At 46.6% G+C, this 144179-nt stretch overlaps 1 protein-coding gene across 1 annotated transcript; it reads left to right on the top strand.

The window, feature by feature from the left end:
- Window positions 1–7852: 7852 nt before the first annotated feature.
- LOC135874939 (hexokinase-2) lies at window positions 7853–68842 on the top strand. The gene is made up of 18 exons (XM_065399894.1): window positions 7853–7915; window positions 21206–21368; window positions 38317–38465; window positions 41366–41485; window positions 44434–44529; window positions 46117–46216; window positions 46836–47019; window positions 50461–50616; window positions 53373–53606; window positions 54297–54601; window positions 55791–55939; window positions 58701–58820; window positions 59934–60029; window positions 61322–61421; window positions 63468–63651; window positions 64866–65021; window positions 67033–67266; window positions 68698–68842. Exons 1-18 carry the CDS (start codon window positions 7853–7855, stop codon window positions 68840–68842), a joined length of 2754 nt encoding a protein of 917 aa, XP_065255966.1.
- Window positions 68843–144179: the final 75337 nt, after the last annotated feature.

A 144179-nucleotide genomic window follows, 5' to 3' on the forward strand; every position in this document is an offset into this window, starting at 1 on the left:
GGACAACTGGTTCTAAAAGGGCTTCTAAATTTAACAACTGGTTCCCGCGAACCGGTGCGAACCGGCTCCCGCTCACCACTGGAGACTCCCCTTGCCGCTCTCACCCTAGGAGCCAGAGACCTCCCAGCAGGGCTGGTGAGTGCGGCCAGGGAAGGGGGAAGGGTGTGGTGGAGTGAGTGTCTGGGAGATGTGCGGGGGGTGCTGGGCTGTGAGGGTGTGGAGGGCGCTGGGCAGTGGCGGAGGTTTGTGTGTTTTGGGGTGCTAGGCAGCGGGGGCCTGTTGGGGGGTGCTGGGCAGTTAGGGAGATCTGTGTGTGTCAGGGCACTGGGGGTCTGTGTGGGGTATTGTTTAGTTGTGGTGGTGGGGCTGTGGGGAAGGGCACTGGGAGGGAGGGAGGAGAAATCTGTGTGTATTGGGAAACTAGCGAGTGGGGGGTTCTATGTGGGGTGCTGATGTGTATTAAGAGTTACCAGCTGGATTGAGGACTGATAGATCTGGACAGAGTTTATATTGAATGGGCAAATGAAAAAGATCGCAGGGAAAAACAGTAAGGTTAGTTTAGCCATCTTTGACATTTCGACCAATAAGGAAATTAAAATGCATTTGTAATTACATATCTTATTCTTGGCTGATAATCATTTATTGATATTTTTTAGGAAAATTTTCAATTTAAAACACAAACTTTTGTTTTTTCTTTTTTTTACTTATGATGTCTATCTGAAAACCCATATAAATTGACACAAATTGCAAATTAAAACTTTTTAAATGTATATGCATTTTACTCACTTGGGCGCATTTGCCTCATGGCACACAAATTTGAACTCTGCTTCAAAAATTTGCACAGAAGTAATTTTTCTTTTACCTTAATTACACTATCTTAGGAGCCCGCTATAACATAGTACCAAGGTTCAATACAAAGTCATATAAAAGTTATACAAAAATGCATAATGCAGAGATTTATCTACAACTGCATTGATTGACTGCTGTGTGCAGTAATATAGTGACCCCTGGACCTACAGGCTTCCACACACCGTCAGTGCCTTGCTAGTGTGCTATGCGCCGTGAGATATCTCTTCTCTTTGTGTGTGACTGTGAGTGTTTCCCTTGTGTGTGAATTTATTCAACAAAATCTTGAGCTTCATAATGGATACCATGAGTGAAAAGAAAAAGAGAAAAATAGAATCAGAGCACAGAGTTTTCAACACTGAATGGACGAATAAATACTTATATACTATTTCCAAAGACAAAATACTGTGCCTCGTGTGTCGCGAAACGTTAGCCGTTCCAAAAGAATACAACCTTCGGTGGCACTTTGAAACTAAGCATCCCAATCTCGCCAAATTGAGCCCAAATGAAAAAATAATTAAAGCAGCCAGTTTAGCGAAAAACCTTAGTAGAGAACAGCAAATTTTCAAGAAAGTGAGCACTGAGAACGATACAGTTACTAAAGTAAGCTTTAAAATTTCTAAGGAAATTGCTGCTGCTGGGAAATGCTTGACAGAAGGCGAGTTATTAAAAAAGTGTATGTTGATTGCTGTATCTGAGTTATGTCCAGAAAAGAGGGGAATATTTGAGAATGTCAGTCTATCACGCATGACTGTACGGAGAAGAATAGCTGACATTTCTACCAATTTAAGTGATCAGTTAAAGCAGAGAGTCAGTGAATTCTGCTTTTACTCCCTAGCTATGGATGAAAGCACCGATTTAAAAGACACCTCCCAACTTCTTATTTTTATTAGAGGTATTGATAAAAACTTTGAAATTACTGAAGAACTTGCTGGCATGTGCTCCATGACGGGTCGCACAACCGGAAAAGAAATCTCCAGTGAAGTGATAAAGTGCACGAATGATAAGTCGGGATTAGATTTCACAAACTTGGTGGCCATTTGTACTGATGGTGCTCCAGCTATGTGCCAAAAAAATGTTGGAGCAGTTACTCTTCTTGAAGAATTTATCGGGAGAGAAATAACCAAACATCACTGCATTATGCATCAGCAGGTTTTGTGTAGCAAAGTCTTAAAATTTGAGCATGTAATGTCAGTGGTAGTTTCCATTGTAAATTACATCCGTTCTAGAGGACTAAAACATAGGACATTTCGAGCCTTTCTTGAAGGGGTAGACACCGAGTGCAATGACTTAATCTACCATACAGAAGTGAGGTGGTTGAGTCGAGGAAGAGTGCTCCAGCGTTTTGTTGCTTTGAAAGAGGAGGTAGCAAAATTCCTAGAAAATGGGCCAATAAAATTCCCAGAGCTTGAAAATGAGTCCTGGAATCAAGATCTCTTTTTCTTTTGTGATATTACAGCACACCTGAATGATCTCAACATTCAACTTCAGGGAAAAAATCAACTTATATTTCAAATGTGTGCAGCAGTGAAAGCTTTCAAAATGAAATTGAAACTTTTCAGAAGTCAGCTGTCAAAAGGTGAAATGTGTCACTTTCCCACTTGTGCACAGTGTATCCCTCAGCACAAACACGCCGAGTTAGGAGAAAAATACGCAAAGCACATCATTCTTTTGATTGAAGAATTTGACAGAAGACTTACTTTGTCTAAAGAAGAAGATGTCCAGTTGAAGCTGATTGAAGATCCCTTTTCTGTGGATCCAGAGGAACTGCCACTAGATTTGCAGTTGGAGGTTATTGAACTTCAGTGTTCAGCAGTTTACCGAAATAAGCACAGAGAAAGCAGCTTGCGGGACTTCTACAAAAGTCTGGACAATGAAGTTGCACTGAAAACGTTCAGCATTTTTGGACGCACTTACATATGTGAACAAACATTTTCCATCATTAACATGAATAAAAACAAGCAACGTTCTTCTCTGACTGACGACCATTTGGAAGACATTATGAAAATATCCACTTCAAATATGACCCCCAAATGCGACAAGCTTGTTGCCGAAAAGCGATGTAATATTTCTCATTAAATTTGCAAGGTAATTATGAAAAGTACAAATGTTTTCTTTCAACGGAACAGATGTTTTTAATTTTTCCATGATTAATAAAAAAAATTAAAATAATTTAAAAAATTGTTTGATTTAATTGAAAAATTCTTAATAAAGTATCACACACCCTCCCCCCCAAACCTTAGCTGTTTCGGCGGGGCGGTGCTGGGGAAGGAGGGTTTGTTTCCGCGGGGCTGGGCGGTGCTGGGGGGAGGTGTTTCCGCGGGGCCGGGGGGTTTCGGCCCTCAGCTGTTTTCTTTGGAGTAATATGGCCCTTGCCGCTTTACGAGTTGTGCAGGCCTGGTGTAGACCCTGTGTGTGCCCTCCTTAAGTGCGGGGGAAATCATTACTCTGTCTGGTATAAACAATGCTGCCTCTGTTAAATGTTGCATTTTGCCTATACAGCTGCAACAACCTTGAGACCTCAGCCGTCCCTCTTATCGCCTGCTCAGAGACTGCAAAGACTCAGGAAGAGACCGCGAAAAACCAAAGAAGACATGCTGCAAGAAGTGATGCAGCAATCTATTAAAGAGAATGAAAAAGCACAGAACTGGAGAGAGAGAGAAAGCAGGATCCGCCAGGAAAACGCAGCGCACCGGCGGCAAAGCATGGATCACCGGCAGCAAAGCACAGATCGGCTCATAAGCATCCTGGAGCGCCAAGCAGATGCTATCCAGGAGCTCGTAGCCATGCAGAAGGAGCAGTTACCGCAAATGCAAACGCCCCCCTCCCCCTACAGCCCTTGTCCCAGAACTCTTTCCCTTGTTACCTCCAACCCACTTTCCCCAACTTCCGGGTTCTTCACACCACCAGCTGCCTCCAACACCAGTATCTTCACCACCCAGCCCTGAAAACCACGACCCTTACCCTCTGCACTCAACCCCCATCACCATGCAGTATAGCTATCCTGAAGTGCAGCACTCACTGCACAGCACACCAGACAGGACATACGCGAATCTGTGATTATACTGTTCCCCACTCCACCCCCTTGCCCTTTTTGATTCCCAAGCAGTTGTGTTTCTTTGCAATAAATGGATTTTCTTTTCAATAAATGGATTTTTTGGCTTTGAAAACATTCTTTATTATTGCATAAAGTAAAAGATTCCTTAGCCCAGGAAATAAACAGGCACTGCAAGTCTGCTTAGCAAACACTGATTCCTAAAGATTGGAACTACTGCACTTCACTCCTGTGCAGGGCACCAGATATCACTGCTGGTTTTCAGCCTCAAATTGCTCCCTCAAGGCATCCCTAATCCTTGCAGCCCCGCGCTGGGCCCCGGTAATAGCCCTGCTCTCTGGCTGTGCAAATTCAGCCTCCAGGTGTTTAACCTCGGAGGTCCATGCCTGAGTGAAGCTTTCACCCTTCCCTTCACAAATATTATGGAGGGTACAGCACACGGATATAACCGCGGGGATGCTGTGTTCAGCCAAGTCCAGCTTCCCATACAGAGATCGCCAGCGGCCCTTTAAACGGCCAAAGGCACACTCCACAGTCATTCGGCACCGGCTCAGCCTGTAGTTGAACCGTTCCTTGCTGCTGTCAAGGCTCCCTGTGTAGGGTTTCATGAGCCACGGCATTAACGGGCAAGCGGGATCTCCAAGGATCACAATGGGCATTTCAACTTCCCCTACTGTGATCTTCCACTCTGGGAAAAAAATCCCGGCCTGCAGCTTCCTGAACAGCCAAGTGTTCCAAAAGATGCGTGCGTCATGCACCTTTCCAGGCCAGCCTGTGTTAATGTCAATGAAACGCCCACGGTGATCCACAAGCACCTGGAGAACCATAGAGAAATACCCCTTCCGATTAACGTACTCGGATGCTAGGTGGGGTGGTGCCAGAATAGGAATGTGCGTCCCATCTATCGCCCCTCCACAGTTAGGGAAACCCATTTGTGCAAAGCCATCCACTATGCTCTGCACGTTACCCAGAGTCACGGTTCTTCTGAGTAGGATGCGATTAATGGCCTTGCAAACTTGCATCAACACGATTCCAACGGTCGACTTTCCCACTCCAAACTGGTTTGCGACTGACCGGTAGCTGTCTGGAGTTGCCAGCTTCCAGATTGCAATAGCCACCCACTTCTCCACTGGCAGGGCAGCTCTCAATCTCGTGTGCTTGTGCCGCAGGGTGGGGGCGAGCTCCTCACACAGTCCCATGAAAGTGGCTTTTCTCATCCGAAAGTTCTGCAGCCACTGCTCGTCATCCCAGACTTCCATGACGATGTGATCCCACCACTCAGTGCTTGTTTCCCGAGCCCAAAAGCGGCGTTCCACGGTGCTGAGCATGTCCGTGAATGCCACAAGCAATTTCGTGTCGTACGCGTTACGCGGCTCGATAGCATTGTTGGACTCCTCACTCTCACTGTCACTTTGGATCTTAAGGAATAGTTCGACAGCCAAACGTGACGTGCTGGCGAGATAAGTCAGCATTCGCCTCAGCAGTTCGGGCTCCATTTCCCGCAGACAGATCGTGCTGCACAGAAACCATTGAAAGATGGCGCCAAAGGTGGACGGAAACAAAGGGATTTCTGGGATGCGAAGCGATGCATCACGGGGCGTTGGGACAGGACCCAGAATCCCCCGCACCCATGCCCCCTTCCCACAACCCACGGCGCCAGAATGGGAAGAGGTGCTCTGTGGGATAGCTGCCCATAATGCACCGCTCCCAATGGCGCTGCAATTGCCTCAAATGTGGCCACGACAGTGTGGACAGACTGCAGCGCTTTCCCTACTCAGCTGTACGAAGACAGGTTTAACTTACAGCGCTGTACAGCTGCAAGTGTAGCCAAGGCCTTAAGCACTACAGTGTTGCTGGTGCAGCGCTGTACATGAAGACAAGCCCAGAGTGGTGGAACAGATTGTTTAGCATAAATAGTTAGCACATTTTTCAAGGGACCATTCGAAGTGAAGTGGACCGTTAACACCTCTCAGTCATAGGGAGGGCAGGAGGAAAGCTGGTGGTGTGGGGCGATTGGAGGGGTTAGAGATTGTTGCAATAAGCCATAAATCCAGTGTCTCTATTCAATCCATGATTTTTAGTGTCTATCAACGTTATAAATGTAAGCTCCCAGGCTCGTCTTTTGAAGGTGTTGTGCAGGTTTCCTTTGAGGATGAGGACGGAGAGGTCAGATATAGAGTGATTGTTTTGTGAACATTGTTCACCCACAGGTGACAGGGTGTTTTTGTATTTTATCATTTCTCTGTGTGAGTTTATTCGAGAGTGTAGTGACTGTCTGTTTGACCCAAATAGTTGTGATTGGGGCATTGAGTGCACTGGATGTGGTACACCACATGTTGTGATAGGCATGTGTAGGACCCATGGATCTTGAAAGGGGTGTTGTGGGGGGATGTTGGTCGTTGTAATAATGGAGATGTGTCTACAGCTTTTGCATCTGTTGTTCTGACATGGTCTGGTACCACTTTAAGTTGGTGTCAAGTATCAGAGGGGTAGCCGTGTTAGTCTGAATCTGTAAAAAGCAACAGAGGGTCCTGTGGCACCTTTAAGACTAACAGAAGTATTGGGAGCATAAGCTTTCGTGGGTAAGAACCTCACTTCTTCAGATGCAAGACTTGCATCTGAAGAAGTGAGGTTCTTACCCACGAAAGCTTATGCTCCCAATACTTCTGTTAGTCTTAAAGGTGTCACAGGACCCTCTGTTGCTTTTTAAGTTGGTGTGTTCTGGTCTATGAGGAGCTTGCTTATGATGATGAGCTCGGAGAGGCTGGAGGGTTGTTTGAAGGCCAGCAGACAGGGTTCAGGAAAGATTTCTTTCAGGATGGGGTCTCCATCGAGTGTGGGCTGTAATTCTTTGATGATACCTTATATGGGCTCCAGCGTTGGTTGGCAGGTGACAACTAGGGGTGTGTGGTTGGAGGGGTTTTTATTTCTGTATTGAAGCAGGTTGTCTGGCAGTATTTGGGTGGCCTGTTTCATGATGTGATCTCCTTCTCTGGTGGAGTGTCCTCGTTTGGTAAAGACAGTTTTAAGTGTATTCATGTATCGATCTCAGATTTTCTGCTCAGAGCATATTCTATGATATCTGCGTGCCTGGCTGTAGATAACACATTTTTTGGTGTGTTTGGGGTGGTTGCTGGATCTGTGAAGGTAGGTGTGGCAGTCCCTGGGTTTCTTGTATATAGTTGTCTGTACGGTTTCTTTGTTCAAGCTGATCATGCATAGACCCATGCAGCACGGACAGACACATAGTTCTGTGCTCAGATGGACTGACCCACACCTTGATACACGCAGTGCACGGATGGAGACACAGCCCTGTTTGTGCTCAGACATGTCGGTCTAATAAAAGATATTACCTCCCCCAAGTTGCCTCTGTAACATGCAGTGCAGACAGACACAAAGCCCTATGCTCTGACAGACCCAGGCATAGCCACGTGCAGCGTGTACAGACACAGGGCCCTGTGCTCAGACAGGCAGACCCATGCACAGACACATGAAGCGCACACAGACACATCTGTGCTCAGACACACAGACCCATGCATAGGGCCAGATAGACCTGTGCCTAGACCCAAGGATGTGACCTGATCCTGGGAGGGGCCTGTCCCCACCCCAGGACAAGCGCATGCATAGAGGGGCAGTGCAGATAGACCCATGTGCATATCCACATTCAGTGCAGACAGACCCATGCTGGGCGGACAGACCCCCAGCTCGCTCAGACAGACAGACAGAGGCGCAAGCCCCGCCCCACGCGGAGCACACACCCTCCCGCCCTGGCCAATGGGAGCCGGGCGGCGGGGGCGCGTCACTCCTGGGCCGGGGGAATCTCTTGAATGAGCCACATTGTTGCAGCGGGAAGTAACTAACGTGCCGGCTGCTGCCCGCTCGCTCGCTCGCTCCTGCGCTGCCGGGGCCGGCTGATCGAGACCGGCATCGGCTCCCCCCCCGCTGCGGAAGATGATCGCGTCCCACCTGCTCGCCTACTTCTTCACCGAGCTCAACCATGACCAAGGGCAGAAGGTGGGTGCACCCCCCCCATCGATACTTGAGTGCCGATACCTCGTGTGGGTGGGTGGGTTTGTGGTCGGGGGGTTTAGTGAGGCTCGGAGCGGGACCCGAGGGTGGGGGGAGCGGTCCCTCTGCGGTGGGTATGGACACCGAGCCGTGGGTTAGCGAGACGTGAGGCATGTGCCTATCCGGTCGGAGAGAACTCACCGGTCCGGGGACTGGAGCAAGCGATGCCTAGCTGCGGGGGGGAGGTTCCGTTCCCCCCCTTGTGGGGGGGGGGGGCTGCAGCGCACTTAACCCCCCCCCGATCCGGTTGAATGGTTGAGAGTTCGGCTGAGAGTCCCTTTCGATTTATTTTTTTGGGGGGGCTAATAGTGGGAAGCGGGCTCCCACCCCCCGATACCGGGGCTGGGAGCCCGGGCGGCGGATGGACTGGGCAGCTCGGGGTCCCTCCTGGGAGGTCCCGTTCCGGGAAACTCCGTGCATGATGTCTCACGTCCTGTGTCTCGCTCTGCAAACCCGGCAGGCGGGGAGGGGGGGGTGCCCGAACCCCATGGGCCGCAGCTGCAGGGCGGTCTTTCCATTGCCTTGCTTTTATGGCGAGAGTAGGGGGTCCCCGGCCCCAGGGGTTTGTTTGGAGGAAGGGGAGGGTCTCCCTACTGCCTTGACTTCATGTCCCCACCCCAGCCCCCCATGGGCCGTGGGGTGAAATGATTCTGGTTTGGGGGGTTCTGCCCACGGGTTAAGGGTGGGTGGAAGGATGTGACCTGATCCTGGGAGGGGCCGATTCTGAAGGCGTTTCCCCCTCCCCGGGCGTTTAGTTCCAGCCGGGATGCGTTCGGAAAGGAAGCGGCTGCAAAGTGTCTGTGGGGAGGGAATTCTGGCTCCCCTTGTCTTGCTGCCAAAGTCTCCCCCAGCAGGATGGCTGGGGGCGCCCCTGGCACTGAGATTAATTTCCCACTCCTGCTGCTGGGTTTTACAGGAGCAGTGTCCCTGACCACCAGACCCTTTCAGTTCCTGCTAAATCTCCCTCCCTCCCGGCCCTGGGGTAGGTGGGGAGGGCTGGGAAACCAGGGGGCGCTTTCCCACCAGTCAACAAAACGGTTTCTTTTAAAGCATCCCAAAGTTCCTCGCTCCCTGGATTTGAGATTTTGCTTTGGCCCGTTATAGACAATAACCTTCCTGTAGCTTGTTCCAGCCAAGGCTCTTACAACCCCCTGTGACTGGGGGTAAGTATTTTCCCCCAGTTTATAGCTGGGGAGGTGAGGGACAGGTTGTAACTTACCCAAGGTCCCATAGGAAGGCCAAGGCAGAGCTTAGGTGAACCCAGATTTCCTGATCCCCAGGCCTAGCTTGAGCCACATGGCTGCGATTTAAAGTTTTGTTTAGGCTCCCTGCCTATAAGAGCGAGGGTTATTTTAGGACATGTCCGAGTGGGATGCTTAGATTTATGAGAAAACCTTACCTGGAGGGTTCCTCCCTGCAAGCCCAAAGAGGGCTCTTCAGTGGTGTCTTCAATGCTTTCCCTTTCCCCCTCATCTTGTGGGATAGGGGAGGTTAACTGGGGACACAGTGAGCATCCGCATTAGCTGGATGGTGACACAGTGTGGATATATGCCGAATGTCAGCGCTGCTGTACGGTTTGGGTAAGAGAGCAGGGTTGAGGAGATGGCCTAGATCACTCAGGATTTGCAAACCAAGTGGCTTTTTGATGAAGTGTGTGTGTGGGGGGGGGGGGGGGGAGTGAACTATGTTGTGACTGGGAGCTTTGAATCCAATTTTAGTCCCCACCAAACCTGTGTTACATATTAACGTGTTTTTTCTATACCAATTAGAAAACAAAAACTTTAACTCTGCCTCCTGCTTTGTCTGGAAAGTAAGCGGCAAATATATCAACATTGCTTTCTTAAAAAAAAAAAAAAATTAATACAAAAAACACCCAGTAAAGCTCAATTCTAAGTGCTACAGTCACATGCTACTGTGTACACATGCACACAGATGCTCTAGCTCATCTGAAGCTGCTGAGCAGGATTTCTAAATTCCAATTAATGCTTCCTTTTTAGAGAGAGAAAAAAAATCACTTCCTCATTTTAGTACCACGGATTCCCTTTGTAGCAACAGTGACAGAGATAAGACCCCGCTCGCCAGGGAGACCAGATGTAAAACTAACACTTACCATGCCTGTGATGTCCCTGGTGGTGGCTGCATTAAATTGGAAGTAAAAATACCTAGCAAAAATCAAGTTGATATGTAAAGAAATAGTTTAGGCTTCCATCTTGTTCCACTGCATTTAGATATAATGGGGCTTGTGTAACAGTGGAATCAGCTCCTATGATATATGTAATGTAGCAAGATGCAGCAGGTAGGCAAATAGTGTTGGTGCATTAGCTCTGGGTTTCTTTGCTGTTGTCAGTTTGCTATGCTCTTATCAGTAAGTTAGCATAAAGTTCTTTCTTAAGGAATTTCACTTGGTTCCAAACCAGGAACGTGGTGTGCAAAGCATGGTCTGTCCCTCTGTTTCAGTAACTACTCTTGCTAGGGAGAGCAAACAAAGGTTATTGTTTGGATATGGGAAAAAGTTGCAAGCAATAAGTGGAATGTAGCCCATGAAAGCTTATGCTCAAATAAATTTGTTAGTCTCTAAGGTGCCACAAGTACTCCTGTTCTTCAAGCAATAATTGGCTCTCAGAAATACTCAACAAGACAGTTCAGCTACACTGGCTGTGTTTATGTATGATGAAACAGATTTACAGATACTTTCCCTGAATAACTGCTTTCAGACTTGGATTTCTTTCAGAATTGTTTATTAAATACCCTTCTGTGAACCCTCTTATTTTTAAAAAAACCAAATCCTTTAGTTAATGGCCACGCTACTTTAAATGCTGATTGTGCTGTTTCTTTGTCAAGACAGTGGATTGTGTTTGACTGTCTTTTGCGATGTGGCTGCAGTGGGCCCCCGCCAATGTTACTTGGGGGCCTCTGGGCACTATAAAATCAAATAGTAATAATGCATAGGTGCTCCAACTTTTTCACAGTGTGGACTGCATCGCGTCTCCCATTTGCAGTTGCATGCACAGGAAAGTAATGTTCGGAAAGTAGTGAATGTATCTCTTTGCTGTTTCTAATGCACCTTAGCAGTTGGAATCAAGGAGATCCAGGTAGGCAGCCCATCCTCCGCAGACCACAGTTGGAGAACCACAAGTGTAAAGCAAGAAGCAGCAATAACCTTGGCCAACTGATTTGGTGAAATGACACTTCATTAACTTGCATCTTCATGGAACTGACTGGGGAAGAACAGAGTATTTATATATTTAAAAAAAAAAAAATCTGAGCAGGTTATTGATCCTGTTGCTCCAACCGTGGCTGATGGAAACCATTCCTGATCACAGTCCTTTTCAAGAGGTAGTGTTGTCTCTTGATTAAAGCTGGAGTCCATGAACTTGCACTCCTGGGTTCTGTTCCCAGTTGCCATGATGTAGCGTAAGTAGAACCCGACCAAATTCACATCCATGAAAAACACATCACGGACCGTGAAATCTGGTCTCCCCCCATGAAATCTGGTCTCTTATGTGCTTTTACCGTATACTATACAGACGTCACAGGGGAGACCAGCGTTTCTCAAATTGGGGGTCCTGATCCAAAAAGGAGTTATGTGTGTGGGGGTGGTATCGCAAGGTTAGTTTAGGGGTGTGTGTTGCGGTATTGCCACCCTTACTTCTGTGCTGCCTTCAGAGCTGGGTGGTCAGAAAGCGGCAGCTGTTGGCCAGGTGCCCAGCTCTGAAGGCAGAGCCCTACCAGCAGCAGCGCAGAAGTCAGGGTGGCAATACCATTCCAGGCCATCCTTACTTCTGCGCTGCTGCTGGCGGTGGCGCTGCCTTCAGAACTGGGCTCCTGGCCAGCAGCTGCTGCTCTCCAGTACTGCAACCCCCCTACAATAAGCTTGCCCCCCCTAACCCTAACCCCCCCAACAACTCCTTTTTGGGTCAGGATCCCTACAATTACAACAGGAAATTTCAGATTTAAATAGCTGAAATCATGTAATTTATGATTTTTTAAATCTCATGATCATGAAATTGACCAAAATGGACCATGAATTTGGTAGGGCCCTAAGCATAAGTCACTTAACCTTCAGTTTGCTCAGTTGTAAACTGGGTCGAAGTAACTCTTGTCAAACCTCAAAGGGGTTGTGTAAACTTAATGAATGTTTGCAGAGCACTTTGAGATCCACAGATGAAAGGTGCTTTAAAAACGCTAGGACTAATCATATTTGAATGTGGCACATTCACTAGGCCGGTGCTGCATGTCTCATACATTAATGTTGATAGAACCATTATGCTTTAAACTGATGTCATTTGTGGCAGAAATAATACTAGGAAAAGTACTAACTGCATGTGGACACTTGTGATTCATAGCTGAAAAATTGGGCTGGTATGTTTTTCTTTTCCTTCTAGCTAAAGGTACTAATTAGGGATAAGTTTAAGTTATTTAATTTTACTTTCATAATGAGGCCTCCCGTTCAGTACAATGTCTCTGTCTGTCTCTTCAAGTGAAGTCGGCTATGTGGAAGTCGTCGACCTTCCATCTTTTGCAGAGTTGTAAAACTTCCACTCTCCTTTGGATACCAGTCCATTTGACCATTTTCTGACGTGACTGGCTCGTTCTTTCGCTTGCTTAGAGGAAGGATTTAAGTGTCTTCTTCCCCTTGTCGCTTGGAGTTGTTCTTAAATCTCAGTGTCATTGTCTCTTCCTTTTAAACTGTGACTGCATAGTTGTGCTGGGAAGGATGGTGGGCAGAGGTTCCCTGGAAACTGGCAACTTCCAGCCACTGAAAGAGTCCAGCAATGTCTGTGGCTGGCAAGCTTTCTCATAATACCCAGCCAATAACCTTCACCTTTGCCCTGCAGGCAGCTCTTCTGCTCAGTGTCCCAATTGTGGTGGTTTCTGCATTGTGGGTACCTGCCATCTCAGGACTGGATAGAGTCCCACCACACTCTGGCGGAGTGGCCTGGGGGCACAATGAGCCAGCTAGACAATAGTATTTGTGTCAAGGTAGAGGGTCTTTGGTGGGGTCCTCCTGCTACCCATGCTGTCCGTTTTGTTTTCTGGCTGGATAAGATGTAAACCTCCAGGGCTGTCGATTTAGCACTTGGTTCATTTTCTGTCTTGTTATATAGTGTGGCCTAGTGGATAGAGCACTGGGCTGGGGCTCAGGATACCTGGGTTCTCTTCCCAGCTCTACTACCTGCTGGGTGATGGTGGGCAAGTCACTTCCCCTTCCTGAACCTCAGTTTCCTCATCTCTAAAATGGGCATAATGTTATTGTCCTCCTTTGTAAAGTGCTTTGAGATCTACTGATGAAAAGCGTTAGGTATAGTTATTATTTTATTAATACGCATTTGTATTATCTTAGCACCTAATAGCGCCAATCAGATCAGGGCCCCTGGGTGCTAGGTGCTGTACAAACACATAATAAAAGATGTTCCCTGGCTTTAAGAGCTCACAATATAAAGTATATGGGGAGCGGGGGGGGGGGGGAAATGAGGTAACAAAAACCAGAGGCTGTTTTATCACAGTTCATCTCTGTCTGTCCTCTCTTGTCCTGTGGCAACAGCAGTAGCTGATAGCAGCTGAATGGAAGCTTGGCTGGAATACACAGTAGCTTCTGTGCTCCGAGCCACAAGCATCAAAATGCTCCCTGCGCTGGGGTGGGGGTTTTCCTGGGGGCTGCACTTAGGCTGCCGCGAACAGCAGCTGGTTTCTCGTAAAATACTTGGTGAGGGCAAGACTGAGTCTGCCAGTCCTTGCTGATGCACTGCAGCATGACTTCTCTTAGTAATCCGTTCCTTACTCCCCACCCCTCGAGGCGCCCAGTTCGCACGTTGTGTCCTGTAAAATGACTCTTGAGGGATGGGGGTGGAGAGGAACCAGCCATACAGGAAATTGTCTGACTCACACTATAGTGTGCTGCAATAGGATCCGGGAGGAGTGTTGGGCTTTGCTTCTCTTGTAAGGTCACAACGGGGTTTATTTCTGCAAAGTGCTGAGCTCTCCTGGCGCAGTCAGTTGGAGGTGAGGGCCGGCAGCATGTTCCAGGAAGTGCTCAGCGTTTTGCAGGTTCAGGGTCAATACTAGCAATCCACACCTAAATCACAGTCATGCAGCATCTCGTGACTTGTAATTTAGTAGCTGGCAGAATTTCTTCCTTTTGTCCCTAAGATTTTAAGTGGGGGAAGGCTAGTCCAGCCCTTGATGCTCACGTATGTGATCACATTTGCCTACCTAAATTTACTAGTATGTTTGGATATGGTCTTAGCTGTGGCAACAGGCCTAAGTTGGGAAATGGTTTCTGTTCCCTGCACTGCCGCTACTTCAGAATGTGACCTAGGGCAAGTCGCTTGCACCTCATTGTGCCTCAGTTTCCTCCTCTGTAAAATGGGGATAAAGATACCAATTTTGCAAAGCACTTTGAAAGCTACTGATGATACAAAGTGCTAGATGGGTGATGAGTATTTATTTGCTTCCTGTCCTAAACTGGGGGCAGTATCACTATGCGCTGTTAAACAGTTGCTGCATTCCCCACCAAAGTGATTGCATTTTAGTGGTGGGTCAGGTGATCCATCTGCCACCCTCTTAGGGATGTTTTGATAATTGCTTAATGTTTGTACAGAATCTTTCATCAGAGGATCACAAAGTATTATTTTGTGCTTCAGAATTTGAGAAACTTTCTTTTTTTTTTTTTCAATTACATTTTTACTAATCCATAGCTGGGATGGGGAGGAAAAATGAAAACCTCCTGGGGCCACCATCCTGTGGGACTTGGGAAGAGGATCCTGATACCAAGTTGAACTTTTATGCAGCAGCGATCAGGCCTAAACCAACCCCCTGAACTTCAAGGATATTTGACACCCTGATCTGTGGCTGGCTATGGTAAATAGCTTGTCAGTGGAGCAGGCCAAACCAAAATCCCAGATTTGAACTGATCACCTGTTAAATCCAGATCCAAACTTTGCAACTTAAACACATCTTTTTAACACACACCGAACTTTCAGTCCCCCACCACAAAAAAGGCCTTTAATGTGTTTTTTCACATTAAATTCTCTAAGTGCTTCTAAAATGCACAAGCAGATCTAAGAACTATAGAGAGAAAATACTGTAGAGCTGGGACATTTATTCTGAGTTTGATTCTTGCCATGTCCGTGGATCTGAAAAAATCAGCCAAAAAATGAAGTGCTTATTCATAGAAAAAGGCAAACGGCGTTGCTCTCCTTCAGAGGGCCGGCATGCGAAAATAATTTAAAACAAGCATGTTCCCAGGTTCTTTTGCATTAAAATAAACAGCTCTGTAGTACTTCCCATGCTGCATTATCTTTGCTATGCAGGAAGTGCTTGTACTTAACAGGAAGCTACTATCATGCCATGATTTACAAAACACTCAGATGTAGTCAGATAAGCATTGCCACTCGATTGGGGAAACAAAAACAAGACAAAAGATCCACATAACCGGAGTACTGCTTCAATCCATACAATGTCCCCCTTAATCTTTAACCATTAGGTTGATTCTTCATTCCTTTTGCTCCCAGTACTCTTACTAACTCCATGGGAGTTGCTGATTCTTCAAGCACTTGTGTGTCTGAGTGATTTTACTCTTACAAGTAGCTGCATTGATGGGACCAATCTTGCAAACACTCAAGCATGGGGTTTAACTCTTTCCGCATGAAAACATTGCACTGAACTTGAACAAAACTCCCCACCCGCTTAAATATTTGTAGCGTCAGGCCCTTACGGTGTGCAATAAATACAGAATCAAGCCCCTTGCTAGTCTAATGTCCTCAAGAGGAGGGAGACAAGTTAGCAGGAAAAGGAGAAACCTTACAACTTGTCCCCAAGTGGCCACCCCAAATTAGCTGAGACTTTTTCTCCAGCCATGAGCTCCCTTGTTTTGTATCAATCATTCCTCACTTCCTACCCCCAAAAATCCAACCATTATCTTAAGGTGAAATAAATATATATTTAAAATATTCATTTCCCTTTTCTCTATAATTTGATGGAGGCTTCAGTCGTAACATATTAGCAATAACACTGGACTTTGCACAGGGTTTCTATAACCAGTCCACACGCTACAGGAATGCAGCTGTGTGGACACAGCAATGGGCCCGAGCTGCAGAATTTGGATGTGGATCTGAATTTAAAGTTTGGGGCTGCTCTAGATCTGGGGGTGTGGTTTCAGGGCCATCTTCACTTTATTCCTCCCAAAGCTACGCTGCCAACAGAGATCATGTGGGATGGTAAAAGATGTGTAATCGCAGTGTCTTCCCTTCTTTGGTTGATTTCACAAATAGGAATTGCAGTTATTCATAATCATTGCTTAGGTCTCTTACAATTTCTGTCAGCTGAGCATCTCAAAAACACTTCTCTAATATGAACTACATAAGCCTCTTAACACACCTATGAAGTAAGGGCTATGCAGGGATCCTGTCACCCACTGGTTAAATGCAGCCACCTCTGGGGTGAAATAAGGCAGCTGTTCAACAGTTTAGGACAAGACATGGACTACACCATAGTCAGTTTTTCAGTGACTAAGGCCAGGTCTACACTACCGCGGTAGTTCGACAGCTGGCAATCGAACTTCCGGGTTCGATTTATCGCGTCTGGTCTGGACGCGATAAATCGATCCCGGAAGCGCTCGCCGTCGACTGCGGTACTCCAGCTCGGCGAGAGGAGTACCGCGGAGTCGACGGGGAGCCTGCCTGCCGCGTGTGGACCGCGTCTGAACCGCGGTAAGTTCGAACTAAGGTATGTCGACTTCAGCTACGTTATTCACGTAGCTGAAGTTGCGTACCTTAGTTCGAATTTGGGGGTTAGTGTAGACCAGGCCTTAGTTTTTAGACTTTGATTTTGTGCTTAGTACAGAATACTCCTGGAGGTGTTTTTGAATAGCTGGTAGCTTGGGACTCAGTATTTTTAAATTCAGAATATAAAAGATGCTATTTCTTAAATTGCCCCCTACTCATTACATCTGCTTTAGGCTATATCTCTAAATGTGATTCAGGGTTTGCTTTTACAGTGTCTGGATAATAGCTAATAGGAGAACAAGGAACAGGAAATTAATCTTCTAGGTGTCTTTCCCTAGCTCATTCTAGATTGTTAGTGTCTCATTCTGCTGGAATATTAACAATTCTTGAGGTTTGGTTCTTGAACTAAACTTCTAGTCAAGTATCATTTTTTTTTCTCTCTGCTGTGTGTGCTATGAAAGTGTATAACACATGCCATCTTAAACTCAGTACTACAACTTTCTGCCACTTACCTGGTTTCAGTTTCCTCAGGGAAACACCATTAACTTGTGAAACTTTTCCATCCCAAAGAAATTTCCTTTTCCAGATTGACAATGACCTTGAAAAGGTAGAACACCCAAGGAGGATGTTCCTCCCCCAAGGCATTCATCTCCCACAGTCACAGACTAATTCTCCCATCTTGCTAGATCTTACCTGTATAATTAGATGTAAATTTACTTACAGTAAATACAGATGGCTAATTGGAACAACATAGCATTGTGGGGTTATATATTTAATTGCCAAATAGTTTCATTCCTGGTAGTTCCTAAATAACATAGTCAATTCCCAAATAGTTTTGCACTTCAGCGTCCCATAGTGCTGTCTGAATAGCCACTAATGCTGCTTTGTTATAACTTACTTGGAGTCCAGAGTCATCACTTAGGGCTGGTCTACACTGGGGGGGGGGGGGTGTCGATGTAAGATACGCAACTTCAGCTACAAGAATAGCGTCGCTGAAGTTGACGTATCTTAGATCGACTTACCTCCCGTCCTCACGGCATGGGATCGACGGCCGTGGCTCCTCCGTCGACTCCGCTTCCACCTCTCGCTCTGGTGGAGTTCCAAAGTCGACGGGGAGTGCGGCGGGGATCGATTTATCGTGTCTAAACGAGACACGATAAATCGATCCCTGATAGATCGATTGCTACCTGCTGATCCGGCGGGTAGTGTGGACGTACCCTTAGGCCCTGATTCAACAAAACACTTGCTTATAACTCTGAGCTCCATGAGAATGGTCATTCATGGTTTCTTTGTGATGTTCCACCCGGCATAGTCCCTGAAATCACTAGGGTAAAGCACATGCTGAAGTATTTTGCTGAATTGGGGCCTTAATACCTCAGCTGCATGGACTATTTGCTGGATGGGACCTCAGTTTGAAACCAAACTTGGCCATTTCTCTAACCTAGCTCATGTAGTTGCTCACATATTCTTCTTCTTAAAAAAACAACAACATTTAATGCTATTCCCCAGATTGGCTTTGGGATAGCATGGCTTACAGCCTTGTCTGTGTTAGCTAGAAGGTAGACTAATGGCTAGTAGCCTCAGTCTAAGTGTGTAGGAGCTGATGGATCCAGGCTTTAAAGAGCTTTGTGGAATTAGAGGAAGGTCACCCCGCTTCTTGACACTGCTGATTATTTTTAATACTGTGGAATCGTAAGCACATGAGGATCTTGGCAAGTACCAGACGTGTAGTCAGAGAGGGTTGTGGGGATCAGCCAAGGCGCATCACCATGTAGTCACAAACCGGGCACGGCGGCATCTGCTGTTGGGCAAGCATATTGCATGCTCTCTGCTCGCCGTACCTTGCCATAGGCGGAGGTGGAAGAGCAAATATTGTGGATCTCAGCTGGTAAGTGATTGGAAAGCACCTGGCTACAATGTGGGGAAGGGAAGATTTTTCCACCAGCAGCACCATCTAGCCCTGGGGCAACGGGAGAGAGAATAACAGGAGTACTTGTGGCACCTTAGAGACTAACAAATTTATTAGAGCATACGCTTTCGTGGGCTACAACCCACTTCTTCGGATGCATATAGAGTGAACCATAGTGAAGTGGGGAAAGGGAGGAAAAATAAATACTTTGGCCTGGGAAGGAGGGGGTGCGTCTCTGGTGAGGATGGCCTGACTGGGCTCCCCGAAACGGCCTGTGCTGCTAACTAAAGAGCGGACCAGGGTGTGATGATAATGGATCTTCAAGAGTTGAGGGTGTTGGGGTGCAGGTCTAGTTCTCATGATGAAAATCCCATGTGAAATCTTCCTGCTAGATGGCGTCTAGGATGGGTTCGTTCTTGGTAGGGTGATCAGATGTCCCGATTTTATAGGGACAGTCCTGATTTTTGGGTCTTTTTCTTATATAGGCTCCTATAACCCCCCACCCCCGTCCTGATTTTTTTCACACTTGCTGTCTGGTCACCCTAGTTCTTGGTTAACTGCACGGCTGGCTTCTCCCAAGGAGACTACAAAAGGGCACAACTGAAGAACACCAGGCGCCCGCGGTGCAGGGTAGTTACAATGACTTCATTACTCCCGCATTAAGCTCACGGCTGAGAAATAATATTGTGCCCCCCTGCCCTGTGTCAAATGCATAAACTGCTAAACGCTCCTGCAGGCTTTGAAGGCTGAAGTGTTACAAACAGCCTGGCTAATCTGACTTCAGAAACCAAGCACGCTCCCAATTGCCCCGGCTGTGCTCTTGTTTTGACTTTCCAGCATGTCCAAACATCTTATCAGTCTGGAGATGAGACAGGCCCAGAGCCCTAGATCCTGAACTCTTGCAAAATGTGGATTTGGGCATGTGCTTTGTCTCTCATGCTTTTTTCCACTCCGAGTGGGAGGAGGGGCACATAACTAAAGGCTATTACCGTAGCATTGGTATGTGGGCTGTGTTGGAACTAATTTCCTGTGAGTGAAAGTACATAGCTGGGTAAGCAGAGGTAAGTATTTGGCTTCCCCGCTTTATGGTATTTAAAGGCCCCATAAAGGAATCCTGTCTAGCTTGCTCGAGAAGCCCTTTCAGATATCACTATTTGCATTTTCACATCTGCCTGTCAGCTTGTCCTCCGCTGGCCTCTTTTTGTGACTTGATTCAGCTCACAAGATTTTTTTCCTTAGAAAGTAAGAATATCCTGGCTGGATAGCAAAGATATGTTTGCTATTTAAAGGACAGCTCCCAAGGGGGTGTACATTGGTGTACAGCCACTGACTTGAATGCAACTAAGCTGACTTACACCAGCTGAGGATCTGGCCCCAAATGCATGAGCAACTAGGAAGCAGTGTGGCCGAAAACGCACAAGGAATTTAAAAAAAAGCAGCCCTTAAAATTATACTTACTTTGCTCACCCTAGTGGTCATATGGCCACGTCCATGAATGAGGTCAGTTCTCAGCCAGCTGGATGTTGCTGGCCTATGGAATGTCAACTGTCTCTTTCAATACAGTGCTTTTAAAAGCTTCCCACTTAATTTCTGGTGAAGTATGCTCTTTGCCTTATGTGAGCAGAGTGAGTGGAGTTTTCCTCTGACTTCCCCGACACTTGAACCTGCCTTTTTAATTTGTTTAAACCAAGTAATTAAACTGGAGGGATGTTTTCAATCGGGGCAGGCCGTCTCCATCTTAAGGTCAGGGAAAAGACTGGGTTTAGTTGTGGAACTCTAACTGTTTTATTATGTTTTAATAATAAAGGAAGCCCTGAGTGGAAAAGTCTGAACCTAACTTTGCCATGGTGTCCCCGGCTGCAGGGAGAGGCCAGCAGCTTACCCTGCCCTGCTGCTATAAAATTGACACCCCCTAGAGACTGACAGGCTGGCTAGTTTCCAGAGGCCTTAAGGAGGAGAGTCTTGGTAGCTAAGGCATTGGATGGCCTTTGAGGATCTTGAATTCAGTTCCTGCTTCTGCCTCACTTTCTCTGCGTGGCCACAGACGAGTAACATATAGCCTGATTTTTTGAGAGGTGCTGAGCACCAGAAGTTCCAATTAATGTTTGGTGAGAGTGACGGGTGCTTGGCAACTCTGAAGAGCAGACCATGTGGCTGCGTGCCTCAGTTTCCCCCTCTATACAATGGGGATAATCCTGACTGGCCTGGGGGTTGTGAGGCTTGCTTCCTTAATGTGAGAAGCGCTGCAACGCTAAGAAGGAAGGCATGTGGGAAGCACAAAGTATTATCTGTAGTGATTCAATTCAGCGGATGAGTGTTAGTTGTGATATGAGTTGAGGTGTTGATTTGATCCTTCTCAAACACTGTGCTACATCTGTTTGGAAATGTACCATGCTAGTGGCTGGTCCATAGAGAGGACAATAGCCTACTATTGCCAAAAGAGTTACTCCTTTTGCTCCATTGAGAGAAGTCTGTGTGCACTGGTGCTGAGGGTCTCTGGTTCAGTCCCCACCGATGACCCGTGGTTGGGTAATGTTCTCATGGGTCCAACCACAATGCCTGACCCCCACGCTGACACACTGGCTTTCCTACACCTTTCAGATTGACAAATACCTCTATCACATGCGGCTCTCCGATGAAACGCTCCAGGAGGTGTCTGAGCGCTTCCGAAAGGAGATGGAGAAGGGTCTCGGAGCGGACACCAACCCCACAGCGTCGGTGAAAATGTTGCCCTCGTTTGTGAGATCCACCCCAGATGGGACAGGTAAAGTGCTGCAAGGAATCGCTTGTTCTGCGTACAGTGTGGGTGGGGGTGGAGGAATGAGCTCTTCTGTTCCTTATTTGTTCCTCTCTACACCCTTTTCCTGATTGTTTTGTCCTCCTGTTGTGTTTGAATTGGGGAATGAAGGGCTCAGTTCTTCTCCGACCTGCCCTGGTGGTGTAATTCTCTTGACTTGAAGAGAGTTGCTCCTAACTCACACTGGGGTCGCAAGCTGAGAATGCCTCTTCTTGCAGGACAGAAACAGTCCTGGGTAGAACACAAGGGGCTGGTAGTGCCAGCAGGCTAACTGACCTCAGAGTGACCATGGAAAAACCTTAGTTCCCCATAATACACACGCACAGTCGAGCCTTTTAACTGAACGCTTCCTGCCAGCCACTATCATAGAATCATAGAATATCAGGATTGGAAGGGACCTCAGGAGGTCATCTAGTCCAACCCGCTGCTCAAAGCAGGGCCAATCCCCAGACAGATTTTTACCCCAGTTCCCTAAATGGTGCCCTCAAGGATTGAACTCACAACCCTGGCTTTAGCAGGCCAATGCTCAAACCACTGAGCTATCCCTCTCCCAAAAAAGACAGATTTCTAAGATCTTGGTGAATAGTTCATCACTATTCTAGCATAGGAGTGCTCAGATATTACAATGATGGGTGCTGATATAAGAGCCTAGATAGATGCAACAAACTCCTCCCATGGCTAACAGCTTTGTTCTCCCAGGTCTGCTAGCCGTGGCAGCTTATTACTCTCCTTCCGATTGTTGTGATCTCCGTGCAATCACCAGATTACCTTTAAAACTGATTTGCTGATGTACCATCTGTCTAAAGCATTCAGGATCAAGAATAAATAAATCAGCTGGGGTTGAGGTCCTGAGAGATGTCAGAAAACGTGCTGCTCACCGCCCGGCAAGGAAAGTTATGGGATTTGTGAGTGAGGAGCAAACTAGTCTTTTGGCTAGGAGACTTGGTATTGGATCCTTGCATGCTGGGACAGGATCTGGATGTCTTTCAGCAACGTTCCAAATGCCCCTTATGTATGCCGGAGTTGCCGAGATGCAAGGTTCTGCTGTGCACTGAGTGGTTCGCAAATACCCGACAGATTGAAGGACAACGGCTGGGATCCTGGGCGAAGACTGTTCATCCCAATTCCAGGCTGGCCACTAGACAGAGGAAAAACCACCTGGCAAGCATTGCCAATGCTTGCTGCAAGGCCTGATTCTTAATTTGACTACATCAGTTTGATGTCAGTATAGATGCAGTAGATTTATCTTGGTGTGAAATTGGTTTAATAGGAGAATTAGGCCCATGACCACCTTAAAAAATAAGAATAATACCGAGCTGTTACTCAGAGCTTTTCATCAGTAGATCTCAAAGCACTTTACAAAGGAGGTCAGTATCATTATTCCCATTTTATAGATGGGGAAAAATGAGGTACAGAGAGGGGAATGTGACTTGCCCAAGGTCACCCAGCAGTCTAGTGGAAGAGTCAGGAGCAGAACCCAGATATCCTGAGTCCCAATCCAGAGCTCTGTCCACTAGGATACATTGCCTCTGTTTGCAGGATCGGTCCCCTAAACTGTAAAGTACTGAGGGCCTTCTACTTTTGAAAGCCTGTGTGGTGTAGAAAGCGCTCAGCACCCTGCAGGATCTGGCCATAGCTTTGTACCGTAATTGTTCAGATAAAAATCAAAGGCATTTCTCATCTGATTAAACTTTGATACAAACACAAGGAAACTGTGCAGATCAAAAGATAAGGTACAGGGAGCATATTGCTGTTAGACTCAAAGTTCTCCAGGGCAGGGCAGGGGACTGGGTCTTACAGGTGCATGGCTGGTCTTTGATCTTGGTTGGGGCTGTTGGGTTCTAACCTAGAATAATAGTGACAGCAGTGCTGATGAGCAGAGCGTGTTTGTTAGTAAATATCAGAGGGGTAGTCCTGTTAGTCTGTATCCACAAAAACGAGGAGTCGGACTCCTCATTGTTTTTGTTAGTAAAGTTTCTAGATAAATGACTGTAGGGAAACCGGGTGTAGGATTTGATTGTTCCTTTAAAGAGAGCGCTGAGAGGCTTAGGTTAGGGAGAAAAGAAGGATTTCTGGTTTAAAGTCAATTACATGCAGAGGGTGACATGGAATGGATACATGAGAAGGAAATTTGGCAATGGTTTCCCACAGTTGCTGACATCCCTCCAGCAGAGCTGAACATTGGGGAGCCTTAAGGTAGCCAGGTAGCTGGGGTGTGAAGTAACTCTGTTGATTAGACAGACCCTGCGCAGTACAGGAGACATGATGGCTGAGATGCTGGCAGCAGCTGGTGTCTTAGTGACACTGGTTCTCCCAACCTTGCTGCTCTGGGAGAGCTGAACCAGCGTCATCTGTGCAGGCAAAGGGCTGGGGAATGGGTCTGCGACTGCTGAGACAGGAGATCAGCTGGGTGAGCTAGAGGTATATAGAGGATCTGGAAGACTGGGGCAAATTCCACTCTGACTTCACTGGACCTGTATTTGTGTGTGTCCCAGAGTGGCTCTTTGGCCCAAAGAGCGTGGTGACCTCATTGGCACCACTATAAAGACTTTTGTATAGAAACGACCAACATGGGACCAGGTGGCCAGCATCCAGGAGAGGGAAAGGGAGGAGGAACTGAGCCATAGAAGAAGGCACCCGTCTCCATTTCTCCTCCCATCTCCAGCTGCTCTGCTGTTGCTTTGGGTCCCCCCCCCCTGCTTCTGTCTGTGGTCCTGTCTACTGTAGTGTAGCGTAGCTATGATGCTGTTATGTCCTAGCATGTATGGAAGGGGTTGTTCCATCGCTGTGGCTCATTCACCTTTCTGAGCAGCGTTGCAGGCATCTGGCAAGCCCAGCTGAGCCCCGGAGCGTCTACGTCTTTGGGTTACAGTCTCATGAGAACAGCTCCTGTGACTTTGGTGTAACTGACACTGAGCTGTCATAGGGTGTGTCTGCAGCAGTGAGTCTCAGAGCCCGGGTCTACAGACTCACGGGACTGGCGCCACAGTGCTCAGAACAGCAGTGTAGACACTGTGGCTTGGGCTGTGAAGTTCACCCTCGTCCCCGGGTTTCAGAGCCCGAGCTCCAGCCTGAGCCCAAATGTCTACATAGCTGTTTTTAGTGCCGTAGACCTGAGCTCTGAGATTCGCTGCCGTGGGTTTCTGCTAGCCATGTCAATGTACTCGTACGGACCCTATGCCAAATCCCATCCGGAGCTGGTCTCTGGTTTTGCTAGCCTTCCTAGTAACTGCAGTGTCAAAGGAATATGGTGCTTTCCTGGAGCTGCTGCATCTTCTGCTTTTTAAACAGTAAAGCTCTAAACTTTACCCTGGGTGCTATGGAATGTTTCATCCAACGATGCATAGTGACTTGCCAGTCTACTGCTGCTCCTGTGCCTTTGGGCAAAGATTCAGCAGAGGGATTTCTCTCGGGGGAACTGTATCTTTTGCAGGGAGAGGAGTTGTCTGATCATACAGGTTCTTCCATCTCTTAACTGCTCAGCAGGGGTGAATATTATTTTTTTGGTTAGATTCAGTTTGTTCCTGTGGTTGAGATCCCATAGTCTAAAAAGGAGCTGAGAGTTAGGCAGCCTGAACGTCTTAGAGCCTGATTCTCCTCTCACTCCGTCGGCTCCAGGGAGTTACTCCTGTTGCCGTCAGCCTAAGTGAGAGCAGAATCTGGCCCTTGCTGTCAGTTTAGAGCTGCTGCTGCGCGTGTCCAAACCGAGAGCTCGGTTCAAATCGATCACTAATATCGAGTCGCCGAATTGTTGTGTCACTAAGGGACAAATCCCATCATAAACTTCTTAACAAACTTTCCCCACTCCATTTGCTCTTTTTCTTTGGTGATTGATGCTCACGTGTTCTGTCCTGTTTAAATATTAATCTGGGCGGGGTAGGGTGGGGATATATTTCCATCATAGGTTCTGCTCTGGGTCTTGTGGTTAAGGCCGTGGCCTAGGGTTCGTGAAAGCTGGGCTCAATTCCTTGTTCTGAGGACGTGGGCTAGTCCCTTGGCATTTCTGAGCCACGGTTCCCTGTAAAATGGGGATACCTCCCTCCCTTACAGGGGTGATGTGAAGATGGGATGTTGAATGTGCAGTGCTCAGATACTGCAGTGATTGGGACTGTATAAGCGTCTAGATGGAATTGTTTGGTTATCTAAGGCCTGGTCTACACTACGACTTTAATTCGGATTTAGCTGCTTTAATTCGAATTAACGCTTGACCCGTCCACACAACGAAGCCCTTTAATTCGAATTAAAGAGCCCTTTAATTCGATTTCTGTACTCCTCCTCGACGAGAGGAGTAGCGTCAAAACCGGTATTGTTAATCCGAATTAAGGTTAGTGTGGCCGCAATTCGATGTTATTGGCAATTCAATGTTATTGGCTACCCAGAATGCAACGCTCTGGAAATCGATGCTACTACGGTAGCTTGGACGCACACCACCGAATTAATGGTGCCTAGTGTGGCCGAATACATTCGAATTTATAAAATCGGTTTCCTAAATTCGAATTATATAAATTCGGATTAATCCCGTAGTGTAGACATACCCTAATACTTAACATGAGTGCCCCTTCCACGCTTTAGAAGCAATTGTAATCCACTCAGTCTTGCTCGGAAGCAGCCAGATGTTACAAATTTAAGGCCCTATGGGAGTTGATGGTACTCATTGCACAGCACCTCTTCAGGATGAGTTGAGGGCTGTTAGTATCTTGCAGGATCAGGTTCCCAAATACATTGGCACCTACTCAAGTGAGATGCTGTTGGACAGTGAAAAAGAGCTCAATTCTCAGTTTGTTACAACATATTGTAATGGGCAGCAGGGTCTCTGGAGTCTTAGCTTAGAGGGAATTGGTGTTAGGGCTAAAGGAGGCTTCCCCTGTAGACAAAGACCAATAGTAGTTCTTTTATATAGCATTCTCCATCTGTAGATCTCAAAGCATGTTACAAAGGCAAGGAAGCATCATTAACCCCACTTCACAGATGAGGAAACTGAGGCATAAGAGGTAGGCAGTGGCAGATTCTGAACTAGAGCCCCTGTATCCTGACTCTCAGTCCAACACCCTATTCACTAGGCTGCGATCTCCCCATATGTAATATAGCAAAGATGAGGCGACTGACCTTGTAATCTCAGAGCTCTGTGTTTCTCTCATTGTTCAAGCTGGATCTTTCTTAAAGGAAATCCTTACTGCTCCTTTTGGTCACCGGGCACTCTTGCCACCTATTTTCTGCTTTGAATACCACATGCTGATATATGGGGCTTTTGAGATGGGTCAGCTGCATCTGAACAAGCAGCTGTTCTCTGTACCCAGAAGGAGAACGTTATAAGCAGGCTTCTGCCACTCATACTGCCTGTTTGCCACATGAGGGGTTAATTGAGACACTGATAACAACGTGCTGCAATAGAGAAAATGAATCTAAGGCAAATCTAGTGACACATTTTATTGGAAAGTGAAGTCTGATCTAAATACGTCTCTCTGCTTTGTGCAATAGACATTGGGTTTCCCCCCCAGCACTTGAAAGTGTAGGTGGCATTTGTCCATTTCCTTCTTCCCCATCTCTCTCTGTTTGCTGGCCTGAAATAGAGGAAGCATTAGTCAGGAGGGTGCATTGTTATAGTTGCATAACCATTTTATGCCACACCTTCTTTACTAAGTGAAATGGCTCTTGGAAGCTATGAACACGCAGCTTGCTCTCAGCAATGCTGAATCTCTTCTGTTCTCACTAGTCTAACTCCAGTGACTTCAATAGAGTTTCTCCTGACTTGCACCACAGAGTAAGCGAGAGGAGACCCAATCCCTGTGTCCTCTTGCTTAGGCCCTGAGCAAACACCAGTCCTGCTGGAAAGAATGGTATGTTCAGTTACCAGGTTTTAATCTCTAGAGGCTCGGTTTGTTTTCTCAATAGCGTAGGCAGTTCGTATCCCTTGCCAGCCGATTGTTTTACTTCCCCTTGAAATCTGTGGTAGCCAGGTTACTGGAATATTTTGCTCCTTTGCTTTGCCCTATGGGATGGAATTCTGAAATGTCACTTTCATTCTGAAGATGTAATTTCTTCTTAATGTTACATCCTTCCCCATGTTACCATAGACAGATACGCCATTTCATATACACATCAGTGTAATACTCACATAGGAGTTAGACTAACACAATACAGTAGGCAATGGAATGCCTGAATCCCCAAGTAGATCAGTGTACTTAGAATGGGATTTTGAAAGAAACCTAAGGGAGTTAGATACCTAAATCTCATTGAAATTCAGGGGACTTTAGGTACCTTGAGGCCTGATTTTTATTTATTTATTTCCCCCCCCCCTTCCCCCAAGTGCTGAGCACCCATAACTGAAGTAAATGGGAGAACTGTGTGATTGCCCCACCTGGAAAAGCCAGGTCACAACACATGTGGGTTTGAAGGACTTTAAATATATTATACTGTAGTTTATAGAGAATGTCCGATCTGCATGAAACTTCAGCTCTGGTATCGTATTGTACTCAGTACTGATAGAACCGAATAAAGTAGTTCCCATCTGATGATAGGTTTTTATTTTAATTGTCAGGTTAAACTGCTTAAACTTACTGGGCCTGATTCTGAACTGACTGTTTGCCCTGGGGTTACTCCATATGTTTACACTGACATGAAAGCAATATTAGGCTACTTCTGTAACCTAATTTGGCACAGGTGTGTTGAAGTTTAGAATGCTTACCCTTTTTTTCAGGCTGGTTCTTTTGCTAGAATGATCTAAACTTTATGGAATAATCACAGCAATATGTTTAGTTGGTGGATCCACAACAATGAGATTGTAACAGGCACAGAAAAGTCATTGAAAAAGCTGTGTTGTGGTGTGTCCCCACCGACCCCCTTTGTTTCCATGTTGGACAAAGTCTGGAGCGGCTCCAATTTCTCTCTCTCTCTTTTTTTTTTTTTTTTTTTTTAAGCTGACTAGATTGAATATTCCAGATCACTTCAACAAACCTGTGTGTGAGTCAGTGGAGTCTTAGTCTGCACAGTCATGGAATTCTAAAGTTCTGTACAAGGGGTGCGGTGGGGAGAATGGAGTGAAAACAAATTTTAAAAGTAAATTTTAAAGCTAAGCAAAAACATCCATTTCCCGAGCTGCTGTCCCAGCACCTGTTTACTCAGGTCAGGTCGAGGATGGTGTAAGCCACAGGATTTCAGTCCCCTTTTTGTTCGGGGCTTCAGTTTTATTTTTTCAAGCTAACACAAGCATGGGTCATGTCATGTAAGCTCTTTGGGGCAGGGACTCTTTCTCGCTATGGGCATGTCTATGCTGCAGTCGGAGGTGTGATTGTATCACATGTAGGTATACTCTCGCTAGCTTTAATCTAGCTAACCGCGGCCTTGGTGATCTGCACCTAAAACTTAGGTTGTCCTAGCTATGTTGCTCAGGGCTGTGAAAAATTTCACGCCCCAATAACATAAGAACATAAGAACGGCCGTACCGGGTCAGACCAAAGGTCCATCTAGCCCAGTATCCTGTCTACCGACAGTGGCCAATGCCAGGTGCCCCAGAGGAAGTGGACCAACAGGCAATGATCAAGTGATCTCTCTCCTGCCATCCATCTCCATCCTCTGACAAACAGAGGGTAGGGACACCATTCCTTACCCATCCTGGCTAATATCCATTAATGGACTTAACCACCATGAATTTATCCAGTTCTCTTTTAAACACTGTTATAGTCCTAGCCTTCACAACCTCCTCAGGTAAGGAGTTCCACAAGTTGACTGTGCGCTGCGTGAAGAAGAACTTCCTTTTATTTGTTTTAAACCTGCTGCCTATTAATTTCATTTGGTGACCCCTAGTTCTTGTATTATGGGAATAAGTAAATAACTTTTCCTTATCCACTTTCTCCACATCACTCATGATTTTATATACCTCTATCATATCCCCCCTTAGTCTCCTCTTTTCCAAGCTGAAGAGTCCTAGCCTCTTTAATCTCTCCTCATGTGGGACCCGTTCCAAACCCCTAATCATTTTAGTTGCCCTTTTCTGAACCTTTTCTAGTGCCAGTATATCTTTTTTGAGATGAGGAGACCACATCTGTACGCAGTATTCGAGATGTGGGCGTACCATCAATTTATATAAGGGCAATAATATATTCTCAGTCTTATTCTCTATCCCCTTTTTAATGATCCCTAACATCCTGTTTGCTTTTTTGACCGCCTCTGCACACTGCGCAGACATCTTCAGAGAACTATCCACGATGACGCCAAGATCTTTTTCCTGACTTGTTGTAGCTAAATTAGCCCCCATCATATTGTATGTATAGTTAGGGTTATTTTTTCCAATGTGAATTACTTTACATTTATCCACATTAAATTTCATTTGCCATTTTGTTGCCCAATCACTTAGTTTTGTGAGATCTTTTTGAAGTTCATCACAGTCTGCTTTGGTCTTAACTATCTTGAGCAGTTTAGTATCATCTGCAAACTTTGCCACCTCACTGTTTACCCCTTTCTCCAGATCATTTATAAATAAGTTGAATAGGATTGGCCCGAGGACTGACCCTTGGGGAACACCACTAGTTACCCCTCTCCATTCTGAGAATTTACCATTAATTCCTACCCTTTGTTCCCGGACTTTTAACCAGTTCTCAACCCATGAAAGGACCTTCCCTTTTATCCCATGACAACTTACTTTACTTAAGAGCCTTTGGTGAGGGACCTTGTCAAAGGCTTTCTGGAAATCTAAGTACACTATATCCACTGGATCCCCCTTGTCCACATGTTTGTTGACCCCTTCAAAGAACTCTAATAGATTAGTAAGACACGATTTCCCTTTACAGAAACCATGTTGACTATTGCTCAACAGTTTGTTTTTCTATGTGTCTGACAATTTTATTCTTAACTATTGTTTCGACTAATTTGCCCGGTACCGACGTTAGACTTACCGGTCTGTAATTGCCGGGATCACCTCTAGAGTCCTTTTTAAATATTGGCGTTACATTAGCTAACTTCCAGTCATTGGGTACAGAAGCCAATTTAAAGGACAGGTTACAAACCTTAGTTAATAGTTCCGCAACTTCACATTTGAGTTCTTTCAGAACTCTTGGGTGAATGCCATCTGGTCCCGGTGACTTGTTAATGTTAAGTTTATCAATTAATTCCAAAACCTCCTCTAGTGACACTTCAGTCTGTGACAATTCCTCAGATTTGTCACCTACAAAAGCCGGCTCAGGTTTGGGAATCTCCCTAACATCCTCAGCCGTGAAGACTGAAGCAAAGAATCCATTTAGTTTCTCCGCAATGACTTTATCGTCTTTAAGCGCTCCTTTTATATCTCAATCATCAAGGGGCCCCACTGGTTGTTTAGCAGGCTTCCTGCTTCTGATATACTTAAAAAACATTTTGTTATTACCTTTGGAGTTTTTGGCTAGCTGTTCTTCAAACTCATCTTTGGCTTTTCTTATTACATTCTTGCACTTAATTTGGCAGTGTTTATGCTCCTTTCTATTTGCCTCACTAGGATTTGACTTCTACTTTTTAAAGGAAGTCTTGTTATCTCTCACTGCTTCTTTTACATGGTTGTTAAGCCACGCTGGCTCTTTTTTAGTTCTTTTACTGTGTTTCTTAATTTGGGGTATACATTGAAGTTGGGCCTCTATTATGGTGTCTTTAAAAAGCGCCCATGCAGCTTGCAGGGATTTCACTTTAGTCACTGTACTTTTTAACTTCTGTTTAACTAACCCCCTCATTTTTGCATAGTTCCCCCTTTTGAAATTAAATGCCACAGTGTTGGGCTGTTGAGATGTTCTTCCCACCACAAGGATGTTGAATGCTATTGTATTATGGTCACTATTTCCAAGCAGTCCTGTTATAGTTACCTCTTGGACCAGCTCCTGCGCTCCACTCAGGACTAAATCTAGAGTTGCCTCTCCCCTTGTGGGTTCCCGTACCAGCTGCTCCATGAAGCAGTCATTTAAAGTATCGAGAAATTTTATCTCTGCATTTCGTCCTGAAGTGAAATGTTCCCAATCAATATGGGGATAATTAAAATGCCGCACTATTATTGGGTTCTTAATTTTGATAGCCTCTCTAATTTCCCTTAGCATTTCATCATCACTGTCCTGGCCAGGTGGTCTATAATAGATCCCTAATGTTATATTTTTATTAGAGCATGAAATTTCTATCCATAGAGATTCTATGGAACATGTGGATTCACTTAAGATTTTTACTTCATTTGATTCTACATTTTCTTTCACATATAGTGCCACTCCCCCCCCGCACGACCTGTTCTGTCCTTCCGATATATTTTGTACACTGTCGTTAGGTTGACTTAACCCCCCGCGGTGTAGCTGCAGCTAGGCCGATAGAAGGAAGGTAGGAAGCATCAATACTATGGTATTAGCAGCACAGCTGCAGCCCCATAGCTGTGGTGCTGTAGTGTAGACAAGCTTCAGCTACCAATAGCAGTGAAGCTGGGGCAGCACAGACTGGATGCTGTCCCAGGCAGGCTTGTACAGCCCATGCTGCCGCAGCGACGCTGCTGTTGGTACTTGCAGTCGCTAGATGAAAGCCAGCTCAGGTATATCTCCACGTGCTGCTGTCACACCTCTGATTGCAGTGTAGACATACCCTGAGCGTCTACAACATTTAGCATAATGGGCCCACAATCTCCATCGGGGCCTCCACGCGCTACCATAATGCAAATAATACTGTTTAATTGGCATCTCCAATCATAGTTGGATTTTGCTCTTAGTAAAAACATCCTGCCAAAAAAGACTCTTTCCTACTCCTAAAAAAATACCCCCCCCTCCCTCCCAACCCAGAACACTTTTCTCTCCCCCAAAAACTCTGAGAGTCGGTCTAGATGACCAATCCCATCCATCGGACACTTTATAACACCTTAACATTAAACCGGACCCAAAAAGCCCCAGAGGTGGCTCTTCTGTTGCTGCTGCTAGTGTGTCTTGCAATCCTGTGCTGGTATCAACTATAATTACTGTGTCTCAGTGTCTCTTATGGCAACAGGGATTGAGTTGCTCCCTGGATGGAAGCTATTTTGGTAAGACCGTGTGACCGGAATACTTAGCTGCTGTTGGTGTGCAAGGTGCAGTATGGGATTTAGAGGAAATTCTGGTCTGTGCAACTACAGACTTTTACATTCGAAAGGCTCGATCCTGCCAGATTATGAGCACCTCCCACAAGGGGCTTGTGGTAAGATGAGGCCCTGAAACATAAACCCTTGTATCAGGGGCCCGGTATGAGGCCTAAGGCCTGAACTAAAGTAATGGTCAAGACTTCGTTAACATAAAGCAAAGTTAAACTGTGAGCCAGAGGTAGGCCCGGCTCACAGAAGCTGGCAAAGAAAGGGCTGATGTTGCAAAAATGCACATAACTAAAAGGTACTGGACACTAGAGAGATAAACATATGCCAGGATGATACCAGAACACTCCGATACTTGTACATTCCACACAGATAACAAAGAACAGGCGGACCCACCCTAAAGACAGGGGCAAAAGGGTAATATGATGGATAGAGTTGTTTTTGTTCGAACCAACAGGTGCAAGGTGAGAGGCGGCACCTTACTACGTAGAGGGGTTGTACCTCAATACGTCAGGAGTGATGTGTAACTTGTTTGTACCTGTGTATAAGAATGCACCTTTGAGGAGTTGCCTTTGTCTGGCCTAGGGGGCAGTGGAAAGTCCCGCCACTGACTGAGCCGGTCCATTGTCAGGGAGCACATATGTACTAGGAGAACTGTAGACATCTGATCCGGGGAGCTAGAGACTGTGTTTCGTTTGGCAATAAACCTAGGGTTACCATATTTTAATTTAAAAAAAGGAGGACACTCCACGGGGCCCCGGCCCCGCCCCAACTCCACCCCTTCTCCGCCCCCGCCCCTTCCCCAAAGTCCCCGCCCCAACTCTGCCCCCTCCCCTGAACGCTCCGCCCCCTGCTCCTCCCCCTCCCCTGCTTCCCGTGAATCAAATGTTCGCGGAAAGCCTGAAACAGGGAGGCAGCAGGTAAGCTGGGGCTGGGGCGGGGCGCGGCGTGGCCCAGTCCGGCCCCCCCGGCCGAGCGGCTCCCTCCGGTGGCCGGCCGGCCCGCCCAGGCCAAGAGGCTCTGGCCCCGGCGTCTCCCGCCCGGCTCGGCTCGGGCCCTGGGGCGTCGGCTCTGGCCCCTGGCCAAGCACCGCCGGCCCCGGCCCCCGGCCGAGCACTGCTGGCCTCTCCCTCCCTATTTTCCCAGACATGTCCGGCTTTTTGGGATTTCCTCCCGGACAGGGATTTGAGGCCCAAAAAGCCGGACATGTCCGGGAAAATCCGGACGTATGGTAACCCTAAATAAACCTGGCCGGGTGCCTTCGTACCTTATGGTCTATGGTCATTGGGGGTTCTCTCGGGGTCTACTGTGTCAGCGATCTGCAGAGCCGGGGCAGCACACAGAGGGAACACACGCACGCAGCCAACTGTTATCAACATTGAACAGAGCAGAGCACCACACCGTCTCACAACGGGCGTTGAAAATACTTAGAGCCTGACAGCTTTTAAATGTCCCTTCAGGCGTTTTGCACCAATCAGTTGAGAAGAGAGGGTGGTTAGTGCTTTTGGAAATGAAACAAAGGCCTTCTCTGTAATTGGGATTAGCCAGTCTTGAACACAGTGCAGATCCTGGCTTTCCCTACAGGTTGTCTCGGTGAAGTTACACCAGTTGCTGCCCATTGGTGGTTGAGTCCCAGATATAGACAAGGGCTGTCTTGGTGACTGTTGCAAGAACCAGAGAAACTAACAAGCTTGCTGGGGGGGGGGGGGGGGGGGGGAGAGGGGCTGGCTCCATTTTAGCCACCTGACTCTGTTAGTTTTCAGACCCTCTTACCTTGATGCAAGGGTGATCTAAGCTACCTGATCTGCAAATTGGGTATCTCAAGGAGAGAAGCAGTGGTGCCTAGTTGGGGTTTTATGGCTGTAGAATGGATGTTGTGATTCTTGAGTTCAAATCCCAGCTATGCCCCTGAATTGTTGTGGCCTTGTGCAAGTCCCAGAAGACGTCTCTATCTGCCACAGTTTCCTTACCTGTGAAATGGGGATGAAGATAAATCTACCTTGCAGACAGGCTGAGAGTCTTTGTTTATGTTTAAAAATTGCTTTGATATCTGGATGAAAGACATTTGTGCTATGCCAAGCTTCGTTGTCACTGACACTCACCCTACCTAAAATTAAAGTGGCTACTTTTTATTTTTAAAAATAAATCTCACGGCACCTATCCCAAGCTCAAGATTTTCATGGAAGCAGATGCCTGTCGTATGCAGATGTTGGAGCAGAACACAATGTGATTAGCATGGTATAAAGGCTGAATAGAACATTTCGCATACAGTTCCCTGCTCTAGGGTGCTCAAAGGCATTGGGTTATTGTTAGAGAAGGCACAAGCTGTGATCTGGGTCCCAGGTTGAAACACCACATAGTTCTCGGCTGCTTGGCTCGGGTGTGGAGGCGTTGTTTGAATCCTTATAAAGATGGGTTGGTGGGGGGCTGTCTCATGCTTGCTAAATAATGACCTAATCAGCTTGGCATCTCCTCCTTATAACATGAGTGTAAGTAATTAGGGCGTAACCAGAGTGTCACAGTCTGGGCAAAGCTTTCGCTTCCTAGCTTGCTGAGGAGGATAAAAAGGGATTGACAGGAGGGTGCCCTTGAGAATCTGGCACCTGTTTCTCCCTCCTTTCCTTGGTGACTAGCCACTTTCCTCGCAAGGCCTGCCAGCCCCAGGAGTGAGATCCAACTCCAATCTCTCACAAGGGAGTGCACAGCCACTGCCTCAAACCCCGGTGTCACACACGGCATCTCACCACCTTTACCGCTAAGCGATTGAGCTGGCTCAAGTTTAAACTCTCTTCATTGTGGCAGCTTGGGATTGCTTGTGGAAGGATGATTTAGACGAGATTTTAAAAGAAATTATCCTCTGGGATCTGATCTTGGCTAGTTATTAGTTTCCCAGGAGTGCAAGATATTTTAAACAGGAGATTGGGGCTGGGGTGGGGGGAGAAGAGGCAGCTTTACAGAAATGAGCAATTGTTTCCGCTCTCATTTCCCCCCCCCCCCCCACACCCACTCCAAGTTTTTGCAAAGTCAACCCCATAATCGTTCCAGCCAAGCTATCGTCGCTGCTGAATGCCCTTCAGATTCGGACAGCAAGCTGTCTTTGCCGCAGAAGACCTCACGGAAGACACTAACTGGCCCAGTGTCATTGGAATACTAATTAACTACATTTTTTTTGTTTGTTTCAACTGTAGCCCCTTTATAAAAGCATCATTGGGCACGTTACAGTCCCTAGGCACTGTAATCCGTCTGGAGTAGCCAGCACAGCAGATTTGGTGTGTTCAGAAATTAAGAGTGCTGACAGTGGGTTTTTTCCCCCTCCCTGCTCCCCCACCCACAGCTCAATATTTAATATAGTAAGCTTGGCGCTTCCACCAGTTAGGCTGGCCATTAAACTTCCTTGTCCCAAACTCAATGGTGGCCCATCGTGGTGTCTGGGAAAATAAAGTTGAATGCTTTTTTAAAAATAGAATTAGCTACCCATCTCTGGGAGGTGGGTTCAGCTCAGTGACACTTGTTACAGGCTCCCTAAAGCAAATTAATTAAGGGGAGGCCGTACTCCAGAGAAACTGTGTGTTAACCTACGCTCCACGGACCAAGCCAAATCACGCTGTGTTACTTGAGCCTGTCTTGCCTGCGTCTGTGTTTGTAACTCTCCACTAACGGCAACCAAAATAGGCAGATAAACTCGATTCACTTTCCCTCTCTGCTTGTCATGCTGGTAGATTACACTGCTTTCAAGTAGTAGATGATTTACGCTGCTTCGCATCCCTCTAATGATGAGGGTTTTGGAGACAGCCTTGAGATTTAGGATTGTATATCTATCTTCCGTTGTTTTCTGCCTCCCCCCTGCATCGCTATAGGATCTGACCAGCTCACAATCTTAGGTTACGTCTACACTTGAAGCTGGGGGGTGTGATTCCCAGCTTGAGCAGACCTGCTCACGCTAGTTTGTCATCGAAGCAGCACGCTAAAAACAGTAGCGTAGCCATGCTAGTGTGGGCTATGGCAAGTGGTGGCACCTTGTGGGGAAGAACCTGACTTCTGCTTTCAGCCTGTCTCTTGTTAACTTTGCTTTATATTAGCAAGGCTTGACCGCTACTTTAGTTCAGGCCTCACACCAGGCCTCTGATACAGGGCCTTATGTCTTAGGCTCTCTTTCTAGTACAGTGCTCTTACTCCCATTTTCCCTGTTGGCTACTGGGCTTTGTACCGGTTTTATCCCAGCGTAGGTGAGAGGAGAATGGAGCCCTGTATTTACAAAGTTTGCCCAAGTGCGTGGCAATGGTCCTGTGATGCTTCAGGGGCGTCTTTCCATTCTGTCCCTCTGTGATCACTTAGTCTCTCCTATTTACACTTCAAAATCCTTCTGTAAGCCTGTGGACTCACCCCTCTGGCGCCTCCTGCTGGTCGTCCATGGGAATTAGCTCTGCCAGCCTTGGAGCGCCCTCTGCAGGCCGGTGATCCGCCTCGCCTCTTGGCCCCCATGCCCCTCCCGGACCCGGTGCCCCTTTATCTGGGGGCTGCCCTCTGGCAGTAACCCCTTTCTCTTTGGGTCTCCCCTCCCCAGGGAACCCCCACCCACTAACCCCACCTCGCCTCAGTGTAAGGCTACTGCCAGTCACCATCTAGCCCCACTCCCTGGGGCAGACTGCAGTATAAGCCACTCATCATAGGCAAGGTTGGGTCTGGACCTGTTGCCCCTCTCTGGAACCCAGTGCCTCTCTGGGGCCTTGGACAAGGCCCTGCAGCCTGGGGAGTTGCCAGCCTGGAGCTCCCCAGCCCCTCTGGCCTTTCCCCAGCCCTGCCTCACTCTAGGCACCCTGAGCTTCCCAGCAGCCAGGCCCTTCTCTCTCTACAAGCAGAGAGGCTGTTTGGGCTTCTGGCTCGCAGCCTCTTATCGGGACCAGCTGGGCCTTATTGGGGCGTGGCCCCAGCTGTTACTGCCTTCCCCAATCAGTCCAGGCTTTCCTCCCCAGTCTCAGCCCTCTCCCAGAGCTGGCTTTAACCCTTTCTGGGCCGGAGCGGGTGACCACCCTGCTACACCTTCCTTCAAAAAAGTCCTGCTTTGAAACCGGTCCCCTGGGTTTGAATTACTCGGCATGGAGATGGAGGGACTCTCCTGAGGTCACACAGCAAGGCAGCAGAAGAGTCAGGAACGGCATCTGGTCTTCTGGCTCAGTTCCTCTGCTCTAACTAAGACCATGTGGCCTCCAGCCTTAAAAACAGCATCACTGTCTGCTCTGTGTGGACTCAGAAGATCTCGTAACTCTCTGTATGAGCTATTTGTGTCACAGGCCACAGTTCCCCGACTACCTTGTGCAACTTGCTCTGGCTAATTGCCTCATCCTCCACCACAGAGCTGCTTGCATTTTAGGTGGTTGAAGGGGTCCCTGGGTGTCAGATTCTTTCCTGAGGGGGTAATTTTCACCCCCTCCACCCAAAGGGATAGCTGTGTTGAGAGTGGGATTCACTCGTGGCGGGTGGGCACTGGCAGTATGGCCGTCACTCTTTCTTGAGAGCAGTTTTTCAGCTTCAAGTTCCATTCAGGGCCGTGTCAGTGGGGTCTGGCCTGGAGAGATGCTCACTTAGCCCTTTTCCTGACCATGCCTTATTTCTGCGGCGGAGCTGGCTGTCTGCGTCTGCCCGAGCAGGGATTGCAGGACGATTGCACTAAACGGGGAGATTTCAGCAAACCAGTAAAGTGCCAGAAACCACTATTGCTTATTGTTAAAAGCAGCCTAGTACCACTGCCAGCGGTAGCATATCTGGCCCATGTAAATAGGCAGTCATTCCATAGCTCCATTTTAAAGGCGTGTGTGTGAATAAGACAGAGGCCTCTAACATGATATTCTTCTCTCTTTGCCCCTGCAGAGAATGGAGACTTCTTGGCCTTGGATCTTGGCGGCACGAACTTCCGTGTGCTGAGAGTGAAGGTGTCTGATAACGGCCTGCGGAAGGTAGAAATGGAGAATCAGATCTATGCCATTCCAGAGGATCTCATGCGTGGGAGTGGGGTACAGGTAGGTTTAATATCTCCCCCCCCCCCCCCCCCCCCCCCCCACACACACACACACACACACACCCTTTTATTCCCGAGTGCACATTCTTGCTGACTCACCCAGCCTGCTGGGTCTTCCCGACGTGATTCTCCTGGGTATTCGAGAAGGAAACAACCCCTGCTCAGATGCGACAGCCATCGGGGCTGTGTAAGTGCAAAAGGCCAAGGCTTTTAAAAGCGACTAATAATTTCAGGTACCTTGGGCCTTGCCTTCACTGGTAAAGGTGGGTTTTTAAACACACATTGCCCTGGTGTAGACAGGCCAGTTTGTATTTTAACATGTGGTAGCTGGCAGGTATCTACTCTAGGGTTCACAACTAATGTGTTCAAACTACAACTTGCCATCTCTCCACTAGGGATTTCTAATACATGTTAAATGCACCTTTTTTCCTAGTGTCAACATGTCCACCATTCTCCTGGATGCCAAATTTGAGACCCCTTAATGGGGCCTTGTTTTCAGAAGGCAGGTCCTCATCACTCTCTGTAAATTAGGCCCCTTAAAAGGTGTCTCGTGTTGAGCATTCAAAACTGCCAGTCACTAAAAATCTTGGCCCTAGAGAGGGTCATACTCTGGTCTGCCCTGAGTAGCCGCCAGCATTGAAAGGACAGAAGTAAAGCAGAGCACGTGTAGCTCTAATTCCCCTCTGATTCCATCCTCCCCCAACTGTGCCTAATCCCAGTTTAAATCTTACATAAAAGCCCCCCCACCACCGCCCATCAGTTCACATGTCGTCTCACAGCATCATATCTGCCCTAGGGAGATGCAGGAACCATGCAATGGAAAGATGCTCCTCTGCTTGGTCAGACGTAATAATCAGTCACCACTTTCTTGTCCAGGGAAATCTCTCTCGCTGTCCACGTGAGGGGGGTGACACCCAGCGGGTGCTGTGATGACATGCTCAGAGTTCATCCTCTGCAGCTCTGTATAAGGCGTGTGTGCTCTGGATAGAGGGGGGCAGGAGTAGAGCAAGGAGATTGTAGTATTGTTGCAAGATGCTGATGTGGGGGGAATTAAAGATGTTAGGAGTCAGCATACCTGGGTTCCATTGTCACCTCTCCCACCAACCTGCTAGTCCCTTCCCTGCTCTGTGCCTCAGTTTCTCCCTTTGACTTGTGAGTCTAATGATGCCCACCATTAATAAAGTGCTTTGAGATGGAGAGATGAAGAACTACGTAAGTATAAAGTAGAGACAGGCAGGTGACGAAACACGTTGTCTCCTAACCCTTTCCTTGTGCTGTTGATTTTGGCTCAAAATACATACAAATGGAATAAAATAACAGTGTGCATTGTATGGGAGAAAATAGAGTTTGACACAAAATAAATGCAAATAGAATAAGATAATAGTAAATGACTGTTAAGGGGGATGACTGTTGTGTGTGAGTCCTAGGGAATATAGTTTTTAAATGGTAATCCAGTCATTTTCCCCCCTCTTTGCTTTAAACCACTCGAAGACAAACTGGTGTAATCTGTCTGTCCAGCTGTCTTTGCTTTTCTCATTAAAGCCTTGTGTGTAGAAAGCACTTTAAAGTCCCTTGCAGAGAGATGTTCATGCTTTAAATGAGATTCATCACTACCTGGGGTTTACAGTCTGGCAAGGGGGGGGGGGGGGGAAACGCCTTGGAATAAACAGCTGAGGGAACTGGAGTTCAGTGCTCTGTTCTCTGCTGAAAACTTAGAAGAAGGAAACTAACGGATGGTGAGGATTGATCCACGGTCAGCTTGGGTGATGCAGCAGGCAGAGCCTTGTCTACATTGGGAATTTATCTCTATTCCAGCCACCTACTGGGCCCCATGTGCAGATAGACAAATTTGCGCCCTGGCACTGACCCCGGCTTGACACCTGAGTTCGATGCTCCAGTGCAAATAGCTGCTTATCGCAGTTTATCTTGTCTACGCTCGGGGTTTGCACTGGCGGGCGGCGACTGCTTAAAAGAGCTACCCTGCAAATCTTTGGTTTGGTGAGGACATAACTAAATCTCAGTTGCATTTACTGTGTTAACATATCTCTGTGAAAATTCATTTAAAATCCTCCGTGCAGTCAAGGTCTAAAGAACCAAGTAAGAGAGGTTTTTTCTTTATCAAAGGACTGGACCATCCTGAACTGTCAAGGGAATCATAATATTTTGCTCTAATACCCTAGGTTCCAAGACCTCAAAGCTCATGATAAAAAATTAGCTAGTTCCTTCTACCCCCGCTGTGATAGAGGGCAAACTGAAATGCAGAGAGGTGAAGTGACTTGTCAAAACTTGCAGAGAGTCAACAGCAGAACTCAGAAGAGAACCCAGGAGTCCTGAATCCCAGAGCTCCTGCTTTAACCACGAGATATCAAATTCCTTTCCCAAAAAGTTGTTTTCATCTCTGAAAATCTCCCAGACTGATACACAGAAGACATGCTTAAGGATTTATTTTAAACTAAGCAAACTACACCTAGACACTATGGTAATGGGCAACTGATAAGTGAGTCTTAATAATAACTGTTTGGATATGTATTACAATGTGTTCTATAAAGTCCCAGAATACCAAACCAGTAACAATCAGGAATGCTTTACATGCCTGTGAAAGTTTCTGCCAGTGTTACAGATAGGCTTACAGGTAGTGGCCATAAGTTTCCTTACTTGGGGGAGGGTTATTCTCTAATAGCTGAATTGCTTGAGCGAAGGTGAGTGACGTTGGCAAGTGAAACACAGTCAGTGGCACCCAGTGGAATGTAGGATCCAGCGCATTCAGTTGTGAAATGATCCTGACCTGACTTTGTGCTGACCCATTCCAATGGGTGCCGGATTGGGCCCTTACGCTGAATAGACAGATTAGGGTGACTCAGGGTCTGAGCAGTCTAACGGGTGGTGATCTCTGTTCCACAGCTCTTTGATCATATTGCCGAATGCCTGGCTAACTTCATGGAAAAGCTGAACATGAAGGACAAGAAGCTTCCCCTCGGATTCACCTTCTCTTTTCCTTGCCACCAAACAAAACTGGATGAGGTAAGTGACGCTTTTACCTCCTCTGGCTTGTAAGCCATGATGGATTGACCTGCAGGCTGAGGCTTGGGCTGCTGCCAGCGACCAGGAGAGGTGAAAGGGACAAGTGGCTAGGTTTTAATCATACCCAATGGTTTTAGCCTTGTCTGCACATGGAAGTTGCGCCAATTTGACTTAAATGGATTTTTTTTTTAAACCGATTTAGTTAAACTGGTGCCAACTGCAGGGTGGATTTTGGTTTAGTTTACATCTGTTCCCTTAAACCGGCAAAGGCCGTAAGCATGTCTTCATGCACTATGGCTGCATCTTTACTAGGAAAAAAGGTGCGTTATGTACCATACGGTAACTAATATGAAGTAAAATTCTGAACAAACTGCCTTGTCTTCATGAGGGTTGTACCTCTTGCTAGTTACCATGTGTTAACTAACATGAGGTAAGGAAATGCCTCTTGCATGCTGACACATGGAACTTCAACTTTTTGGTGCTTATTACTGATCTGTTTCTACGGCACCATTAATGTGCAAGACATTTTCCTGACAAGTAACCAAGAAGATTGCTGCCCTGAGGCATTTACACTCCAAATTAGGGAAACAAGATAATGAGAGATGACAAGAAACCATCTGGGGAAGGTGGGGAAAGGACAAGAAACAAAGGGGGAGGGTAAAATTGCTCTTGAGGGCAGCCTGGCTTGCAAAGGGAGTGTTATTTACAAGGCTCCTAGCTGATTATATTTTGGGATTGTTTTTGTGAATAACACTAGCTGTGGGCTGGGACGCTGGCTGAGAAGAGGATTTTAGAGGAAGGATTGGATGGCCGATGAAGGCAGCTGTTTATCACACAAGTCAAGGGAGGCTGTTAGTGGCAGAGGGGGCAGGGTGGAGACAGATCTGGAGCCCCAGGTGCAGGAAGGAGAGACAAAGGTAGGACTGAGATGGGAGCAGGGCAGGTGGAAAATGAACTGAATGCAGGCACTGGGTGGGGAGGGTGTGCAGAGTAAGGTAAAGCAGATCCAAATGCCTCAGGGCATATGTCCCCTCGCTACATGCAAACAGACATGTCAAGCACCGCATCATTCATGATGTACCATGCCCCACTGGATGTAACATAGCAGGCATGCTCCTCTTCCCACTGAAGTCATCGGCAATGCTTCTACCAGGGATCAGGGGCAGGCACTCCTGCAGGGATTGATGTGCTGTCAGCCGTGCTTAGCAATTGACTAGTTACATGGAGGGACTCCGGTGACCTCAGTCGCCTGATGGACTGTCTGTGGCGTCGGGAGCCCAAGGTGAAATTTGCTTGTTTAGGGCCCTCCGGATGGATGTGTGTCATTTTGCTTGTCACGTACCCTCTCCTCTGGCACCTGGCATCTTTGTGTGTGTGTCTCGTTTTCTACCCGTTCACCGCCATTATAACTGGAATGCTAAAAACTCTATTCATCTCTCAGAAACGTAGCCAGCTAGGTATTTCTCTGTCCCTTTGGCACATCCTCCATGTGCAGCGAATACTCCACCGTAAAGGCGCCCACATGCTGCATGACAAGTTGTTAACCTCGCTGCGCTACAGCACGAGGAACAATACAAGTTTCTATTAACTTTTTCCCCCTTCTACTGCTCTCTTGGGAAAGCAGGGTGGTCTAGTGGAAAGCCGTGGGGTTAGGAGCCAAGAGATCTTGGTTCTATTCCTGGTTTGGAAACTGACTCATTGGGTGGCCTGGGGCAAGGTACTGCTCTGTCTTTTTCTCAGTTTCACCATCTGTGAAATGGAGACTTTGTGAGTATCTTGGCAAGGGGTTAGACTAAATGACCCTGGTGGTCCCTTCTGACCCTATGATTCTAAAGCGCCTTGGGACCTAGGGAAGAAAAGCTCTGTATAAGAGAGAACAGAAGATGTCACTGAAGTCCTTTCAGAGTGGGAGCTAATCAAATTCCACAGCTGTGTGGCTATGATATTTCTGCTATTATTGATCTCTTAAACCTACTAATCATAGTAGAAGTCCCAGTTGCAAAGTGCCTTCTGCTGCTCATGGCAGATGATTAGATTTGTATGGAAAACCTCAAGCATGGAAGACTGTTTTTAATCAGAAGCCGTCTGACACCCTGAGCTCTTTGGGAACCATCCTCGTAAACTCAACTCTGTAGAATCTGGTCAGCCTCACCCTGTGCTTTGCATTTCTAATGCGGGTGGAAATAAATGACTAACTCCCCATCCCACCCGTATTTTGATGGCATTTCCAGAAACCTGGGCCTTGTTGAGACTCAGGGCAGATCAACACGTAAAAAGCTGCAGCAAAGATGCTGCTACGTCCACAGGATTGCCTGTCATGTCAGTCAAGTAACAGAGGGGTAGCCGTGTTAGTCTGGATCTGTAAAAAGCAACAAAGAGTCCTGTGGCACCTTCTAGACTAACAGATGTATTGGAGCATAAGCTTTCGTGGGTGAATATCCACTTCGTCAGACGCATGTAATGGACATTTCCAGAGTCAGGTATAAATATGCAGGCCAGAATCAGACTGGAGATAACGAAGTTAGTTCCATCAGGGAGGATGAGGCCCTCTTCTAGCAGTTCAGGTGTGAACACCAAGGGAGTGTCATTAATCCATTTCCCGTCGACATAACGCTGTCTACACCGGGTCTGTATAACTTGCATCGCTCTGGGGTGTAGATTTTTCATATCCCTGAGCAATGTAGTTATATCGATGTAAGTTTATAGTGTAGACTCCTTGCCAGTGTAATCACATTGACATAACATACACACGACAGTGCCGCAACCCATCCCAGGAACTTACTGCAGAAAGTTGTATCAGTGGAAGCCCTTGTCTTATACCAGTGCAGCTGATCTACAGTGGAGAAGGATTTTTTTTGCAAAAATCCCCAGGGTAGCAATAGGGCCTTAGAGAAAGATGGCTGAAGACTCTGGTTTGATAATATGGTTGTTCTTATTTCTTTTCGTAGAGTATCCTCGTTACATGGACTAAAGGGTTCAAATCCAGTGGCGTGGAGGGGAAAGACGTGGTTGCCATGATACGTAAAGCCATCAAGAAACGAGGGGTAAGCATTACCCGTGCGCTGAACTCCCAGGCTGTTGGGAATCAGCTGCTCCGCCCAGGGCATTCTGTTTCTCTTTGGAACAGAACAAAGAGAATATGTATAAATCCTGGTCTTGATCTAGCGTACAGCCCTCCACGCAGGGGGGAAGGTATTGTATTTCAAGGTATTCACATAGACTGGGATGGGAAAAGCACTATCTAAATGCCAGCAGTGGCTGTACTTGGCTTCAGACCCGAGACACTCAAGGGTTGTCAGATTGATGCACTCTTCATCTGGAAACAAAAAGGAGCACAGCTGTCTTGCATTTTTTTTTTTTTTTAACCCAAACAAACTTCCTCTTTTTTTTTTTTTAATCAGGTTAGATCCTGTTGGTCGAGGATTACAGCAAACATTGTGCTTTCTCATGCTCATGCCCTGCTCTTTTCTTATGTTGTTCTCCTGCAGGCTGCATTATCAGCTGTGAAAGTGGGTGAACGCAAAGATCTACTTTAGCGCTGAATTCACCCCTGCTCTGAATTGCATATTGTTGGTGTACCTTCTGATATCACAGTTATTCTGTCATCCAGAACGACTGGAGATAGGGAGAAAAACAAATGTTGTAACCTCTGCCTCCATTTCTCCATCCTTCCCTGTAAAGCCTTAAATGGCTTGAGATCTGGCTATGCCTCTCTTCCTTGTACGACTCCTCAGCTGACTGCTTGAGCTGATAGCCCTGTGACTAAAACAGGAAGTAGGGATGTTGGCCAGGAGTCTTTCAGGAGGGGTCGATTCCTCCAGAATTGCTCCCACTGCAAGAGCCTGGATTTCTTAGTCTAGATCTGCCAGAGCCTAGATTTATTAACGCAGCACCAATTAACACTGATTCCTCCTACATTTTGGGGCAGGAGAGGGCTGTGGACTGGATAGATGTGAAGTTACTTCTGTGAGCGTAATGACATTGTCTGTACGGTTTGTTGCATCTGTTGCAAGTTTTCCTTCCTGTATCATAACTTTTAATCTTCTAAAAACACCAAGAGTCAGGGACAGATGGTTAATAGAAGTCTAGATAAATCCAAGTAACATGACTACTTAGCTACCCTTCTCAAGAGGTTGTTGAGATCCTTAATGAATGTTTGTGCAGTGCTTTGACATTGAATAGCACTATAAAAGGAACAATTTTTACTAAAGATAGGCAGCCTATTAATGTTCTTCTGTCACTGAATCTGTGCTGATGAACGTTCAGCCCCCACTGGAGCCATGGTTTTCAAAAGGAGCTAGTGATTTTTGAGTGCTGACCTTGAGATGCGTTAAGAAGGGAGCTGATAAGTGCTGAGCCACCTGCCCTGTGAACATCTGCCCCTTCATGGTGTCTCCAGCTGAGCACTGAGAAATCGAGTGAGCCAAAATAATTAGTCACAGCTGATAATCCTGGCCCAAATGAGGCTGAATATTTGTGGGCACGGATCCCAAATCTTGGCCTTGGAGCCTTGCTCTTTCTATCTGCTAAAGTACCGATTTCCCCAACCCCCACAATCAATCTTAGGAATGGGAAGTTTGGGTCAAACTTGACTTCATGGACTTGATGTCTCTCCCCTTTGCCTGTTTCAGGACTTCGACATTGACCTGGTCGCTGTGGTGAACGACACCGTAGGGACGATGATGACCTGCGGCTATGACGATCACAACTGCGAAGTTGGGCTCATTGTTGGTAAGACACAATGTAACCTTGACAGGAAATAGATCCTGTTCAACTCATTTGATGTCTCTTTGATGAGATTACAGGTTTGACCGAGGAAAGTAAGAGCAATGATGTAATATTCAAAGACTTCTATAAGTTGTTTGACTTAGTACCATGCAACATTTTGATTAAGAAGCTAGAACGATACACAATGAACATAGCGTGCATGAAAAATTGTCTTAACTGACAGATCTCCAAATAGAACTGTAAATGGGGACTCATCACTGAGTGTTTCTACTGGGGTGTCCCACAGGGATCAGTTCTTGATCCTACACTATGGAACAGTTTTATGAATGACCTGGAAGAAAACATAATATCACTGACAAAGTTTGCAGACAACCCAAAGAATGGGGGAGTGGTAAATAATGAAGAGGAGAGGGCTCTGATACAGAGCCATCTGGATCACATGGTAAGCTGGGCTCAGGCGAACAAGATACATTTCAGTAAGGCCAAGTGTAAATGTGTGCATCTAAGAACAAACAGTTTAGGCCATACTTATGGGATGGGTAGGAACTCTACGCTGGAAGCAGTGATGAAGACCCCACCACTCCCTCTCCCAGGTGACTAACTCGTGATCTGTTTGGCACAGGTACTGGTACCAATGCATGCTACATGGAGGAGATGCGGCACATTGACTTGGTGGAAGGGGATGAAGGGCGGATGTGCATAAACATGGAATGGGGAGCCTTCGGAGACGACGGCGTGCTGAACGACATCAGGACAGAGTTTGACCGTGAGATCGACATGGGTTCGCTCAATCCAGGGAAACAACTGTAAGCAGATTCCTGGCTGTGGCTCAGATGTGGGGGGTGGTTTATTTTGTATTGTCTGTCCTTCTATTGTGATTGTTTTGGTGTGAGGAAGAGGTCATGTAGGTTAACTGGGTTACAGGACCCTAAAGGCTGCGGGCTAGACCAATGCAAACTGGGACTGTACCACAAATTGGGGATGTTATTTCTGAATGAACTGCCAAGAGTGATCCCCTCCCCATATCCCCCTGCTTTGCTTCATCTTCTAATGAATGGAATAACAGCTACTTCTGGATTTCCCATTCAGTGTAGTGATCATCACCCGAAGGCAAACAGCGTCACCTAGTGTTCATACCATCAGTGCAACCAACAGATATCACACTTGGTGACTGTGAGATTGATTTTTAAATTAGAGATGGACCCAGTCCATAAAACTTGGATCCGAGCTTCCTCCAAGATGCAGAAATAGTTTGGTTCAGGTTTACTTCTAATCACAATGGACGGAAGAGGAAGGCTGAAGGCTTAATTTTTCTCTCTCTCTCTATGTACTGTATATATTAAGCATTTGATCTTTCAGTTGCATTTCTTTCTGTGCGCACAGTTCAGTCCACCTATTATCAAGGCAGCTCAAACCTTGCCCACAGGAGAAGTTCTAGCCTGTACATTAGCAATTTCCCCAGGATTCTGCAGACCATACAAACTCACCCACTGCAAGATAAGATGGGAGAAGTGGGGTATATTTCCAAAGGGCAGGTAGGCACTCAACTCCCATGTGCATCTTGGAAAATCTTCCGCAGTGTTTCTAGTTTTAATTTGAAGGCCAGACTCCTCCAACAAGCATGTGCTCATTGTTACATTGGAGCCTTGATGTTACTCTGGTTTAACCAAAACTCTGGGATACGTGACGATTGGCCGTGTCCCCGGGGCTGTAGGGTGATGGTTTGAAAAGTGGACCAGGCCTTGGACACACTTAAAACTTAGACTGACCTAGCAATGTCACTCAGGAAGATGAAAAATCCACACCCCCGAATGCCAGTCTATGCCAGCCTAACTCCCAGTGAATTCATGGCTAGGTCAATGGGGGGAGGGATAGCTCAGTGGTTTGAGCATTGGCCTGCTAAACCCAGGGTTGTGAGTTCAATCCTTGAGGGGGCCACTTAGGGATCTGGGGCAAAATCAGTACTTGGTCCTGCTAGTGAAGGCAGGGGGCTGGACTCGATGACCTTTCAAGGTCCCTTCCAGTTCTAGGAGATAGGATATCTCCATTAATTTAACAATGGAAGAGTGCTTCGTTGACTAGCTGCTGCTGCTCAGTGATTACCTACAGTGACAGGAAAACCTCTCCCATCGCTGTAGGAAGTGTCTACGCTATGGTGCTGTACTGCCATAGCAGTGTCACAGTAGCACCCGTACCATAGACCTGGCTTGTAAGTGACTTAAGAGCCTAAGTCCTGCTGACTTTCAGTGCTGCGTAGTGCTTCTAAAGATGGTATCCTCAGGCCGTGTTTACTCTACAAGCGTCTGCCAGCAGAGCTGTGTTGGTCAGGGGTGCTGAAGAGTTGTGATCCCAGGCTGACATAGCTGTGCCGGGAAAAGCTGTGCTTATTTTGTCCTTGGGTGGGGAGGCTGGAATGTGTTATACCAGTGATTTATACTAATATAAGCTGCGTCCACACTAGGAGTGCTGGGCTGGTATAGTATGCAGGTACAGCTATGCCAGCAAAGCCTTTCTGTGTGTAGATCCTGCCTCAGGGACTGTGGCTCCACTCCTACAGAACTCATAAGCTCCATGGGGCTAATGCAAAGCTCCTACAGAGCACAAGTGTTTCTCCAGACTAGAGCTCCCCAGTCTTTTTACTGAAGGTTTTGAAATGTCCCCCTGTGATTTTAAGCAAAATCTGGGTGTATCTGTATTGTGCTGCTACATGAGATCATAGGATCATAGAACCGGAAGGGACCTCGAGAGGTGTAGTCCAGTCCCCTGCACTCGTGGCAAGACTAATTATCTAGACCATCCCTGACAGGTGTTTGTCTGACCTGGTCTTAAAAATCTCCAATGATGGAAGACTCCGCAGCCTCCCTGGGCAATTTATTCCAGTGCTTAACCACCCTGACAGTTAGGACGTTTTTCCTAATGTCCAGCCTAAACCTCCCTTGCTGCAATTTAAGCCCATTGCTTCTTGTCCTATCCTGAGAGGGTAAGAAAAACAATTTTTCTTCCTCCTCCTTCTAACAACCTGTTACAAACTTGAAAACTGTTATGCCCCCTCTCAATCTTCTCTTCTCCAGACTAAACAAACCCAATTTTTTCAATCTTCCGTCATAGGTCATGTTTTCTAGACCTTTAATCATTTTGTTGCTCTTCTCTGGACTTTCTCCAATTTGTCCACGTCCTTCCTGGAATGTGGCGCCCAGAACTGGACACAATACTCCAGTTGTGGCCTAATCAGTGCAGAGTAGAGCGGAATTACTTCTCGTGTCTTGCTTACAACACTTCTGCTAATATATCCCAGAATGACGTTCACCTTTTTTGCAACAGCGTTACACTATTGACTTCTATTTAGCTTGTGGTCCACTATGACCCCCAATACTCATTCCTAGGCAATCATTTCCCATTTTGTATATGTGCAACTGATTGTTCCTTCCTAAGTGGAGTACTTTGCATTTGTCCTTATTGAATTTCATCCTATTTACTTCAGACCATTTCTCCAGTTTTCCAGATCATTTTGAATTTTAATCCTATCCTCCAAAGCACTTGCAACCCCTCCCACCTTGGTAACGCTCACAAACGTGTACTTTCTATGCCATTATGTAAATCATTGATGAAGATATTGAACAGAACCAGACCCAGAACCAATCCCCGTGGGACCCCACTTGTTATGCCCTTCCAGCATGATTGTGATCAACTGATAACTACCCTCTGGGAATGATTTTCCAACCAGTTTTTGCACCCATGGTATAGTAGTTCCATCTAGGTTGCATTTCCCTAGTTTGTTTATGAGAAGATCATGTGAGACAGTATCAAAAGCTTAACTAAAGTCAAGATATACCATGTCTACCACTTCCCCCCATCCACAAGGCTTGTTACCCTGTCAAAGAAAGCTATCAGGTTGGCTTGACACAATTTTGTTTTTGACAATCAGATAGAGACAATCAGGATCCCTTGCCATAATTCATGATTCTTTAAATGGGCAAATTGCATGACTAAGCTTAAGAGAGTTGTTCTTTCTTGCAAACTAAATCAAGTACTTAGCTGTCCCAAGACCTTGGTACAAACATTAGCCTTCTCATTTGGGGGTGCACTGAGATTTTGTGAGCTCATGTGCTACCTGTGTAGAATGCAGCTTTGCATGGGCAATTCAGGTGCACCTTGTTGCACGTTTAGCCCTAGACGTTAGCCTCTTAAAGTGACACTGTAGAATGACTTGCACAGTGGACTGAACCTTGTGCTTAACTTCTCTGCAGGTTTGAAAAGATGATCAGTGGCATGTACATGGGAGAGCTGGTCAGGCTCATCCTGGTGAAGATGGCCAAGGAGGAGCTGCTGTTCGGTGGAAGGCTTACCCCAAGCTTGCTCACCACAGGACACTTCGAGACCGGATATGTGTCTGCTATTGAAAAGTAAGTAAGAAAGAGCCTGAGCAAACGGTTCTATCCTCAATACGCCCCCCACCTTGGATGGGAGGCCACCCTCATCTCTTCAAGACGTGTGCTCTTGGGAAGGGAAAGGTCTGTCGAGCCAATGGTGAGCAATCTATTGTGTAGACACCAAGTAGAAAGTGAGCAGGTTAGCCCCCCCCTCCTGCTCTGTGTTATCACTTAAGGGATAAAATTGTAGAAATGTGGGGCTGGAAGGGACCTTGAGAGCTCATGGAGTCCAGTCCTCTGCACTGAGGCAGGGCCAAGTAAATCTAGATCATCCTGGATGGGTTTTTGTCCAAGTTGTGCTTAAAAACTTCCAGTGATGGGGATTCCACAGCCTCCCTTGGAAACCTATTCCAGAGCTTAACTACCCTTAGAGTTATCAAGTTTTTCATACTATCTAACCTAAATCTCCCTTGCTGTAGATTAAGCCAATTATTTCTTGTCCTACCTTCAGTGGACATGGAGAACCACTGATCGCTGTCTTCTTTATAACAGCCCTTAATATATTTCAAGTCTGTTATCATGCCCCCACCCACCCCCTCTCAAGTCTTCCTTTCTTAAGACTAAACGTGCCCAGTTTTTTAACCTCTCCTCCTGGGTCAGGTCTTCAAAACTTTGATCATTTTTAGGGCCCTACTAAATTCACGGTCCATTTTGGTCAATTTCACGGATTGATCTGAAATCCATGAGATGAAATTCAATAAAGTCACGTGGAATTCATTTCATAGAATTTTAAAAATTGCAAATTTTTGTGATTTCAGCTATTTAAATCTAAAATTGCACAGTGTTGTAATTGTAGGGATCCTGACCCAAAAAGGAGTTGTGGGGGTGTCACAAGGTTAGTGTGTGTGGGAGGCGGGGGGCGAGGGAGGTGAGGTTGCAGTATTGCTACCCTTGCTTCTGCGCTGCTGCTGTCAGCAGCCCTGCTTTCAGAGCTGAGAAGCTGTTGGCCGGGAGCCCAGCTCTGAAGGCAGAGCTGCCGCCAGCAGCAGTGCAGAAGCAAGGATGGCATGGTATGGTATTGCCACCCTTACTTCTGTGCTGCTGCTGGTGGGGCGCTGCCTTCAGAGCTGGGCATCTGGCCAACAGCCGCTGCTCTCCAGCCGCCCAGCTCTGAAGGCAGAGCAGAAGTAAGGGTGGAAACACCATGACCCCCCTAAAATAACGTTGTAGACCCACCTGCAACTCCCTTTTGGGTCAGGACCCCCAATTTGAGAAACGCTGGTCTCCCCTGTGAAATCGGTATAATATAGCATAAAAGCACGAAAAAGACCAGATTTCACGGGGGGAGACCAGATTTCACAGTCCGTGACGCGTTTTTCATGGCCATTAATTTGGTAGGGCCCTAATCATTTTTGTTGATGTCCTCTGGACTCTCTCCATTTATCCACATCTTTCCTAAAGTGTGGTGCCCAGTTTCTTATAGTTGACGCTTCTGTTAACACACCCCAGAGTGATGATAGCCTTTTTCACAACTGCATCAGGTTGTTGACTCGTATTCAATTTGTGATGCACTATAATTGCCAGATCCTTTTCTGCGGTACTACACTTGTTTGGGTTGGTTTTTTTTTTTTATTACTTCATTTTGATTTTTCCTTTCTAAGTGTAGTACTTTGCACTCGTCTTTATTGAATTTCATCGCATGGATTTCAGATCAATTCTCCAATTTGTCAAAGTCATATGGTTTTCTAATCCTGTCCCCCAAAGTGATGACACCAAGTATCTAAAAACTTTATAAGCATACTCTCCACTCCATTGAAAAGCCCCAAGCCCCTGGGGGAGCCCACTAGATCAGTGGTTCTCAAAGCCGGTCCGCTGCCTGTTCAGGGAAAGCCCCTGGCGGGCAAGGCCGGTTTGTTTACCTGCCGCATCCACAGGTTCAGCCGATCACAGCTCCCAGTGGCCATGGTTCACCGCTCCAGGCCAATGGGGGCCGCAGGAAGCAGTGCCGGCCAAGGGATGTGTTGGCCGCCCTTCCTGCAGCCCCCGTTGGCCTGGAGCGATGAACCACAGCCATTGGGAGCCGCGATCGGCCGAACCTGTGGGCCCGGCAGGTAAACAAACCAGCCCGGCTCACCAGGGGCTTTCCCTGAACAAGCGGCAGACTGGCTTTGAGAACCACTGTACTAAATGCATCTTCCCAGTCTGATAGCCCACCATTGATAACTGCTCTTTGAGTATGTTTTTTCAGCCGGTTGTGCACTCACCTTACAGTAACTTCATCAAGATCTCATTTCCCCAGTTTATGAGAATGTCATGTGGGACTGTTTTGAAAGCCTTGCTCAAATCAAGAAATATCACACCTACTGCTTCCATCCATCCATCCATTAGGCCAGTCATACTGTCAAAGAAGGAAATTAGGTTGGTTCGGCATGATTTGTTCTGACAAATCCATCTTGGCTGTCACTTATCACCCTCTTAAGAGTAGTTAAGCACTGGAACAAATTCACCAAGGGAGGTTGTGGAATCTCCACCACCGGAGGTTTTTAAGAAGAGGTTAGACAAATATTTATCAGGGATGGTCTAGATAATACTTAGTCCTGCCTCATTGCTGGGGGCTGGACTAGATGACCTATCGAGGTCCCTTCCAGTCCTACATTTCTATGATTTCATTAACCTCTAGGATAAGAGGTGGGACTGGCAGAAACCTTGGGCCTATAATACTTCGAGTTACCTCAACAGTATCTCAGGCTACTCCACTGAACTCCTTTTTTTTGTTCCCTGACCATCAGGGAGAAGGAAGGACTACAAAAAGCCCACGAGATCTTGACCAAGCTCGGGCTGGACCCATCTGCAGAAGACTGCATAGCCACCCAGCATATCTGCCAGATCGTCTCCACCCGCTCGGCAAACCTCTGTGGTGCTACCCTGGCCGCAGTGCTGCGCCGGATCAAGGAGAACAAAGGAGTTGACAGGCTACGCTCCACCGTCGGCGTGGATGGCTCAGTGTACAAGAAGCACCCCCAGTAAGCCTGAGGACCTAAGTGAGGCTAGCAATGAGTTTGCGAGGAAATGGCCCCGGGGGTCATTCTGCAGCTTGATGGAGTTTAAAGCAACCCAATCCCAGAGCACTTAAAGGGCTGTGACTCCCAGTAAAGTCAGTGAGAGTCCGGTATGCTGTTCACAGCCCAAATCAGTAGTGTATCAGTTAAGGCACAAGCCAAGTAGCTTTTAATAGATTGCATGGCCTGGGAATTGGACCCTCGTAAATTGCAATCTGAGAGGCAGTTTAGCCCAGTGAATAGGGCACAAGCCTACAAACAGGTTCTAATCCTAGCTGTGCCAGGCCTCTGGGACTCCATTTTCCCAGTTTTCCTGCCAGTCTGAGGTGCCACCAGTGTGAATGTTTGTAAAAATGCATTGAGTGAAAGGGCTTTACAGGCGGGCATGGAAGAAGTTAAAAAGCTGCAGGAAAAGGCCTTCAGAAGCTTGTCCATCAGTGGATAAGATCTTGCAAGGCTACAGACCTAAATGAGGTCTAGCTTTGTGTAAGGCTGGGTGGGAGTAGGCAACAGGGATCGAACCTGGGCCCTCTGGATCTAAAAGCATGAGCCTCCCCGAGCTGTCAGTGTCTATATGCGGGCCAGTCACCAGTAGAGGGGCCTGGAGCACCACGCTGAGTGGATGATACTCACTCCCGCCTTCGTCCTGTGCAGTTTTGCTCGACGCCTTCAGAAGACGGTGCGGAAGCTGCTGCCAGACTGTGACATCCGATTTGTTCGCTCGGAAGACGGGAGCGGCAAAGGGGCCGCTATGGTCACGGCGGTGGCCTACAGGCTAGCAGCCCAGCATAAGGCAAGGCAGAAGACCCTGGAAGCCCTGAAGCTGAGCCATGAGCAGCTGCTGGAGGTGAAGAATAGGTTGAGGATAGAGATGGAGAGGGGACTGAGCAAAGCATCGCACCTGGATGCCACTGTGAAAATGCTTCCCACTTACGTGTGTGCCACTCCAGATGGAACAGGTAACATACTGTGTGTGTGAACACTCCTGTCCCCTGCTGGATAGAACATCAGACTGTAAATTGGCCAGAACCTTCAATCTGAGCTCCTTTGTATTTAAAGGTTTGGATCTGCTACCTCATAGGCACCGACTTCCCCTCTGACCCCCCCACCCCTGGCCCCGCCCCTCCCCCACCTCTTCCCGTCCCTGCACCGCCCTTGCCCTGCCCCCATTCCAGCCCTTCCCCCAAGTCCCCACCCCTGCCCCACCTCTTCTCTGCCTCCTCCCCCTTCCTCCCGGAAAATCCTAAGCACGGCCAAACAGCTGTTGGGGGGGTGGGAAGCGCTGTGAGGGAGGGGGAGGAGTGGTGCTGGGGGGGGGAAGGAGGTGAGGACGGGGAAGCTTGGCTGCCAGTGGGTGCAGAGCACCTGTTAATTTTTCCCCATGGGTGCTCCAGCCCCGGAGCACCCAGAGTCGGTGCCTATGTGCTGCCTAATCCACTCGGGCACCATCTCAGAGTGGACTCTCGTACTGGCGCTAGGCATTAACAAACATGAGTCACTGAGGAACAGGGTGGCCCTCTGGGGACTTGTAGTCCTGGATTTGTGGACTTCAGATTTGCGCATGCAGTTGGGTTTCATATGCACACTTTGAAGCAAAGAAAATTCCTGAACAGCTTTCGAGGCAACATGGCCCAGTGGCTAGAGCATTGGACTAGGACTTTGTTCACCTGGGTTCTACACTGACCTTGCTGCATGACCATAAGCAGGTCACTTCCACGGTCTGTGCCCCTGCTTCCCCTCCCACACCTTCTCTGTCTTGTCCATTTAGATTGAAGCACCTAGCACAGGGAAGCTCTCATCTCAGTTGAGATCTCTATGCGTTGTCGTGGTCCATAATGGGGACGGAGAATTGGTCATCCATGGTTCATTCCGATTCTCCAGAAGAGTTCAGAGGGAGGATTCTGATCTCTCACTGGTTTAACTCCCATGACTTCAGTTTCCACGGGTCTCTGTGAGGTTGGAATTAACCCCCCCCCCCCATATCCAGGCCCATTGTCTTGCCTACTCCCCTTTACTTTGCATTCCTTGGTTGCTCCACTGCCTGTAGATGAGAGGTTGGGGCTGGCTGGGTCTTTGGGGTGATCTGGGCACATCATTCGCTGGCAGCCGCTGTGGAAAGTGTGGTAACTGCCTTCATTTGGGTTTCAGAAAAAGGAGACTTCTTGGCCTTGGATCTTGGGGGAACGAATTTCCGTGTGCTGCTGGTGCGTGTGCGGAACGGGATTAGGCGTGGCGTTGAGATGCACAATAAGATCTACTCAATCCCGCAGGAGATCATGCAGGGGACAGGAGAGGAGGTGAGCAAGGGCCAGCTTGAAAGAAGAGGTGGCGTCTCACCTGAAGTGTCTTGGTGGTTAGGGTATGGGGTGGGAGTAGGGGGACCTGGCTTCTAGCCGTGTCTTTTGCCGCAGCCTGTTTGTTACCTTGGACAGGCCCCTTACGTGCCTCAGTCTTTAAAATGGGGTGGTGATACCGCTCCACCTTTGTGATGTGCTTTGACATCTATGGGTGAGAAGTTCTACAGAAATGCTATTATTATAGTGTGATTTGGGATCTGAAATTACACAGTCCAGCAGACCGACATGCTTGGACACTAAAGATGGATGCACTCATAATGCCTATCTGTAGAAACCATCAAAACCATTTCAAGTAACTCATACCGCTGTGATAGTGCTCTCCATCCATAGAATGCAGACCCTTCGCAAAGGCGTGCAAAGATTGTGTTTTACGGGTAGGGAAACTGAGGCACAGAAGTTGAGTGACTTCCCAGAGTCACCCAGTGACTTAAGCATAATTCTGCAAAGTATTTCAGGCTGTTTTGGGTGTAGTAGTATTCCTCAGTAGTTGCACTGGAGCAAATTCTGGGCACTGTGTTGCCATTTGCCCCAATATAAAATGAGTGTAAAGATGCTGTTGTTCTGTGCCCACTTGTCACTGTTATCATGATAATAAGGAACCAAGGCAAGAGGGCTTGGTGAGGCGAGCGGGAGCAGGGTGTAGGTGTGATGTATTAATGCCATGTGACTATTCAGACCCATGAAAGAAGATGAGATTTTGTGTCTCAGTTCAGCTGGTAGCTTTGTTCCTGTTAAAAGACAGAAGAAATAAGCCTCGCTAATATTTCACAGCCGGTGGCAGAGTAAGATCAAAACCATGGGCCCAGGTCCATTGTTGTAGAGCAGCCCCCTGCATTCAGCATTCCCATCTTGCATTGACTATATGACGCCCATGTGGCTTTGTTAATCCATCCTTGCCCATATCTCCTGTCACAAGGCCTTCTTCCAAGGAATCCAGCTGTTCTAGCAGCCAGCCTGACCGCTTACGCTCTTGCTTTGTCCCTGAAACTTAATAGACCCATCACCTGAATCTGAAAAAACAAGCAAAACAAGGCTCTAAGAAAAGGAGATTCTCCCCTAACCCTCCCCGCCCCAATGCATTGAAATGACTCACTGAAGTATTCCCCTTCATACCCCTCACTACAGAGTAAATCACAGAAGTTCTAAAATAGAGCAGCAAATGTTGGGAAATCAGCATGATCCAAATTCCTTCCTGTTGTAAACCCATTGCCCTTGGTAGAATTCAGGCAGCAGAGAATTTAGCACGGCACTGAGCAAATGAAGAGGGTACTGAAGAAGAATTTTCATACTGCTTATCAAATTTTCCCCTGCAATTTCAGTTAGGCCTGGCGTACACTTAAAATTTAGGCTGAAAAATCGACACCCCTGAGGGCCATAGTTATGTCAACCTACCCCCTGGGTTAGGTTGACATAAGTAGCTAGGGTGATGGAAGGATGCTTCAGTTGACCTACCTTATAGTCAGTCGGGGAGGTGAAGTTCCTACAGCATGCCATAGACCCATGGTGTAGACCCATAGCGTAGAGAAGCCCTTTAGATAAGGATAACTGAGCAAACACAACCTTAATTCTAGTGTAGCTCTGTGCTGGTGGAACAGTTGTGGGCTTCCACCCCAGAGGTGGCTGCATTTCAGTGTTGGGCAAAAATGATGCCCCCTCTCGTGAGGTGCTAAACACCTCTTTGGAGAGATTGAGCCTCCTCAACACCCACTGTATCAGCGAGAGTGGAGCGTGACCTCGGCATTGCAGATCAGCCCCCAGATTCACAGGCTGATCAATTTCAAAGCCAGATGGGACTGTTGTGATCATCTGGTCTGACCTCCTGCATAACAGGGGCCAAAGAACCTTGCCTAATAACTTCTGCTTCAAGCCCGTAACTTCTGTTTCCGCTATAGCATAACTTTTTAAAAAGAGACCAGGTCTTGATTTAAAGGCTTCAAATGCACCACATCCCTGGGTCAGTTGCTCCAATGGTGAGCTAACCTCACTGTTCAGAAATAAAGAGCACTTTTTTTTTAGTCTGAATTTGTTTTAGCTTCAGCTTCCAACCCTTAGATCATGTTCTGCCTTTTTCTACTCGATTAGAACTGGCTGCTCTCTGAAATCTCTTCCCCGGGTGTAGGTATTTAGAGACCATAATCAAGTCACTTCTTGACCATCTCTTGGATAAACCAAATAGATTGAGTTCCTGTAACCTGTCACTATAAGGCACGTGTCTCTTAAGTTTGTAAAGTGCTTTTGCATTCCTCTGGGTGAAGAACACTATATTAATGTTGAATTTTGTTTTGTTTTTTAACCTGTGCATGAAATGCAGAGACAAATCTTTTAAATAAAGAAAAGGGGGCTGAAGGAGAAAAGCCTGAAACTTCAGGTGATAACTTTGGGGCTGAGAGGGGGTGGGGTTTGTATCCCATTGCAGATGGGGTGACGGGTAACCCAGCCCCAAACTCTGGATTCAGGCATCTCCTAAATTTTGACTATATATATATATATTTATATATAGGTGCCGCTGTATAATTAGCTACAGGAGGAAGACCTCCATGGAGATGGATTTTTCACTACTTGGTTATGCAGCTGAGTTGAAGTGGTAGCCCATTGGCCTTTGCTAGTACCAGCAGACACACTCTTACTTAGCTGGTAGCTTGGTATTTAATCAAGTTTTCTGCAGTTATTAAAGCAACTGCCTCTGGTTGTCTGTCTACAGCTGTTTGATCACATCGTCCACTGCATTTCGGACTTCCTGGAATACATGGGAATGAAGGGCGTGTCACTTCCTATGGGATTCACCTTCTCTTTCCCTTGCCAACAGAATAACCTTGATGAGGTAACCTATATCTAGCTACCTGGTATCTGTACCTACTAACTAGCCTGTATTGCTACACTGTTCAGAAACAGAGGGAAGGAATAGAAGATGACATCCTTGTTTTCAAACTTCCTTTTCCTGTCTCACTTGTGAGTCTGTTGCCACCTCTAGACATTTCTCCTTATCTTGACCCTACCTGACCTGAAATTTTGATCATATCCTAACTCCTTTCCATCCTATTGTAGTTCCCTCTTCCATAGTCTTCCAGAACACCGTTGGCACAGCAGTTCTGCTCCAAGATGGACCATCATCAACCTCCTCCTTAGTTACCTTCCTAACTATTGAAATTCTCTTTGCACCTCTCTAACCACTCTAATCTCATCTTCATTATGCCCCACCAATCCAGGGGCTAAATCCTACCAGAGGATAGCTGCCCATGGATGTCTTTCACAAAGTGTACTCTCTTGGTCCTCATCTCTGTCCCTTCCGGTTGCTCTCCATCAAGGGATGTCCTGTGACTTGTCATACCCTCGTCTGTGATTAGTTTTTAAATGTCATTGTATTACTATGTATGTTTTTATTAATTCCACCCACAAGCAATGCTGGGCACATCAAAGGAGAGGTGCTTGCCCCAAAGAGCTTACGATCTAAATAGATCAAATGTAGATAACGAGGGTGCATCACAACATTATTCCCTGGTTTTCCTTAGTTTCCTGTCGTGGGCTGGGATGCAAGCAGTCAGACCTAGTGGTCAGAGCAGTGATGGTCAGGCCTAGAGAGGGGTTGTACAGAACAGGACAGCTGGGGTGATCCACCCCTGTCTTCCCTTCCTGGCCTCTGGCAGTCAGAGGTTTAGGGTCACCCCGAGCATGAGCTTGCGTCCCTGACCATCTTGGCTAATAGGCCTACTCTCAAAATCAGACCCTTTAAGTTACCACCAGTTGGGCACCTAAAGTTACGAGTCGATCTTAAATCTTGACTACAGTCCCCTTTAGCCGTGTACGTGAACTGATTTAGCTATAAAGAGCACTCTTACCGGAGCAGATCTTAAGTGACTGTAAGTCTTTGCTTGCTGCTAACTATTCTGCACTCTCTTCCCCTCTGGTTTATTGTATCTTTTGTTCTCTTTTTAAGGGGATACTCCTGAAATGGACTAAAGGGTTCAAAGCTACTGGCTGTGAAGGAGAAGATGTGGTGAACCTGCTGAAAGAAGCTATTCATAGGAGAGAGGTGAATATCCATGGGACCACTGATCTGAGCGATCAGTGCACGAATGAAAGGGAGAATTTGCAACTAGTCACTCAGATAATCCAGATCTGTTTGGAATTCTCACTGCAGCTAGAAAGGAAATTTACTTGGCTGAGCGTAAGGTCAGAAAATGGCTAAATGACTGTCGTATCTTACTCCTCACCAAGGGTTGGACACGGGACCTTCAGAGCTAAGAGCAAGGGTCTCTACAGCTTGAGCGATTGGACTAAGTCCCCTAGCTGGCAGCGGTAGCAGATTTAGGTGTGCTGTGCTGCTGTGAATTCGGGGACACATAACATGCTCTGAAAAAGGGCATTAGGGGAAATTCTTACAGCTGCAGGTTCTAACCGTAGCAAGGTCATCCCGGCTCTTCAACCTGCCAGTGTAAATGAGCCAAGTTACAGGCAGTTTTACCTTGTCTGGGGTATTTTGGATGAGGCCTAGTTTCCTGAAGTGCTTGGTTCTGTAGATGAACAGTCTTAAGTTCTAAATATCGCCATCTAAGGTAAGTCTACACTGCAGGGGAGGAGACACGTCTGCGAGTCTGAGTCCATGTCCTGTGCCACGAGGCTAAAAATAGCAGCGAGACGTTCTGAATCAGGCTGGAGCCCAAGCTCTGGGACCCTCCCAACCTGCAAAGTTGGAGGGTCCCATAGTCGGGCTCCAGCCCGAGCCTGAACATCTGCACCGCAATTAAACAGCCCCTTAGCCTGAGCTCAGGTCATCTGGCACGGGTCAGCCGCATGTGCCTAATTCAGGGGTCGGCAACCTTTCAGAAGTGGTGTGCCGAGTCTTCATTTATTCACTCTAATTTAAGGTTTCGCGTGCCAGTAATACATTTTAATGTTTTTAGAAGGTCTCTTTCTATAAGTCTAATATATATATAATTAAACTATTGTTGTATGTAAAGTAAATAAGGATTTTAAAATGTTTAAGAAGCTTCATTTAAAATTAAATTAAAATGCAGAGCCCCCCGGACTGGTGGCCAGGACAGGCAGTGTGAGTGCCACTGAAAATCAGCTCACGTGCCGCCTTCGGCACGCGTGCCATAGGTTGCCTACCCCTGGTCTAATTGCAGTGTAGACATACCCTTAGTTGCTTTGATTCCAGTAATGGGAGTTGTATTAAACCTACATAGGGAGACTTCAAAAAGTCAGGTCCTTTCTGCTCTGCATCATTCACGTTGAGGATGTTGCTCTGAACGCAACAGTGAAAGGGAGCATAAAAGGTGCTGGTTCTTCCAGAACAATGCATGGTAGCCCTTTCTTCCCCAGGAGTTTGATCTGGATGTGGTAGCAGTGGTGAATGACACAGTAGGCACCATGATGACCTGTGGTTATGAAGATCCTTATTGTGAAGTCGGGCTCATCGTTGGTAAGAACTGAAGCTTTACATAACAAACCAATCTCTCTCCCTTACCCAGTTCCTATTCTGTACTCCCCTCATGTCCTGTATCTTTTAGCTATTCCCCAGAGATCTAGTACACATCAGACTTTTCCACCCATGGTTGGAAAAATGTTAAAATATTTGAAATTTCAGTGAAAAATGGCAAAGTCAGTGGAAATATTTTGCCTTCCTCACCCCCAACCAGCTTCATTTCCTTGAGTATTTGGAACCAAATTCATATGTGGTACAAGCAGATGCGACTTTATTACCTTCTATGGTGAAAGACTATAAAGGATGCTGGTAATGATAAAGAATTCCTCCTGGTGAATACTTTAGGTTTCGTGGGTGGCATGTTTTGACAGGCCTAAGCCATCAGGGTGATCTTCTCGCTTCATTCTTGAGAGGCTCACGTAACACGTATTGCTTTTTCCCAAGCTGTTTAAGCTCAAGAGAACGGCCGTTGTGTAGGCGATGCTGCAGAGATAGTAGACACAGGTGTCACATAAGACTGTGAAATTTGCATTGACCGGATTGCACAGAGTAATGGTAAACCCCTAAACCCTATTGCCCGCTTTCTAACAGAACAACTTCTTAATTTAGCACTCTGAACTCATACCGGGCAATGATCTACCGGATTATACCTATCTCACAGAACTGGAAGGGACCCTGAAAGGTCATAGAGTCCAGCCCCCTGTCTGCACTAGCAGGACCAAGTACTGATTTTTGCCCCAGATCCCTAAGTGGGCCCCTCAAGGATTGAACTCGCAACCCTGGATTTAGCAGGCCAATGCTCAAACCACTGAGCTATCCCTCCCCCTGCTCCATTGATTTAAGTGGAATTGTCAGCAGAATATTTGGCCTTCAGCAGAGCGTGAACTGGAATTTTCTGCTATTTCAAAATTTGTTTTTCTTCCGAATTGGAACAAAGCATCGAATTTCAAAATTTCCATGGAACAACAATTTTGGAGAAAAATTGCTTTGGGGTCAATTTAAATGGCTTTTTCTTTCAGTGTCAACTTTTTTTCAATTTTTGAATGATATAAAATCAGTTTAGAAAAGAAAAACCAAAATTCTGTTCCAAAAATGTCAAAATGGAAATCGTGTCCATTTTCTCCTTGGCAAAATTTTGTTGTTGAAAACGACATGGTCCCATGGAAAATTTAGATTCCGCCAAAGTGACTTTTAGCAAGCTTTAGCACAGGGGTGGGGAACCTACAGCCCATGGGCTGGATCCAGCCTGCTGCTTAATTTCATCCAGCCTGTAGCAAGTTCCGGTGCCATCCTGCAGGGCTGGTGCTGCGAGCACCGGCTCGCCCCGCTGTGGGGGGAAGCCCTGAGCCTCCGTGCCCCCCTGGGTGGGTGAGTTGAAAGTTTTTTATATTTCTGTCTCTAAAAAAACACACTAAATTTAAGTTGCTTTTTACTTGGTGGGATCATGCTACAACTTGACAGGGATGGTGTCAGGGTTAACTCACTGGGCCGGATACGCCTCTCACTCACCCCCAGGTGTGAATCAGAAGTAACTCTGCTGAAGTCTGTGGCGTTTACACTGATTTACACCCTTGTTAAGTGGCAGGAAAATCCAGCCCATTATTTTGTGATCCTTTTGAGCAGGGGGTTGGACTAGATGACCTCCTGAGGTCCCTTCCAACCCTGATATTCTATGATTCTATGATACTTGTGTGTGGCCAGCGATTGATTTTTTTTTTTTTTTTTCTGTGGGTCAATGGCCCATCATAGAAAAAAGGTTCCCCACCCCTGCCCCAGCATTTAGCAGGTAAGATGATAGCAACAGATCATATATAGTAATAGATGGGTGACTGCACACTATAGACATCACAGCTGTATGCTACACCAGGCATTGACAGCGTCTGGGATAGGTCTCTCCCCTGCTTGAGCTGAAAGAGTCTCTGTTAACTACCAGTAGTAGTACAGCTCTTATCTTCCAACCATTTTTTTGCTTTCCCTTGTATTCCCCTCAAAGCAAGAGATGTTTCATGAGCCTTTAGACCTTTCTGTGCTCTTCTGTCACAGGCACGGGCAGCAACGCCTGCTACATGGAGGAGATGAGGAACGTGGAGCTGGTGGAGGGTGAAGAGGGCAGAATGTGCATTAACATGGAGTGGGGGGCGTTCGGGGACAACGGCTGCTTGGATGACTTCCGGACAGAATTTGATGTGGCAGTGGACGAACTTTCTCTCAATGCTGGAAAACAAAGGTATGTGCGTGCACAGGGCCTTGAAGACGGCCGTGCTTTCCACGCTCTCTTGGAGAACACATGGCATTAAGGGATCTCTCTAGCACAGTGGTTCTCAAACTTTTGTACTAGTGACCCCTTTCACATAGCAAGCCTCTGAGTGCGACCCCCGCCCCCCCTTATAAATTAAAAACACTTCTTTGTATATTTAACACCATTATAAACGCTCAAGGCAAAGCGGGGTTTGGGTTGGAGGCTGACAGCTCGCGACCCCCCATGTAATCCCCTCGCGACCCCCCGAGAGGTCCCGACCCCCAGTTTGAGAACCCCTGGCCTAGCACATCCTGGGCTACAGGCCAGGGGCTAGGATTTGTCCCATTAGCTTCATTACATGGTACCTGAGCATCATGAAGATTCCTCCCCGTTTTTCTGACCATCACCTCGGCAGAATGTAAAATAAACCAAGGCTAGAACTTGGGATGTTTCTTTTTCATCTCTCTGTGCCTCTTTTCCACCCACAGCATGGTGGGATCATGCTACAACTTGACAGGAATGGTGCCAGGTTTAACTCACTGGGCCGGATACGCCTCTCACTCGCCCCCAGGTGCGAATCAGGAGTAACTCTGCTGAAGTCTGTGGCGTTTACACTGATTTGTACCCTTGTTAAGTGGCAGGAAAATCCAGCCCATTGTTGTGCGATCCTTGGAGAGAAAGTGCCGTGAGAGGCGCAAAGTTTTTAAAGGGCAGCCTAGAATTCCTCTACAAACCCCATCCTAGAGCCAGGTGGTTCTCACCCCACTGCAGCTGAGCATTTCATGTTCTTAATGCTGAGCAGGGCTCCTCCCACTAAGTAATCTCTAAGTGCACATCCGATGATGCAGATGCCAGAGTCCAGCTCATGTGATGACACCTCCAAATCACCCCATTTGAAGCTGTCTTTGTACTTAGCTACTACAGCAACGAAGGGCAGGCGAGTGCCTCTCAATCGTAAATGGGTTTTGTCCTTCCAGCACCCTGCGAGATAGGGAAGGATTGTTATCTTCATTGTACAGGTGGGGAACTGAGGCACTGGGGGGGAGGGGGAGAGGGGGAGATTCAGTGACTTGCCTGAGATTACACAGGGAATCCGTGGCAGAGCTGAGCATGGAACCAAGATCTCCAGAGTCCCAGTCCTTTGCCTTACCCCCTACCCTGTCCTTCCTACCCCACGCTCAGCTGTGCCTTTTCAACTCCAGGTTTGAGAAAATGATCAGCGGGATGTACCTGGGCGAGATTGTCCGAAATATCCTGATCGACTTCACCAAGAGGGGGCTGCTGTTCCGGGGGCGGATTTCCGAAAGGCTGAAGACCAGGGGGATATTCGAGACGAAGTTCCTGTCTCAAATTGAGAGGTGAGATTCCAGACGCAGAAGGGAGGAGTTGGGAAGGTGGATGAACGAAGACTCTTGCCCCTTGCCTACAGATGGGATGTAATCGAGTTGGGGAAAGTATATCCAATGAAATTTAGCAAGGTCTTGAGTACAGCTGGCAAATGGAAAAATTGAAAAAAAAATTGCTATGCGGTTCATTGACCGAAGTTTCATTTGACCTGAAACCGAACAATTTGTTTTGATTTCAAGCCTTTTTATAACCTTTTGAGTTTTTAATAAAATTAAAGGACATTTTGAAACAAAACACTGATATTTTTCAGATTTTTTTTTTTTTATTGAAATGATTGGCGAAATGTTTGGGTGTTGTCAAAATCTGTATTATTTTTGCCCCCCACGCCTTCCCTCCCCCCCAATGTCAGACAAAACATTTTGCCCAGTTGTGGTTTTCAGCATTCAGCAGCTTGCTGGATTCTAGCTCCCACTTACCCCGCTCAGTCCCTTGCGGGATCTGCTTCTTGCAATGTCATGCCGAGGGTTTTCATGCTGCATTAAAACCAGTCCCCTGTACAGCAGTGACTGTTAATCTCTATTTTTTTTGTAATATCACTGACCTATTGTTTCCTTCCTGAAATAATTTCCCTTCTTGCGCGCACACACTCCAGTTTGTTGTGTGGTTGCACACGGATGTTGCCTTGCACGCCCTGTTCAGCTGCGGTGTTGATCTTTAATTGTTGCCATTTTTAAAAAATGTCCTCCATTAAAGCACTAGGGGGAGGTGGGGATGGGTAGGAAGAGGTTCTGATTCCTGATTGACTCACACGATAAAACTCCATAAGGGATTCCAAACATCTGCAGCGCAAGCAGCAACCGGGAGTGATATAGTAATATAGTTCTAAGGAAGTCAGTGGAATTTCATCCAAGTCACATTAGATCCAGAATTCTTCCAAATTCTTAGGTGTACATGTAAATAACTAGATAGAATCCCAGGACTCTGGCTGTGACGCTGTCAATGGGGTGGGTTTTTTGGGTGGTGAAGGATGAACCAAAGCTGTGAGTGCAGAGTTCTCTCTATTCCCGCTGCACTAGATATTAACAAGCTATTGTTAACTGGAGGAGCTACTTCTGCGCTCATAATCTGGGGCTTTATGATGAAATCACCACTCTGATTATGATGTAAACTTAGTTCACGCTGGTGAGGTCTGCTGAGTGGAAAAACAGGGATTTTCAAAGGTGCCAAAGGGATTTAGGTACCCAGATCTCATTAAAATCCAGTGGGACTGGGGCATCTAATTTCCTTAGACCTCTTTGGAACTCCCAGTGTACAGGAAATGCTGCCCCTTTACTACCCAACATATCTGCCTCCTGGGTATTCAGTCAGCTCTGTTGATCTGAGTGACAAATAGAAGCATTAAGTTTGAAAGGCACTTTGAGTGACTTAGGTGCTCTTGAAAATGAGCCTGGCTCCTAAGTCTCTTAGGTGTTGCAGCGCTGAGTGGAGCATCACCTAAATACTTTTTCAAAATCTAAATGAGACAAGGCAGGTGAGGTCCTATCTTTTATTGGACCAATTTGAATGGGCGGAAGGGACAAGCTTTTGAACTTCACGGAGTTCTTCCTCAGGTCCGGAGGTGGTAACCAGAGTGTCCAAGCTAAATACAAGGTGGGACAGATTGTTAAGCATAAGGCTTTAAAAATCTAGACCTGGTTGCTTCTCACTCTCTTAGCCCCGTGGAGACAGCTCAGCTGCAGGAGAGTGAGTTGGAAAATCTCTTCTTCCTTGTGCATCATCAACAGAATTCTTTGCCAAGTTCCGATCAGTTACGCCCAGTGCAAGCAGTGGGGCTGCACTGAAGGCAGAACCTGGCCTGCAGAAGCTGTTATTACACGAGAAGGACTGAATTGACGTCATTCTTTAGATTAGAACTATACTTCCAAGGGCATCCTGAGTCCAGACTGTGTCTGCATTCTGATGTTGACAGCAGGCTTTCTTTAGGTCTCTAATGCCTCTCCTGCCCTGTCTGCCTTCCTTCAGCGATTGCCTAGCCCTGCTCCAGGTCCGCTCCATCCTCCAGCACCTGGGCCTGGAGAGCACGTGTGATGACAGCATCATTGTGAAGGAGGTGTGCACCGTGGTAGCCAGGCGTGCTGCTCAGCTCTGTGGCGCTGGTATGGCAGCGGTGGTGGATAAAATCCGGGAGAACCGCAAGCTGGACTTCCTTAAGGTCACAGTTGGTGTGGACGGGACACTCTACAAACTGCATCCTCAGTAAGTTACCCTGGGTGAGAGTCCCCGTAGGTCAGAGGTTGTTCCAAGGGGACGTTGGCAGCCAGATATGACCGTCACAAGCAGGCTACAATGGCAGACATAAGAACCAGGGCTGGTTGAAAACTTTTCATCCACCTTTTTTTGGATAATCCAAAAATATTCATATTGTTCGGTATTTTTTTTTTTCCCCATGGAAACCAAACATTGGCTTCACATTGAAATGAAAAAATGTTCACTTTTGGGGTATTGGTTTTTCCCCCTTTCTCTTTCCCAAGGGACTGAAAAAGGAGAGGAATGAAAGGGAAAAATTTGTATCAAAACAAATTACTTTATTGAGATGAATTTTTTTAAAAAAAATCCATGCAAAATTGAGATTTTGGGTTCTAAATCTTTTGCCAAAAATATGCGACCATTTCTCAACCAGCCCTAAAACAGTGGGATGAAATTAATAGGCCAAACCTGGGGGGGGGGGGGGGGGAGTGAAGTTGTGATCCATTAGGTGATGGAATATGTTCTGCATGGAAGGGGTAGAAGCATCCTTGTCTTGGTCACTTAGCAAAGGGCTGGGAGACCTGCTTTTGAGACCATGAGACATGCTTTAAAGACTGTATCCAACCGGTCTTGGATTTCTATGACTGACATTCGTTTGTGAATAGCTGTGTTGCTGTGTCTACATTTTCTTTGCTAATTGGGTCAGTGCAGGGCTCAGGAAGCATTCTTCCTTCTGCCCCGGGATGGCTTGTGCAGTTAGTGCAGTGCATTATGGGCTAGAGCAGCTTTGAGGATGCCATTTTGAAAAGTTCAGCTTTTCGAAAGTCAGGAACAAAAGGCGCTTTACCCCCTTGGGTCCATCATGCTGGAGACTCACTGAACTAAACCCAGCCTCCTCAGCTACCAACCCAGGGGAAGTGGTAGAAGGAGCGTGGAGGCCAGTGGAGCTGCTGCTATATGGACCCGGTAGGTTTTTCTCATTCACGAAGAGCAGGTACCAACTGCTATAGCCCTGAGGCTGTTCTAGTGGCATGGAATGGCTCTCTGCAGGACTGGGAAGTGTTGTTCCTCACTGCATCCCAGAGGATCTCCCTAGTCCACAGCCTGACTGCTCAGGTCCAAGTTTGTGCTGTTAGATGGTGCCTAATGTAACCCACCTCAATACAGAGTGGGTCCCTGTTTCCATCTACTGGCTGGCCCATGTAGAGAGGTTTATGGGTGCCTTACTCCTTTAGCTTACACAGTAGAGACCATGCGGTTAGATTCAGAGGTCTCAAGTTCATTCCCCACAGCTGATTCATCCAGATGGTCATTGTGGGAGTTCTTTGTTCTTCTGACCATCCTCTTAGCCGAGATTAAAATGAACTGAGGCCAAAATCTAGGGTTGAGATGGGGAGCATCATAGATATACTCACTCCTGTCCTCCTCCACCCGCTGCAGCTTCTCCTCCATCATGCACGAAACGGTGAAGCAGCTGACCCCGAAGTGCGAAGTGACCTTCCTCCAGTCAGAAGATGGCAGCGGCAAGGGGGCGGCGCTCATCACGGCGGTGGCGTGCCGGATCCGGGAGGCTGGGCAGCGATAAGAGGGGTCGTTCGGAAGGCTTGGATTTAACAGAGCAAAACCAGTGGACCCCTTCCCACCCTCCAACACACACTCCTTCTCCTGCTCCTCAACACGCAGATTTTTAGCTTTACTTGTTCTATCGAGATACCACCACTGAGACCTGAGATGCCGTGTGTTCGAAGTTATTTTCTTAGGAATTCTATTGCATGCCATCAAACTACCTATCGAGTAAAGCTAAAAGTGTTGTCAGGGCGTGTAGCTACGTTTCCAGTCAAAGCCCTTTTTGTTTCACCGCAGCCTATTTAAAATACTAAACCTCCCTCCCCAGCCACAATGGTGTTTGTTCTGTAGCAGTAGAAGGATAATGCCAGAGCAATTAAGACACTGCATTGTCACTTCAATAGTAAACAATACCTATTTGTAGATGTCCAAGTCTTAACATAAGCACACTAGAAAGCAAAACCTCTTTTAAGATTGGGTTAAAGACCTCCACTAGTCTTTTACCCTGATCAAGGCTGTGTTATTTCCATGAAAGTCATGGTAACGCTCTTAAAAGCACAGGGTGCAGCATTTAAATCAGTGCGTTTGAATCTGTGCCGAAGGATACAAAGTGTCCGTATGGAGTGGTGAGTAATATTAAAGTACCTGCTGGATCGAGTTAAAGGTGCTTCTTTAATTCGACCAGCAGAGCATGTGCCTGGAAATACTTGGGGACTCAGGGTGTAGTCCCATTTCCCAGCTTCTCCTCTATCAATTAAATGTAGTACTTGACATGTGTAGCCAATGGCGACCCCTACTGGCGCATGCATGCATAGAAAAAACCATCACTGAAATGAATGGTTTCTCTTCCACAACCGTTTCAACACTGTGCCCTCAATTGATGTGGTGAGTTTGGTTTTATTTTTGTCTGTGAACTAGCTCTGTATCTTTATTCGTAAAAACCCCATAGGTCACTTCTGGATTTATGCACTGTATTTATGTTTCGAGAGATCTTACATCTTTTATGTATATAGTCATGAACGGGGATTGTTATTGACTAGTTTTAATGTGGTTTGAGAGACTAGCGCAGAATGCTCTTTTATTATTATTAATTAAAATAACTGTCTGGGAGCAGGGTGGAAGGACTGAAATTTCTGAGGACAGATGTATGGGAGGGGTGCAGTCATTTCAGGTCTTGTATCATCAGGGGAAATGGAAGTATGAAGGCCATGTATTCAGTGCACTAAAAGAAATAGCGGCGGCCAGGGAACAAATTAATTGGTTAGTTCAGAGTCTGATCCTGCTCATTCTGACTCACAAGTAATCATTGCTCATGGGAGCAGGCCCCTATTGAGGCAAGCACGGTCCTAATTCTGCTTACACTGAAGTCAATGACAAAATTCCCATTGACTTTAGCAGTGCAGGAGCAGGTCCTTGGTTTACTCACTGGAATAAACCAAGATTAGGCCCTAGCTGTTTCTAATCTAAAGGGTTAAACATTTTATTCTGCAAATATACGTTATTCTTCGCCACCACCTCCAGCTCCCATTGAAAGCAACTGGAGTTTTACCGTTGACTTCAACAGGAGTTGAGGTTCAGGTCTGAATTTCTTACAAGATTCGGTCCAAGTCCTGCAAACAGGCACCGTGTTTTGCTTGAAGCATGTGAGTAACCCACTGCTGTTGATGGCAGCACTCACCTGCTTATAGTTAAACACATGTGTGTGGGTACAGGAGCTCAGTGGCAAAGAAATAAGGGTAATTTTGTGACCCCAAATGTCAAAATCCTGGTTTTCCAAATTGGCGTCCCCAAAGCTAACAGCAGGTTTGCTCTGTGCAGCAGAACTCTCCCCACCACTTCGCTTTTTATGATAAAGAGTTAATAATTTTGCCAACAGAAAACTGTGCAGACGGATTAAATTCTGCAATTTCTTGTTTCCAAAACCAGCAAATTTACACACAAAATTGTGCAGAGGTGGGTGAGGAATCACGTAAACTTTTTTGTAAATATTTAACACGAGGTAACACATGTCTGGTGATGTACACGTGAAAACCTCCAACTGACCATCAGTTTGGAGGGATATAGAATTTGTGTGTGTGTGTGTGTGGGTTGGGGTTTTTTTTTTTTTTTTTTTTTTGTATATTTTTATACTGCTTGGGGTAACTTCTTTACCAAAAGAATCTCTATGTGGCTGTCAATTCCAATAGCGCCATTTTAAAGCACACCACACGTGTCTCTTGGCATTTTAAATGCTTATATTTTTTATAAGCTACAAGATTACAATATAAAATAAACGGAAAAATCAAAAATGATGTGTACAGAAATAATGTAAGAGAATCATCCAGTTTAGAAACTTTAGATGAATTTAAATAAATTATCTTTAAAAAAAAAAAAAAACGGAAAACCATCTAATCCAATACCAAGCAGTTGTGTGTGATTCTTTTACTGGGATTACTAGTATTTGCCTACTGATCAAGGCATTTTTGCTTTGATTATATCTACTGTACAGTGGAGAGGGTTACAGTCGGTGGGTATATTTATAAACTTGAAGACAAGGGATTATCCAGCAGTGTACCTCTTTTTGAAATACACTATATTTCACCAGTAGTGAATGAGTTCACTTTTACCACAGATGCTTTCTTTGCAATCAGTGACATAGTGGGTGCCAGGGCAATCCCTTTTTGTAGCTGATTCAGGGTCTGGTTCAGCAAAGCACTTGGGCACGTGACTTAAGGGGTTATAAGCACACACTTAAACTTAAGGGTATGTTTAAGTGCTCTGCTGATTCTGGGGCTTGGCAATGTTGGCTTCTCCCTTTCCTTGCAGTAGAGTGGGTTACGACTGCAAATGGTTTAATTCTCACCTGAGGAGTTGCATTGACGCGAGTGGATTGACTTGTATGAACAGAGCCGTAACAAGGAATTTTTGTGCCCGAGGCAAGGGCTGGCTCCAGGCTCTTCGGCGGCAATTCGGCGGCGGGTCCAAGAGTCCCTCTCGGAAGGAAGGACTTGCCACCGAAGAATGAATTAGGCGGCGGCGGCAATTCGGCGGCAGGTCCTTCCCTCCGAGAGGGACTCAGGGACCCGCCGCCGAAGAAGCGGCGGCGGTAGAGCTGCCGCCAAAGTGCCGCTGATCGTGGCTTAGCTGCGCCCCCCACTTTGCACCCCCGAGGCAAGTGCCTCACTCACCTCGTCCTTGTTACGGCACTGTGCATGAATAAGGGGTTGCAAGATGGAACCAGCCCCTAGCCATGGTCCTTCACCCCTTGCTTATGGGCCCATCCCAATGCCCACTGAAGCGAATGGAAGTCCTTTCACTGTTTGTTTGTTTGTCTGTTTTTTTTAAATGGGCATTAGATTAAGTGCTTTGCAGAGCTCAGCCCTGTAGTGCCCCCTGAAGTAAGTGCATGGGAGCAATCTCATGATGTCAATGGGACTACTCATGCACTTCAAGCTAAGTAGGTGCTAGTGTTTTGCTGGATCTGGGCCTTGGTGAGTAGTCCCATTGGAGTCAATGGCACTTAATTGGGTGAGCAAGGAAGGAGGGGAGGGATAGCTCAGTAGTTTGAGCATTGGCCTACTAAACCCAGGGTTGTGAGTTTAATCCTTGAGGGTGCCACTTAGGGAACTGGGGTAAAAATTGGGGATTGGTGCAGCTTTGAGCAGGGGGTTGGACTAGATGACCTCCTGAGATCCCTTCCAACCCTGATATTCTATGAAAGCTACATTAGGCTCTCGGAATGAGGGTCAGATCCAGAATTGCTGAGCACCCTTCATTCCCATTGACTTGAGGAGTGGAGGGCTTCTCGGCACGTTTTAGGAGGTGCTCAGCACCAACTACCTGCTCGCTTGCAAATGGAACAGGCTTAATGGCGGCAGGATAAGTTCCCAGGAGCTCACAACTATCTTCAAGCTTTCTTGTCCTGACAAGTGTGTAGTTATGTGGCTCCTGGAATTTCTCCCCAACGTAGGCTCAAATGAGATCTGCAAAGAGGTGGGAGCTCTTGAGTGAGAAAGGAAAGCCTTTCCATGTGGGAAGTATTGTTTTAAAATCTCTATGCTACCAAGTTGTGGGAGCCAGATCCAAACTTTCTCAAAGTTCGGAGGGAATTCCCATCTGAGTTTTGGGTTTGCCCAGTTACAGAGCAATGGGCTAGTTCCGAAGGCTGTCTCTGAGCTTCCCCAAAATTTCGATCTGGGGTGGATAGTTCAGGGCCCATTTCTCTTAAAAACACGGCCTGTTGTACCTCCCTGTACAGCTTCTTAGGGATGCACTGGGTACACTTGACTTAAGCTGCAGCAGAGGCTCCTGCCCTCTTTTCATGCCCACTTTGACTCAGTTGCAAACCAGAATCCAATGTGTTCCCAGTTCACCTGAAACAAAAATTATACTTGAAACATACAGATCATCTCCAGACCATGTAACTGAAAATACGTCTTCGGCATATGGCTCAGTTGTGTCTATGCAGAATATTTCCTCTGTTCGCTTTAAGAGTACAGTTTGTGCACTTTTCTGTATCGAAAGAGAAAGCATCAGTACATGTAGAAAGCCGCTGCTGTCTTACCATTCCTTCCAGTTTAGGAGCTAGGAGAACTGTATTAAGAATTTATAGCTGATGGCAGGTTGTGAATGCAGCTTTTTCAGGAGGACGTTGTTCTTGGTTCAGAAGCTGGCCAATGTGAAATGGAACTGAGACACATAACAAAGCGGGATTGTAACTTCTAAACCAGAAATTACAATGGGATGTTATATTAATGTGTGTCAATGAGAAAGGAAGATCCGATCATGTTGACAGGCGTTGATTCTCAACACTGGTCTGTCTTTCCTCCACTAAGAAAATTTTGCAACACTTTTCAGGATGGCTTATTTTTTGTTCCCATTAAGATGCATTTTCTTTGTTCTCTTTGATGTAAGGTTTATTTCTTCTCCAGAAAGGCAGGGATTCATCTTTTAGCAAGCCGGCACCTATTTTTCTCCCTGATGTTAGTTGCCAGGTATAAAAGAGAGAATCATTCTTTCTACCTTACAAATTATTCATTTGGCTGTTACCTTGGATGGGATTTTTTATTTGACAAACTGTAAAATATTGTGCATGGTAGGAAGAACCTTAACATGCAGATCTCAGAGCAGAATGAGCTAGGCCTGGGGCAAATTTATAGTGAAATCTGCCTTTAAGCAACACACACGATCTAATAAGTCTCCAAATTGCAGTAGAATATTTCAGAGGCAACATAGTCCAGTGGATAGTAGGACTCAGAAAACCTGGGTTCTAGTCCCAACTCTGCCACTGATTCTTTTCTCAGATATATTGAATATCTTCAAAACCCAACTGAACTCAGCTGGCTTTGTGGATGTTCAGTCACACTAAAAATTAGGGCCTTTAAAAAAAAAAAAAATCTCTGTGCCTCGGTTTCCCCATCTGTAAAATGGGGATAATAATGCATATCCTTGTGCAAAGCACTTTGAGATCTATGGGAGGAGAGTGCTGTGAAAGAGATAAGAATTCTTATTCCTTATTGCTTTAAAGCAGTCATTAAAGATGGAGCATTACCTTCTGGAGGTGACCCTGTGTTGCAAGAGTCATAGTATATTTCAGATAGAGAGAGGTTATTTCACAGACTTCCTGTAAAATGTGAGCTAGTCCCAGAGACAGTCTGGACTCTTTTTATTGGCCTGAAACAAAGAAAAGTGCATCTTAACGAGGTCTTCAGAATGGGCTCCTTAGGGGGCCAGAGGAGATTTGATTTAAAGCCAAAGATCGTTCAGCTATTAGCAGCAATGATTGACTGTAGATTTCAGCTGTTCTGTTATTTTTGTGTTTACAATATTTATTTTTAGTAATTTACTGCCGTACATAGGATTCCTTATTTTTGTACTTTTCATACCATTTTTCTTAGTGTGGTATTGTACTTCCAGCTTCCCCATGGCACGATGATTATTCCTACAAATAAAAACTGTTCCCCAAGGCACAACTTTATCTGGCTGGGCTTGTGTGGTTCTTTTCAAATAATTTCACAACGTCTTAATCTCATCTCGCAAAGAGACCCACATGGACAGAACCTTAATTAAGGCCCAGCCTTCAAAGGATCCACACAGACCATCCCCTTCTGCCTACATGGTGTCTTGCTGATGTGATGGTGCCTGAGACCCCCCTGTGAGCATACAGGCCCTTCAGTGCAGACTCATTTAGTTGTATTGGAGCCACAGTGAGGGTAGGGGAGGGTTTGAGACAGTGGGACCCTCCTGACATACCACGGACCATTAAGCTCTGGTGCTAGAGTTTGTACATTTCAAGCTGTATGAAGAGAAACTACATATGCACTTGTCTAGCACCTCTCATTCAAGGACTGCTTAATCCTCTATAAGCCACTTTAATGTTTCTAAAGGAAACCAAGACAAGAAGTAGGGTGTTTGCCCTGTTTTTGATTCTATATGATGCACAAATGTGATTTTACACACACACGCCATTTCAGTCAATGCTTTCTTAACACTAGAAAACCAGGGGCCTCCCAGTCCTGGAAGAGGCTTTATGGAGGCAGTGCTGTCTAGTGGCTGGAGCACTAGATGGGGAGTTAGGAGACCTGGGTTCTATTCCTAAATCCTCTACTAGTTCTCCCCCTCACGTATCTACCTAATACACTAACGAACATTCTTCGCTTGCCAGTGCTATTTCTCACTCCACTATGGCTGTGTAATCATTGTCCCCCTGCCTCAGTTTCACCTCCCACATTTTGTCTTGTTTTAAATTGTAAGTTCTTTGCGTCATGGACAGTATCTTGCTACATGTCTATATGGCGCCCAGCACAATGGGGCCCCGATCTTGTCTGGGGCCTCTGCTGCTATTGGGTAATATAAGTTTGACATCAGCAGTAGCAACGAAGTGAAACCTGATCTGAAAATGGAAGTGGTCCTGTTCAGAGTGTTTACACTTTTATTAACAGTGCTTTAGAGAAGGGTTTTTAGGGTGAAGGGCCCTTCCCCAGCATTTAAGGCTAAGAAAACTGCCAGTTTCTTTGAGTAATGCAAAAAGTTCTCCAACAAGATGAGGCAAGTGAAGACATGATATTCCGGATATATCTAAGGTGGGAAATAAAGCAGCAAAAAAAACAAAAAAAACTTTAAAATCTCCCAGAATGAACATTATTCATCCTTATATGCATCATAGCCAAGCCCCAAAAGGCCCAGATCCAACTTTCTTTCCTTGTACATCCCCTTTAGTTGAACAGCTACAAACTATAGACACAAACAAAATGATTTCCACACAGCTTGCGTTCCAGTTGTCTCATTTGTTTACCAGCAAGCACACCACAGAGACACCTAGTGGCTGAATAATACATTGTATGCATTATTCTTGGCTGTTTTACCGATGGGGGAACCAGAGACGCAGCTGGTGTGAACAATGCCCTTGGTCACCCAGCATGCCATGGGCAGAGCAAGGGATAGGATCCACCATTCCTGACATCAACCCCAGCATGCAGCCTCTGACGGGACTTAGTAAAATGCATGATCTTGGGAGCTATGTCGTCTGATGTGTGACTGCCTTGAAGTCTGCAGTGTTGAGCTTTGCTGGGCATAGCCTCGTTTGGCCTGGAAGGAAACTGAAAAGGGCTAGCCATTTAAATTGCCAAGTTCAACAAGACATAATTAATGTTCATTTGGGGCCAAAGAGCCACACTTGAAGGGAAAGAGAGAATAAGACCTGAGAGCGTGTCTGAATACACAGGCTGTACATTTTAACTATACTGCTATAGTTAAAGCAGTAAACTATACTGGTACAGTTAAGTCCCTTAGGCCAGGTTGACACTACAGATCTGTGTCGGAATACCTGTGTTGCTCAGGGGTGTGAAAAATCCACATCCCTGAGCGATGTAGTTATACCGACCTTAACCCCCATGTCAACGGGAGAGCTTCTCCCATAGATACAGCTCCTGCCTCTCGGGGACGGGGGTTAAGTGTCTTCACTGAAGTACTCCAGCTGCATCGGTGCTGCTGCGTTTTAAGTGTGGACTTGCATTTAGTGTGGATGCGGTTCTACTAGCATACATGTGTTTATACTGGCATCCCTTATTCTTGTACAGGAAGGGGAATAATCTAGCCTGCTATTAAGGCACTTTTATACTGGTGCATAGGGGTTGTACCGCTAAAACTGCTTGGGTAGAAAAACACACACACCCCACAACCAACACAACTATTCCAGGACAAAAGCTGTGTAGACCAGTGATGTGATTTTTTCAAAAGGGTTGATCACCTGTAGCCCTCGTTGACTACAATGGAAGTGACAGGTACTCGTGTCTAACAGTCAAGCCACAGTGAATCATGGCCTATTAGCAATTTCTTGTTATGGAGCAGTGTGGCCTATTGTTTGGAGCTCTGGGGTGGGACATAGGAGCCCTTGCTTCTAGTCCCACCTCTACCACTGGCCTGATGGGTGACTTTGGACAAGACACATTCCCCTCTCCATGCCTCAGCTTTTCCATCTGTAAAACGGGGATAACGATACTGACCTCCTTTGTAAAGAGGTTGACGATCTATGGATGAAAATGCTATATAAAAGCTAGGTATTTATTATTATTTAACTTTGTGCAGATTTTTCTTGTTCTAACACAGACCTTTTTCTAGTTTGACTTTTCTCTTGCATTTGTTTGTGTTTTTAACCCCGCTTAAGTTTCAAAAGAAATATTTGATGGGGATGTGCCCACCCCTCTCTTTCCCCCAAATACATAAAAAGAAAATAAGAACTCAAACAGAATTCTGTCCTCTAGAACCTGGTGTAAATCAAAAGTTACTCTTTAAAACCCCAGTGTTAGTCAGAGCAGGATCCTCTTCTGCTGTCCTCCGGTACTTCAGCCACCAGACTCAGTGCTTAATTTGTAATGAAAGAGGTGCTGGTGCTCAAGCAGATTTTTTACATTCATAACAGACGCAGCAAGCCCAGAGGTGCCGGGGCTATGAACTACCAGGCCCAGAGGTGCAGGGCCTACGAACTGCCAAGCTCAGAGGTGCCGGGCTGACGCAAATTAAGTACTGATCACCGTGGAAAAACTGTGGGTCAAACACAAAACAGACAAATATTAGGTATTCATTTGACCACCAGAGGGAGCACCTGCACTGCCATGAATGTAGTTAGCAACACAATGCAGCAACCTGTTGGTATTCATGCAAAATCTCTTTCCTAGTGGTTGCCAAACTGTCTTCATGCAACCCTGCCTGGGAAGCCAGGCTCGCTTTTCTATGTGCTGTTGCTTCAGCGCTGCCCATTGTAAGAATGTTTCCATATTCGTCTATTTAAATGAGTCTGGTGTCAACGGGAGTTTTCAAAACTTGGCCAGTGCCTGCAGCTGTCATGATAAAGCTTCCCATGTGGTTGTGGTGGGACCGTGCGGCTAGGGGCACTGTGGTCGACGGTCGTTCCTCAACATCTTTTGAAGCTGCCGTTCCTAGCCACTGCTATAGACCGGCCCCTGGTCTTTATGGCCCATTGGTTTCTTCCACTGCAGCAAGTCCTCTGTATGAGAGTGACAATCGCATCACTTCTCGCTGTCAATCAGCTTATACCATCGGGGCCACATTTTGCAGGGAGGGGAAACCTTTAAAGTTCAAGTGTAAGGGAAATGTTTGTTCTTCAGTAAATGAATTTTGCTCTTCATGAGAAAGGCAAGGGAAGAGATCTGCAGCCCAAGCACCTCCAGGTGTGACAGAGCCACATCTCCCGAGCCTCCCAGGCTGTCTCCACTGCAAAAAGAGGTGTGTTTTAAAATCCTGCTGGAGGGAAGGCACGCAGAATTTTTACCTCAATGTAGGTAAAATCCCGGGTGTGGAGTTATAGGGTTGACATCAGCTAGCTCCAGCAAGAAAAAAATGACCGGTGTCTTGTCTCCACTATAGTTTCACATCAAGATAGCTACCTCAGTGTAAAAAAAACACTTTTTTTTGCACTGAAAACAAAGCCTTAGACATTCCCCTGGAAAATGCAGGCATCTGCAGGACGTGGTGTGAGGGGGGTGGGGGGTGTGTGTGTTCCTCATCATAACTAGTCTAGCTCTGAGCAGAAACAAGCAGGGCTGCATTTGGTATTCTCCCACCTGCCAAACTTACAAAGCTGCCCAGTTTTCTAAGCTATAAAGACCTGTTGTGGGTAGCCGTTTCAGAGTATATAACCCCTTATAACAAGGGAACAGGCCGCTGATGTAAGAAAAGATCTTTGGCAAACTCTTGAGCCAGCCCCACTCATTTTCCATGCCTGGTCACAACGAAAGCTCTTAATTCCAATCGAAACCCAAGGGCTTAGATTTCATCCCTGGTGGAATTCCATTGACATCAAGCGAGTGAGGCAGGCACCAAGCACCAGCTTGGTGTTGGCAGGTCAGCTGTTGAGCGCTTGAGGTTAGCAATGGACTGTGAAATTCTGCTACGATGTCATCACTCGTCAGACATGGATTTACTCATGCCCAACACTATCCAAACAGGCAGCTGTTAGCACGGCAGCCGGGTCAGGATTGGCGGGGACTCCCTGGAAGAGTTTGTTACTGTATCAGACAAGTGTAGCTGAGCTCAGAGCAGGGCAGAGGATCAGAGCTGACCTCTGGATCCTTTCCCCATTCCAACACTCACCTGTGATTTAACCCACCCTCCCTCACATCCCAGTGCTACAAAATGTGCCTGACTTTGCTGACTAAATCATGCCCAAACAGCCTGCAAATACGTGCTTGGCCATGCACTTGTTACATTTTCTTCACTAAATTACTTTAAAGTTAGCAAGGCTCAAACTGGAAATGAGCTGCACATTTTTAACGGGAGGGTAATTAACCATTGGAACAGCTTGCCCAAAGGATGTGGTGGATTCTCCATCCGTTGCAGCCTTTACATCAGCCGCTAACGTCTTGCTAAAAGCCATGCCCTAGTTCAACCACAAGTTCCACGCAGGAATTGCTGGGCAAAAATTCTCTAGCCTATGTTCTGTAGCACGTCAGACCGGATACCTAGCTCTTATACAGCGCTTTTGCATCAATCGATCTCATAGTGCTTTACAAAGGAGGTAAGTAGCATTATCCCTGGGGGAAACTGAGGCCCGGAGAAGTGAAATGACTTGCCCAAGGTCACGCAGCAGCCCAGTGGCGGAGCTGGGAAACAGAACCCAGGGCTCCTGTGCGCTATCCACTAAGCATCTCTCCCTAGCTGATTATCGTAACGGTCCCTTCTGACCTGAAGTTCTATGGCAAATTTCTCAGAAAGGAAACCCAATGCTAATATTCCTAAAAGCCCTTGAACACAGCTCATGTTTCCTTCCTCCTAAATTTGTGAACAATGCGCAATAATAACGCTCACATGTAATACAGCAGCTACCCACTCATCTATTTACTTTAGATTGCCCCAGCAAGTGCAGGTAAATATGTTCCTGACGCTACAAGGGCTAATACCAAAGAGAAAGTAAGTAAGCTGCTGCAATCCAATCAGTATAAAAAGCAAGATACTGAGCAAATCCACCCCCTCGCATATAACAGGGCTTGAGGGGCTAAGGGGGGGGTATTCACAAAGGTATTTAGGTGCCTAACTCCCATTGGAATCCCATCCCAAGGGATGGATAATGAGTTATTGAGCCTTTACAGCCAATTTCCCAGCTGCCCTGCTTTTCTGGGTGGTTTGTTGATCGTAACGTTCCCGTCTGGACTTGAAAGCTATGAATCTACGGGAACTATTTAAAATTCACGCTTTGGCTTCTCTCCCAGATTCTCTTTCAAACAAGTTAAGGCTTGATCCTGCTCCAATTTTTCCAATTAGGAAAAATTATCTAATTCTAAGCATAGCTAAGCTCTGGACTAGCTTCCAAGGAAGGTGGTGGCATCCCCATCATGGGAGGTTTTGAAGAACAGGCTGGACAAACACCTGTCAGGGATGGTCTAGATCAGGGGTAGGCAACCTTTCAGAAGTGGTGTGCCGAGTCTTCATTTATTCATTCTAATTTAAGGTTTCACATGCCGGTAATACATTTTAACGTTTTTAGAAGGTCTCTTTCTATAAGTCTATATTATATAACTGAACTATTGTATGTAAAGTAAACAAGGTTTTCAAAATGTTTAAGAAGCGTCATTTAAAGTTAAATTAAAATGCTGATCTTACGCCACCAGCCTGCTCAGCTCGCTGCCAGCCTGGGGTTCTGTTCACCTAGGCCGGCAGCGGGCTGATCAGGGCCTGCGGCCGGGACCCCAGACCTGGGGGTGGGTGTTTCAGGGGTCAGGGCTGAGGACTCAGGGAGGGGGTGCAGGGCAGAAGGCTGGGGTGTGGAGGGGGGGTTCAGGGATCAGGACAGAGGGCTGGGGTGTGGGGGGGGTATAGGGCAGAAGGCTGGGTGTGTGTTGGGGTTTGGGGGGTTCAGGGCAGAGGGCTGGGGGTGTGTGGGGGTGCAGGGCAGAAGGCTGAGTGTGTGGGGGGGTTCAGGGCAGAGGAATGGGGCTGTGGGGATGCAGGGCAGAAGGCTGGGTGTGTGTTGGGGTGGGGGGGTACAGGGCAGAGGGTGTGGGGGGGGTGCAGAGCAGAAGGCTGAGTGTGTGTGGGGGGTTCAGGGCAGAGGGCTGGGGGTGTGTGGGGGTGCAGGGCAGAAGGCTGGGTGTGTGTTGGGGTGTGGGGGGATCAGGGCAGAGGGCTGGGGGTATGGGGGTGCAGGGCAGAAGGCTGAGTGTGTGGGGGGTTCAGGGCAGAGGAATGGAGCTGTGGGGGTGCAGGGCAGAAGGCTGGGTGTGTGTTGGGGTGGGGGGGTTCAGGGCTGGGGGCATGGGGGTGCAGGGCAGAAGGCTGAGTGTGGGGGGGGTTCAGGGCAGAGGGATGGGGCTGTGGAGGTGCAGGGCAGAAGGCTGGGTGTGTGGGGAGGGGTTCAGGGCAGAGGGCTGGGGGTGCAGGGCAGAAGGCTGAGTGTGTGTGGGGGGGGTCAGGGCAGAGGGCTGGGGTGCTCGGCCCATGGGGTGCTCATGGCAGGGGGCTGGAAGGGATATGCCCTGTTCCACCCCCTTCCCCCAGGCTCTGTCCCTTCCTCCCTCTGAGTCCTCTACAGAGCTCTGTGCACACTCCCGCTCTCCCCCCCCCCCCCCCCCCGCGCTCGCTAGGGCCATCAGCTGATTGGCCAGGGACAGAGAGGAGGCGGGGCAGGAAAGCACCACGCTGGGGGAAGAAGCGGGGGAGGGGGGAAGCTTGGCTGCTGCAGAACCAAGCTTCTGCCTCCTGCTCCCGCAGGGGAGAGCTGTGGGCGGGGGGGGGGGGGGGGGCTGAGGGCCGGGACCGCGGCAGGGAGCTGCGTGCCACTCAAAATCGGCTCGTGTGCCGTAGGTTGCCGACCCCTGGTCTAGATTTATGTGGCCCTACCTCAGCACAGAGGGCTGGACTTGATGACTTCCTGAGTTCCCTTCCAGCCCTACATTTCTATGATTCCAATAAGATCAGTGGGAATTTTTCAGTTGATAGGGGACTAAGATCAAGCCCTAAGTGCAGAGTAGCTAAAATGAATGGGGAAGGGCAAAAAACCCTGCAGCGCTGATAAGGCTAGAGATAAAAAATATGGTCTTTTATCTGCCTAAGGATCTCAAAGCACTTGAGCTACTTTAACATGTTGCAAACCCTCTGAGCTAGGTAATTATTCCTATCCCCATTTCACAGGTAACTAAACAGGAGCAGGACATAGGATCAGATTAACCTGAATTTTTTTGTGGTGAACTGCCTTGCGTCCACACACAAAAGATGTTTCCTCAAATTGTCTGGCATCCTGGCCCCTTGCTGGGGCATCTGTGGGGACTGAACCCAGGATCTTTGGAGCTAAAAAGTCTCACCCACTTGAGCTAAAGGACCAAAGTCCAGATTTACAAAGTTATAGGGGCATGTAGTGGGACTTTCAAAAGTGTCTAAGCGAGTTGGGTGCCTAAATCCCTGTGACTTTCAATGGGAATTAGGTGCCTAAATTAAGTGTCTGGGGCCATTAACTTGCAGACACATAAAACCTACAGGCGGTATAGCCGCCGGAGGGAGCCGCAGAGCTACACGACAGTGTGGGGTGGTTGCATTTGGACCCTGTCTAGTGATTGGCAAGGAGAGGGTTAATGCAAGGGCCCCTGATTAGGGAACTGGCAGCAGCTGGGAGCAGTGCTCAGCAACCCAAGCCCTGGGCATAGGATGGGGCTGAGCTGAGGTGGGGAGCCCTGTTCAAGGGGAAAGGCAGTTGGGGGAGAGAACTGGCCCAGCCAACAGGAGCGCTGAGGGCAAAGCGGATGGCAGGAACCTCCCTCTGGCCCGTGCGCTGGCAGCAGGTAGGGGTTACTTCGTTTACTGACTATGGGAGATGGGGCAGGCCTGGTTCTGAGGAGCCCTGTTGATGCTGTACTAGATTCTGCCTCGGGGCTGGAAGCCTGTGGGTGGCAGTGGGACTCTGTGGGGCAGTGGAGGAGGATAGAAGGGGCTGCGAACTTCATGGAGGAGCCTGGCTTTTGGCGGGAAAGTTTCCTGTAACCCTGTGTCCAGGGGCACAAACATGTGGTGTATTTTCAAGGGACTCTAGTTTCTCTCTGTGATTCAGGCAGTGGGGCTTCTTTCTTTCTGGAACGTTCCAACCCAAAGGGAATATTTCCTTTGGGGAAACATTCCACACCCCCGGCCCCAAGAGCCTCAATCTTCCTTGTCTTTCATCTCATTCCACTCTCCTTTACTGCCCTCTTTTTGTTGAAGTCCTCTCTAAAGAAGGATCAAGTAGCCAAGGTTAAATCTGGTTGCTCTGTGGGTTGGCTCTAGCTTTGTAGCTAGCAACAGCTGATCCGCTCCTTCCCTACAGATGAAGGGCTTGTCTACCCTTGAAATGCTCCAGCGGCCCAGCTGTGCACTGGTCCATGTCCTTACAATCCTCTCTAAGGAAGTAGCACTTGTTCACAGGGCTGACAGCTTACCCTGTAGAAATGGTGCCTGGCCAGGACTCTTGGAATAAAAGGGGTTTTCACTTGTGCCTAGTCCAGTTGCTGGAAGGCGCAAGTGATATGTCAAGCACTGCAACTCTGGTCTCTTCAGGACTGCAGGCCTGGTGGTTGGTGGGCTGGACAGAGCAGTGTCTGGTTTGCAGGGGCTGCCTGCTGTTCTTGCCATCGCAACTTTGTGTGAATGTGGCTCTGCAGACAGACAGGGTAAAATCTTTCTCTGAAGCGCTTGCAATCCAAGGTCAGAACGTCCCAATTGGAGTGCCTGAGATGTGACGACATGGGAATGGCTTGTAATATTTTTTTTTCATGCCTCAGTTTCCCTCTCTACTTTGCAGTGCTACCCAGGGGGTGAAAAAGGATTAAATCTGCTCTTGGGGCAGAACCGGGAGGCTTGAGGAGTTTCTGTCACTAACTGTCTGGTCTGGGGTAGTTGGGGAACATGCTCAAACTGACCCATATCAATGGAGAATCCGAGAAGACAGCAGGAGCCCCAGGGCCAGGGCACTCCCACCTACCAGCCAAGAAGGAGGAGAACACCCCCCCACACACACACATACCCCTCTCTTGGCTGGGAAGCAGAGCAAAGGCCCCAGCTTAATAATAGAGGGGGTGTCAGATGGCTGGAGTAAAGATGACCCCTTTGAGAGACAGAGTTCTCTCCTGGGACTGACACAGACAGGAATCCATAGCAGCTTGGCTGGCTGATTGCATTGGCTTGCCCAGGTTGGACTCTGTCTTAAAGTTGCATTTCTCTGTGCTGACCTTAGGACTTCCCAATGCTGAGTCCCAGCTGATGAACAAACCCTCCTTCTTTGAAAAGGTTGCCTGGTGTCATTGCAAAGCCGTGCTGGGGTGCATTGCTCCCAGAAGAGCATAAAGCCTCCTGGTCAGAGACCATCTAGTTAGACTTGCTGCCTGGGCAGAGCACATGGTGTGAAGGAGTCCTGGTGGCCTGCCCGTAAGGATATGTGGGGACCCTTGGGGGTGTCTGCCACACAGGGGCTCATCCAAGGAACTGTTTAAAATATCTTGTGGATCTCTGACATAAATTTAGGCACATTCCGAAGTTCTGAGCACCTACAGCTCCAATTGATTTCCATGGTACAATCTAGCTGTCTTGCTATGCTGCCTGGCCTGCAAGAGATCCCTTACCCTGTTGTGAGGGATTTGACTGACCTAAGTTCAAGGATGCTCCCATCCCTGCATCTAGGAAGACTAGTGAGGGTCCAGGGCTGTGCTGTGCCTCTTTGCCCTCCAGGCTTACAGCCATTTCCTCAGGCTGGATTCTGGGAAGTGTCAGGTATGGAGTTACAGTCTCCCTTAGACCACGTGTAGCATCAAACTGAAGCGGCATATTCTGCCTCGATGCTGTGAGTAAACTGAGTCAAGCTGCAATGTACTGGGCGGGTCTTTCTGGTCAGAGACAGAAAAACATCCTCTGCTCAAGCAAACCCCTCCATGTGCATCCCCTGAGCACTGGGGTCTATCAATCAATAGTCACTTGCATCCAAGTCCCCTGTTTTACAGATGCTGTTGCCTTCCACCCCAGAGGTGGTTGCATTTCTTCAGTGTTCTATATGGCTTGCAAAGTATTCTGGGCCCTTGGTTGTCAAATAAACATAAGCAGTATATGCGAGGCACTTTACCTCTGAGCTCCACTCCCTGTCTTCCCAGTGAAGCTATATTAAAGCTTGTACTGAGTTTAGAGAAACAAGGTGGGTGAGGGAATATCTTTTATTGGACCAACTTCTGTTGGAGAGCGAGACAAGCTTTTGAGCCACGCAGACCTGAAGAGGAACTCTGTGTGGCTTGAAAGTTCGTCTCTCTCTCTCTCTCTCTCCAACAGAAGTTGGTCCAATAAAAGATAGTCCCTCACATACCTTATCTCTCTCATACCCTGGGGCTAGAGTGACCAGATAGCAAGTGTGAAAAATCGGGACGGGGTGGGAGGAATAGGAGCCCATATAAAAAAGCCCCAAATATCGGGACTGTCCCTATAAAATTGGGCAGGGTACGCAGATCCCATGGTGAGTGAGCTTACGGGACAACAGATACAAATGCAGAGGCAGGAAGGTCACTTGTTAGCCTATAAACACGTTAGTGAATGTCCAGAGCGAGCCAAGGAAAAGGAATTTCTGGGCTCAAAGGATTCTGAGGTTTTTGTAGGCTTTGGGGGGAAGGGGTTACAGCAACAGACCAGACTCTTACTGATATTTGGGAAGTGCCTGCAGGCCCCAGTTGAGACTGGGACTCTCTTGTGCTGGATATTGGACAAACACACATAAGAGATGGGCCTTGCCCTCAACAGCTTACACTTGAAATTGACAAGGCCCCTCCCCCTCCACCCCAGGCAGTGAACTTGGACCATTTCCGCTTCGGGAGAGTGAGTTGGTTTCTACTCTGGCTGGTGCATCATCAAAAGAACTACCGACCTGGGTTCTGATTGCAGAATCGTTGTCAGTGATGCATGTGCCAGACAGAACTTCGCTTTAGTCTGCCAAGTGGGTGGAAAAGACACTTAACTTGTAAGCAAGGTAGAGATGATCTGCTGGCATGAATAGACAAACATGGAAATGCCCTCAAGCCAGTTCTCAGAGTGGGGCTTGTCTACATGCAGCGAATGCACAACTGGTACAAATTTTGCAGCTAGACAACTCCTTGCTCCTAAGGAATAGGACTGCAGTACAATGGATGACTCCAACACTTGGTATGTGATCCACCCATCATGTGCAATGGCTCGGGACAATGAACTACAGCATGGAATCAGTCTTTTGATCCCAACTTACAGCCGATGCTAAACTTTGCCCCTGAGAGAAGATGCTTTGTGCTGTGGGCAACTTCCTTTGCGCCGCTTGCAACTCTTGTAAAACAAGCCAAATCCTTGCTGAATCAAATCTTTACACTGGCAAAACTCTGATAGTTTCAAAGAGGTTTGCCCACGCACTGAACAAGGATTCCTGGATCCAGACAAGTGCATTTAAGCCAGAATATTTAAAACAGCTTTGTCTGCTTGTCCAGGCATCTAATGCAGTTGGGCTTCAGTATGCAAATAGTAAGTACTGGAATCTTTTAGGAAGGGAAAGGTCTCATTTTTTTTGCAAGCGCTCGTTAAGGTGCATTAACAAGAGTGGTGCTTGGTATTGATCAAGCCACAGGCAGCTGCATTATTGTAACGTCCACAAGAGCCAAATAGATTCCAAGCGCAGCCTACCATGTCTCCAGATAATTGTAATCCTTTAAAAAATAGATGTAAAATGGCAGCATGTGGCTCTTCAAAGAGCCAAGGACACTTCTTGCAATGGTAGAGTAGGACGTAGGAGGTAGTCCTGCTGTTCCAGTGAAGTTGCATTCTGACTCATTAAGTTCTCTTCCATGCTCACTTTTGGATATGGTGTTTGTTTGTCACTTCCTTCCCTGAAACTATTTGCTGTCCCTGCGTGCTGTTAAAGAGCTGTTGTGGTCAGCCCTAGAGGTGGCTGCATTTCAGGGGAGGGTGGTGGAATAATTCCTGCAAATAGCTTGTGCATAAGCTTTTAAAATACTTAGGGCTTACTTAGGAAGAAAAGCACCATATAAACGTGAATTATGGCATACAGTATAAACAGTGGTGTCGGGCTACTAGGGATGGTGTCCCTAGCCTCTGTTTGCCAGAAGCTGGGAATGGGCGACAGAGGATGGATCACTTGATGATTACCTGTTCTGTTCATTCCCTCTAGGGCACCTGGCATTGGCCACTGTCGGTAGACAGAATACTGGGCTAGATGGACCTTTGATCTGACCCAGTATGGGCATTCTTATCCTGTTTTACCTTTTTTCTTTTTTTTTTTCTTTTTTTTTTTAAAGCATAATTTTTGATCCTTTGAATTTCTAAAGCACCTTCCACCTGAGGATCCGAGTGCTTCCCTAACGTTAATTAAATAGGCCCCTCAATATCCATATGAGTCTGGGAAGTGTTCTTCTCAGCGTATGCACAGCGTGGTGATACGTGACCAGGATTTATCACTGAATTTGGTCCGCTGGTTGGATCATTAGCTTCCTGGCTCCGGCTGGGTACTGACAGGGAGCGTGACCTTAATGCTGAGTGATTGCCCCGCCCCCGGGGAAGTGTTTATCACACTTTGCAAACAGGGTAAAAGAGACATAGATGGGGAAACTGAGGCACTGATTAAGCCCCAGTCCTTCAAAAGGCACCTAACCTCTAATGCAGTGGTTCCCAAACTGGGGTTCGTGAACCCCTGGGGGTTCATGAAATGTTACAGGGGGTTCTCAGGAAAAAAATCCCTAATGGCGGACAGAGCTGTCCCTAGGGACTCTGAGCAGCATAAGGGCCAGCAGCCCGGAGCCCCTGACTTCCAAGAGCTAAGCAAATCAAAGCAAGCCTATCTATCACACTGAGGAGATTTAAACTTCAAGACTCCTTATAAGAAATGGAAAGGGAGATGGATATTTTTTGCTGTTTTTAAAATTAAATAGGCAGCTAGTATTGTTTTTAAAATGATTACGAAGAACAAGTTTAAGCTTTGTTGTAACGTGCATTGTTTGCCTGGACTGCTCAAGACCTGAATGCCTGTGTAGGAGGAACTCTTTGAATTGGCTCCTTAAATACCTTCATGCTGTTTCACATCTGATGAAACATAGGAGTCTTGTCTTATAACAAGCTTATTCAAACTGATACAAGCTACGAAAGTGAGATCTTGGAAGAGTGTTGCCGTTTTCATAATGTAATAAAAATACTGTAATGATCAATAATAATTAATAATAGTGTGTAATAAGCATGTCATAAAAACAAATTTTATATTTCCAAGATCACTGCTTTTATAATTTATACTCAGGTGAAGGAGAAAATCCCTGGAAATATTCCTTTTTAGGAGGGGGGTTCGTGAGACTTGACATTTTAGTGAAAGGGGTTCACAGGTTGTTAAAGTTTGGGAACCACTGCTCTAATGATTTAAATGGAATTTAGGAGAATAAATACGTTTGAGGATCTGGGCCTTAATCTGTGCTTCAGTTTCCCCATCTATGCCTCTTTTACCCCAAGTGGCTTGCTCAAGGTTATACAGTAAGTCAGCAGCAGGGCTGGGACTGGAGCCAGGGCTGGTTGCGAGAGCTAAGAAAAGAACTCACTCCCCCACTCTTGGTTTGTGTGGGCTAGACCAGATCTCATAATTGAACTTTTTTCTTTTCGCTGAACAGGGAAAATATTCGCTCTGCTGAGTGGGATTCTTGGTACAACATTGGTAATGACTCAGTTTAAACAAAACCCTGGGATTCTATAACTGCTTTAATAGCTTCTAATGTGTTACTCTCTGGCTGCCTGTAATGATTGTTTCAGAGGAAACCTGGTTCCGATGTAGCTCCTTGAGAAAAGATCTCCGGACAAGCTGCTAAGCTCAAGCGCTTCATCTCCCTGCTTCCAGAGACTTCAGTGTTTATTCCAAGAGGATTTTGAAATCTTCGTCTCTGAGAGCCTGCATGACAGCTTGAGATGCTGCAGTCCTGGCTGTTTCTCCTCGCTTCCTTGTCCTCTGTGCCAAGACCCTTCCTGCAGGGAGGATCGTGGGACGCAAGGGGAAAGGAAGCCCATGTGCTAAAGCAAACATACCTAGGTTGGGATATTTCAAGAAGCCCAAGATTTAAGTGCTTATTGAAGTCCAAGGGCAACTGGGCACCTAATTCTTCTAGGGCTCCCTTGAAATCCCAACCAGGGCTTCTAGGATCTACAAAACCCAACTGCTGTGGATGTGTTTAGCTAATATTGGGGCACCCTAGGTTTACATGGGACTGAATCCTGATGCTCTGGCTTTGGGCAAGTTGCCTGCTCTTGCATATGGATATACTCGGAGGGAGGGGGGGCAAGTGAGTTGAGGGGAAGGGCTGGGGGTGGCAGGGAGGTGAAGGAGATGGCCATCAGGATTAGAACTTTGCTGAAGAGCCTCTGGAATTTTCAAGTGCAAGGCCACCCCTGTCCCGCTTCGAAGCGTTCGCTCAGTGACCTGGCACATGTATGGAAAACGGCTACTGTGATTATCCATAGGCCAGTCCTGATCCACCTTTCTTCAGCTGCAAGGGTCTCCTACCTGACCTCCACTTCCAGAAATGAGACCTGCTTCCTCCTGGTTTTCCATGCTTCCGTTTCTTCAGCGCTATGGGCACGTGCCCTGCAGCGTATCGCAGCCAGGTATGGCACACGCCAGCATAACATGCTCCTGATAAGCAGACTATGCTCTTTTACGTTGATCCACCAAGGCCCTGGGTCTCCTGGGTTTGGTTCCCAATGGTAGAGCTTTGAGCAAGTCCAGCTGTGCCTTGGTTGTGTTTCCAGTCAAATGGTTCTAGGACTCCCCCGGGATGCTGAGAGACTCAATACCTGTCAAGACTTTTAAGGCCCTTTGATGGATGTGGCTATAGAAAAGGCAAAGTATAATTAGTGCAGTGGCTACTGAGCTGCATTTTGCATGGGCAGGAGTCTGCAGTACTTGCATCGCGTTAACTTCTAGGGGCCCAGATCCTGCTACACTACAAAGCAAAGGCCACTGAAGTTTCTCTGGTTGGCAGGACTATTAAGAGTAAATACATGGCCCGGTAAAGGAGGTGATCAGATACCGCATAAGGAGGGCCATGTAAGAAGTGACATAGTCTTGCTGTAGCTAACGTCTATGTAAAACAAATTTAAAACCTCACCCTTACTGTAGATTCCCTTCTTGCCACAAGATGGTGCATGTTAGACAAATGGAAAGATGCTTTGAGATGATAATTTAGCCTGGTGGGTAAAAAGCAAACCAATGACAGGGAAAGTAAATAGAGCACAGTTCAGATATGGGAAGAGGCAACACAACCAGCTAAATAGAAGCCCAAGGTTTTAGCATGGGCATAGTTATGTGTGTGGGGGAGGTTCCCCCCCCCCCCGAACTGCAAATCCTCCGTCAGGCACAGAATTTGGGTATGTCTACACTACAGGATTAATTCGAATTTATATAATTCGAATTTAGGAAACCGATTTTATAAATTCGAATGTATTCGGCCACACTAGGCACCATTAATTCGGTGGTTTGCGTCCAAGCTACCATAGTAGCATCGATTTCCAGAGCGTTGCATTGTGGGTAGCTTTTACATAGCTATCCCATAGTTCCCGCAGTCTCCACCCCCCTTGGAATTCTGGGTTGAGACCCCAGTGCATGATGGGGCAAAAAACATTGTCGCAGGTAGTTCTGGGTACAGCCTCCCCCTCCCTCCCTGAAAGCAACGGCAGACAACCATTTCGCGCCTTTTTTCCTGAGTGAACTCTGCAGACTCCATTCTGCATCAAGCATGGATCCCGTTGTGCTCCAGAACGCAGTCTTGAACATTATAAACACCTCGCGCTTTCTCGTGGAGTTTATGCTTACACAGGACCAGAAAAAAGAGGCGAGGAGGAGGAGGCGGCGATTGCAGCGCAGCGACCAGCGTGATGAGGACATGGACACGGACACAGAATTCTCTGAGACCGCGGGCCCCGGTGCTTTGGAGATTATGATGTTAATGGGCCAGGTTATAGGCTTGGAACGCCGATTCTGGGCCCGGGAAACAAGCACAGACTGGTGGGACCGCATAGTGTTGCAGGTGTGGGACGATTCCCAATGGCTGAGAAACTTTCGCATGCGTAAGGGCACTTTCATGGAACTTTGTGACTTGCTTTCCCCTGCCCTGAAGCGCCAGAATACCAAGATGAGAGCAGCCCTCACAGTTGAGAAGCGAGTGGCGATAGCCCTGTGGAAGCTTGCAACGCCAGACAGCTACCGGTCAGTCGGGAATCAATTTGGAGTGGGCAAATCTACTGTGGGGGCTGCTGTGATGCAAGTAGCCAAAGCAATCACGGAGGTGCTGCTACGAAAGGTAGTGACTCTGGGAAATGTGCAGGTCATAGTGGATGGCTTTGCTGCAATGGGATTCCCTAACTGTGGTGGGGCAATAGATGGAACCCATATTCCTATCTTGGCACCGGAGCACCAGGGTACCCAGTACATAAACCGCAAGGGGTACTTCTCAATGGTGCTGCAAGCACTTGTGGATCACAAGGGACGTTTCACCAACATCCATGTGGGCTGGCCGGGAAGGGTTCATGACGCTCGCGTCTTCAGGAACACCAATCTGTTTAAACGGCTGCAGCAAGGGACTTACTTTCCGGACCAGAAAATAACCGTGGGGGATGTTGAAATGCCAATTGTTATTCTTGGGGACCCAGCCTACCCCTTAATGCCATGGCTCATGAAGCCATACACAGGCAGCCTGGACAGGAGTCAGGAGTTGTTCAACTACAGGCTGAGCAAGTGCAGAATGGTGGTAGAATGTGCATTTGGCCGTTTAAAAGGTCGCTGGCGATCCTTATTGACTCGCTCAGACCTCAGCCAAACCAATATCCCCATTGTTATTACTGCTTGCTGTGTGCTTCACAATCTCTGTGAGAGCAAGGGGGAGACCTTTATGGCAGGGTGGGAGGCTGAGGCAAATCGCCTGGCTGCTGATTACTCGCAGCCAGACACCAGGGCGATTAGAAGAGCACACGATGAAGCGCTGCGCATTAGGGAAGCTTTGAAAACCAGTTTCATGACTGGCCAGGCTACAGTGTGAAATTTATGTTTGTTTATCCTTCCTGAAAACCCGCTCCCTTTATTGACTCATTCTCTGTAAGGAACCCACCCTCCCCCTTCCCCCAGCTTGCTTTCAAAGGAAATAAAGTCACCATTGTTTAAAAATCATTTATTCTTTATTAATTGATTATAAAAAGAGGGAGAGAACCTGAGTGGGGTTTGGGAGGAGGATCAGCGGGAAGGAAAAGCCCAGTAAAAAAAGGTTAAGAAAATGGCAGCCTTTTGCTTGGGCTGTCCACTGGGGTGGAATGGGAGGGTGTACGGAGCCTCCCCCCCGTGTTCTTACACATCTGGGTGTGGAGGCTATGGAACATGGTGAGGAGGTAGGGGGGTTATACAGGGGCTGTAGCGGCACAGAACCTGAGTGGGGTTTGGGAGGAGGATCTGCGGGAAGGAAAAGCCCAGTAAAAAAAGGTTAAAAAAATGGCAGCCTTTTGCTTGGGCTGTCCACTGGGGTGGAATGGGAGGGTGTACGGAGCCTCCCCCCCGTGTTCTTACACATCTGGGTGTGGAGGCTATGGAACATGGTGAGGAGGTAGGGGGGTTATACAGGGGCTGTAGCGGCACAGAACCTGAGTGGGGTTTGGGAGGAGGATCTGCGGGAAGGAAAAGCCCAGTAAAAAAAGGTTAAAAAAATGGCAGCCTTTTGCTTGGGCTGTCCACTGGGGTGGAATGGGAGGGTGTACGGAGCCTTCCCCCCCCGTGTTCTTACACGTCTGGGTGTGGAGGCTATGGGACATGGTGAGGAGGTAGGGGGGTTATACAGGGGCTGTAGCGGCACTCTGTTCTCCAGCAGCCGTTCCTGAAGCTCCACCAGACGCCGGAGCATGTCTGTTTGCTCACGCAGCAGCCCCAGCGTTGCTTCCCGACTCCTCTGATCTTCCTGCCGCCACCTCTCATCTCGAGCGTCTCTCCTCTCCTCACGTTGGTCCCTTCTGTCCTCACGTTGGTCCCTCATGTCCTCACGTTGGTCCCTCCTGTCCTCACGGTCACTGGCTTCTTTCCTATACTTGCAAACCGTCTCCTTCCACTCATTCAGATGAGCTCTTTCATTCCTGGTGGATTGCATGATTTCGGAAAACATCTCTTCTCTCGTCTTTTTTTTACGACGCCTTATCTGGGATAGCCTTCGGGAAGGAGGAGGGAGGCTTGAAACATTTGCACCTGCTGGAGGGAGTGAAAAAAGGAGAGAATTTTTTTAAAAGATACATTTTTCAGAACAATGCTTATACTCTTTCACGGTGTATACTATTCACATTACATAGCACATGTGATTTCTGTGCAAGGTCGCATTTTGCCTCTTAATATTGAGTGCCTGTGGCTTTGCTGCTAGAGATCACAGACGCAGGTCGGGGCAACAGAATTCACCTTGCATGCTGCCATGGTAAGCCACTGTCTTTAGGCTTCTGCGCCCTGCTTTCCCACATACCAAGCAAAGCCCGTTGTGCTGCAGTTTTCCTGTTAGCTTGTTTTCTGCTGCTGAAGGTTAACACCCCCCCCCCCCCCATCCAATTCTCTGGGATGAGTGCTTTCTCCCTCCCCCCACCGCGTGGCTGGTATCAGGGAAGATCCCTGCAGGAACCAAACTAACAACACCCCCCCCAAACCCGCCATGAATTCTCTGGGATGAGTGCTTTCTCCCTCCCCCCACCGCCTGGCTGGTATCAGGGAAGATCCCTGCAGGAACCAAACTAACAACACCCCCCCCAAACCCGCCATGAATTCTCTGGGATGAGTGCTTTCTCCCTCCCCCCACCGCCTGGCTGGTATCAGGGAAGATCCCTGCAGGAACCAAACTAACAACCCCCCCCCCACCCGCCATGAATTCTCTGGGATGAGTGCTTTCTCCCTCCCCCCACCGCGTGGCTGGTATCAGGGAAGATCCCTGCAGGAACCAAACTAACACCCCCCCCCCCCACCCGCCATGAATTCTCTGGGATGAGTGCTTTCTCCCTCCCCCCACCGCGTGGCTGGTATCAGGGAAGATCCCTGCTAGCAAAACGCGAAAAGCTCTGGGCCAATCCTCCCCCCCCCCTTTGCACTTGGCTAAATGCAGGGAAGGATTTCTTTTCAGCCACAGGCAAACAGCCCAGTAGGAACGGCCACCTCAGTCCCCTTAATTAAATTCCCTTATTTCAACCAGGTTACCCTAAGCGATATCACTCTCCTGAGGATTACACAGCAAGATAAAGAACGGATGTTGCTTGAATGCCAGCAAACACCGGGACCATACGCTGCCAGGCTCTGTCAGGCAATGATACCAGATTACTTGCTACTAGCATGGCGTGGTCAAGTGTCCTACCATGGAGGACGGAATAAGGCTGCACTGCCCAGAAACCTTGTGGCAAGGCTTTTGGAGTACCTCCAGGAGAGCTTCATGGAGATGTCCCTGGAGGATTTCCGCTCCATCCCCAGACATGTTAACAGACTTTTCCAGTAGCTGTACTGGCTGCGAATGCATCCCAAGTGCTCAGGGCAAATTAATCATTAAAAATGCTTGCTTTTAAACCATGTTTTCTATTTTAAAAGGTAAACTCACCTGAGGTCCCTTCCATGGGGTCATGGTCTTGGGTGCTGGCTTGGGAGGCTTGGGAGGGTACTTCAGTCAGGGTGAGAAACAGTTCCTGGCTGTTGGGGAGAACGGAGAACTGGGTGCTCTCTGCCAGCTCGTCCTCCTCCTCCTCCTCTTCCCCTTCCACGGAATCATCAGGTGTACCTGATGAGATTATCCCCAGCTCGGAATCCACAGTCAGAGGTGGGGTAGTGGTGGCGGCCCCCCCTAGAAATGCATTTAGCTCAGCGTAGAAGCGGCATGTCCGCGGCTCTGACCCGGAGCGACCGTTTGCCTCCTTTGCTTTTTGATAGGCTTGTCTGAGCTCCTTGACTTTCACGCGGCACTGATCTGTGTCCCTATTGTGGCCTCTCTCCATCATGCCCTTGGAAATTTTTTCATAAGTTTTGGCATTTCGTCTTTTCGAACGCAGTTCAGCTAGCACTGAATCCTCTCCCCATATAGAGATCAAATCCAGTACCTCCTGTACGGTCCATGCTGGTGCTCTTTTTCGATTATCAGCCTGCATGGTTACCTGTGCTGATGAGCTCTCTGTGGTCACCTGTGCTCTCCACGCTGTGCAAACAGGAAATGAAATTCAAATGTTCCCGGGGCTTTTCCTGTCCACCTGGCCAGTGCATGCGAGTTCAGATTGCTGGCCAGAGCGGTCACAATGGTGCACTGTGGGATAGCTCCTGGAGGCCAATAACATCGAATTGCGGCCACACTAACGCTAATTCGAATTGACAAATTCGATTTTGGCGCTACTCCGCTCGTCGGGGTGGAGTACAGAAATCGAATTAAAGGGCCCTTTAATTCGAATTAAATGGCTTCGTTGTGTGGACGGGTCAAGCGTTAATTCGAATTAAGGCAGCTAAATCCGAATTAAAGTCGTAGTGTAGACCAGGCCTTTGCCCCCCATGTGTGGCCCTGTTGGCCTGGTTGGGGCTGCCCCCCCCCCCATATAGAAGTCAAACTACCCTTATTGGTTTTAGCTTGAATCCATGTGCCTGCTGGCACTTGGATTGCAGTACATACCACATGTTGCAGGGCTCTGCTTTCATCCTTTTGCCACTTCATCAGCTGGCTCTGCACGAAGCAAAGGCTAGTTTTGGAGACCCCGGGTGTGTGAGTAGCTCTGTGACTCTGCTTACCTGCACTGCATCTTTAAAGACTGGACAGACTCTGCTGGCAAAGACCAGCAGCTATTCTGTATTCAGGTTAATACAGACCGTCAGCAGACGTGCACATGCTGCTCTGTCTGGAGAATGTAGCTCTTAATCTTGTAATCTATACCAAACAGACTTGTTTTCTCCACACTGATAATTCCAGTTAAAAAGACTTTTAATTTTAGCAATTGCCTGCAATTTGATGGGGGTGAATTCCTTTGGACTTCTCATTATTCCCAGACCTGTTCTTTGCACACTTCTCCGAGCACCCTGCCATTCACAGACACTGTAACTAACTCACTGTGCCCTAGCTACTAATCTTATTATCAATGGCTTTTCCTGCTGTAATGTGACGAGTGAAATTGGAGAAAGAGGATCTGGTTGGTATCTGGTGCCATAAATATCAGACCCTCTGCAAGTAACACGGTGACGGGCCACTCAGCATGCCGAATAAAACCTTGTTTTTTAGAGATCTGCCTGCTTGTGGCATCACTCCTTGCTAACAGAACACCCATAGTCCTAATCTAACTAGCCAGGGAGCTTACATAAAAAGCTGCTTCACAAAGGTCCACCCCTTCTTAGAGAATTCACTGCTCTCCAAGCTTTGGAGAGCAGCAGAGAGAAGCTTCAAACTTCTCTGCTTTCCAGGAGGTTAAATTCTTTAGGGAGAGAGCATAGTGTGTAAGTCTGCTCTGATGGTCCGCATTGACCCCAGTGCAGAATGGCTGCTGCTGTTCTTTGCCAGCAGCAGAGTCCCTTCTTTTTTTTAAGACCTGGTGCACGCAAACAGAGTCAACAGCCGCATAATTCTTCAATGGCTCTTACATTTTGCAGTGCGGTGTGTGACCAGCAGTCGATCTGGGTAACGTTGCCTCAACAATATCAGAGGCGGAGCAGGGACTGGGCGGTTAGACTCCCAGGGTCTAGTCCCAGTTCTGAGAAGGGAGTGATGCCATTTGATGGATCTTTGTATAAATGGAAAGTTAAGTTTCAAGGGTTAACTTGGTGGCCGCAAAACCGTGAGTCTCTAAATGTACCTAGGGCTAAGAGTCACCTTCCCAGAGCCCTACTTCATGGAAAGTGGCTTATGACTCTTTCCTTGTATTGAATCTTAAATTATCCTCCACAAAGTTGTTAGTGAGAAGAGTCAAAATGTGTCTAGCCCTTGATCATGCAAGCAAGGAAACTTGAGCTTAGCTAAGTGTACAGGTAGCCCCACTTGAAGGAACTGTGGCCCACTGACTATAGCTTTAGGTTCTTAACCATAATTGGCTAGTTATACTATACAATAGGGAAATTAAACTACAAAAACTTCTGTTAAGGCTAAGAATATAACAGCTCCAAAGCCAGGTAGTTAGAAATTCAAGGTTGCCTTGGTAACACTAACATGGCCAAGTGGGAATATATATTCTATTTTCTATTCCTTAAAGAGACATGTCTTTGACATATGGCGTGCGTTTAATATACTAAAATAAGAAGTCAATGTAAGTTATTGTGTTTCTATAGAATTATGCTTCACAAATCAGCACTTGGATGGTTTCAGGGGATGAAGGGTGCCCACGCATAGCAACCTTGATGCTTTGTTTTGGCCCAAGTTGTTGTCATGTCATACGGCGCCTTTCTATTGCTTGTATTCTTTAAGGCAAAGTGTTTCACAAAAATAAACGATACACTGGCTCAGGAAATAAATGAATTAGTAGTGAATAGAATGCTATCCTGACTGATTACATCCCTAGTCCTTTTAAGGCGTGATGTATTCAGTCTGACTTGCATCCTTGAGCATTGAGACTGTGCCCAGGGATAATCCAAAGGTTCCATTAACTTACAGGTCAAGAGGAAAATGAAGGACATTACTGGAGAAGTAAATGACGCATTTTGTGAGCTGGCCTACAGTTTCCAGAGCAACCATCCATTCCCCTGGTATCACAATAGACAATGCAAGACTTGAAGATTGTTTGTTGCTTGTAGCAATGGTTAGTGTTGTATTCAGAGTCTGTTTAGCATTGTTGTTACACTGCAATCTGGAAACCAACTCAGCACTGTGGAAAGGGTGCAACAAACCAGTTGGGAAGAAGAAACACTCTCTATAGGGGACTGTTAAATATTGATCAGTTGTTCCCCAGGTCAACTCTTCCACAGCCCAGAAGTCCCTCACAATAAGACACTGTGTTTAGTAGAGCTGGGTGGGAACCACATTTTCTGTTGTTGTTTTTTTTCTGGGAAATTGCCTGAGTTGAAAATATTTGTGTGTTCTGGAAGAAAGCAAAAAAAGTTTCAAAATTCCTCCCCACAATTATATTCTAGGGGGGAAAAAACTTGGCTTGGGTCAATCAAAGCACATTGTTTTGACTGCTTTGAAACTTCTTTTATATAATAAAAAAATTTAGAAACAGTCATTCCAAAAAATCAAAATGTTGAACCAGAACATGGTGATGACATCACTTGCGTTGCTTTTCTTCTACATGACAATTGGTTCAAACTGACAAGCTTTGCTTTCGACAAGTTGGCATTTTTCCAACAGCAAAGCGTTCTGATGCAACATTCCCGTCCAGCTGTGGTGGTTGGGGCAATTCATAGAATATCAGGATGAGAAGCAATGGGCTTAAATTGCAGCAAGGGAGATCTAGGTTAGATGTTAGGAAAAACTTCCTGTCAGGGTAGTTAAGCACTGGAATGAATTACCTAGGGAGGTACCCCCTGATACTAGGGAGGTTGTGGAATCTCAGTCATGGGAGGTTTTTAACAGGTTCACCAAACAGCTGTCAGGGTTGGTCTGGATAATACTTAGTCTTGCCTTAGTGCAAAGGACTGGATTGCATGATTTATCCATGTCCTTTCCAGTCCTACATTTCTAAGATTCTATGAATGGCTTTTGGAATAACCTTAATCCCCTTCTTAAGTGCCATTAGTCCAGAGTCTGGAGAGGGCGGCAAGTCTTCTTATACCAGAATAAGTGTGTCAGCATAATGGTTGTAACAATGGTCAAACCATATGGGTTTAAATTTACACCTTTAAGTTCTGCTGGAAAAAAACGTACCTGTGTAGACAGGCCATAAAGCTTAACGTGTTAAAACTGGTTTAACGCTGTTTTAAGAGTCTCCAAACTAGGCAGGTTGTACTGATTTAACTAAATCACTTTCAGCAGTGTGCACAAACTGTGTGTTGAGCAAGTCTTAGACCGTAAGGATACGAAAGAGGGCAGGTCTCAGAGCCCAGGTTCCAGTCTGAACCTAGACGTCTATACAGTAATTTTACAACTCCGCAGCCTGAGCCCAAGTCAGCCGCCAGCTGCGGGTGTTTAATTGCCGTGTGGACATATCTTAAGTTCTCTGGGGCAGAATCGGTCTCTATTTTTGGCTCATACGGTGTTAGCCCAAACCAATTACAGTCCATCTCCTATTTTATGAAGGGATGAGTTCATAAAATCAAAAATTGTAAAATTGGACATCTCAGTGACAGCTGGTCCAGTGCATAAATCGCAGTATGGTGCACTGCTTTGCTTTCTTCTTGTCCTTCAAACTGCTGCAAAGTTCTTTCTGATGCCTTCAGTGCCTGGTATTGTGAAGGAATGATGTCTTGTTACTCGTCAACATCACTTTAATTATCATTTTCCCCCACTTCCCTTCCCACTCCCGGTTGGGGAAAAACAGCTTGTATAAGTGGTTGTTTGTAAGACTGGTGTCCTAGAATCCTGATTTTACGTATACTAACAGAATTAATACCCAACAAGCTGTAAAATCTCTCGTTTCCTCAAATACTTCTCTTTTAAGTAATCTGCCATTTTTTTGGAAGTAGAACAAGAATTTAAGGGGGAAAACCTAATTTTATAGAATTCTACAAATGTAGGGCTTGAGAAGTCATGTCCAACCCCTTGCACTGAGGCAGGACCAAGTAAGCCTAGGTATCTTTGTAAACCTTTCCAATATCTCCTCTACTTTTCCTTCCTATAACTGTTCCTATGCACATCCAAACTAACAACACATATTGCTCTAACTTTTCTGTTAGCTTAAAGATAGTAAGATTGAACAAAAGTAGGTCTCCAGAAGAGGGCATAGCTTGTGTTTCTCTGGTCAAATGGGCTGTTGTCTCTGCACAGAGGAAGTTATTAGAAATGTAAAGGTGCAGAAAACAGAGGCATTAGTCTCCTAGCTACACAAAATGGAGTAATTCAATCACACAGGCAGTTTAGAGATCTAGAATTATTCCAACAGCTAGGAGTAAAAGGCAACAGAGGAAAGAAGGGAGGTGATGAGCTATGTACTGTCAGTGGAACTCGAAAGCACTTGTGTGGATTATCCCTGTTTTACATATAGGGAAACTGAGGCACAGAGGTGACGTGCCAGGCCCAAGGTCACCCAGCAGACCAGTGGTGGAGCCAGGAATAGAACTGAGGTTTCCTGAACCCCAGTCCTATACTCTGTACACGAAGCCAAGCTCCTTGTACAGAACCTTTTAACGCTGGTGACAGTAGGGGGAGGGATAGCTCAGTGGTTTGAGCATTGGCCTGTTAAACCCAGGGTTGTGAGTTCAATCCTTGAGGGGGCCACTTAGGGATCTGGGGCAAAATCAGTACTTGGTCCTGCTAGTGAAGGCAGGGGGCTGGACTTGATGACCTTTCAAGGTCCCTTCCAGTTCTAGGAGATAGGCTATCTCCATTATCTTTTTTCTTGCCAGCAGATCGAGGAACGTGATCATTCCCCTTTATTCGACATTGGTGAGGCCTCATCTGGAGTACTGTGTCCAGTTTTGGGCCCCACACTACAAGAAGGATGTGGAAATATTGGAAAGAGTCCAGCGGAGGGCAACAAAAATGATTAGGGGGCTGGAGCACATGACTTATGAGGAGAGGCTGAGGGAACTGGGATTGTTTAGTCTGCAGAAGAGAAGAATGAGGGGGGATTTGATAGCTGCTTTCAACTACCTGAAGGGGGGTTCCAAAGAGGATGGAGCTCGGCTGTTCTCAGTGGTGGCAGATGACAGAACAAGGAGCAATGGTCTCAAGTTGCAGTGGGGGAGGTCTAGGTTGGATATTAGGAAACACTATTTCACTAGGAGGGTGGTGAAGCACTGGAATGGGTTACCTAGGGAGGTGGTGGAATCTCCTTCCTTGGAGGTTTTTAAGGCCCGGCTTGACAAAGCCCTGGCTGGGATGATTTAGTTGGAAATTGGTCCTGCTTTGAGCAGGGGGTTGGACTAGATGACCTCCTGAGGTCCCTTCCAACCCTGATATTCTATGATTCTATGAACAAGGAAACGGTTGACAGCTGTAACAAATTTATTTCCTTCCGTGGCTAATGAATCCATTGATAAGTAATCCAAAGGCATCTGCTCTTCTCCTATTTACTGGGACTGCTTACAAGCAGTTGGCTTTAATTAAGTTTCTGGGCTTCTTTCTTGTACCAACCACTCAGTCTGTTTCCCTGGGATTTTATTGCTCCAAGGAGCTGGCTGAATAACAGCTGTCTTGCTAAGTGTTCCGTCTAGTGGGCGAATGTTCCACTGGGTACTGAAGTTCTGCAGCCGATGCTCTTCTGAAGTCACTTTATTCCCCCCTTTAGCGTCTGTCTCTTCTCAGCATCTTTCTCTTCACTGTTTCCAAATGCTCCATGACAGCTTCTCATCTGGTCATAAGGTAGAAGCTGCTCTGCTCTGCATAGTTAACGAGCTGCTTGCTGTTGCTGAAGGCTGTCTGATCGACTGTTGTTCTCCTCAGCCTTGGTGCGGCTTCAAATAGGCATCAATTGATGATCAAAGTGATGCTGTGAGGCTTAAGCTACATAGAATCATAGAATATCAGGGTTGGAAGGGACCTCAGGAGGTTCTAGTCCCACCCCCTGCTCAAAGCAGGACCAATCCCCAACTAAATCATCCCAGCCAGGGCTTATTTTACAATTGAAGAAACTGAGTCATGGGAGTTCAGTGACTTCTGTCAATATAAATGATTTCACTGTAGTATCTTAGAACATGCCCAGGGTCACATAGTCAGTGATGGACTCAGGAGTCATCCTCCTCCTGCTCTACCCACGCTAGATCAGGAAGGAAAAAGTTTAACATGAATAAAACATGGCCCATGCAAAATGAGGTACTGTAAAATGCCGAGATCAATAGATCTTTGTTTGGCATAAAAAGTAGCTGTAAGTGTCACAGATGTTAATTTCATTTGGTTTTATTCATGCAGTGCAGCCCTCAACATTTAACTTGTGTTTATTGTATAGCAGCCAGCAAGGTGTGGATCTGGAGAGCGAATATAAATCACTGATGTTTCACTTTTTGCATCAGTTGAACAAAACTCAACTCTTCTAATTTAAAAGTGCCCAAAACAGACACGCACACTGTGAAGGGTGTTAGGCAAAGCAATCTCGGACCATACTGTAAAGCTGCATGATGTAGACTAAGAGCAATGCATGCACACACATCAGCTTGCACGTAAGCTCCATCAAACATACATGCCCTTGCATGTGCATTAATGGTTCAGTTCACTGGGGTTCAATGCCTCCCCCCCCGCACGTGCGTGTGTGTGTGTGTGTGTGTGCCCACACACACACACTCTCTCTCTCTCTCTCTCTCTCTTCCTCCAATAATAAGTGCTGACGTGTCCTCTCCGTCTCTGAAAATCAGGCCCTAAAATACTTGCAGCAGTTTTTTTGTTTTAATGGTGATCATAGGTGAGGTGGGGCAGGGGTGAATGAATGAGAAGGAACAGCAAGGACAAAAATAAACTCAGGGAGGGGATGAGAGGGGAACCAAGAGTCTCTTTTGTCGTTATGCTACCGTAAATGCAGGGTAACTTGGTGGGGCTGGGCTGGATTTACAGCAAACATAACGGAGATCGGAATCCAGGTGTTATGGAATTCCGGTGTTAGAGAGTTTAAAAACACGTAGGCAAGAAATGGAAAATGACTGATCTTAGAGAAATCAGCTCACACATGCGTAGAACTGTAGGATGAGATTTTCAGAGCTGATTAAATAATCCCCTGTCTGGCCTTGGAAATTACAGGTAGAATTGTTAGTGAGATACTGTAACTGGGAAGACATTTATCTAGGAAAAAGACCTAGGGGTGGTGAAGGGGATTGGCTTGCAGTGCAATTTGTGTGTGTGTGTGTGGGGGGAGGGGGGGAAACAAGCCATTTAGATTGTGGGTAGGATATGTAGAGGTGACATGGGGCAGGAGATGTACAAAGAGGGGGGAAATCTTGCTTTATAGCCTCAATTCTGCAGTCCTTTAATATCTGTGGGAGCATTTAATGAGTTAGGACTCCAGGGTTTGGTCAGATATTATGCTGGTGAAAGATTTGAGGAGTTGCTCTCCTTTGTAATCATCCTTGGTTACTAAATATTGCATAGATTTCCCCTCCTCCCCCCCCCAACACTTTCTGACTTTGCTCTTAAAATCTAAATTGCTATGAAGTTTTGGGGCAATCAAATGTAACAGAAGTTTGAGCTCTGGAACACTTTTGTTTCTAAAAACTGTAATTTCTCAGAGGCACCCTCGATTTAAGCTATTCCAGTCTCTATTCTGATCTGTCAAGGCTGTTTCATTTCACCCTAACGCCTGATGTGTCTATTTGGAACTCTGCTAGAATACCTAGAAATCCAACCTTGTTTGGGTTTTTCAAAAGGGGTACACACAATCTGTCGGCTCTGAAGCATTAACAGGCGTCACTCACTGTGAAAGTGACACTTTAAAGCAGTGATGCTCGGACCTCAGTGGTTCAGGAGCCAAATGAGTGATTAACATTACCCAAAAGAGCCACAGTCATGTGAGTTCATTGACTATATATAACATTTAAATTCTCACAGCAAAATGACTGACCAACTATTCTACAATTGGTTAATAACCTAGTAAAAGCATCCTGATTGGTTGTTAATTAAACCACACACAGTTTTAATATCATGGGCTGCAAATTGCCACAGAAGACTCATCAAAGAGCCACTTGCAGCTCTGTCCCCAGGACAGTCTACCAGATGCTCTACAACTGATAGAACCATAACAGCTGCAGGGCTGAATTCAGCTGTGTTGAGTTCAGTAGAGTCACACCTGTTACACCAGGGTTGAATTTAGCTCTGAGAACTAACTATGCATGCACATGATGAAATTCACCCCTGGTAAAGATGATCAACCCAAGGCCTATGCCACTGCTTAAGTGCAAAGTAAATGGTGCATGGCTCTCTGCACGGGGTGAATTTCTTAAACCTATTTTAAATCTCTGTGTTTCCAGGGCAGTTATGTTTGTGATTCAGGGAGTTGGCAAAGATTGGCTCTCGCTTTCAGAGCATTGCATCTCGAGGAGCCAGCATCTTTTTAATTCTCATGGAATAACATCATCTAGGGCATCGGCAGCTATTGATCTGCATCCTGTTGGCTCAGGGGAAATATTGCAGCTGCTCTGAATTTAATGGATGGATTTGGATGTCCTAATCCCAGGGACTCTTACATTTATCTTTTGAAACAATTCTGATCTTCAGAGCATCCCATTCCAGCAAAGCTAAATTCTGCTGTGACCTATGTATGAACCTTACCCTGCTATGACAAGGACTTCCCTCTTGCAATACATCAGGTGAGAAGCTGATCTGATTTCAAATGACCTATGAAAGCAGATAAAAATGCTTGTCATGGCAGGCAAATGTATGGGGAAGAACGTTCATTTAATTGACTCAGGGTTTTGTGAGACAGTAGCGTTGGGGTTTATTTTTTTCCCTTCCCTTCATCATTGCTAAGGCAGCAATGAAATGCTTGGGGTCTGCCTCCTCCAACGTGCAGGAATGAGCCACCTTTCATTGAAATAGTCACTTAAGGCCTTTCCGGTGTTTCCAGTTCATTCTGCTGGACCTCACTGGGTTGTGTGTCCGCCATCATGACACCCTGGTGTATGCCTAGTTGGAGAGGAAGGATGGCCTTGTGGTTAAGGCACTGGACTTGCAGAGGTAGGAATCAAACCCAAATCTACAACATGCTTCCTGCCTGACCTTGGGCAAATCACTTATTTTCCTCGTGCCTCATTTCTCCGTTTGCAAAATGGGGAGTTCCAGTGTCTCTTACCCAGCAAAGGACGGCCTGTGCCCCCAACGAGCTTACGGTCTATGTACAGCACCTAGCACAATGGGGCCGTGAACTCAGTTGAGGCTCCACCACAATACAAAGCGAAGTGCGGCGGGTCCAAATGGCAGAGCAGAGCCATTTAACTCTCTGTGATCTGTAGGGGAGCAATCCCTGAACACTGTGGCTGCATTTTCATTGGAAATGTGAGCAGGTGCATTCATTTCTGATTAAACCTCCCCTTTAGAACTGTCTGCACATGTCCATATGATACCTCTGTATTCAGGCAGTAACGGGGCCCTGTTCAGAGGGATGGTTAATGATCCTGTGTTTACTGTGTGCTGCTGGCATATGGGACCCTGGGGCATGTGCAATTGAATATTTGAAACCTACGCTCTCAGATGCCTAATTTCCATAAAGATGAAACGATCCCCTTTCAGTGACGTTTCATTTCTTTGGCGCGTGTGTGCTCTGACTCACAATTGAGGCTGTTTTCATGGCTACCTTTCCCAGGGAGCGATGCAGCGAACAGGCCCTGGACTGAAATAAACAATCGGAATGAAATCTCATTTGCAAGAGGATGTGTTTGATCATATCCCTCACCATAGACTGCTGCCCCCTAATTGCATCTTACACAAAAGAGGATTGGTGTGTTTGTGGAAATAGCAGTTAATTGCCATGTCATTAGCTAACTAGATATTTTTCTACCTAGAACAACACAGCTGCCTTTGTAGACCCCAAGTCAGAGAGAACAGGCTTTCTGATGGTGAATTTAAACTTTTAAAAAACCCACACGTTCATCCCGAGGATAATACCACGGAGTTCAAAGAAATTCTAACAGGAATGAATTGAACTCATTGGATAGATACAATTATAGTTCTGCGTTACAGAAGTGTCTAGAAGCGCCAACCAAGCTCAGGGCTCCATTATGCGAGACACTGTGGATACCCATAGTAAGAGAACTCCTGCTCTAAAGAGCTCCCAAATTAAATAAACACTACAGGCTAAGAGTGGAAGGGGACCCAGACACAGAGAGGTGAAGTGACTTTCTAAAGGCCATAGAGTAGTTCAGTGGCAGAGCCAGGTCTCCTGAGTCCTAAAGGAGCAATGGTCTCAAGTTGCAATGGGGGAGGTCTAGGTTGGATATTAGGAAACACTATTTCACTAGGAGGGTGGTGAAGCACTGGAATGGGTTGCCTAGGGAGGTGGTGGAATCTCCTTCCTTAAAGGTTTTTAAGGTCAGGCTTGACAAAGCCCTGGCTGGGATGATTTAGTTGGGGCTGGCCCTGCTTTGAGCAGGGGGTTGGACTAGATGACCTCCTGAGGTCCCTTCCAACCCTGATATTCTATGATTCTAATCCAGTGCTCTATCCACTGGATCATATTGCCTCTGATTGCATTTGTGCTAATTATACTGTCACACAGCTCTAAAAGCATATTATACAGTGAGACCATTCAGCAAACCTTACAATTCCCCCGGCCCCATCCCCTAGTTGATACCAGTTTATCTTGCTCCACCATCCACTTGTAGAAGGCGTGCATGAGAAGGTGTATGTAGTTTCTGACACCGATTTGCTTTTTTTTTTTTTTTTTTTTTTTTTTGCATTGAATGGCTGGAATGGTAACGAAAATGGGGGCACGTCTCAACTGAATTTGGGTTGTAAACTTGGCTAGATAAGAGACCGATGTGCTTGGGGATGATTTGTCAAAGTCGGCCCGGGAGACTGCGTCTGTGCGCGTATGCATCTGCAGTTGCCTTTCAGGAAATTTCCCTTAACCATTCGTGAATGATTCATGGTTGACTCTTGTTTTCTTGCTAGCTCAGAGAATGGAAACTGACTACTGTGGAGGTTTTTTATGGTGCATGTATGAAAACAAAGCAATTCTGTAGGGTTTCCTCTTCAGAACTGGGCCCCCGTTTCTTATTCAACAGTTCCCCTCCGTCTCACCTGGAAGAGGAGAGTTGCACATGCCCACATCTTCCCAGCCCCTCCCTCTCACCCAATCCGGCGTTTGGGTGCAGGGGCGGCTCTATGTATTTTGCCGCCCCAAGCATAGCGGTCAGGCGGCCTTCGGCGGCATGCCTGCGGGAGGTCCGCTGGTAACGCAGATTCGGCGGCATGCCTGCGGGAGGTCCACCGGTGTTGCGCCATCGGCGTCCCCGCCGCCGAATTGCCGCCGAAGCTGTGGGACCGGCGGACCTCCCGCAGGCACGCCGCCGAAGGCTGCCTGACTGCCGCCCTCACAGTGACCGGCAGGCCGCCCCCCGCGGCTTGTCGCCCCAGGCACGCGCTTGGTGCACTGGTGCCTGGAGCCGCCCCTGTTTGGGTGTATGGGGGACAAAGGTTTGGCAGGAAGAGGCACCTGTTTGCCTGTCCCTGAATCCTGGGAGCTCATTTTAATTCTAAGTGGAGAGAGAGAGCGAGATGATGCCAACTGCTGACTTTTTAAAATGCCAACCTCTGCCTTTCTGTTGCACATGCAGTGCCTAGTACTGGGGTGGCCAAACTTACTGACCCTCTGAGCCGCATACGACAATCTTCAGAAGTTTGAGAGCCGGGGGCCCTGCTCCTGCTGAAGGCCTGAGCCCCAGCAGGTGTGCCCTGCTGGGCAGAAGCCCTGAGACTCCCTCGCCCCCCCCCCCACCACACGCACTGGGCAGAAGCCTCTACCCCACCATCTCGCTGCAAGGCAGAGCTCCCCCCTCCAGTCTGATAGGTGGAGAATGGGGGCTTCTGCCCAGCATGGGGGGGCTCTGCGAGCTGCACTTAACATGAAAAGAGCCACATGTGGCTCGCGGGCCATGGCCTAGTACAATGGGATGCTGAGGGGCACACAGTGCGTGTGATAAAATGGAATATTCCCCTGTCCCAGTTGCTCCCACAGACAAAACTGTCGTGTTCTGTCCTGGGTGACTACAGAATTGTTTGAGCTAGGCTGCAAGCTGAGATCTTTTTCTCTTGAGTTTCCAGTGGGGTAGAACTGACGCTGATACAGAGAAAGCATATTGTTGAACAGATACTTCAGAAGAAGCCTGATGTCACCGTGTAAAGCAAATAAACTAACCATGGACTGAGACCTTGAGCCTCAAAGAGGCAGGGGATACGTTCAATCAATGACAGACCTTCCAACCTGCTCCCAGTTCAGAAACTTTAACCACTAGTGCATTTAAGCCTAGGGCAGATGAGTCATGGACTGGAACTAGCCTGCCATATCGGAGTAACCCCTAGGGTGTCTGAAAGCAGAATTCAGCTTATGTCACACCAAAGCTGTAGCAACTCTGCCTTCAAGACCAAGCAGGCCCCTTTTATCCAAGGAGCTCACAATCTGAACTCAACTAGCTGGAGCATGTCCCTAATGCCCAGGCTCTGCTTGTGAATTCATATCAATCGGTCAACAGGCTTCCTTCAGTAAAGAAATGCCTAGCCACTGCACCTGTATCTCTATCTGCATACCTGTGTGTCCAGTCCAGAACAAGGGTGGCAGAATTAAGCCCAAATTAAGGATGTCAGGATCTGGACCTTTTGTACCTTCTTCCTGATGACACATGCCCCAGGTGTCTCAGCTCATCAAAATGTTTGGGGCTTGTCTACACACAGTCCTTGCACTGCTATAATTTAAGGGAGAGACAAGGTCGGGGAGGTAACGTCTTGTATTGGACCAACTTCTGTAGATGAGAGATGCACACTTTCAAGTCTACACAGAGCTCTTCTTCAGGTCTGGCTAAGCTCGAAAACTTGTCTCTCTCACCTACAGAAGTTGGTCCAATAAAATATATTACCTCACCCACCTTGTCTCTCTAATATCCTGGGACTGGCATGACGACACTGCATACAACAATTTAAGGGAGCAAGCTAGACTGATATAAGCACCTTTAAATCAGTATAACTGGGCCGCAGTCAGGAGTTGTACTACTTTATATCTAAATCAATATAATTATAATGTTCCAAAACTATGTGCAGATGCCCTTAGATGTAGCTCTGTTAGTAAAACAGGCTCCAGAAGTTGGTCTAAAGGCCGGGTTGCTGCTTGATAATACTCCTTGTTCCTTTTGTGAGCAGAAAGTCCTTGTGGTACAAATTCTAATGGATGCCATAAACAAATCGACAGTTCCAGCTACAAACGTCAACGAAGGAGCTATGACGACTTTTAACAGCCAAATAAATTATTCCTGCCATGAAAGTCGCAACACTTAGCGAGCTCAATTCTTCTCAGCCCCTAAACATTACTAGGGAGGACTGAAATATTCATGTCCTGTGTTTAACTGAAAATTAAGCAAATACATCATTGGGTGACAGTGACTTGCATGAAGGATGATTGCCCTTTAGATCCGTTACCAAACGGACCAATAGGCATGGCAGTGGCTCAGGAAACTTTTAAAGTCTATTGAAACCAGTGAATCAAGGACTGTGTCAGATTCAGAGGCTTTACCTTGCTACGCTCATTTCCACTGAGTTAATACAGAACGATGGGGATTCTTGCAAGTTCTATTTCATAGGCCATCTCTAGGCCAGGTCACACAGGAGTCTTGCTGCTCCGAAGCCAGCCGTCCTCTTCCCACGATCAAGAGCCTCAGTTTGCCCACATGCTTCTGTTTGTTAAAGGTGTGTGTGTGTGTGTGTGTGGGTGTGTGTGTGGTATACTACAGCCCACCACTCTGAAAAGTAACATATGTATGTTCAGCTTCAGCTACATGCTCTTGTTCTAAGTCCCGGGGCTGCTTCACAGCCAGCTCCCCTGCATCACAGTTCCAACAGGCTGAATATCTCTTGCATAGATGACAACCCGTTCTACCTCCCATGGCAACAACCAGCAAAAAATGGATTTTATTATTATTGTTTGTATTATGGCAACAGCTAGCTATAACAGGGCCCCATTGTATGTGTGTTTATTCAGCCCCTAGCAGAAGATTTAGTGTAAATGGATGGCATATTGTCCCCATTTCATATGAACTACCCCCAGAATGCCTATGTGAACACGACCTCACTTGCCCTAAATGTTCACAGAAAGCTAACTGAAATGGGTGTGAACGTGGCTGATCCAAACTTGATTTAGACTCTGAGCAATTGTTCTTGGTAAACATGTCATGCTCTCTCCCTACCCCATGGCTCTCCTTGAAGTCAGTCTTTGACTCTGAGAAGCTGCTGCAGCTGAGAAATTGCTGCAATTACTTTGGAATGTAGACACCTTGTGGCAAAAGGCTAGAGCTGCCAATTTTGGTTTGCCGTATTCCTGGAGGTTTTGTCACATGACAAGTCTTTAATTAAAGATTAATCTCTAATTCCTGGAGACTCCAGGACCATCCTGGAGGGTGGGCAACCCTACAGAAGCCACGTCCCTTTGAGTCAGAGTTTCTCCCCCTCTTGCTGCAGGGGCCAGAAAGTTGCTGCAGTCCTTGGAAAAGGTGCCAGTTATTTTGACTCTTGCGTATGGTTAGCTATTTTTGCTGGGGGTGTGTGAGGAGGAGTGGCGCCACTGTGTCATCGCCCCCTGCTGGCAGTGAGTGTAAAGCTGTACTCCACACCAGATGCAGACTCAAGATTCAGGCAGGTCTGTCTTAGCCAAGCAGGGGAGTTTGGGGATAATTTTATTCCACGGATAGCTGGGTACAAGGTCATCGTCTAGCCCAGTAAGTGCAATGAACCTTGCAGGCTAACAGAGCAGCTGAATAAGCAAAGCAGAAATGATGATGGAAGACTATTCTTATGAACTATAGCAAGACGGCAGAGCACTCCTGTTCACGAATGCTCGGGCTGCAACAGCCTGAATTAAAAAGGTGCATTAGGAATATTCCCTGGACATGTTCTGATCCTATCCGTAAATCTCCTGTATGCTTCATAGCTGAACCAACGCATGCAAGATTATCCTGGTCAGCCTAAACATATAATGCAGCTATCTTACCAGTGGGAATCTCCTCCGTTCTGTTTTAGTTTGAATGGTTCATGGCGCCCTGAACTGCTAGCCTTCTGACTTAAATGAGGATCGCACACTGGCCCCGGCGTGTCAAGTCTCAGATCTGCATTCAGTAAGCACCATTCAGCAGGCTTAATAGCACATGGCAGTCCTGTAATGCTTCCGGCATTAGTATGAATGAAGTGGGGTTGCGGGGCTTGAGGTAGGATTCAAACATACTGGCTCCCAGGTGTTTAACTGTAAGTGAGTCTGGGGGTTTCCCTTTATTTAACCGTGAAATATATGAAATGTCTCATTCGGTTGTAAAGTGATTTATGCTTTCTGAGAATGAATCAGTTAGGTGGCGTGGTCTAGTGATTAAGGCACTCAACTGGGACAAGGCAATCTTGGGTTTATTTCCTGGCTATGCCACAGACTCTGTGTGACCGTGGGTAAGTGGTTTGCTTTCTCTGTGTCTGTTCCCTACTCTTTGGACGGCACATAGGCCCCCATCAGGATCAGGGCGTCTCGCCATTACTGTAATACTGCTAATAATTTAGAGAAGCTCAGAGAGAACGTTTTATGGGACTCAAAAGCTGGCTTTGCAAATTACTTATTAATCACTTGAGTGAGTTGCCAGGCTATTCTTATGGAAACGACAGCAGCTGTTACTAATAATAATCATTATAACAACTGAATTAATTCCTGACTCAGCTGCTCTCAGGATGGTAAGAGGAATGCTTTGTTTTAATTGAGGATATATTTCAAAGAGTAGTATTTTAAACCCATCTTATTACTTTTTTTTTTTTTTTAAGCTATTGCTTTTCCCCCTCTTTTGGTCTCTGTATGCATTCGCTACAGGGGCTAAGCTTTCTAGCAAGCCTGTATCCCAGAGCACAAGGAAACCTTTTGAATTTCTGGAGAGCCAATGTTAAGGTGTCCAATTTTAAAGTGGTAGACTCTGTGTGATGCTTCCTCGGTGTACCCAGGGCTGTGAATCATCTCGCTACCACCTGCCTTTAGCATCAGGAAGTCTTGTAGGTCTGGGGGAGGGAGGTCAGCTCCCCAACTCCTCGGGCAACACAACTGCTCCCCTCTAGGCCCCAGGCACGCCTGTTATTTCACATGTTGGCATCTCATCCCTCCGATCGTCTCACTAGATTGTCCAGCCCTTAGTCCACTGGACACTTGCAGTATTCGCTGCTTCTGAAGAAACAGTACAGCCCATCTTACCATTTCCACCTCAGGTCCCCACTCTGCTTCATTCACAGCACTGAGATAAGTTTATAGTGAAATCAAGCATATATTAAACAAAGCCTGGAGATTCAAGTAGAAGTATTGGAAACAAATGGTTACATATAGAATAAAATCATAGCACCTGCTCTAGAGCTAGGCTTAATTAACAAGATACTCTTCCATCTTGTAGAGGTGTAGCTCACCCAAAATCCTTGCAGCACTTTACATCCAGGTTTGGCTGGGATCCTCCTTGCATGAGACAGACACGTGCTGTCAGCTTGCTTTGTAGGTGACGGCTCCAAAGGATACACTCCAAAGGATACCAAACCCATACTTTTGTCTTTATTCATAAACAGGACATCCCATCTTGTCTGTTTCATCATGTAGATTTCACAATCTTTCATTTCACTGCTGGCGTAGTATGCCAAGAGCCATGCAGTATGAGGCATACAATGCCCAAATGGCCAAACAGGGAGATAGGTGTCTTTTTACCTCCTGCCTGGAAGGAACATTTCCAAGGTACATCACCGGCCTTACTCCAAGACCTTAAGAACTTTAAAGTTCAGTAGAGATCCATAACTCCTTAAATATTATCCATGCATTCGTTGCACAATGATTGTCAACCAGTGAGCAGCTAGCTCTCGATAGAGATCTCACATGCTGACCCAGGAGATCCCTGTAAGATCTTATGCCCTCTGCCACGAAGGGGTGCCTGGGGGTCACACTGAGCCAGAGGTAGACAGCATGGTCCTGTGGACAGAGATCTGGCCTGGGAGACAGTCCTAGCTCCTAGTCCCTGCTCTGCTGTTACTAAACTGTCACCTGGGGAGATACTCTGGATTCTAAATCACTTGCAATAGCTCTTAAATAAACAATAACTGGGGAAACTCATCCTGACAGTCTTATGTTCTCCAATATTTAGTGGCCTCTGAGAGCAACGGTTCCGCTCTCAGGGGTATTGACAGTGTCAAGGGCTGGTCACGCAATAGGAATATTTCACCTCCATATGGCTGGTCCGAATCCAGGCGAGGCTGGTAATCGCTTAAAACTGGTACCGTCCACTGCCTGATTAGCAGCCTAAGTGAAATGAGTTGCTGGATCCCTGTTCCGAATGGGCAGGTTGCCCATGTTACTAAAACCCTGTACTTGGCATTAATTGTCAGTGGCCCTATTTCAGGAAAGCACTTAAGACCGCACCTAAGTGCATGCTTGAATAGGGTGAACTCTCAGCATAGATGGCGTGGAGACTGAACTAACTGCTTATCCCTGGAAGTGGGCTCTCTCAGCGCCGTATTATTGCCTAGGCCGACAAATTTTCAGGGGCGGAAGCTCCCCTCCCCTCCGCGCCCCGCCCCCCTGCTCCAGCTCACCTCCGCCTCCTCTGCAAGCACGCCGCAGCGTCCTGTTTCTCTCCCCTGCCAGCGCTTGCGCCGTGAAACAGCTGTTTCGTGGGGCAGGGAGGGAGGGGGGAGGAGGGGGAACGCCACGCGCTGGGGGAAGAGGCGGGGCCGGGGGTGGGGATTTGGGGAAGGGATCCAATAGGGGAAGGGAGGGGGCGGAGTTGGGGTGGGGCCTTTGGGGAGGGGGTTGGAATGGGGGCGGGGAAAGGGCGGAGTCGGGGCGGGGCCAGGGCGGCAATTATTTCCCTGCCTAGGGGCGGCAAAATTATTAATCCGCCACTGGGCTCTCTGGGTCTGGGGTGGGGCATGCAGATGGAAAAGCTTGCACTCATAAAGAGTATCAATAGAATTCTAGCACCTGTGAAGGGCTAAATAGCATTGGCTTGACCTACGCAGTGGTGCGTAACCTTCCCCTGTTCTATCCCAGCTCTGTTCATTTATAACCAGAAAGAATGCTTCCACTTGGTATAAGTGTTAACTACTATGCCTGTTGTGTAATGAGCAAAAGACACAATATGTAGGAACCACATGGGTATGCTGGGGGTCCAAATAATCATGTTTATTAAACATATAACATGCAGAGCCCAGCTAAACTTGCTGTCGCTCTGGCAGAGTTCTGGTGACTTCTGAAACACAGGCCACTAGGGGGCTCTCAAACTATCTAAATGGATATTACCCGATTCCTATACGCTACTCGGACAGTGTTGGCTTGCTCCTTGAAATGTTAGCGTGAAACCTTCCTCTGGCTAAATTACTAATGTAGAGTCGCGTAATCTGGGATTGTCTAAGGAGTTCAGGCACCCAACTCCCAATTAATTATAATGGGCTTTTGATGCCTAATTCCCATAGTCTCTGGAATTTCCAGAGACTATGTATGTATAATAAAAAGTAAATCAGGGTTCTAAACCTTCATGCTTACAGGGATAAACCAACTGCTTCCTCATAGTGGAAGTTTGGGCAATATATTTCATAGAATCATAGAATATCAGGGCTGGAAGGGACCTCAGGAGGTCATCTAGTCCAACCCCCTGCTCAAAGCAGGACCAATTCCCAACTAAATCATCCCAGCCAGGGCTTTGTCAAGCCGGGCCTTAAAAACCTCCAAGGAAGGAGACTCCACCACCTCCCTAGGTAATGCATTCCAATGCTTCACCACCCTCCTAGTGAAATAGTGTTTCCTAATATCCAACCTAGACCTCCCCCACTGCAACTTGAGACCATTGCTCCTTGTTCTGTCATCTGCCACCACTGAGAACAGCCGAGCTCCATCCTCTTTGGAACCCCCCTCTCAGGTAGTTGAAAGCAGCTATCAAATCCCCCCTCATTCTTCTCTTCTGGAGACTAAACAATCCCAGTTCCCTCAGCCTCTCCTCATAAGTCATGTGCTCCAGACCCCTAATCATTTTTGTTGCCCTCCGCTGGACTTTTTCCAATTTTTCCACATCCTTCTTGTAGTGTGGGGCCCAAAACTGGACACAGTACTCCAGATGAGGCCTCACCAATGTCGAATAAAGGGGAACGATCACGTTCCTCGATCTGCTGGCAATGCCCCTACTTATACAGCCCAAAATGCCGTTAGCCTTTTTGGCAACAAGAGCACACTGTTGACTCATATCCAGCTTCTCGTCCACTGTGACCCCTAGGTCCTTTTCTGCAGAACTGCTACCTAGCCATTCGGTCCCTAGTCTGTAGCAGTGCATGGGATTCTTCCGTCCTAAGTGCAGGACTCTGCACTTGTCCTTGTTGAACCTCATCAGGTTTTTTTTGGCCCAATCCTCTAATTTGTCTAGGTCCCTCTGTATCCGATCCCTACCCTCTAGTGTATCTACCACGCCTCCCAGTTTAGTGTCATCTGCAAACTTGCTGAGAGTGCAGTCCACACCATTCTCCAGATCATTAATAAAGATATTAAACAAAACCGGCCCCAGGACCGACCCTTGGGGCACTCCGCTTGAAACCGGCTGCCAACTGGACATGGAGCCATTGATCACTACCCGTTGAGCCCGACGATCTAGCCAGCTTTCTATCCACCTTATAGTCCATTCATCCAGCCCATACTTCTTTAACTTGGCGGCAAGAATACTGTGGGAGACCGTATCAAAAGCTTTGCTAAAGTCAAGGAATAACACATCCACTGCTTTCCCCTCATCCACAGAGCCAGTTATCTCATCATAGAAGGCAATTAGGTTAGTCAGGCACGACTTCCCCTTGGTGAATCCATGCTGACTGTTCCTGATCACTTTCCTCTCCTCTAAGTGTTTCATAATTGATTCCTTGAGGACCTGCTCCTTGATTTTTCCAGGGACTGAGGTGAGGCTGACTGGCCTGTAGTTCCCCGGATCCTCCTCCTTCCCTTTTTTAAAGATGGGCACTACATTAGCCTTTTTCCAGTCATCCGGGACCTCCCCCGATCGCCATGAGTTTTCAAAAATAATGGCTAATGGCTCTGCAATCTCATCCGCCAACTCCTTTAGCACCCTCGGATGCAGTGCATCCGGCCCCATGGACTTGTGCACGTCCAGTTTTTCTAAATAGTCCCGAACCACTTCTTTCTCCACAGAGGGCTGGTCACCTTCTCCCCATACTGTGCTGCCCAGTGCAGCAGTCTGGGAGCTGACTTTGTTCGTGAAGACAGAGGCAAAAAAATCATTGAGTACATTAGCTTTTTCCACATCCTCGGTCACTAGGTTGCCTCCCTCATTCAGTAAGGGGCCCACACTTTCCTTGACTTTCTTCTTGTTGCTGACATACCTGAAGAAACCCTTCTTGTTACTCTTAACATCTCTTGCTAGCTGCAACTCCAAGTGTGATTTGGCCTTCCTGATTTCACTCCTGCATGCCTGAGCAATATTTTTATACTCCTCCCTGGTCATTTGTCCAATCTTCCACTTCTTGTAAGCTTCTTTTTTGCGTTTTAAGATCAGCAAGGATTTCACTGTTTAGCCAAGCTGGTCGCCTGCCATATTTACTATTCTTTCTACACATCGGGATGGTTTGTTCCTGCAACCGCAATAAGGATTCTTTAAAATACAGCCAGCTCTCCTGGACCCCTTTGCCCTTCATGTTATTCTCCCAGGGGATCCTGCCCATCTGTTCCCTGAGGGAGTCAAAGTCTGCTTTTCTGAAGTCCAGGGTCCGTATTCTGCTGCTCTCCTTTCTTCCTTGTGTCAGGATCCTGAACTCGACCATCTCATGGTCACTGCCTCCCAGGTTCCCATCCACTTTTGCTTCCCCTACTAATTCTTCCCTGTTTGTGAGCAGCAGGTCAAGAAAAGCTCTGCCCCTAGTTGGTTTCTCCAGCACTTGCACCAGGAAATTGTCCCCTACACTTTCCAAAAACTTCCTGGATTGTCTGTGCACCACTGTATTGCTCTCCCAGCAGATATCAGGGTGATTAAAGTCTCCCATGAGAACCAGGGCCTGCGATCTAGCAACTTCTGCTAGTTGCCAGAAGAAAGCCTCGTCCACCTCATCCCCCTGGCCTGGTGGTCTATAGCAGACTCTGACCACGACATCACCCTTGTTGCTCACACTTCTCAACTTTATCCAGAGACTCTCAGGTTTTTCTGCAGTTTCATACCGGAGCTCTGAGCAGTCATACTCCTCTTACATACAATGCAACTCCCCCACCTTTTCTGCCCTGCCTGTCCTTCCTGAACAGTTTATATCCGTCCATGACAGTACTCCAGTCATGTGAGTTATCCCACCAAGTCTCTGTTATTCCAATCGCATCATAGTTCCCTGACTGTGCCAGGACTTCCAGTTCTCCCTGCTTGTTTCCCAGGCTTCTTGCATTTGTGTATAGGCACTTAAGATAACTCATCGTTCGTCCCTCTTTCTTAGTATGAGACAGGAGTCCTCCCCTCTTGCGCTCTCCTGCTTGTGCTTCCTCCCAGGATCCCATTTCCCCACTTACCTCAGGGCTTTGGTCTCCTTCCCCCGGTGAACCTAGTTTAAAGCCCTCCTCACTAGGTTAGCCAGCCTGCTCTTCCCTCTCTTCGTTAGGTGGAGCCCGTCTCTGCCTAGCACTCCTCCTTCTTGGAACACCATCCCATGGTCGAAGAATCCAAAGCCTTCTCTCCGACACCACCTGCGTAGCCATTCGTTGACTTCCACGATTCGACGGTCTCTACCCAGGCCTTTTCCTTGCACAGGGAGGATGGACGAGAACACCACTTGCGCCTCAAACTCCTTTATCCTTCTTCCCAGAGCCACGTAGTCTGCAGTGATCCGCTCAAGGTCATTCTTGGCAGTATCATTGGTGCCCACGTGGAGAAGCAGGAAGGGGTAGCGATCCGAGGGCTTGATGAGTCTCGGCAATCTCTCCGTCACATCGTGTATCCTAGCTCCTGGCAAGCAGCAGACCTCTCGGTTTTCCTGGTCGGGGCGGCAGATAGATGACTCAGTCCCCCTGAGGAGGGAGTCCCCGACCACCAGAGTTCTTTGCCTCTTCTTCTGAACCAGCTGTATACCAAACTAAACTGGACAGACAGGATACCAAACTAGAAAGCCATCAATCTGAGCCAATATGTAACCTTTATGCTCCTAAAGAATGCATTCTGCTCAGCCTGATGCATGCTATGTCCTCTGTTATGGATAAACTTGCATAATTTACCCATCAAGCAGTAAGTGATAGATTTCCAGTGGGGTAACACATTATTCATTTAAAAGACCCATCCTTTCACAGCTAAACTTTCCTGATGACTCCCTTTTCCTTCTCCCCACCCCAGAGCTAAATGCTATATGCCCCCGCATGTACCTTTCAGTTCTTCAGCTGTAACTTCAATTCTTGCCATTGATTGTTCAATCAAAGGGATATTGAGTATGAAATGATAATGGACTATTAACTGCCCTGCCAGCAATAAAGTGACAGAATAATTTACCACCTCAGCTGCTACTGTACAATAATCTGGCTCTTTTTTTTTTTTTTTTTTTTTTGCACACACACAATTATAACAAAGCTTGGGAACACAAGCAAAACGAATTGAAACTATATTCCTTTTTTTTTCTGCATGTAAATGTTGCCAGATCACTCTTGAAATTAAAAATACCTCATCATTGTAGCCGATTTTGCTGCCTTTCCCCACACGATTGTTCCATTAATCAGCAGATCTGTTCTGTGGCTCATTAGGAGCTTCTTGTTTGAAATATGTTCCCCTTCTAGGCTTTGGAGGTTTTCCAGGGTTGAAAAGTCTTACAAATATTGAAACCGTGAAATGCACCCAAAGAAGCAAGAATTCAACTTTGCAGAACATCTTTGGAGAGAAAACAATCCCATTGCAATCAGTGGGCTTCTTCAGGTCTGTATGTATCTCAATTTCCCCATGTGTGAAAAGGACATAACAGCAAGCTTTTTGGGCAGGAACTGTCTGTATTTGTAAAGTATCTAGCACAACGGGGCCCCAGTTTCAGTTAGGACCTTTTGGGGTACGTCTATACCCAGCCGCTAGTTCGGCGGCAAGCAATCAAACTTCTGGGTTCGACTTATCGCGTCTTGTCTGGACGAGATAAGTCGAACCCGGAAGTGCTTGCCGTCGACTGCGGTACTCCTGCTCGGCGAGAGGAGTACCGTGGAGTCGACGGGGGAGCCTGCCTGCCGCGTCTGGACCGAGGTAAGTTCGAACTAAGGTACTTCGAACTTCAGCTACGTTATTCACGTAGCTGAAATTTACGTACCTTAGTTCGAATTGGGGGGTTAGTGTAGACCAGGCCTTGGCATTACCATAATGCCTAATAATTAGGGGTCAAATTATTATCTGTAACCGAGGCGCCTCCCTTTTTCTCTGAAAATAAGGATAAAAGTTCTGAATTGTTCCTCATAGCTCAAAAGTTGAGGGGTATTCCATAATATTTAGACATGTGGTCCCATCACCTGCCTTGACTACAATAGACTATTGCTGTGTAACTTGTCCTTTGGTGTGGGCAAGGAGCCCAGATCCAGGGAAAGTGCTTTGGGAATAGATATTGTGCAAGAGATTAAGAGTTGGCACCGCTTCTGTTGGAGAGACTTATGTCCGCTCCTTCCAGGACAGGAAATGTGTCCATACATCGTGCCAGTCCTGCTCCTATTGGAGTTGATGGGACTTCTGTATTGACGTCAAAGGGAATAGTGGAGACTCCATGGCTTTTTTTTGCTAGAGGAGAAAACCATTTTCATTCCAGTCCAGACTTGCATAGCCTATGCCGTGCTCAGAAGAGACGCAGTGGGGTTTCCTGCATTGATGACTGGCAATCCCTCGATCCGAGGATGATCTCTACCACGGATTTACATATGGGTCCTGAGATGACTCAGGAGTCTGATCCTGGAACTGCAAATCCATCCACAGTAGGTACAGACATTTTGTGACAGGCCAACGGCCTGCTGGGAAGAAGTTAGTTCTTTTTTCTTCCTTCTCTCTCTCTCTCTCTCTCTCTCTCTCTCTCTCCAGCTTCAAGGACAAAGTGCTTCTCTTCAAAACGGGCCAATCCCTGATGGAAGATATGGCGCCACTGGGCTCGGTTGGTGGCTTGCTCTTCCCAGCTTGTGATGTCCACATCAGTTTTCTTAAGATACATTTTCAGTGTGTCTTTGCAGCGTTTCCTCTGACCACCTCGGGATCTCTGACCATGGGTCAGCTGAGAGTAGAGGACTTGTTTTGGGAGGCGAGAGTCTGGCATCCACACACAATGTTCAGCCCAGTGAAGTTGGTGCATGAGGATCATTGCTGCCATGCTGGTGACATTGGCTTCAGCGAGGATGCTGGCGTTAGTGCGGCGATTTTGCCACTTGATGCAAAGGATCTTCCGGAAGCATCGTTGGTGGTACCTCTCCAAACTCTTGAGGTGCTGTCAATGTGTCACCAAGGTTTCGCATCCATAGAGGAGAGTAGGAACAACAGTTGTCTTGTAGACCTGGATCTTGGTGTCCTGTCGTAGGTCATGGTCCGTGAAAACGCGTCAGAGCAATTTCCCAAAGGAAGCACTTGAGCACCGGAGCCTGTGCTGGATCTCACTGTCAATTTTTGCATTTTGAGAAAGTTGGCTACCAAGGTAGCAGAAGTGCTCAACTGTCTCCACAGTCTGACCCGGGATGGTGATTTGTGGTGGGCCATGTGCAAGGGCTGAAGCAGGTTAATAGAGCACTTTAGTCTTCTCAATATTGAGTGAGAGTCCTAGGCTTCGGTAAGCTTGTGCAAGAAAATCCAGTATGGACTGAAGGTCATTCTCGAGGATGACACAATCATCAGCACGTATCACAGCTGACTCCTGAGCTAAGAGAAATGGATCTCTAATTAAACCAGCCAGATGGGAGGACTGCTCGGAAAACATTTTGATTGCCTAGGAGCCTTCGTCTTGGACCAGGCCCACAGTGTGAGGTGTTGTACAAATAGAACAGAAAGACAATCCTTGCTCCAAAGAGCTTACAGTCTAAGCATGCTGTAGCTTTCATTGTCTGTCCGTTGCTGTAATCTAGCGAGGTTTGTATGCCAGCCAGCCCCTGTAAGACTGAGGAGTCGAAGGCCAAATACCCAATCCTTCCTTGGAGCAAATCTCCCCTTCGCTTTGCTGGAAGAAAGCTTCCATTCCCAAATGGATGTGGAGGGAATAGCGGATGCTCAGCACCTCTTTGGATCAAACCCAATGGGAGTTCAGGATTTATTCCAAAGCTAATGAACCCAAGGAAAGCTGCATAACTAAGCTTGGTCTCCTTTATCTCATAGCTTATCTAATAGGAGACTAGGCTAGCTAGAGTGTGCTGGTGGGCAAGAACTCCTGAAGAAGTCTGAGGTACCTACGTATATAGAAGTCCACTATTACATTTTCCCTTTCATAGAATATTAGGGTTGGAAGAGACTTCAGGAGGTCATCTAGTCCAATCCCCTGCTCAAAGCAGGACCAACCCCAACTAAATCATCCCAGCCACGGCTTTGTCAAGCCGGGCCTCAAAAACCTCCAAGGAAGGAGATTCGACCACCTCCCTAGGTAACGCATTCCAGTGCTTCACCACCCTCCTAGTGAAATAGTGTTTCCTAATATCCAACCTAGACCTCCCCCACTGCAACTTGAGACCATTGCTTCTTGTTCGGTCATCTGCCACCACTGAGAACAGCTGAGCTCCATCCTTTTTGGAACCTCCCTTCAGGTAGTTGAAGGCTGCTATCAAATCCCCCCTCACTCTTCTCTTCTGCAGACTAAATAACCCCAGTTCCCTCAGCCTCTCCTCATAAGTCATGTGCCCCAGCCCCCTTTCTCCTGGGTAGGAGAGTTTATGCTATTAACAGTCACAAAAGGGAAGAGTCCTTTTTATGTGGATGGAGAGGATCATGTGATGCACATTTGTCCCACCCTCTCCTTGGGAACAGGAGGAAGCAGTGGGGGGTGCTGTACAAGCTGTTTCCCCCACAGCTACCTCCTCCTGTCCCCAAGGAGAGGGTGAGACCAATATGCGTCACATGATCCTCTCCATCCTCAAATAAGAGGCCTTGTTAACAAGAGCAGATCAGCTCCGCAGTTGCTCATGCTAGCATACACTTGTGACCTCCCTATGGTGTGTAACTTGCATGGCAATTGCCGGGTGTGGCAGCAGATAGGCAGTAAAGTGTTGCTCGAGTGGGCAGCTCTGAGATGGAAAGCAGGAGGCAGCCACTTGGATAATACGCCCTCCTCTCCCTACCTCTTTGGCTCTATGGAATTCACAAACTAACCAGCCCTGTGAATAACAGCTATAAAAAGTAAAGCCTTTCACTGAGGGATCCCATGCCAATTCTCCTGTGCAGGCAGGCTGTCTGGCTGTGAACCCCCATCAGCAGACTCTGCCTTTTTCTGTCCTTTCCCAGCTTTGTCCTGGTCTTTCGATGCCTGACTGTACTGTAGGCGCAGTTTATCCTGATGTATTCCAAGAGATTCCCTTCTGACTTCAGTGAGGGGAAACTAGCAGAGCGGTTCTGATGCAGCCTTTCGCTTCCAGCCCACGTGAAAGGAACTGAACTATGCTGGCAATAACTTGATTCCAGGAACTAGCCCCTGGGATTCTGTTGCTCTCCAAGTGGAATGCAGTAGCAGAAACCAGGGTTAACGCAGTTAAAAGAAACCAGCGCAAGTTGTTTTTTAATTTGTGAGTCTGAGGCGTGACAGCTTAAAAACATCAGGCCAATGCTTGCAAATCTAGGAACGCTGTTTCCAGAGGCACCCGCTATCTCCTTTACAGTCAGTGGGAACTGGGCGTGCTCTGCACCTCCTGAAATGTAGGCCCAAGGGGTAAAATTTTTCAAAAGCACTCAAGTGCTTTTGGGCTCCTGAGTCCCCTTGGAAATCTGTGGGACGTTTTACCCAAGGTGCCGAAAATTGGACTCCTAAATCTCTATTGAGGCTACTGCAGAAGTGGCTTAACATTTCAAAGGTGCTGAGCTCCCACAGCTCCAGGTGACCATTGTGGAAATTCCAGGTACCCCGTACCTCTGCAGATCAGGCCATTTTGGATTTAACAGCCGAACTGGAGATTTAAGAGGGATAACTTTAGGTGCTCAGAACTGAAAACGTTGGCCCTAAACTCTATACTGTTACAACCCTGTGTTAATCACTTTTTGGCCACTGCGGGGCCCTTGAGCACCAGTGCACCTCAGTCCCTCCTATTCTCAGCCTGTGGCACGTAATCCTCTAGTCTCCTGTGGGCTGTAATACGTTGGTCTTGTTTTGGCGGCTGGGTTAGTGTGTGGGTGCTGGGTGGTGTTGATAGCCTGTGCTATATAGGAGCTCAGACTAGATGATCTGGTCGTACCTTCTGGCCTTAAACTCTGGCCAAGATAGCAACAGCTGTATCTTCCCTATTGATCCACAGCTAAAAGCCTAAAGAGCTGGGAGTGGGTGTGGGCTGGCTGGAGCTTTGGGTTGGGGAGTCAAAACTCTTCCAAGCTTCTAGTATCTGTTGCTCAGCCACTGTCTTGGGCAACTCACCTAACCTTTCTGTGCTTGGGTTTGTCCATCTGCAAAATGGGTATAAGGTAATATGGACTCCTACAGCTGGTCGGAGAAACTTAGACTGAACCACATTCTCTCCAAATATGCTGTTGTTTGTTTCTATTACTGCGATGCCTAGAGGTCCCTTGTCACAGAGCAGGACACCATGGTACTAGGTGCTTCATGGACACAACAAAAAGATGATCTCTTGAAATCCAAAGGCCTTGCAAAATTAGGTCAATTTCACTGGAATTTTGTTTTTGGAAGAAAACCAGGGGAAAATGTTCAGTCTACATTGAAAAGTCCCGTTTCAATGTTGTTTGGAATGGAACATTTTTTATTTTTCTTTCTGAAGCTGCTCTGTGTGAATTTTTTATTTTGTATTCTAATACAAAAACATTTTGATTTTGTTTAAACAACATTTCAATTGACCCTGTAGTGGGGCGGACTGCCCCACTCCCTGAGACTATGGGCTGCGGCAGGCCAGTGTGCCTGCGCAGACAGGGAGCCAATTGGAGAAGGGCTTATTGGGAGCCAATCAGGGCCCGAATTGGAGGCAGCCAATCAGGGCCAGGCTCAGCCCTATAAAAAGGCTGCTCAGGGAGAGAGCAGGCAGTCTGTCCCAGACCTTCAGGGAGGAAGGTCTGTCTCCTGAGCAGGAGACCAGCACCCAGGACAGCGCAGTGCTGGGCAGGCTCAGGGAAGCAGAGTGGAGCTTCAGCCTGATACCTGCCGGGCTGCTGGCCCGGAGTAGAAGGGCCTAGAGGGTGCAATGGGGTCAGAGGGGAAGTGACCCAGGGAAGGCTGAAGGCAAGGGCAGAAAAGGAGGGCCGAGAGGCTGCCGTTAGAGGGTCCCTGGGTCAGGACCCAGAGTAGAGGGCGGGCCTGGGTCCCCCCATTTCCCCCTTGTGCTGCACCGGGCCGTGGAGCAGTGGCCGAGTCAGGCTGCAACCTGCCTCCTGACTTAAGAGGGGCTAGACTTGGGGGTTGTGGCAGGCCGCTGAGGCCGGTGCAAAGACTTCTGTTAACCCTCTCTCCCCCCCGGAAGGGGGTGTGGATGGACTGAGGGGCACTGCCGGAGGGCAGTGGTCCTGAAGAGGACGCTGCGAGCTGGAGAGCGACGCGGGCTCAGATGCCAACCAAGGGCGAGACAACGGGTGGGACACCGCCGGGAGAGGGCGCTCCACTGGACTGAGCTAATTCCCAGAGACAACCAGCAGGAGGCGCCAGGTGGTGAGTCCCAACCCTGTCACAACCCCCAATTTTTTCCCTATTATCTTTCAAAGGGAATTCTGAAAATTGAGTTTTGTTCCAATCAAGAACAAAGCCAGACTTCAAAATCTTTTTAAATGGAATTTTCATCCCTACACAGCCGTATCATCTCAGGATGTACTGTATCTATCTGTTTAGGTTTTTACACCGTCTGTCTCTGTGGTATCTGAACACATTATGCCTTTTGAAATGTGGATGTCTAGTTTTTGAATGGAATGAAACTCTTCTTTCCAGCCCAGTTAACGTGCATAATATATAACTTTAAATTGTCACTGATCCAGGAATAAATGTTGACCTTCTACCGTGTTAATTTGTGAAGAGCAATTCTACATATGGTGGGGGGAAAAGTAAACGCTTATCTGGCAGAGGTTTTAATTTTTTTTAGTAACATCTGCTTTGAAGTTGTGTAGATCGGAGATGTTAAAAGTAGTCCTGGCAGGGAAAGAATGGTGGACAGAGTGAAGGGGAGATTGTCCAAGGTTTGCGATAAAGTTTTTGACTCGGGCAACTGTTGCATTTATCACAAAGGCCTCCAGCCTTACAATCTGATGGATGCAGGCAGGCTGAAGTCAGTGTGGTTCCACATGCAACCAGGGATTGGATGGCAGAACTGAGAAGCAGTTATGGGCTAGTGGATAGAATCAAGAGCCCTGAGTTTTATTCTTCGCTCTGACTGGGTAGACTTGGTCAAGTTGTATCATCATCCCGCATTGTCTCAGTTTCCCAATGTGCACAATGTAGAGCGATACGGACTTCTTTTTGGAAAGCGCTTTGAGATTTACTGATAAGTACTGTAAGAGCTGGGTAGTATTTGGGCTTGGCAGGTCTTCATTTTTTTTTTTTAATGCTTTTGATGGATAATATCAATGTTAATTTCTTTAAAAAAAAAAATCAGTTGTGCACAATTATGAGTTGTAAGCCTTTTTTTTTTTTTAAATCAATTTTAAATTTTCACATCTGTGGGACCCTAAGGGCGGGGGGTAGGAAATTGTGGATCTCTAATTATATTTAATGACAGAAGACCGTGAGATTAAAAAAGTTAAAGCTTTATTATTAAAACGCAAATTGTCAACATGACATGTCCAAATATACACAGTGTAAATATCCTTAATTCAAAGTTTTCAAGCAGAATTTTTCTTGTCTGTCTATAAATTTTGATTATTATTGACAGAAATGTTTTCATTTGTTTCGTGTGTATGGTGAATAGACATTCACTGACACTTCCTGAAAAAAATCAAATCCTTCCAAGGCCAATTATATCTTAATGTATCAGCTGTTTTATGCCTGCGCATGCATGTACATATAAAATGATAGTTTTGTTCACTGTGGAAACCAGTAACTTTGGATCAGTTGATTTCTGTGCATTAGCAATCCCAACCTTAATGTTCCTTTTAAAAAAAACAAAAACAAGAAACTAAAGTGTTTTGACCTCTACTCCAAATAACCACACACTTTAACAAATAAAAACAGAACCCTTTTTTTGTGGCTTCAGACTAGAGTTGGACAAATGCAGCAAGGGATGTTTTGTTGTGAGTCCCAATGTGTCCGGTTTTAGGAGCTAACAATGGATCAGTCTCTATTTGCTTGCTATGAGATTTGGGTTTTACAGAGCACTTAGTTTTTATCAGTAAAGATCCAGCTTATAGCTGTTGCCTTTTTAATTTGGCTGCCCAGCAAAGGCCTATATAAAGCTAATGTTTAAAATCAAGTTTCAGAGTAGCAGCCGTGTTAGTCTGTATCCGCAAAAAGAACAGGAGTACTTGTGGCACCTTAAAGACTAACAAATTTATTAGAGCATAAGCTTTCGTGGGCTACAACCCACTTTTTCGGATGCATATAGAGTGAAACATAAATATCCTTAATTCCTTAAATATGTCCTTAATCCTTAAATATGTTTCACTCTATATGCATCCGAAGAAGTGGGTTGTAGCCCACAAAAGCTTATGCTCTAATAAATTTGTTAGTCTCTAAGGTGCCACAAGTACTCCTGTTGTTTAAACTCAAGTTTACACAAGTTTAAGAAGGAAGATACTATACATCTGAGGTCAGGCTTGAGTTTTGAGAGATTACAAGTATCGGTTACAAGGTTCACAAGATACATACATATTACATAACCAAACTACATACCTTCTCAGCTGCTTTGCCATGCTGTCTGGTAACTGTGAGGCATGGTTAAAGATATGTCCAACCTATACTAATCTGTAACTATGTGAGACTTGAACGTGCTGAGTATCCGAGGGGTAGCCATGTTAGTCTGGATCTGTAAAAAGCGATAGAGTCCTGTGGCACCTTATAGACTAACAGACGTATTGGAGCATAAGCTTTTGTGGGTGAATACTCACTTTGTCAGACGCATGTAGTGGAAATTTTCAGAGGCAGGTATAAATATGCAGGCGAGAATCAGTCTGGAGATGACGAGGTTAGCTCAATCATGGAGGATGAGGCCCTCTTCTAGCAGTTGAGGTGTGAACACCAAGGGAGGAAAAACTGCTTTTGTAGTTGGCTAGCCATTCACAGTCTTTGTTTAATCCTGAGCTGATGGTGTCAAATTTGCAAATGAACTGAAGCTCAGCAGTTTCTCTTTGAAGTCTGGTCCTGAAGTTTTTTTTGCTGCAGGATGACTACCTTTAAATCTGCTATTATGTGTGCAGGGAGATTGAAGTGTTCTCCTACAGGTTTTTGTATATTGCCATTCCTAATATACCTCTACCCCGGTATAATGCGACCCAATATAACACGAATTCTGATATGACGCGGTAAAGCAGTGCTCCGGGGGGGCGGGGCTGCGCACTCCAGTGGATCAAAGCAAGTTCGATATAACGCGGTTTCACCTATAACATGGTAAGATTTTTTTGGCTCCCGAGGACAGCGTTATATCAAGGTAGAAGTGTATCTGACTTGTGTCCATTTATCCTTTTTACATAGGGACTGTCTAGTTTGGCCGATGTACGTAGCAGAGGGGCATTGCTGGCACATGATGGCGTATATTGCATTGGTGGACGTGCAGGTGAATGAACTGGTGATGTTGTGGCTGATCTGGTTAGGTCCTGTGATGGTGTCGCTGGTGTAGATATGTGGGCAGAGTTGGCATCGAGGTTAGTTGCATGGATTGGTTCCTGAGTTAGAGTTATTACGGTGCGGTGTGTGGTTGCTCATGAGAATGTGCTGCACTCCATTGCTACTTGAAATTTCATGGCAATAGTGGCCTGAGATGCCAGATGCCTGCATCTCTGGCTGACAGACTTGAATGCAGCTCAGGGCCTTGCAGTATTGGGGTCTCTTGCAAACCATGCAACTTAAAATGGTTGCTGTTGTCCCATGAAACATGGTGTCACATGCCTGGTACCTATACCAGTGCAGAGGCTAATGGAGATGCACATTAATCAGTTTAATCAGGCAACTTTGAAATCCACTTGGTTACATCAGTGTAACATTTCTAACATAGATGAAGCCTTGGGTCCTTGGAGCTATGTACTCGGAGGAAAAACACAAGATGAACTCTCGAGTCAGTTGTTTCTAAGATATTTAAGTTTTTTACATTTTATGTCTATGGATATTGTGTAGATAGAGTTTTAATCATAAATTGTAAACCTAGGTCTTTTCATGTGTTTATGGTTGCTTTACATGATAATATTTCACCTGTCCTGTTTATATAACACTTTAAAAATCAGCAAAAGGGTTATATAAATAAAATGTATTATGAAACAAAAGGCAAAAAACTATTATGTACATAGTTTAGTCCTATTCAGTGTCTACTCGGCGCTTCTTGGCTTGTCTCTTGTATTCATTAAATGGAGCATCTCGTCACTGTCCAGCAATAGTCTGCAAGCATTGATGGGCTCCATTTGCCCTGATAGCGTTTCTCCATTGTTGCAATGTCCTGGTGAAATCGTTCGCCGTGCTCGTCGCTCACTGCTCCGCAGTTCGGTGGAAAAAAATCTAGAGGAGAGTGCAAAAAATGTATCTTTAGTGACCTGTTGCAACCAAGGCTTTTGTATGCCTTGAGGAGGTTTTCCACCAACAACCTGTAGTTGTCTGCCTTGTTTCCGAGAAAATTTATTGCCACTAACTGGAAGGCTTTCCATGCCGTCTTTTCCTTGCCATGCAGTGCATGGTCAAATGCATCATCTCGAAGAAGTTCACGAATCTGAGGACCAACAAAGACACCTTCCTTTATCTTAGCTTCACTTAACCTTGGAAATTTTCCATGGAGGTACTTGAAAGCTGCTTGTGTTTTGTCAATGGCCTTGACAAAGTTTTTCATCAGACCCAGCTTGATGTGTAAGGGTGGTAACAAAATCTTCCTTGATTCAACAAGTGGTGGATGCTGAACACTTTTCCTCCCAGGCTCCAATGACTGTCGGAGTGGCCAATCTTTCTTGATGTAGTGGGAATCGCTTGCACGACTATCCCATTCGCAGAGAAAACAGCAGTACTTTGTGTATCCAGTCTGCAGACCAAGCAACAGAGCAACAACCTTCAAATCGCCACAAAGCTGCCACTGATGTTGGTCATAGTTTATGCACCTCAAAAGTTGTTTCATGTTGTCATAGGTTTCCTTCATATGGACTGCATGACCAACTGGAATTGATGGCAAAACATTGCCATTATGCAGTAAAACAGCTTTAAGACTCGTCTTCGATGAATCAATGAACAGTCTCCACTCATCTGGATCGTGAACGATGTTGAGGGCTGCCATCACACCATCGATGTTGTTGCAGGCTACAAGATCACCTTCCATGAAGAAGAATGGGACAAGATCCTTTTGACGGTCACGGAACATGGAAACCCTAACATCACCTGCCAGGAGATTCCACTGCTGTAGTCTGGAGCCCAACAGCTCTGCCTTACTCTTGGGTAGTTCCAAATCCCTGACAAGGTCATTCAGCTCACCTTGTGTTATGAGGTGTGCTTCAGAGGAGGAGGATGGGAGAAAATGTGGGTCCTGTGACATTGATGGTTCAGGACCAGAAGTTTCATCCTCTTCCTCGTCTGACTCAAGTGAGAATGATTCTGGTGCATTGGGAACCGGCAGTCCTTCTCCATAGGGTACTGGGCGTATAGCTGATGGAATGTTTGGATAATGCACAGTCCACTTTTTCTTCTTTGACACACCTTTCCCAACTGGAGGCACCATGCAGAAGTAACAATTGCTGGTATGATCTGTTGGCTCTCTCCAAATCATTGGCACTGCAAAAGGCATAGATTTCCTTTTCCTGTTCAACCACTGGCAAAGATTTGTTGCACAAGTGTTGCAGCATATGTGTGGGGCCTACCTCTTGTCCTGATCTCCAATTTTGCAGCCAAAATAAAGGTGATAGGCTTTCTTAACCATAGTGGTTATACTGCGCTTTTGTGATGCAAAAGTCACTTCACCACAAACATAGCAGAAGTTATCTGCACTGTTCACACAAGTACGAGGCATCTCTGCTCACTTTGGCTAAACAGAAAAGTGTCCCTTTGCAAAATCAAACACTGACAAATAAGAGAGCACGACACTGTATGATTTCTAGAGCTGATATAGGGCAATTTGTTCAGCAGAGTGATGTAAGCTTCGTTATGATTGCATCATCCATGACTTCTAGAAATAACATGATGCAATTCATATCATGTATGACGCAATACCAGCTTCAGATTGCATCATTCATTGTTTTGCCTAAAAAGCAAGTACTGTCCAAACCCAGTCATAGATTTATTCATAGATCCAGTCAAAGATGTATTTTAGTCATTTCTGGTTTAAATTGAGATCCCTTCCCTTTATAACTCACTTATCCTCCGCCATTCCCAAGTCAAGGGTCGTATATACTGACCCAATAGCAGATCTTGAAAACTAGAGCCAATCAACAATTTTAAGCATCATTTTCATTCTCAGTGACCCAGAATTAGTAAAGTTTGACTACATTTATTTCAGAAGCATTTTGGCTGTAGAGCAGTGTTATATGCCCAGTGATTTAGCCAATACCAGTAAGAGAAAATTGATCATTCCTTGAGCATCTTTTGAGTTTGAGTCGCAAAGCTATCCAACAGCTCAGTAATATACACAGGCCCACTTTTATCTCTTCAGACAGTGTAAAACAGGTGGCCTGATAGCTCCTTGCTGATGAGCATCAGCTGAGAAAACCCCTGTTGTCTATAATAATCACAGACACAGCTATAATTAATGGAGGTGCCACATTCAGCACAGCTGCTGCCTTACAAATTCCTTCTATTGAATGTGGTCTCGGTTTTCCATGGCTCTTCCTATCTCTCCGCCAGATGTGATCAGCCCTTTATTTTTACTGATTTTTGTACCCTTGATCTGCTAATTGGCTTAGTCCCTTTGATCCAGAGACTGACTTCAGGGAATTCCAGTGTTAGATCTCAGATCAACCTTCTGCCTCGGCAGCTTTGCAACTAAATTATAATCCAGGTGTCTGTATTTGAGATAGACAGGGAAACTCTATTGAATGGCTGAAGAAATTTCATAGATGAATATTGACAATTAAATCTGCCCAAATAACAGGAAGCAATTTGGCAAAGATGAAACTCTAGAACGTGGCTAATGATAAAACATCCAGACATGGCAAGAGACCAGCAAACTGGGCTGGAGATAAGAAGAAACAACTTGAATTTTCTCTCACCCAAAACTCAAACTGCAACTTTAAGGAATGTTTTTGTTGGTCTTTTGGGGGCGGGGTTAGGATTGGGGGGAGGGGTCTGTGCCTCTTTCTGGTCCAACGAGAAGGTAAATTCCATAATCCTAGCTATCTGTTAGGTACTTATCCGACCCCCTTACCATAGTACTGGAGCACTTCACAATCTTTAACGCTTTTTTCCCACAACACCTCTGTGAGGTAGGGATGTGCCATTATCCCTATTGCACGGATGACTGAGGCACAAAGCAACTAGGTGACGTGCCCAAGGTCACGCAGGAAGTCTGTGGCAGAGCAGAGAACTGACCCTGTGTCCTAGGCTAGCACTCTAAGCACTGGAGTATCCCACTTTTTTTTTCTTGCTTTCTTTCCAGTTTGAGCAGAAGCTAGAAGCACTAGGAATCTCATGAGTATGCCTGTCTGGAACAGGCCAGTAGTGTTTGCCTCACCTGTGCCACCCTATTAGCAAGAGCTGAGCTGTTGGGGAAAGGTCAAATGGTTTCCACTGGCTGATGCAGGTGACTCATTCTACCACCTAGATATGACAACTAGCAAAGCATGGCATTGTTGCTGGTCAAGTCTTTTCAACAAGCAAAGTCTACCGCAAAGTTGTCCAAGCTATAACTAAGGTTTCTGAGAAATGTACTGAATAACAAGTTGTCGGAGAAAAACACAGTTCTCACTCTTTTGGTTGGGTGCAGCAAAGTCAGATACTGTATTATCTCTAGCAATTGCATGGAGGGAGAGAGTGCACTAGGACACAGGGTTTCCCCATCCTAGGCAGGTCTCTCTACAGGTAAACAATTACAGCAAGCATTTATACATTTTGTTACATACAATAATAAGCAACAGCTGCATTTTGTTTATACATAGGTCATCCTGATATCTTATTTTTCTCACTTATTTAGACTCTAGTCTACATTCCATATTATCTACACAAGGTCGCAACAACTTCTCTCACACAGTTCTTTCCCACTCGCCTCACACAATCCTCGCTTCTACAAATCTCGCGTTATTAGGGTTACAGCTAGCCTGACACTTGCTCACAGAAGAGACTGTTTGTATTGAAATCCCCTTCCAATCCCTGTCAGGCCTTGCTCTACTTCCACAAAGTGAAAAGAAGGGTGGTCTTTCAGTGTTTTATTAGCTAGGAATTGGGAAACCAAGAGGGAAGAAGAATGGTCTAATGGTTAAGTCATTGGATTGGGACTCAGATCTGGGTTGAATTCCTAGCTCTGTCAGACCTCCATCCTTTCAGTAACAGCCTCTCAGCTCCTGCCAAGGAATTTGGGGACATTCCTTACAGATCTGCACCCATCTCAATAGATCTGCGCCACCAGATCCCTCCAGAAACAGTTGTTGAGTTGTCGTCGTCATCATCATCACTCCCATAACCGCATTGGTCATTGGGGCATGTAACGGGGTTGGGACTCACCATCGCAGCGCCTCCTACTGGTTGTCTTGGAAATTAGCTCAGTCCAGTGGAGTGCCCCCCTCCTGGTGGTGTCCCGACCGTCGTCTCGCCCTCGGTTGGCGTGTCTGAGCCCACGTCGCTCACCAACTCGCGGCGTCCTCTTCGGGACCACTGCCCTCCGGCAGTGCCCCTCTGTCTTTCCACACCCCCTTCCGGGGGGGGGGTCAATCAGCAGTCTCCTTGTCCAGCCACCGTAGTCAACCACACACCCCAAAGTCTAATCCCTCTCATCAGGGATCTGGCGTGGTCTGTACTGGCCGCTCCTTACGGCCAATGGCTAGATGTACTGCAAGAGGATAGGGGGGGACCCAGGCCCACCCTCTACTCTGGGTCCCGACCCAGGGACCCTCTGGCGGCAGCCTCGCTGTCCTCCTACTCTCCCCTCGTCTGTCTGCTTCCCTGGGCCGCTTCCCCTACGGCCCCTCGCACCTGCTAGGCCCTTCCAATCAGGGCCTGCAGGCCTCAGGCTAAAGCTCCCCTCTGCTCCCTGAGCCTGGCCAGCACTGCGCTGTCCGCGGTGCTAGTCTCCCAGTTTGGAGATAGACCTTCCCCTCTCGAAGGCCTGGGACAGACTGACTGCTCTCTCCCTGTGCAGTCTTTTATAGGGCTGAGCCTGGCCCTGATTGGCTGTCTCCAACCTGGGCCCTGATTGGCTCCCAGTAAGCCCTTCTCTGATTGGCTGTGCGTCTGCGCAGGCCCACTGGCCTGCCGCAGCCCATAATCTCAGGGAGTGGGACAGCCGCCCCACTACAGGGCACCATCACTGATGAGCAATCCACCAATCCGTCACGTTTGTTTGTCACCAGCTTGGATTTCTCTGCTGTGATTTCCATGCCATATTTTGCGGAGGTTTCATCCAATCATTTCACAAGATTGGCATGTTCATCTTCGCTACCCGCCAGGCTGTCAATGTCTTCAGCGAACCGAAGATTTGAGATTGTTCGCCCCCCAGTGCTGACTGTGCATATGTGATCTTCTAGGGCATCAGTCATTATGCGCTCCAAATAGATATTGAACAGTGTGGGCGAAAGAAGACAGCCTTGCTGGACTCCAACCGTGGTATGAAACCACTCACCTATTGTGCCATTGATGAGAACTGCACTGCTGGCCTTGGCATACAGTTGTCTAATGGTAAGAATAAGCTTATGACCAACATTGTACTGCTTCATGGTTGCCCAGAGAGCTTCATGCCATACTCTGTCAAACGCCTTCTTGAAGTCAACAACGACATGGTAGATGTCCTGCTGGTGTTTGTAAGTACTTCTCACATAGAATACGAAGGTTGAAAATCTTCCAGCATGAAAGCCAGTCTGTTCTTCAGCAATGATATTCTCCGCTTGTGGCTTCAATCTGTTCAATAGGACTTTCAGCATCACTTTGCTAGGATGGCTAATTAGGCTTATAGTCCAGTAATTTTGACACAATTGCAGGTTGCCTTTCTTTGACAAAGTGATGATTAGTGACTGTATCCATGTGGAGGGCCACTCACCGGTCTGCCAGATCTTGTTGCAGATCTTGGTGAATACATCTTTTACTATTTCTCCTCTGAATTTAATCAGTTCAACTGGGATGTTGTCAATACCTGTAGCCTTTCCGTTCTTGAGTGATTTCACAGCTGTGTCCACTTCTTCACACAGTATTGGAAAGTAATTCTCCTCTGAATGTGGGCTGTCTAGGACACTAAGATCTCCATTTGTCTGGTGATTATATAGATCAGAGCAGTAATTTGTCCACCTATTGATGATGTCCCTTTCTTCTGTAAGACTGTTCCCTTCTTTGTCTCGAATTGCGTTAGCTTTAGTCCATTTTTTTCCTTTGTTAGATCTTTTACAATCTGGAAGGCTCATTTGCTATTTTTATTATTAATACACTCTCTTCAAGTTTAGAGCATTGTTTTTCAATCCATATCTCCTTGGCCACCTTCATTCATTTCTTGATCTTTCTGCCACTCGCTCTGTATTTATCAGCTCCCTCAGTGCTGTTCTTGTCTCTCTTGAGTTCTCTTATACTGTCACACATTTGTAGTAGTTCATTTGTGACCCATGGTTTTGTCTTCTTACGGTGTTTCCCAAGGATGTCCATTGCTGCCTCATTCATGACAGTGTTGAAATTGTTGGTCATTGTTTCTGTTTTCCTCTAGAGCAAGTACTGGAGCAAATTTTCTGCCAATCATTGCTTGATGAATTCTGGCCTAATGATTTTTCCTTAGCCGCAGCCAAAAGTTTAGCATCACAAGGTCGTGATCACTTGCAATATCAGCACCAGGGAAGCTCCTTGTTTTAGCTCTGTTGATCCCAGAACTAAATCTGTTTTGCACCATGATGTAGTCGATCTGACTGATGTAAACCATCAGGTGCATGCCACGTTGATCGTCTGGATGCTTTATGTGCTCTTAATGTGATTGAAAGAACCAGATTGTTATAGCTGGCAAGCTCCAAAAGTCTCAGTCCTCTCTCATTGGTGACCGCATTACAGAAAGGGCCACAATAATCTCGCTAATCTGCCTGTGCGTCAGTATCCACTTTAGCATTCCAATCTCCTTGTACAATCAGGATATCTTTCTTGTATACCTTATCGATGATGTCTTGGAGCTGATTGTAAAAATCTTCAATTTGCTCATCGTCCTAGTCTGTTGTAGGGGCGTAGACTTGTACCACTGTGATATTAAACGCAGCTGCCTTTAGACTGATGGAAATAAGCCTGATGGATATTGGGTGGCATCCTACTATTGAATTCTTGATATCTTTATGCACAAGAAATCCTACGCCGTTGACATGTTTGTCCTCTCCACTGTAATAGAGTACATGGCCTTCTTCCGTTAGTGCCTCTCCAAAGTTCATCCATCTGACATCAGAGATTCCTAGGAGGTGCCAGGTGTATTGTTCCATTTCGTACGCGAGTTCTTTCAACCTCCCTATTTGTCTCAATGTCCTTACGTTCCATGTGGCTATGGTGATGTTATCTCTTCCACGGATCCTCTTTTTTGGGGTTACACCAGTAGTATACTTGTTGCCTCCGCCATGGTGGCAGACAGTTGGCGCGGTCATTATTAACCCAGGCTGCGATCAATCCGGTATGGACATGCTTGACTTGCTCATCATATGGTGTGTCTTGGGCAAATTTCTAACCTGGCGGAGCCCATCCCACTCCAGGCAGCCCTCTTTTAGTCTCTTCTTATGACATGCAGGAGGAGCAGTGGGCCTATTCTGTCCCTGAATCTACAGGGGTTAGTTTGTTGAGTACAGTGCTAAAATATGAAAATAGTTGCTCATTTCTCTGAGCTCCTCACTGCATTTTCAGTCTCATTTTTCTGCCATGTCCATAATTACTTTGGCAGAGAGAATTCAATTTGCTGTGACATTTTTTCCAATCATCGGCATTAACCGAGCCATAATTAGCAAAGATTGTTAACGAGTTTTGCGAACTCATTTTTAATGCTCGGTTATGGCAAACCTGTTCTGAACTTTTGCTCTCCAGAGCAGCAAAAATTATTTGCAGTATGATGATTAACCTTTGCTAACTAACTCGTTTGCATAAAATATTAAATTTCCTGGGATAGCTTTGCCAATGCTCCCAATCCTTGTTGCTATTGAACTCAGTGGGAACTCTGCCAATGACTTCAATAGGGACAGAACAGGGTTCTGCGTTAATATATTGTAACAAATAGTACTAAAGTAGGGAAAGTGGCTGATTTCCCCACAGAAAGATACTGACAACTAAAAGAGGAGCACAAGATATAGGATTGTGGAGAGAATACCCCTCGCTGAAGTTGCTGGTTCAGCCAGCTCCTTCTCTCTGAACTTGTGGGGTTCAGATAAATAGAACTTTGATCCAAATTCTCCCTGGATCTAGTTTATATGGAACTACCTGGGTCTGGGTTTTGCTAAGACAAAACTCCCTCTCCCGGATTCTGATCCAAGTGAAAACTCTGCTCTTCCTCTTATGCCCCAAGTCTTCCTCCCCCTTTCCCAAATTCGGCGGTGTGCATGGTCTGTTCTAGAAAGAGAAGCCCTGGTTGCAAAGTTCAGATCTAATTCCAAAGCTTATTTGGGTGTGTGTCAGATTCCTGGTTTTGTTGTTTTCCATCAATACAGTGAGAGACCAGTTGTACGGTTCGTATCTGGAGCCAAGGCTAGGAAAAGGGATGGTGGGTGTTGGCATTCACATCTGGGATGCCAGTTGGGGCGCATCTCTAAAATGAGCTAGAGAAGGAAATACCAAGGCAATGGGTATGAGATACTGGATGGGCTGTCCAAGGGGTAGGGAGGAAATGGACAGGGAAACCTATTTGGAAACTGTCCCATTTATTCGTTTTATTGACCAAGTAGCTGTGGCCCCACTATGGGCCCAATCCTGTGAGGTGTTGTGCAGCCCCTAGTCCCATTCAAATCCAGTGAGATTTGGTGGCTGTGACGGTGCTGCCTGTGGGAGCCCGCTGAGGTCACTCAATCAGGGTGAACGGCAAACAAAACGGGGCAGACAAACCCCAAAAGCTGGTGGTTATTCCAATACTTAGATTTACCAGGCCAGCACAAAACAGCTTCTATAGTACCTTACAGGTTACTCAGAAGTCCAAACAACGCAGTTCCCTTAAAGTACCCAGCCTCAGGCCTCCATCCAGACACACACACGTCAGATATGATGATGATTACTGAAAATCTTATATCATATATAAAAGAAAAAAGGTTCTTCCAATCCCAAAGGATCAGCTACATACCCAGGTCCAATTATAACTTAGATCTTACCCAAAAGACACACTATAGTCAATTCTTATTAACTAAGCTAAAATTTATTTTAACAAAAGAGAGAGTGTGTTGGTTAAAAGATCAATATACATACAGACTTGAATTCAATTCTTGAGGTTCAGATACATAGCAGAGGTGATCTTGTAGTTGCCAAAAGTCCTTTTAGATATAGTCCATAGGTTATAGTCCAATGTCCATATTCAGGGTGACTCCAGTCAATGACTGGGGATCTCAATCCTTATGGCTTAAGGTTTCCTCCTCTTGAAACCCAAAGCAGATATGAGATGCAGCAGGATCGTGTCCCAGGGTTCTTATACATTTCCATTAGCCTTTCGGCCTGAGAAAACAATAGGCTTAATTCTCCTTCCAAACATCCTTGCAATTAGCGCAGGGTAATTTATCCATTAAACAGTTCAGATACAGGTTACCACAACCTTCAAAGAGACATATAGACAATAATACTATTTCACTCAAGTATCATCACAAATGTTAATATTTCTTTTTTGATCTTTGAATTAAAGTTATAGCAATAGACAAGACTTGTTTGCTTACATCACAAGACCTGAGCAAACATCTACCCTTGAGATCTCTAACAATGCAGACTTGCATTTCAAAGCTCTATTCATTTACATATCTTCCTAACCAGTCCTTTGAGGTCACTCATGGGTCAGGTCAGTCTGAGTTAATTAACTCTTTCTGGCCCTGTCACCTTCCAATGAAATACTATATTACACTCATAACGTCACAGTGGCATATGCAGAATGACCCACAATCCTTTACTGCTAGATCAGATGTTGATTGTCCTATCATGGATTGCTCGGGTTAGATTCTTGACTTCAGTGGGCTCATATCATAGGCAAATGTGCGGCATAGGAGATCTTTGTTCAGTTCCTGTTCTGCTAATGCTACTGTGAGGCAAAAGGAGATGGTCTGGGACAGGTCTGCACCACATGGAGAGAAGGCGGGGGGGGGGGGGGGGAATTACCACTTTAGGCCCTGATCTGATATACAACTCTGCAGGCTGACTCATGCTCCCCCCACGGCAGCTGTCAGGTCAGGGAGAACTAGCCTCTTGGCTAGTTCTGAGCCGACGGAACAGGCTATTGTTTTTTTGCAATAGATGACAAGGACAATAAAACATAAGCAAGTGAATCAATATCACAACGTAATGTTTATTGTGTAACTTGTTACATAAACCTGACATGTTGTGGGATGTTTAGTAATTAAAAACCGTACGGCAGGATGGGGAGGTGAAAGATGCAAATAACAAGAAATGTCTACGTGGAATATGCAGGGTGATTTATTCTGCAAATCAAATGGAAGCTGATTTGAAACTCTAATATGCAATTTTTGGGTGTGTTACTATTGAGAAGAGCCCCTCAATGGGATTGAAATGTAAAGCCAAAGGAGTTTCCGAGAATGATTGATGTTGCATTGGTATTTTTAGAGACTTTGCATCTGGGAAAAGGTGGTTTTTTTGTTTTTGTTTTGTTCTCCCCCCCCCCCCTCCCATTGTTTTTTAGCACTAGCTAGTGGCACGAATAGCAAAACTTGCTTCTGGTACCACCAGTCTACAAATGTTGTGGTTTGGAGTTAAGAATTTTCAGAACAGATCAGACGGGGGTTCATATAATCCAGTATCCTGTCTCAATAAGGGCCAGTGCTGCCTCCCTTTAGAGGAAGCTGTAAAAAACCCTGTAGCTGGCAATGAGGGAATAACCCTTTCCCAGGGAAAGCTTCCTTTTGACCCTCACTAGAGACTGTCTCATGCCCTGAAACATGAAAATCTGTATTTTTCTGAACTTAAAAACAAAACACCCAACTGTCAAAACTCAGGATGTTTTTATTCATAGACACAGTTTATCTTCCTGAATTCTTTGCCTCTGTGTCTTTTTGGCAGTGAATTCCACAGGCTAATCTTGCATTGGACAGGAAAATTACTCTTAAAACTGTGCTGTCTTTCTTTCATTTTCACTAAATAATCCTTTTGCTCTGATGAGGGTGACTAGAACTGCCCAACATCCCTTCTCTACAGCAAACGTTTGCCTATTGCTGTGGGTCTGCTTAATAATGATGAAAGGGAGAAGATTGATAGAACTGAAGCCTTCAGACCTCTCCCTACCACAGAACAGGTACATCAGTGGCAACCTTGTGAGCTTCTTGCCTCCCCAGTGCATGCATTCATACGCTATTTCTGCAGTATAGCTCTGACTCCAAGGAGGGGTCTTTCCATCATGGAAAGGAGTAGATAGCACTTTAGTGCAATCCTTGGCCACTCTGCTCAGAGTGCTAACAAGGAATTATTAGCATGGTGTGATGGGCACACCTTTCTGCTAGGAACTAGCCTATGGCAAGCAGTTTTTCAACCAGCTGACCATTGTGGTATATTGAGGACTATGTTGGAATTACAAGTGACCACTTTAAGTTTGTGTGTGTTAGGGTGGGGGTGGGGTTCCTAGTTATGCTTGCAGACTAGGGGGCTCTTTGGGCACTGTCCTGGTCAGTCAATCTGGAAAGACCCCACCTTGCTTTAAGCTTGTTAAGTTGTCTCGCTTTTTAGGGAGTAGCCTGTTTTCTCTCTCTGGTTTTGAGTTCTTGTGTGTTATCGTTCTGGATTCTAAGAAATAGTTGTTATTTTGCAACCTTCTAGTCAGAGTATTCATGGTTTGTATCTAATTTCTCTGTGTGCATGCCGGGTAACATAACGGCCATGGATAATATTTTAATAACTACTTTTTTGGTTAAGCATCCCACTCTTGGACCCCACCGTTAAGCCACCATCTCCTTGGCGAAGAAACAATGAATTTGCCCTTCATTCAGACAGGGGGGAGGCCATTTTAGATTTGGTGCTGGTGAGTAGTGAGTACCTCGTTGAGGAAATGGTTGTAGGGGACAACCTTGGCTCGAGTGACCATGAGCTAATTCGGTTTAAACTAAATGGAAGGATTAACAGAAATAAAACTGTGACTAAGGTTTACGATTTCAAAAAGGCCAACTTTAATAAATTAAGGCAACTACTTAGGGAAGTGGATTGGGCTAACATACTTAGAGAGCTAAAGGCAGATGAGGCCTGGGATTATTTCAAGCTGAAGTTGCACGAGCTGTCCGAGGCCTGTATCCCGAGAAAGAGGAAACGGTTAGTAGGCAGGAGAATTAGACCTAGCTGGATGAGCGGGCGTCTCAAAGGGGCAATTAAGAAAAAACAGAAAGCGTACAAAGAATGGAAGAGGGGAGAGATCGGCAAGGAAACCTACCTTATTGAGGTCAGAGCATGTAGGGATGCGGTGAGAAAGGCCAAAAGCCGTGTAGAGTTGGACCTCGCGAGGGGAATTAAATCCAATAGTAAGAGGTTTTATAGCCATATAAATAGGAAGAAAACAAAGAAAGAGGAAGTGGGACCGCTGAAGCATGTAGATGGAGTGGAGATTAAGGATAATCTAGGCATGGCACAATATCTAAATGAATATTTTGCGTCGGTCTTTAATAAGGCTAATGAAGGGCTTAGGAATAGAGGGAGCGGGACAGAGGGGAATAAAGGAGGGGCGATTGACATTACAGTATCAGAGGTGGAAGCCAAACTTGACCAGCTAAATGGGACTAAATCGGGCGGACCGGATGATCTTCATCCTAGAATATTGAAGGAGCTGGCGCGAGAAATTGCAAGCCCCTTGGCGATAATTTTTAATAAATCTGTAAACTCGGGGGTGGTACCAATGGACTGGAAAATAGCTAATGTGGTTCCTATTTTCAAGAAGGGGAAAAAAAGTGACCCGGGTAACTACAGGCCTGTTAGTTTAACTTCTGTAGTATGCAAGGTCTTGGAAAAAATTTTGAAGGAAAAAGTAGTTAAGGACCTTGAGGTGAATGGCAATTGGGACAAATTACAACATGGGTTTACGAAAGGAAGATTGTGCCAAACCAACTTGATCTCCTTCTTTGAGAAAGTAACAGACCTTCTAGATAAAGGAAATGCGGTGGATCTAATTTACCTCGATTTTAGTAAAGCGTTTGATACTGTGCCGCACGAGGAATTATTGGTTAAATTAGAAAAGATGGGGATCGATATGAAAATCCAGAGGTGGATAAAGAACTGGTTAAAGGGGAGACTGCAGCGGGTAGTACTGAAAGGTGAACTGTCGGGTTGGAGGGAGGTCACCAGTGGGGTTCCTCAAGGTTCGGTTTTGGGTCCGATTTTATTTAATCTATTCATTACTGACCTCGGAACCGAATGTAGGAGTGGGCTGATAAAGTTTGCGGATGACACAAAGTTGGGAGGTATTGCCAATTCGGAGAAGGATCGGGATATTCTGCAGGGAGACTTGGATGACCTTGTAAATTGGAGTAACAATAATAGGATGAGATTTAATAGTGAGAAGTGTAAGGTGATGCATTTAGGGATGACTAACAAGAATTTTAGTTATAAGTTAGGGACGCATAGGTTGGAAGTGACGGAGGAGGAGAAGGACCTCGGAGTCCTGGTTGATCGCAGGATGACTATGAGTCGGCAATGTGACGTGGCTGTGAAAAAAGCTAATGCGATCTTGGGATGCGTTAGGCGAGGTATTTCTAGTAGGGACAGGGAGGTGCTGCTTCCGTTATACAAGGCGCTGGTGAGACCTCATTTGGAGTACTGTGTGCAGTTCTGGTCTCCTATGTTTAAAAAGGACGAACTCAAACTGGAACGGGTACAGAGAAGGGCCACTAGGATGATCCGAGGAATGGAAAACCTTTCCTATGAAAGGAGACTCGAGGAGCTCGGTTTGTTTAGCCTAACCAAAAGAAGGCTGAGGGGGGATATGATTGCTCTCTTTAAATATATCAAAGGGATTAATACCAAGGAGGGAGAGGAATTATTTCAGCTCAGTAGTAATGTGGACACGAGAACGAATGGATATAAACTGGCCGTGGGGAAGTTTAGGCTTGAAATTAGACGAAGGTTTCTAACCGTCAGAGGGGTGAAATTTTGGAACAGCCTTCCGAGGGAAACGGTGGGGGCGAAAGACCTCTCTGGCTTCAAGATTAGGCTTGATAAGTTTATGGAGGGAATGGTTTGATGGGATAACGTGATTTTAGTCAATTAGGCATTAACGTGCCATCGCGGGTAAAATGAGGGTCCGGCTGTAGAATCTTGCCTGTATGCTCGGGGTTCTACTGATCGCCATATTTGGGGTCGGGAAGGAATTTTCCTCCAGGGTAGATTGGCAGAGGCCCTGGAGGTTTTTTGCCTTCCTCCGCAGCATAGGGCAGGGGTCGCAGGCTGGAAGATTCTGTTGTGGGTGGGTCAGCTTTTGTGGCCTGCATCATGCGGGAGGTCAGACTAGATGACCATACTGGTCCCTTCTGACCTTAAAGTCTATGAGTCTGAGTCCTTCAGGACAGCACTTTAATTAGCCAGTGGGGGGAATCACTGTTGATAGTACACTATAGAATGTCTTTAGTCCAAGTGAGAGGAACGTTGTTAATTTAATTAATCTATTCAAACAATGGAGTACAGTCATAATGAGTGTGGAGAATTACTGCTTGCTGTGTGAGTTTCCAAGATAGACATCTTGGAGAAAACCTGCCTGTGGTGTGAAGGGGTGGGGAAGGGAGGGAGTGGGATCAGTTTCTCTTTTTTTTGGGAAGAGAATTTTGAATGTCCATGGAAAGGGATGCCACAAGGAGTGCCGCGTCTAACCATCCCAGATCCCTTATGCTGCATACATACGTGGGATGAAGCTGCAGAACCAAAAGTCCTCCATTTTGGAAGGCACTACAGGGTTGGTCCTACCACCTGTTCCACAAGTGGAATGCACAAGAAGTCTGGATCTGTTTGTGGAGACAGATTCCTCCCCAACATGATCCCCTCTCAACTCCACAGAAGGCTCTCTTGTGGGGATCCAGGTCTGTAGGTGGAGTGGAGGTGGAGGGACAGATGTGTTCCACTGGAGCCTCCCTAGCTTCATCAATACTGGTTGGTTCTGATAGCACCTAGAGGCTCTGATTTAAGATCAGGGCCCCACTATGCAAGGTGCTGTGTAAAGGCGTAGCAAGAGTCAGTCCTTGCCCTAAAGAGAACACAATACACAACCCAGACTCTGGGTAGGAGAAGAACATTATACCAACATTAGAGATTCAGTGATTTCCCCTCCCCAAGCTTGTTTCATGTCCAGGAATGAATTCAACCTGAATCTCCAAGAGTCCCAGTCCAGTGTCTTAACCAGAAGACCCTCTTTCCATTGGGAGTTGACCCACAGGTCACTGTTGCTCAGATTTTCTGAAGTATACCAAGAATGTTTACTCTTATTTCCCCTGGTTCATGTTGTTGCCCTGTGACCTGTCCAAAAATCCAAGCCTGTCTTCCAGCCAGTCCTGTGCCCCAAAAAGCTCAGTGTCTGCTTCCTCTAGGGCTGCACTCATGACTCCTCACTTTTTCCTAGTTTTATGGCTGCTTTCACCTACATGGGCACGCACAGCTCCA

The sequence above is a fragment of the Emys orbicularis genome, chromosome 2, assembly GCF_028017835.1.
Source record: "Emys orbicularis isolate rEmyOrb1 chromosome 2, rEmyOrb1.hap1, whole genome shotgun sequence".
NCBI classification, from domain to species: Eukaryota; Metazoa; Chordata; order Testudines; family Emydidae; genus Emys; species Emys orbicularis.

Coding starts and splice junctions, on each gene's coding strand:
- LOC135874939 (XM_065399894.1), top strand. CDS start 7,853: ATGATCGCGTCCCACCTGCTCGCCTACTTCTTCACCGAGCTCAACCAT. Junction 38,466..41,365: donor TGCGTGGGAGTGGGGTACAG/GTAGGTTTAATA, acceptor TCTGTTCCACAG/CTCTTTGATCATATTGCCGA. Junction 53,607..54,296: donor GTGTACAAGAAGCACCCCCA/GTAAGCCTGAGG, acceptor CGTCCTGTGCAG/TTTTGCTCGACGCCTTCAGA.